This window comes from Taudactylus pleione, unplaced genomic scaffold, assembly GCF_031769625.1.
Source record: "Taudactylus pleione unplaced genomic scaffold, aTauple2 ptg000091l, whole genome shotgun sequence".
In the NCBI taxonomy this organism is placed as follows: domain Eukaryota; kingdom Metazoa; phylum Chordata; class Amphibia; order Anura; family Myobatrachidae; genus Taudactylus; species Taudactylus pleione.
This window is the reverse complement of record NW_028284493.1, coordinates 546,643-690,821: the sequence shown is the minus strand read 5'-3', so window position 1 is coordinate 690,821 and position 144,179 is coordinate 546,643. Positions and strand designations below refer to the sequence as shown.

Sequence of the window (144,179 nt, the reverse complement as noted above, 5' to 3'; positions counted from 1 at the left end):
CCTGAGTATCCGGAATGACAGCTCTCTTAACAATAACAGTACTAAGATTGGTCAGACACTCCCCTGATTGGCATTGCACTTCTCCTGACCCACTTCATCAGCACTGCCATCAGCTCCCATTTCCACAATCAGTCTCCCATCACAGAAACTGGATATTCCCGAACCCACCAGGATGGTGAACACCCTAAAAGAGAATATGAAAATGAACACAGCAGGCCCGTCCATTGTCACAACAAGACCTGCAAATTTCTCTTAGTTCAGGTATCTCACTACGACCTTTTCAATCCTCCCGGAAGAAGCTCGCGAGTGACAGGTCCACGCTATCAGCCTTGTCTCCGACTTGTTTCTCCACCGGTTGATTGACCTTTTTGCAGTGAGTGGAATGGACCCAGGTATCTCTCTCAGCCACCTTCAAAGATGTAGTACTTGTCAGCAGCACCTGGTATCGACCTTCCCACCGATCAGTCAAACAACCTGAATGCAAGAAATTTCTGATCATAACATATTCTCCTGTTTCAACATCATGACAGTTAGTTTCAGGCATATCATGGGACAACAATTTCAGTTTCTGCTGCTGTTGCTTTAACTGCTTACTCATTGATATAACATACTTTACAGTTACCTCGTTGTTACCCTTCAAGTCTTCCTGTGGACTTATAATCAAATGAGGTTGTCTACCAAATAGTATTTCAAATGGGGACAGATTTAGAGGAGGTCTAGGAGTGGTCCTTATGCTATGTAGGACCAAAGGTAACGCTTCTGGCCATCCTAGTCCAGTCTCTGCCATGATTTTACTTAACTTATTTTTAATAGTCCTGTTCATCCTCTCTACCTTGGCACTGGCTTGTGGTCGGTAGGGGGTGTGAAGTCGGCTATTAATACCCATCAGCTTACACATATTTTGAAAAACATTACCTGTGAAATGAGTACCCCTGTCACTCTCAATGATTTTAGGGATACCGTACCTGCATACAAATTCCTGAACTATTTTCTTGGCAGTAAATGCAGCAGTATTAGTGGCCGCTGGGTAGGCCTCAACCCAATTAGAAAATACATCAGTGCACACTAATACATACTTAAGAATCCTGCAGGGTGGTAATTGGATTAAATCAATTTGTATCACCTGGAAAGGTCCATCAGTCGGTGGAATGTGGGACGGTTCGGTAGGGATCGCTTTTCTATGTTCTTCCTCAAGCAGGTCAGACAGGACATTGCTACCTTTTCTGCTTGTGAAAAAAAACCTGGTGCACACCAGTATGCTCTCACCAACTTGCACATACCTTGTTTTCCCAGATGAGTCAGACCGTGTGCTGCCTCAGCCAGGCTGGGGTAATATGCATTGGGGGCTACTGGTTTACCTTGTACGTCCCTCCAGAGACTGGAGGACTCTTGACCACATCCCTTGGAATTCCAAATGGATTTTTCCTGAATTGAACACAAATTTTGCATCCCAATTAATTTCAGCATATCAATTGTTTGGAAAGACATAATTTTTTCAGTTGGAGAAAACATTTTTAACCCTGCTGCCCATTTTGCAGCTTCATCGGCTCTGTTGTTGCCCAGTGACACCGGATCATCCTCACATGTATGGGCTTTACATTTAATTACTGCCACTGCTTTGGGCAGTTGGATTGCTTCTAAAAGATGTTTTATGTGTCGGGAATGTACAACTGGTGTGCCTGCTGCTGTCATAAAATTTCTCAGACGCCATAGAGCCCCAAAATCATGCACCACCCCGAACGCGTACCTTGAGTCAGTGTAAATGTTAGCAGATTTGCCTGCTGCCAGTTCACACGCTCTAGTTAGTGCTACTAACTCTGCCACCTGGGCTGAGTGAGGAGGACCAAGAGGTTTAGCTTGTATGATTTCTGTGTCATTTACAACAGCATAACCTGTACATAATTCACCTGTGTCTGTTTGTCTATGACAACTCACATCCGTATAAAAAGTCACATCCACATTCTCTAAAGGTGTGTCATTTATGTCAGGTCTAGCAGTAAAGGTCTGATTCAGATATTTCATACAATCGTGCGTATCATTATGTCCGCTGAACTCACCTCCTGCCGGCAACTCATCTCCTTCCACCCTTTGTACATCATGTTGTACATATGGTAAATACGTTGCTGGATTCAGCGTGCTGCAACGTTTAACAGTGATGTTTGCGAGTGCGATTAGAGCTAGTTCCCATTTGGTAAACCTAGCCGAATAGACGTGTCTGGTTTGAGCTGAGTTCAACAGAGCAGATACAGCTTGCGGAGTGTAGACAATCATATCAGGACCCAGTACTACGTCCTCACTTTTACTCACCAATAGAGTGGTAGATGGCTACACTTCTCAAACAAGTGGGGAGTGATCTTGCTACAGTGTCCAATTGGGCACTGTAGTATGCTATGGGCCTACTGGCATCACCTTGTTTTTGTGTAAGAACACCTGCAGCACAACCATCGGCTTCCGTATAATACAAATCAAAAGGTTTTTCATAATCAGGTATTCACAATGCAGGAGCTTTTGTCAGACTATCCTTAAGATTAAGGAAAGCCTGCTCTGATTCCTCTGTGTGTATGACACGATCGGGCTTTGAGGAAGAGACTAATTCCTGTAAAGGCAAGGCCAAAATAGAAAAACCTGGGATCCACATTCTACAGTATCCACACATTCCCAAGAAGGTACGAATTTGCTGTTGATTCTGCAGCAGTGTCATGTTCTGTATGGCCTGGATTCTATCATTTGTAAGATGTCGTAACCCCTGGGTTAGGCAATGTCCCAAATATTTTACTCTGGATTGGCACGGCTGTAGTTTGTCCTTAGCCACCTTGTGTCCTGTATGCGAGAGAGGAAGTAACAAAAGTTTAGTATCATTCAAACATGACATAAACGAATCAGAACATTGCAATAAATTGTCCACATATTGAATTAGAACAGATCCATTGGAAGGTTGAAAAGATTGTAAACAGTTGTGGAATGCCTGGGAGAAGATACTGGGGCTGTCTATGAAACCTTGGGGTAACCGTGTCCATGTATATTGTACACCTCTGTATGTAAATGCGAATAGATACTGACAGTCAGGGTGGAGAGGCACAGAGTAGAAAGCAGAACAGAGGTCAATGACAGTGAAATGGGTTGCATTTGGTGGGATCTGCATCAGGATGACAGCTGGATTTGGCACTACAGGGAATTGGCTCTCTACTACCTTATTAACACCTCTAAGGTCTTCTACCAGCCTATAACCCCTCCCACCACTCTTCTTCACCGGGAAGATGGGACTGTTGGCTACACTAGCTGCACAAACTAAATTTCCCTGTTGCAATAATCGCTCAATTATTGGAAAAACCCCTAAATCTACCTCCTGTTTTAGTGGGTACTGGGGAATTTTTGGAGCTTGCCTACCGCTTTTTAAATTTACCATTACAGGGCTTACGTTTGCCATTAATCCAGTGTCCTGTCCATCCTTAGTCCAAAGGGAATCTGGAATTTGGGACAACATTTCATCTACCTGAGATGGATTTTCATTTAAACTTGTAGAGTGATACATTATCCTTTGGGGAGTGTCCAACATATCCTGCACCTCGTGTGCAACTCTCTCTGGGATATCTAAAAATACACCATCAGGGGTGCAATATATAACACATCCCATTTTACATAACAAGTCTCTACTCAGCAGGTTAGTAGGAGTCGCAGCAGCCAGAAGGAAAGAATGCCTGGTATGCAACGGCCCAATAGTAACCTCTGTGGACTTTGTTAAAGGATAATGTTCCACTTTACCTGATACACCCATTGTTGGTACTGTCTCGTTGGTCACCTGTAAATTAACGGGAGATTTTATCACTGACCTGGTCGCCCCTGTGTCTACAAGAAAAGGATATTCAGTACCAGCTACATCAACCATCATGACCGGTTCTTCTCTAGTACTTCCCGTTAACCTGACTATCTGTAGACTACAGGTATGACCTGACCCCTAGCGTTGGCTACCATTCTCCAATAAAGCATTTACGGCCACAATTGGAGCTGGTGCCTGCTGGACATTTGCTGGTCTCTGTGCATATCCCTTATGGGGATGTCCAGGTCTTCCCTGATTTGGGGTTCCTACTCTTTTTACTGTACAGTTTCTACTTAAGTGTCCTGTTTGTTTACAATTAAAACATGTTCGTGGATCAGGTGAAGACATGTGTTGTTGTGAGGTTTGAGCAGAGGGTAAAGGTGGTGGATATGGGTAAGGATAGGGAGGGTAAGCGTATTGTGGGGGATATGAAGTTTGTGAGTAGTATGGGACCTGTGGTTGTATTGGGTTAGTGGAATAGAGCTGTGTTTGTTGTTGCGTGGGGTTAGTGAGGGCATATAACTGTTCAGATGTAAGTGTGTGTGCAGGTGCGAGTGTGTCTGTTGGCTGTGATGTTACCGTCATTCCCTCCAGAGCTTGGATACTGACAGCCATTAGTTTTTCGCTCTGGGTCTCTGTCTTCTTTCAGATGTTTTTACCATGTTCTATGGCAGATTCTATGAGGGTATCTATTGTGAGTCCCCTCCAGCCAGGCTGTGAGGTCTGAACCCGAGTTTTTAAACTCTCTTTCAGACCGTCCATGAGTACCGTGACTATCATTCGCTGTGGTGCGTGCTATCTTTAATATCTTCTATCCCAGTGTACTGGGTGATAGCCTGCAGAGCCCGGTCGCAATAATCTGCGGATTCACTCTCCTTTTGCTTAATGGTGAAAATTTTGTTCCAGTTAACTACTACTGGAAAATATATACCCTATTGAGTTACAATGCGGGAAATGTTACCTTGGTTTACTTTTAAGGGAACGTCACCATCCAATGCACAATCCGTGATAAATATTGTCACGTCGGTATTGCGTGGTAGACAGGCCCTTAACACCACACGCCAATCTTTATTAGTTGGCTCATGTGAACTACTCAAATTTCTCAAAAATCTTTGACATTTGGCTAGTTCCTTTTTGGGATGGGGGAAATCATTTATGATGGAATTTAGTTCTGCTCTTGTCCAAGGACAATGCATTATTACTTCCCTCGTGGGCACTACACCGTTCACATCTGCATTTCCATTCGGAACAGTTATTGTCTGAATGGGATGCAGACCGGCAGCGCTGCTACCTTTGACCTGGTTACCTGGCTGCGGGTTTAATCTGCTGCTGCTACGTATGGTATTAACAACTTCCTCTATGGGTGCAGAGTGTGTTAGCACTTCCCTTGCTGTTACCGATGAAGATGGCGGCACCACTCGTGATTGTGGTGATGCAGCATCTATCATTTGCACAGCATGGGAAATGGCAGACATAACAATAGGCTCATCATCCACATCATAAACATTTTCTTTATGGTTACTTAAGAGAGGGTACAAATTGCTTGTTACATTTTTATGGGTATTTTTGGTAACTGTACTTGCACCTCCATCCACATAAGGTGGGGGTGGTGAGCGTGAACTGCTGGCAATACTCTCCACAACGCTACCTTGCTGCACGTGCGCGCCATTTTGTGGCTCGCCCGTATTGCAATTCAGCATCGCGGATGTATTCTCTGGCAATGCGCTCGCAACGCTAGTTTGTGTTGCTTGCGCATTTTTAAGCCACGCATCCCCTTCATGCTGCCACAACTTTAAACATTCATAATATTTGACCTTTTTCTCTCGGGAGCGCATCAGACTGATGTGATCCCGGACATTATCTAGTACATTTTTATCAAAACTACCAATTCTGGGAAACGGTCTAACATTCTTCATCGTCATTTTAAACCTTACATCACAATACCTTATCGCATAAGTACCGTACTTAGCATGCATAATACGACGGGCCGATACAATAGGTGCTTCAATTAGCAGCACATCATTGTCTAACATCTCTACTGTTTGCGCGGCTCCCATTCTGAGACAACTCCTACGTTTTTCAATAAAGATTTAAACTGGTGAAAGACAATCAAGATACTTTCACTTACCCTTAACTTTGTTCAACAAATATTCACTGTTACACACTTTTTTCCTGCGCAGAAAAATAAACGTTAACCCAGATATTGGTAACAATTGAAAAAGGTAAACCTCAACGGCTTTGTTAAAACACGTGGTAGCAGAACCGGAAGTGCGTATACGTTATTGTGCGATCAGCCGCATACACAATAATGCGACTACCACACAACCGTATGACAACTTTTTAGCTGCGTACGCAAAAGTGCATCTTTGCTGTGCGCAAAACTGCGACTCAGCCGCGTACTCAATACTGCGGCACCCCTTTAAATGTTAGGTTCTATCAACAAAGGAAAACAAACTTTTTCCTCTCGTCCCTGGATTCTAGTCAGCTTCCTTGGCTCACACGAAAACGGATAGCGATCTTTCAGCACAAAGCGGTTGCAGGTAAACCCTGCATGTGGCCACTCCACCCTTTCCTGAGATATCGATAACCGTATGTGCCGTATGAGTAGGTAAGTGACTTCACTACGAGCCCCCAACTAATGATACTGAATTAGAACCTCTATACACTCCTTCCTATACCTTCTACTATCCTGCCTATACCTTCTAATCCTGCCTATACCTTCTAAGGATGACGCTAATTTGCGTACGCAGTCATACAGTAAATAAAGACTTCAGACCTGGAATCTGTGGTTCCAAAGCACAAAGTATTATTCAAGTAAAAGTACAGTCAGTTACACGCTATTGATCCAAACACAGTTAGGCACAAAGGAATTATACAGACCCAAGTACAGTATACATACGCAGCGCTTCCAGACCAGATGTTAGGCATCAGCAAGAAACCCCTCGTCAATCAGCATTCAGCATGAAGACTAAGACCCAGTGTTGGGGCACACATATTTATACCCCCCGAAATAGACAACACAATAGAGAAGTTTGTTGCTGATGCCATTGGTTCCCAAGGGGGATGCATCTGTTACAGAGCATTTAAAAGGCTGATTCAAAAAGACCCAACCCAGCCTCTAACAACTGGGGGTCTCTGGATTCCCGCCTCATGCAACATCCTAACAGTTGTATATATAATATACATTTTGTTGCTTGAAGTCTCTGCGGTCCATAAGTTGAGAATGCATGATGCGATCTCCACACCGATGATACCGGAATACTGTGGAAAGAGTACGCATCAGTACAAAACCAAACACGACTTACTTATCATGTATAAAACCTTAGTTACCAAATAATCTTTATTTCACAGCATTTATACTAAATTAACAAACTTAAATCATATCCCTTAAAGCTTATGGAACCTTGTATGTGGATATGTAATGTGTGAGTTTGCGGGGTTTGATATAAAGATGCTAGTTAACTTGGAGCAGATGCGTGCGCATAAAGCTAATAAACAGCAAATGCATAAGATCCTATATGAAAATGCTAATATGCGACTAGTTAACAGCGCAATTGTGCGTATTAATGTGTATATGAGGAATGGTGAAAGATGCAATCGCATGGTGCTAATAGTAATATCGCCACATGTACTAAAGTGTGAGTTTATCTAAAATGGCGCTTAGGCAGCCATTCTTGCGATCTCATTTCCAAGATGGTGTCTTGCGGCTAGTCGCAAGATGGTGTCGCTGCGATTCAATTTTAAACTGATCTTGTCTCAGCCAATAATCTAGCTTTGACACCTTGGGAGTGCCTAACCCTAAGTCCCCGCAGGGGTGCCTAAACCTACCCTACACCCCACGGCTAACAGCTACATAGCCCCGCTTACCTTCGGTCAGGATGCCGGCTGCCGGGATTTCGTCGTCGGGCTATTGATAGGCGTAAGTATTTCGATGCCTATCTTTAGTCCTGGGTCAGGACTCTAACGTCAGGATTCAGACGGCCGGCATCCTGGTCGCCGGTAAATTAACTACATCCCTGTATAAGGTGTATATGAAACATACGTGCATTCAATGTTTAGATTTAGTTCCCATTCCCAAGATATTTCATTATGGTACGCAAATATTCCAAAATACAGAATATTTTGATGTCCAAAATTCCCCTGGTCACAAGCATTTTGGATATGGGAGACTCATCATGTACATGATACAGAACCTGATCTTGTTCAGACAACGCATGAGTGGAGGACAGAGCAATTGATGGATTGTTAGCAGTTAGGGTAGGATACTCGGTTGATAATTGGAGAAAATCTTTGCATTACTTCATTACAGAAGACTTGAGGGTCGTTAAGTACTGAGGGCCTGATTCAGAGCCGGACGCTCTGACAAGAGCGCTCGCTCTGAATCAGGGCCCTCCTATCTAAAATTGGAGCGGCCTCCTGGCACTCGCATAGCTGTGGGTGACCACCCACAGCTTATATGAGCGGCCAAAAAGATGGTCGCAATGGTCAAGACGAGACCCTGCAGTAGGGTCTCACTGCCGCAAGCCCAGGAGTGCTTTTGGCTCTATCAGAGCCAAAAGCACTCCCACTGACATCACTAGTGATGTCAGTGGGGCCGGACCCAGACGGTAGGCGTTCCCATGGGAATGCCTCCGTCTGGGCAGCCATGCCCCTGGCACGCCCAACAAAGGGGGCGTGCTGTCAATCAACATCGACAGCATGCCCCCTTTGGTGCGAGAGCCATAAAGATGGCTTGTTCGTCGTTATTCGGGTCTCGCGCATGCGCACGACGGAGCCGTCTCCGTCATGCGCATGCACACTTTGGCACCATCGACCCGCTTGCGGGCGCACAGTGCTCGCGAGCGGGTCAGAATCAGGCCCAGAATTCTTTGACTCAATGAGTGGATTAGCCCGATCCATGGCTGTTCCTCTGAAACCTGAGACTAAATATTTCACTGCCAAAGACACCTTGATAAAGACTTTTAAGAGTCAAAATGCATCGGTGGAGTACAGGAGCTACTATCCTTTCTTGGGATCTCTGAGGTGGGCCATCTACAGCATGGAGGTGATTTCCCCCGGGACTCTTGCTCACATGTTGTCTTAGTGCCTTGGTTAAGACCCAAGTTGGTCCATTGACACAAGTAAATCAAAGCAACTAAAGTATTGCTGTGGAATATTGTTGGGTCCTAAAGCAGATTTGGATCTGGAATTGTTATCTGTCAAGGATCCGCTGAACTGGTATATTAAACATATTATATCAGATACTCACTGGACTGGTATAGACTTTTTCCTACTTTGGGAGCGCTTCTTCAAATCTTTTTATATTGTTTGCATATTTATTGGGTTGGTGGTAACCTTTTTATGAAATAGCGGCACCCTGAACTATGTGCATAAGGTGTACTTTGTTCTTTCACATTTCTCGGTTGATAATTGGACAAAATCTTTGCATTACTGAATTACAGAAGACTGGAGGGTTGTTAAGTACTGACTTACAAGACTAACAATGCTGTTCCTCTGAAAGCTGAGACTAAGTATTTCACTGTCAAAGTTGGAGCAAAAGGAATCGGAGATGCAGTCTGAAAGTACATGTGACATTGGTGTGCCAAGGAGCAGAATTGAACAAAATCTCAGATGCAGTAGAGGGAAAGCTGGACATCGGCCTAAGAAGGAATTGGATAAGGTCCAGAGGTACTTGACCCGTCTGGAACCAGAGGAGACAGAACCGGATTGGGACCGGAATTACTTAAGCTGTCTGGGACCAGAAGAGACAGAACTGGATTAGGACAGGAATTACTTCAATTGGTTGGAACCAGAGGCGAAATAACCAGATTGGGACCAGAATTACTTGAACTGGCTGGAACCAGAGGAGACAGAACTGGATTGGGAACAGAATTTCTTGAACCGGCAGAGACAGAACTGGATTGGGCCCGGAATTACTTGAACCGACTGGGACCGGAGGAGACAGAACTGGATTGGGATCGGAATTACTTGAATTTGCTGGAACCGGAGGAGACACAACTGGAATTGCTTGAACCAGCTGAATCCGGAAGACTGGAGTTCCTGACTGAAACTGGCATACAGGAGTCCCTTCCTGGGGTTTTGTCACTAGAGATCCCTCCTGGGGTTTTGTCCCTAGAGACCCATACTGGGGTTTGTCACTAGAGATCCCTCCTGGGGTTTTGTCCCTAGAGACCCATACTGGGGTTTGTCACTAGAGATCCCTCTAGGGGTTTTGGCACTAGAGACCCCTCCAGGGGTGTTGTGACTAGAGAAGCTGAGGAGGAACAACCAATCGATTGCTGAAGAGAGTCCAGACGAGTTGATACACCTTGGATAGTTTGCATCACTACCGCTTGCATCATCTTATAATTCTTCAGCCTTTTCATCAAACCCTGAACTGGATCCGCCACTTGGGTTTGACCAGCTGTGTCCATGTTAGGCCAGATCAAACTGTCAGGAATCAGGGTTTTGTTTGTGTGGGCACAGGGACTAGGATCACCGGGCACTATTGATGGGGCTGACATGAGTGATGACTATGTATGTGGATCATAAACTGTACAGTCAATAGGGAAGTCCTTTATTAGAATGACTGGACTGGAACCAGAAGATGACCGGACTGGGGGCCTGATTCAGAGCCGCTCGTAAACGGCCGCTCGTTCGCTCCGAGCGATGTTTGCACAACTGCGCATGCATACGGATCGTAATACGCATGCGCGAACCAGTCAGTGCGGCCGAAAATCGTTTGTTCACTAAATAGTGAATGCCTGCTATTTTGAGTGACAGGAGGAGGCGTATGTGGGTGGTAACAGGGGAAGGTGCTTGAAAACGGGGAGTGGAGATCAGAACGCAGGCGTGCGTAAAGGTATAAAACGGGCGTTTTATGGGTGTGCATAATTAATACAGCAGCGTCATTGACCACGTCACTGGGTTATTTTATAGTCAGAACTGCTCGCAAGATTGTGGTAGGAAAAAACAACCACAAGAATAGCGAGCAGTTCATACGCTGGTTGATGTACTCGATTAATCTAATAAATAGCGGACATGATGTAGGATGCGAGCGGCCAGGGGGCGTAGCTTTCCAAAAAACAACCGCATGTTTTGTGCGCTCGTTCAGACCTAGAGGCGTGAACAGACCGCAAAGAGCGAACGGTTCATTTGAATAGCCACCCCTTTTTTCTGAACGAGCGAGCACAAATAGCGTCCGGCTTTGAATCAGGCCCTGGGACCAGTTATACTGAACACAGGGCTAGTGCAGGCTAAGCTGGGATGATAATTGTAGCATGTGGGGGGGCGACCGAGGGTTAAATATTGCTCGGTCGGGCATGCCGGATTGTCCAGCATGCCCGTCCGATGCGATATTTCCCGTTAAACTGTCGGCCGCATCGGGCAGTGTATGCCCAGCCACGGCCGACAGACAGACATTTCCTGTGTTCCTTCCTACGGAAGGAACAGGGAAATGTCTCCACCTCCGGGGGCGGAGTGCAGATGTTGGGCTGATACACTGTGAGAGAAATCTCACAGTGTATGCCGGCGACATCTGCGGCTGGCAGCCGTCCAGATAAAATGTCTGTCGGTCTGACAGGCATTTTATCTGGCCGTGTATGCCCAGCATTAGGGATATATGCATGCACTAATCAGTATAAATAAAATAAATAATATTTCCAATGCCCTACAGAACTGCTAAGGCACTGCAAAATCTCCAACAAAAAGCTGTGTTCAATCATATGAGAGGTGATTCTGAAAATACCCTGGATGGGATGTATCGTTTATTAATGCCATATGAATGAGCAATTATGCAAGGGACAGCTCTTCCCATAAGGACTTTCAAGTTTATGACCTGGGAATCCTATTGCACATGCATGGTTGCTGGTCAGTGCATGCACAAGCCGCAGAGGGTTAGATACTTCACATGGGAATTCTGCAGTAGGAAGCCTATAGACTTCTACAGGCAACTCTATCTATAGATGGTGTTACCTATCAGGAACAAGCTCCGGAAAGGAGCATCAGTGAAAATGTTTCTGGCGTTAAAATAGTTCCTTCTAATTAATTGCACTATGCGAAGACTGAATATGACATTTAAAGCTCTCAGTTATCTCTTGGTTCTGAGATATAGCCCATTTATGATGATGTAGGAGTATTTTGCTAAATACTGGGGAATTTTGGTGTCTAGAGAATATATAGGTTAGCAAACCTGAATACAGGAATACTGCATCATTGTAGGCCATATACTCATTGTAGGCCATGAAAAAAAATATCCATCACAGTCCTCTGGTTGATTGAAGCTAAATTCTTGCCTCCCCTGCCCCCCTTTACACATTACACTTGGCCTGATTTATCACAGATTGCAGCTACGTAATCGCACGCAATGAATATTTGAAAATTTGCTAATGCCTGCCACAGCTCAGCCAGCATAGAGATGCCCACTGCTGCTTTCTTTAATCCATAATACCTCGCAGTACTGCGTATACATCAGTAAATAGAAGCATATTGGTCCGTCACGCTCATTTACAGCAGGTCTGACTCACTGCAGAAATTGCAAGTCTCGTCACACGCAGTGAGTGCTCAAGCTGCGTATGCAATCGCAGTGGCTAATTTATGTACACTCATGTAACACCATTCACACGGACAGGCAAGCTTGCGTTTCTGCAACAACTCCTCTGTTACAATACCCAAACGCTTACGGCCTGCCGCTACTCTGCGATGGATTCTTATCTGCATTCGTAATCGCAGTGCAATCGCAGCGCATGCGCAGTGCGGCTTATATGCATGTGCAATGGCTAACAATCGCTCAATCTGCGTTTGCAGTTGCAATTGCGATCCGTGCTGTATCAGGCCCTAAGAACTTTGTAAAGGGAATAAACAAAGATGGAGAATCATTGAACTACCTGAGAGGAAAATTTCCGCTTCTGAGCGATGCTAAGTTAAGGAAGGAATCTTTGTTGCTTCGCAAATTCATCAACTTCTTAAGGATGAAAACTTCGACCAAGACTTCCAGGTTAATGAGGAAGCAGCTTGGGAATCCGACCATGTCAGGGAAAGCCCAGCCTGGTGTGGTCGCATCTGATGCGATCATGCCAGGCAAGTGGTTAATGAAAAGCTGCGGGAGACCTCCAGACTGCTGCCAGCGAGAGTTAACTGGCCCCACAATGGGAAATTTATCCTTTTATTGGCCAACTCATTACATATTGGGAATATACGGATTTTATCCTGTTCAGATAAATTTGAGAAATGGAGAAATTATAGGTGTTGATCTTTTTCTTCTTCTTTTGAATGTGCACTCATTTGTAGGTATTACTCATTCGCTGTAATATTTTTTGATTTTGTTATTTTTATAGCATACAGTAATATATGTTTATATACTGTAAAGAACCACCCCATTTTCTTTCTAGCCTTCTAACCCCAGCTCCTCTAAATATATAACATGGTGTATGGGGGAGGTATTTGTGTTTCTATATTTGTGTCCTTTTAAAATAATTATAACATTGGGATAAACATTTGCAGTTTAAGAACTGGCCATCAAATCTATCTCGTACCGCTTTTATACATAAATTCCGGGTCTGACCTGGAGGTTGGAACAGGGTTCCAAACCGGATAGGAACCGGAATTTAGCCGGCACCGACCCAGGATATTCCTGAGTGAGTGAATTTGATCTGATCATCAGAATTATTGCTGTACTGAAGCTCCCTTAATAATTCTTCCTCAGACCCCGTCCAGATAATGAAGATATCGTCTATGTACCTTGTGAAAAGTAGGAGATTTTTACTTATCCATGGTTGTGCAAAGAACAGATCTTTTTCTGTGGCAAACATAAATGCATTAGCATAAGATGGTGCCACACAAGAGCCCATTGCACAACCCATGCACTGTAGGTAGTAATGTCCATCAAATAAAAAAATATTTTTCATTAAGGTGAATTCCAGTAGTTGCATAAAAAATGAAAGAACTGGACCTGTATATACTGCATTATTAGTAAGAAGGCGTCTGGTAGCTTCCAGATCTCTAGTGTGCGGAATACTGGTATACAGGCTAACCACGTCTATGGTGCAGATGATGTACGAAGGCAAAATGTCAGGTACATTTTGAAGTTTTAATATCAAATTTGTAGTATCCTTCAGGAATGTCCTTTCTGCTTGTATTACTGGCTGTAGATACGCATCAAGATATTCAGATATCTTATAACACAAGGACCCCCGAGCCGATATTATCGGTCTCCCAGGCGGGGATTGTGGATTCTTGTGCAATTTAGGTATGGTATACAGTAATGGTGTGACCGGATGCTCTACAGTCAAGGCTTCAGCACACTTTTTGGACATACTGTTATCATTTTTTGCCTTATTGATAATCAGTGCCAGTTCTTGTTTGAATGTCTGTGTCGGGTCAGAAGGTAACCTGAGGTATACTCCAGGTTCAGCTAGTTGTTTGTAGATATCATCCTTGTATGCCATCAAATCCATGACGACTATACCTCCCCCCTTATCCGCCGGGCGGATCGCAATATCATTGTATCTACTCAAATTTTTAAGGGCAACAGATTCCATTTTTGATACATTTTGTTGACGATGTGCAGGTATGTATTCACAAGATCTGATGTTATCCTCCAGAATTCTAGAAAAACTTCTTATAGATGCATTAGATGAAATTGGATCAAATGTTGATTGACCCTTAATAGGTAGTAAATCAGTGAGAGTCTCAGGTGATATTTGTTTCCCAAAGTATTCTTTGAGCCTAAGTTGGCGACAAAACTTATATAGATCAACTTTACTAGAAAATTAATCATGGTTGTTTGTGGGCACAAATAACGCCTGTTGCAATTGGAGGCAAGGTGGATACACAGACTAAACTCTGTGTACCCACATGGTCTCAATGAATATTTATCATTAAATTGTTTTCTATAAAAACTGTTACTGTATAATAGATGTTTGTGTAACATTTGCGTAGTTCTGATTCCTTAACAAGCCACTGCTGTTCGAGCAGCGTTTTTCCAGGAGCTTTTAACTCCATATTTGTAGTGTTGTTTTTTTAGGAATATTGTTACTTAGATGTATAAGTAACATACATCTGTTTTTATGTCTCCGCTTTATGCTTTCGGTGATGGTTCTTTCTTTCTGTTCACTGAGTTGCTAGGATGTGCTGACTGCCTGGGATTGGCCTGACGTTGTGACGTCATCCGGAGGCGACAGTCCCGGTCAGCAGTGAGCCGCGAGGGTTACGAGCACTGTGGTGTTGTCTATTTAAGGTAAGATTGTTTTTTGTACTTTGTCCTTGATAAAAGTTGAAATAAACTGAAACGTTGGACTGCTGTGGCAGCAGTATCTGTGAATGTTTTGGATATCAGTCCCGCGAGTGCCGCCAGTTTGGGAGAGTGTATATATATATATATATATATATATATACCGAGCAGAACTGGCGGCACTCAGGGATTTTTAAAGAAAGACAACAAACAGCGACAATTCAGTCAAGTCGACGTTTCAATACATGAGTATTTTCATCAGGACACAATGAAAAATACTCATGAATTGAAACGTCAACTTGACTGAATTATCGCTGTTTGCTGTCTTTCTTTAAAAATCCCTGAGTGCCGCCAGTTCTGCTCGGTATTTGTGTCACACCTTGTGTGTGTTATGCTTGGAAGGCAACGGGGTAAGAAGTGTTTTTTTGTTTTATTGAGTGCCGGATTCTACTTTGGATTTATATATATATATATATATATATATATATATACATACAGTATATATTGTATATATATAAAAGACAACAGCAGCCGGCACTCCAATGTAAATAAATGGTCATATAGTCCAGGTGCAAATCCTGGTGGCCCAAACTGACCCCTTTCATAGACAACGGTATAGGCAGCACTCAGACGAAATGATCACAGCACACGGCTGAATGTACCAACGTTTCAGACGTTTGAAAAAAGATGTAGTAAGCGCCTGAAACGTTGGTACATTCAGCCATGTGCTGTGATCATTTCGTCTGAAAGTCCCTGGAGTGCTGCCTATACCGTTGTCTAAATATATATATATATATATATATTCCAAAATAGACAAGTTAACCAAATTTGCGCAATCTGTGTCTTTTAAACAGCCCAGTAAGTGTCCATATATATTCGTGGTGCAGCACTCCTGATAAGCCCTTCTCCCATAGGGTATTGCACTGTATGAATAAAGATGAAAGGAGGCGCACAATAGTGAAGTTTATAACAGTAATGAACTTTACTAAAATGATTAAAAACACTGACATAGGCAATGTGTGATACATTCCAATAACACAAATCAAGCATGAGGAAGTGGGTGAAACCCAATCGCATCAGCACACCGGCATCTTTGATATTATTTTGCGTTCCTCTCTGAACCATGACGTCACAGCGATCACGTCCTAGTCAAGCCACGCCCAGACGTGTTTCGTCCAATCGGACTTCCTCAATGGGGTGTGGCCATCAATCAATCTCTCTATGTTTATATACCAGCATATCTGGTCATCTGATTCCATTAGACCAATCACTACTTCAAGTTTGAACAAACTAAACAGGAAGACACTCATAGAATGTTTGGAAACACAAAAGTGTTCTCAATCTATGGACGCCATTTTGTTGTTGATCTCCGTACACTAATATAGCCTCCATTTTGTTAAAGTCCGGACTGGTGCTATTATAAACTATATCCAACAGGTGCCACTCAGCTCTTATCTATTCCATAAATTGGATTACCTATAAAACAAGAGTCACGCACATAAAAAATAGGTTAATATATAATAACACTATATTAATTTTAAGATCATTACTTAACTAAGCGCACCATCCTTTATGTCTATATAAAAGGTATCCAAACATTCGCAGAACCGCAAACTCACTATGTTGAGTATAACTATATTTATAGAACATATCATAAGACAATAATATGTATATCATAGAAATACAGTAATCACATACTGGGTAGCAATACCATCTTTCATTTATCTTACAGGAATTGAAATTATATATTTAATAAATTATTTAAAAAATCTCATCATAAATATACATAGTCAAAAAGGTACTATACCGTACTACCGACCCAACAGGGATGCCTCCATCCAACAACTGTTTAGTCAACCGAATAGACCCCCTCAACTAGAGAAAGGAAGGAAAAAACAAAAATGAGAAAAGGGAAATAACCAACAAGCCCTTCAATCTGCTAAAATTGGAACAATGGCCCTCATTCAGACCCACTCGCAAGCAGCTGTCCGCTCGCAAGTGGGTCGATAGTCTGCACTGCGCATGCGCACGACGGAGGGAGCTCAGTCGTGCGCATGCGCGAGACGCGACGAGCGAAGGACTTTCCTTCGCTCGGAGTGTCTCATCAAAGGGGGCGTGCTGTCGATGTTGACTGGCAGCACGCCCCCTTTGGTGGGCGTGCCGGGGGCATGCCTGCCAGACGGAGGCGTTCCCAAGGGAACGCCTTCCGTCTGAAGCCGGCCCCACTGACATCACTAGTGATGTCAGTGGGAGTGATTTTGGCTCTGATGGAGCCAAAATCACTCCTGGCCTTGCGGTTGAAAAACTCAACCGCAGGATTCTGCTCGCAGTTTCGATTGTCGCGATGGTCAAGACCATCCCGACCATCATCCTGCAGGCTCGTATATGCTGTGGGTGGTGACCCACAGCTATACGAGCGTCCAGGAGGACACTCCATATTAATGGAGGTGGGCCCTGATTCAGAGCGAGCGCTCTGGTCAGAGCGTCCGGCTCTGAATCAGGGCCAATATTGCAAGTTTCATATAAGCCGCAAAGTGCCATCGTTTTTAATTTATGTATCCACCAGGTTTCTCTTCTTGCCAGTTTTTTCAATATGTCACCCTTTCGCAGGGCCACCAACAGCCGCGTCATGCTCAGGTGACAGGGGGCGTGGCCTAATCGTGGGAGGCGTGGCCACGCCCCCTTAGAAAAAACAAGGAAAAATATCATTTTTGCAGCGCCGCACGCTGGGGAGGGGGCGCTGTGTGCTCCTCAGCCCGGCGCACACCCAATGGGGGGCTCTATCAGCGTGATCGCTCCACCCATAGGAGATTGCTCCGGCTGCTGCTTTAGCAGCCTCGAGCAGTCTCCCAGTGCAGCCCAGCACACAGCAGCGTGTGCTGGGCTGCTGTGACGTAAGAGGGAGGGGAAGTGGTGCCGGACCCAGGCAGGACACCCCGCTGGGCCCCTCCAGAAAGCCTTGGCCCAGGAAATTAGTACCCGCTCCCCCCCCATCGGGGCCTCTGCCCTTTCGTACATCTGGTGTGACATGTTCTATACCTTTAAACTAGGGGTGTGCACCGGCCACTTTTCGTGTTTTGGTTTTGGATCTGGATCTTTCTTCGTGTTTTGGATCTGGATTGGTTTTGCCAAAACCACCCTTCCGTGTTTTGGGTTCTGGGTTTTGTGTTTTGGATCTGTATTTTTTTTTAAAAAAGCATAAAAACAGCTAAAATCACAGAATTTGTGTGTTTTTCTGCTCCTATGCTATTATTAACCTCAATAACCTTAATTTCCACTCATTTCCAGTCTATTCTGAACACCTCACAATAGTGTTTTTATGTCCAAAAGGTTGCACCGAGGTAGCTGGATGACTATGCTAAGCGACACGAGTGGGCGGCAGAAACACGTGGCCCATCTAGGAGTGACACTGCAGTGGCAGACAGGATGTCAGTTTGAAAAACTAGGCCCCAAACAGTACATAATGCAAAGAAAAAAAAGAGGTGCAAGATGGAATTGTCCTCCCACCCACCCTTATGTTGTATAAACAGGACATGCACACTTTAACAAACCAAACATTTCAGCGCCAGGGTCTGCCACACGACTGTGGCTGAAATGATTGGTTCGTTTGGGCCCCCACAAAACAAGCTGGCAATTAATCTGTCCCTGCACAAACTGGCTCTACGGAGGCAAGATGTCGTCCTCATCCTCCGATTCCTCACCCTCTTCAGTGTTGTGTACATCCTCATCCTCACAGAGTATTAATTCGTCCCCGCTGGAATCCACAACCACAGGTCCCTCTGTACGTTCTGGAGGCTGGTCTCCCTGGAAGAGTTGATAATTCATTTTATGAACATCATCTTCTCCACATTTTGTGGAAGCAACCTCCTACGCCTTTTGCTGACAAGGTTCCCGGCTGCACTAAACACTCTTTCGGAGTACACACTGGAGGGGGGGCAACTCAGGTAAAATAGAGCCAGTTTGTACAGGGACCTCCAAATTGCTTCTTTTTCCTGCCAGTACAGGTACGGACTGTCTGACATGCCTACTTGGATGCTGTCACCGATGTAATCCTTTAACAGACAGACGCACGCTTGTCGCTGCTGCTTTAAGGATGCAGGTGCGGCTACAGCCCACACATTTCACAAAGACAGAAAAAAAAGAAGAATATTTTTATTGTTTGTGGAGCGCACTTTGAGGGTGTCACCACCCTTTAACAGACAGACGCACGCTTGTCGCTGCTGCTTTAAGGATGCAGGTGCGGCTACAGCCCACACATTTCACAAAGACAGAAAAAAAAATAAGAATTTTTTTACTGTTTGTGGAGCGCACTTTGAGGGTTACACCACCCTTTAACAGACAGACGCACGTTTGTCGCTGCTGCTTTAAGGATGCAGGTGCGGCTACAGCCCACACATTTCACAAAGACAGAAAAAAAATAAGAATTTTTTTATTGTTTGTGGAGCGCACTTTGAGGGTTACACCACCCTTTAACAGACAGACGCACTCTTGTCGCTGCTGCTTTAAGGATGCAGGTGCGGCTACAGCCCACATATTTCACAAAGACAGAAAAAAAATAAGAATTTTTTAATTGTTTGTGGAGCGCACTTTGAGGGTTACACCACCCTTTAACAGACAGATGCACGCTTGTCGCTGCTGCTTTAAGGATGCAGGTGCGGCTACAGCCCACACATTTCACAAAGACAGAAAAAAAAAAAGGAATTTTTTAATTGTTTGTGGAGCGCACTTTGAGGGTTACACCACCCTTTAACAGACAGACGCACGCTTGTCGCTGCTGCTTTAAGGATGCGGGTGCGGCTACAGCCCACACATTTCACAAAGACAGAAAAAAAAAAAAGAATTTTTTATTTGTTTGTGGAGCGCACTTTGAGGGTTACACCACCCTTTAACAGACAGACGCACGCTTGTCGCTGCTGCTTTAAGGATGCAGGTGCGGCTACAGCCCACACATTTCACAAAGACAGAAAAAAAAATAAGAATTTTTTAATTGTTTGTGGAGCGCACTTTGAGGGTTACACCACCCTTTAACAGACAGACGCACGCTTGTCGCTGCTTTGAGGATGCAGGTGGAATCTAGACGGGATTTGGAACCGGGGACACACTACCTCCATCAATTGTCTAAATCCCACTGCACTAATGGCGGATACCGGACCCACGGCTAACACCAACATAGCAGTCAAGGCCTCAGTTATACGTTTTGCTTCAGGATGACTGCTGTCGTACTTCATCCTCATCGCTAGGGACTGTTGGAGGGTCAATTGTTTAGTAAAAGTGGTGGTGTTCCTACTTCTTCTCTGGGATGATGAACAACTCCCAGCAGCAGCAACAGCACTAGGAGGAAGTGGTTCTTGATCTTTCCCTATTTTATTTTTATCGGAGAAAGTTTGGTCCTCCATTTATGTTATATTGATATATACGTGCGGCTAAAGCGCACACAAACACAGAAAATATTTTTTTATTTTTGCTGGAGAGTAGTGCACTTTGTGGGTTACACCACCCTTTAAGAAATGAGCCAGCCGGCCCTTTACTTATGGGACACAGGCGCACGCTTGGCGCTGCTCCTTTGTTGATGCACGTGCAGCCACAGTGCACACAATTCACAAACACAGAAAATATTTTTTTATTTGGTTTGGAGTGTACTTTGGGGGTTACAGCACCCTTTAACGGTCAAGCCAGCCGGCCCTTTACTTATGACACAGGCGCACGCTTGGCACTACTTTGTTGATGCACGTGCGGCTACTGCGCACACAATTCACAAACATAGAAAATATATATTTTTTTGGTTTGGACTGGAGTGTACTTTGGGGGTTACAGCACCCTTTAACGGTCAAGCCAGCCGGCCCTTTACTTATGACACAGGCGCACGCTTGGCACTACTTTGTTGATGCACGTGCGGCTACTGCGCACACAATTCACAAACACAGAAAATATTTTTTTGGGGGGTTTGGACTGGAGTGTACTTTGGGGGTTACAGCACCCTTTAACGGTCAAGCCAGCCGGCCCTTTACTTATGACACAGGCGCACGCTTGGCACTACTTTGTTGATGCATGTGCGGCTACTGCGCACACAATTCACAAACACAGAAAAAATATTATTTTTTTAGCACTTGGGGGGAGCACCCCTGATGGACAGAGCACCCCCTGGACAACACTACAGCACCCCTTTAGGACTGGGACACTGCACAGGACTTTGGAGTGGACACAGCCCCTATGGAGAACTGACTGCACAACACAGTCCAGCCAGCCCCTATGGACTTTGAAGTAGTGGACACAGCCCCTATTAACAACAGCAGCACAGCACAACACAGCCAGCCCCTATGGACTTTGAAGTAGTGGACAACAGCAGCACAGTGCAGCACAGCACAGCACAACACTACTCTGCACTACACTACACAGCCCAGCCAGCCCTAACTCCCACCCTCCCTCTTCACTGTCCACAGCTGAGTGAGAAAATGGCGCCGAGGGTACCTTATATAGGATCCAAAACCCGCGAGACCCGGAAGGCGGGATGATGACGTTTTGCCTCGATTTCAGATCCGAGTCAGGCGGGAAAAGTCGAGCCTGACTCGGATCGGCCTCGGATCGGGGGGGCTCGGGGGGGTTCGGATTTCATAAATCCGAACCCGCTCACCCCTACTTTAAACTTAAAATTCGTCAAATATGATTTCTGGCACATAGCAAAGTGCCTGGGGACACTGTGGTTCACGACCTTATTAATCACATTTCTCATATGTTCCAAGACTCTAAGTTTTAGTGGATGCTTAGGGGCATATTCAATTAGGTCCGAAAAGACGTTTTCGGCGAAAAAGTTTCGCCGGTGACGTCATTTAGCTAGCGGAAACTTATCCCCATATTCAATTGTGGAGACTTTTTGCCGGTGCGGAAACTCAATACAATGTACCCAGTGGAAAAGTTTCGCCTATGAATTGCAGTTGAAAAAAAGTGCAGAATTGGGGTTTAGGGGTGCAAATGTCTGGAAACCACCCAGCACCCTTGAGACAGTACCCCAAAGGTAAACTGTGTCAAAAAAACGTTTTAAAAAACCTTAAGAACACCCCAAAAAAGCACTTTCATTTTGGGGGTGAAAAAGTTGGGGGACAAACTTAAAATCTAGCGAAATAGACTACAGGGGAGTCCCCAAGTATGAGTCAGGTGTTTTTGGGATTGCAGGTGCTTGCGGAAGGTGTTTGTTTTTAATGTTTTTTAAGACTTGACATTAGCAACTTTTAAATATGCTAGCACCCATTTTCATGTACGCCAAATTTGCTGGGACTAGTTAATTTGATGAAAATATATTGGTTAATGCCATTCTTCACCACTTATGCAAAGACGCTAATAGCAAGCAATTGAGAGAACTAAAGTACCCAGAAAAGTGATTCCCTATGTTAGTGCAGCTTTTCGGGGGATACAGACCATTTTCCTCATTTTTGACAGTACTTTTCACCAGGTCCGAATTCGCCGGGTGCCATTTTCGCTGATTTCTAATTGAATACGGGGAACAGTGGGGATACACGCGATACTTTTCCACATGGAAAACCAGCAATGACGGCGAAAAGTCCAGCATGCGAAAAGTACCCGACTTTTCACACCTAGTTGAATATACCCCTTAGTCTTTCCTATGTTTTTCATGCCGCACCCACTTTCGATCATATAAATTACAAATGTGGTGGGCTTGGATGGATGGGGTTAAAGGCTTTATTCCTTTTTCTCATTGTAAAGTCTGTAAGCTTGTAAGCAAGGAGAGAACTATATTTTGCAATTCTGATGGTTCTGAGACTCATAAAATCACTAGCTTAATGAATTGCTGCACCACATTTGTAATTTATATGATTGAATGTGGGTGCGGCATGAAATACATAGGAAAGACTAAGCGTCAACTAAAACTTAAGAGTCTTGGAACATATGAGAAATGTGATCAATAAGGTTGTGAATCATAGTGTCCCCAGGCACTTTGCTATATGCCAGAAATCATCTCTGATGAATGTAAGTTTAAAGGTATAGAACATGTCACACCAGATGTACGAAAGGGTGACATATTGAAAAAACTGGCAAATAGAGAAACCTGGTGGATACATAAATTAAAAACGATGACACCTTGCGGCTTGAATGAAACTTGCAATATTTGTTACATTTTTAGCAGATTGAGGGCTTGTTGGTTATTTTCCTTTTCTCATTTATGTTTTTTCCTTCCTTTCTCTAGTTGATGGGGTCTATTCGGTTGACTAAACAGTTGTTGGATGGACACATCCCTGTTGAGTAGTTAGTACGGTATGGTACCATTTTGACTATGTATATTTATGATGAGATTTTTTAAATAATTTATTATATTATTTCAATTCCTGTAAGATGAATGAAATATTATATTGGTACCCAGTATGTGATTACTGTATTATTATCCTATACATATTATTGTTTTATGATCTATTCTATAAATATAGTTACACTAAAACATAGGGAGTTTGCGGTTCTGCAAATGTTTGGATACCTTTTAGGATAAAGGATGGTGCGCTTAGTTAAGTAATGGTCTTAAAAGAAATATAATATTGTTATATATTAAACTATTTTTTATGTACGTGACCCTTGTTTTATTGGTAATCCAATTTATGGAATAGATAAGAGCTGAGTGCGACCTGGTGGATGTAGTTTATAATAGCACCAGTCCGGACTTTAACAAAATTGAGGCTATATTAGTGTACGGAGATCCACAACAAAATGGCGTCCGTAGATTGAGAACACTTTTGTATTTCCAAACATTCTATGAGTGTCTCCCTATGTTTAGTTTGTTCAAACTTGAAGTAGTGATTGGTCTAATGGAATCAGATGACCAGATATGCTGGTATATAAACATAGAGAGATTGAGGGCTTCATTCAGAGGCGGCCATACGGTCTATGACCGCCTCGATGTTTTTCCAGTGCGCATGAGGGAGCCGGCTCCTTCGTGCGCATGCGTGAGACCCGCTACGACCGACAGCGCCGATCGTAGCGGGTCTCTTTCCAAAGGGGGCGAGCTGTCAACATTGATTGACAGCTCGCCTCGTTTGGAAGGCGGGCCCGGGGGGGTGGCAGCCCAAACGGAGGTGTTCCCATGGGAACGCCTGCCGTTTGGGGGAGGCCCCACTGACATCACTAGTGATGTCAGTGGAGAGCTTCCGGCTCTGACAGAGCCAGAAGCACTCCGGGGCTTGCGACAAGTGAGACCCTACCCTAGGGTCTCGTTGTAAGCCCCGATGGTCGCGATGGTCTATGACAATCGCGACCATCACCCTAGCGGTCATTAGAGCTGTGGGTGTAAACCCACAACCTAACGACCGAAACAGAGGCGGGCGGTCAGGATGCAAGCGACCGCCCAGTTTCTGAGCGACCGCTTGCATCCTCCGACCACCTCTGAATGAGGGCCTGATTGATGGCCACACTCCATTGAGGAAGTCCGATTGGACGAAACGCGTCTGGGCGTGGCTTGACTAGGACGTGATCGCAATGACGTCACGGGTTCAGAGAGGAATGCGGAATAACATCAAAGATGCCAGTGTGCTGATGCGATTGGGTTTCACCCGCTTTCTCATGCTTGATTTGTGATATTGGAATGTATCACACATTGCCTATGTGAGTGTTTTTAATCCTTTTAGTAAAGTTCATTACTGTTATAAACTTCACTATTGTGCGCCTCCTTTCATCTTTGTTCATATTCATATATATATATATATATATATATATATATATATATATATATACAGTATATATATATATATATATGAGAGATATTCCTGGAAACCGGCACTCAGGTACAGAAAACAACTAATTTCGGTGCCTTTCCTAAAATAAGTATATGGATCACAAAGTGGACGGCACTCAGAAGATAATCACATCATAAAAGACACTGACAGCACAGCTCTTGTAGTCAATGTTTCGGAGATTTTACTCCTTTATCAAGACATACAGAAATAAAAAAAACCACATACCTTATATCATCTCACCCAGTGCTTTAGCGTCCTCCTGGCCTCAACCCCCATCGGAGACCGGATGATGTCACATCCTGCGCCCAGTGCCGACGTCCCGACCGTCTTACTAGGGCGTGGCCAATGAGGTGTGTTCCTTCACCATGACAACTGTGCAGACTAAGTCTGCAGCGCACAAACAGCTGTATCTAAAAAATTACAATCATACAAATAAAGTAAATATGCTTCAAGAATAAACGACTACCCCAGCTGCTACTATATCACTGTATAAAAGCCTACAGAAACCAATTTTATAACTAAGTGTGTAAATAGCAGTCTGGCATCAGACTCTATAACAGTACAATCAAAAAACATGCCCTGCTGACTAGTTATATAAAAGTCAGCCATCCAAAATCTCCATGGTAATTCCTAAAAAGCCTAACCTATTAATCAAAAAACAGATTTCTCATAAAAGTAAGAAAGTTCAGAAATATACATAAAGATGAACATTACAAAAAACACGTATAGGACATCATCTCATTGAGGCCATGTGGATGAACAGTGTTTAAAGTGTGCATCCATTTCATTTCAATATACAAAAAATCAGAAACTCAGCGCTAATTAGATATATTATAAATCTGTAAACAATTAGTGTTTATCAATGTTATATAGAAATCCATCAAGATGTTCTTCTAATTGGAGCAGCAGATTAAATCAATTTGCCTGTGGCAGCACACAAAAATACACCTGGCAGCCAGGTGCACCACAAATGTAAGAAATATACTGAATATCTGCGCTAATAAAAATGTATAAGTAATTCCTAGAGAATTTATATGTGCAAATCACCACTAACACAAGAATTATAATGTATAAAAGGATTGAGATGCGGCCGGATTGATACCAACAATACCTGACTATCAAGGAGCCGCTGCTGTTCCGTCTCCCCGAAGCCTCCTCCACCGCTCACACAGCTTCTTCATCTGCTCGGATGTGAACTAAGTGATCTGTACATTAATACATGTGACATGTCTGCTAGGAACGTGGCTACATGCAGTTTGTAACTATACAACAACAGCCCATTTTACCCCTGGTGAGATTGAAGACCACCAACCACAGATGCGGACATTATGGATTAATACATATGTTTCCATTATTTTTTGGATCCACCTCCTCCAGCGATTCTTTTATTAATATTATTAACATTTTTATATCAACTAGTAAAATATTTGTTACATTTAGCTTCTCATTTTATTACAGTTGCTAATTGTATGTGAACATTCTTGTTGTTTATACATTGACCAGTCATATTGGATTTATTACAGTAAAAACATATCTTTTATACATTATAATTCTTGTTTTAGTGGTGATTTGCACATATCAATTTTCTTGGAATTACTTATACATTTTTATTAGTGCAGACATTCAGTATAATTCTTCCATTTCATTTCAAGCTGTAATAACCTGCGTCCTCTGTCACCCCCTCTGGGATTAGGGGGAACCCAGTTGATCATTTTATACTTAATCGTAGATAATCCGTGTTTAAAATCCCGAAAAAGTCGGGCCACTGATAATTCTGAAGCTTTGCCCTCAATGGCTGCCCTGATGCTAGATCGGTGCAGGGCCATCCTTTCTTTTAGTTGCCTGGTAGTTTTGTCTATATAAAACAGACAGCATGGCCATCTGATATAATAAATTACAAAGTGGCTTGTACACGTCAAAGCATATTTTATGGAGAATTTCTTTCCGGTATGCGGATGTGAAAAGGTATCACCTTTCTCTTGGCAACTACAAGTGATGCGCGCTTTGCGAGATTGAAATGTTCTACTTTGATGTTGCTGTGCACAGAAATATTATTATGTACTACAATATTTTTAATGTTCTTGCCACATCTGTAGGATGGTAACAAGGACGTGTTGCGTAGAGCTGGTAAATGTTCATCCATCGAAACAATAGGCCACAGCTCCTTCACTTTTTTGGTAATTTCATGGCTGATAAAAGAATAATCTTGTGTCCAAACTACATATTTATTAATTTTCTTGCCATGTTTCTGTATCAAAGTGGAAGCCCTTGATAATTTGAGCACCTTTTCTTTAGCCATCTTCAAGGTTTTGTGATTGTACCCCGTACCAGGAATTTGACATTTCGGCAATTCCGTTCAAATCATCATTTGAACCAGCATCAAAAAATTCAACCGTCAAATTCTTCACCTGCAGAACTGATGAAATTCTTGATGAAAATTTTACAACATTTAATATGCCCATACCAAACCTCACAGTTAATGAAAGAAAAGCCTTAAAAAATCTGGGCAATTATAAAGATGTTGTTATCCGCCCTGCCTACAGAGGCCGGGGGATTGTAGCTCAGGACATTGCTGCATACAAATTAGAGATCTACACCCAATTGGAGGATGCTTTGGTATATGAACACCTCCAACAGGACCCTACTGGCACCTTTAAAAGTGATTAGGAGCAGGTGAGACACTGGGTATTCTCCAACTCTGGTCCAAATCACCTCCTCCCTACTCCACCTCCTTACATACTTTCTAAACTGTCCACTGCTGGTCATAAGAGCGGCATTTCTTTGTGGTATAACACGCTTCTGACCTCGCTGGAGGATTCAAACCAAATGGGAGACAGACCTTAATCTATCCCTGACTGATGATGACTGGTCTATTTTATTTACGAACATCTTCAAAATGTCCAAATGTTTGAATCACTCTGAAATGCTATATAAATGAATACATTGTTTATATTACATTCCAGCCACATTACATAGAATCTGGACTGATTCCTCTAAGCTATGTTGGAGGAAATGTGGATTGGATGGTACTATGCTGCATATTTTTTGGTCTTGTACTAAGTTACTTTCTTTATGGTCAGAGGTATTCCAGTTAATTACCCAGGTTACTATGGAAACCCTCCCTCAGTTTTCAGAAATTGCACTCTTCCATCATTTCCCCCCTTCAATACAATCCCACAATAAGTATGTTGCCGGACATATTCTGATAGCCACAAGGGTGGCTCTAGCACAGTTCTGGAAAAGACCGGACCCCCGTCTCTCTTGTTAATAATATCTAAAATCCAGAGAAGTTTTGAAATGGAAACCTCTGGATTTAAATAGTCTACCTCATCTTCATCCCCACTGGTACGATGGTGACCTTGGTCTGACTTTTCTGATTCACCCGCCCTCATGACGCCAAGTGACAGCTAGTTTTAGTTCTAATTTGACCCAATACTGGGGAATTTTGATGACGCTACACTTAGTTTCGTACATTATGGTTGTGTACATTTGTAGTTTTGTTTTTATTTGTCGTTTTTCTTTGTAAGAATTGTATTATTTTTATCTATTTACTTATTTATTTTAATTTTATTCTAATTCAACCTTATTTTATTTTATCTTGTACTACTTTTTATTTTAGTATGATCCACTGTTCGAGTTTATATTTTCTATTTCATTTTAAAAAGACAAAAAATTTTTGGAAATGTATAACGCCTTTGTTACAATAGAAATTACTGTTTATTAATGTTTTATCTGATGTATATTGGAAACTTGTTTTCTTAATAAACATCATTTGAGTAAAAAAAAAAGTGAATTGGACACCATCTTAAATCAGGCAGTTGAACAAATGATGATCCCAAAATCTGTGAGAAATGCGTTGATCCAGGATTGGGCAAAAATCCCTGTGCTATATACCATCCCAAAACTGCACAAAAATGCAGTTACTCCTCCGGGAAAACCCATCATATCGTGATTCCCTGTATTATATGGTATCACAATACCTGGATCACTTTTTGTAGCCAATTGTGCAGGACCAACCTACATTTCTAAAGGACACTACAGCATTTATTTTAAAATTACAAGGATTATCACCACTTAAAGGAAAGCATCTTTTGTGTACCATCGATGTGGTAAGCCTTTACACCAGCATTCCATACGACAGAGGTGTGGAATCAGTGAGAAGTCTTCTTACAAATAATGTGTCATACCAAGGACCAGATCTACAATATTTTCTGTCATTGTTAGAATTGACTTTAACTCAGAATTATTTTCTTTTCGATAAGAAATTCTACATCCAACGCTTGGGCTGTGCGATGGGCAAACTCCTTCATGTTCCAAGTGGAAAAAGACCTGTTTTTTACAGACCCTGCCATTGCACAGAAGATTACATCATATTGTCTGTATATAGATGATATCTTCTTGATCTGGTCAGACAGTGAAGAAAGCTTCAAACAAGTGATGTCCACTATCAATCAAAGTGATCCATAGATAAAGTTTTCATATAATTGTAGTTTCCACTCTGTGCATTATCTTGATGTGGCTGTAAGTTTAAATGAGAACAATGAATTTGTTACATCAATATACTTCAAAAATACTGACAGGAACACATTTTTGCTGGCAGCTAGTGATCATCTGCCAGCATTGAAGGAAGGTCTTCCTTTTTCTCAATTTGTTAGGAAATACCATATATGCAGCAATAGACAAGACGCCATAGAACAGATTGACAAAATGTCAAAGAAATTCCTTACGGGGGTACAATCACAAAACTTTGAAGATGGCTAAAGAAAAGGTGCTCAAATTATCAAAGGCTTCCACTTTGATACAGAAACATGGCAAGAAAAATAATAAATATGTAGTTTGGACACAAGAATATTCTTTCATCAGCCCTGAAATTACCAAAAAAGTGAAGGAGCTGTGGCCTATTGTTTCGATGGATGAACATTTACCAGCTCTACGCAACACATCCTTGTCCTTGTTACCATCCTACAGACGTGGCAAGAACATTAAAAATATTGTAGTACATAATGATATTTCTGCGCACAGCAACATCAAAGTAGAACATTTCTAGCCCGCAAAGCGGGCAATTACAGATGTACGGGCTGCATCACTTGTAGTTGCCTAGAGAAACGTGATACCTTTTCACATCCGCATACCGGAGAGATATTCTCCATAAAATATGCTTTAAGGTGTACAAGCTGCTTTGTAATTTGTTATATTACATGCCCATGCGGTCTATTTTATATAGGCAAAACTACCAGGCAACTAAAAGAAAGGATGGCCCTGCACCGATCTAGCATCAGGGCAGCTATTGAGGCAAATTTCAGAATTACCAGTGGCCCAACATGCTATTCACACACTTACTTATAAGATTGGTGTCTGTAGACTTTTATGCAGTGATATAGTAGCAGCTGGGGTAGTCATTTATTCTTGAGGCATATTTACATTATTTGTATGATGTAATTATTGTTGTAATTTTTTATATACAGCTGTTTCTGTGCTCTGCGGACTAAAGGAGCATACACACTAGACGATATGCTCCCTGAGCGATATCGTCTAGTGTGTCCCTGGCAGGATGTGCTCAATGTCGTTCATGACATTGAGCACACCCGCTGAACGATATCAATAATGATATCGTTTAGCGCCGGGCTCTCTCCCCCATTCCATAACATGCAGCAACCTGACAATATCGTCAGGTTGGCCTGCATGTTGCCCGATGAACGTTTCTTGTTGCTCCTCTGTGTTTCAGGTCAAGCTCAGTTGCAGTCTGGCTTCATATGAGAACAGATAGAAGACCTCTGCGTGTCTCTGAGCTCCACTCACTCTCTCTCTCTGCTCTGAGACACGCAGAGGTCTTCTATCTGTTCTCATATGAAGCCAGACTACTACTGAGCTTGACCTGAAACACAGAGGAGTGATATCTTTTTTGCAATTGATTTACGCATATTCTGGTATGCAGATATATTTATGTCCAGTGATGTTTCCATTTGTTGCATATAATACTACACTATATATATTCTCCTGACGTGCAAAAAATTGCAAGCCCAAATTTAAGGATATCATAAAGGTGTATCCCGTGGGAACCTGGAAAGTGATATCGGTTCAAGTTACCTGACCACTGAAGTTCTACCTATCAGGTAAGCTTTTGATTGTTTACTCTTTGGTACGCACATTACTTATCCTTTTGAGCACTGATTCAAATGTTTTCTACATTACTACACAATTAGGCGCACGTTTTTATTATTTTTCAGCACCTTCTTCTCCGATTGCCATAATGAATATTTGAAAAACTGCCGCCACCTGTTATATTCAGGAGTGTTCCACACAAAGTATCATCAATCATTTACTTTTGACTTTTTCACTACAAACAAGGAACTTTGAAATTTGTGCGCTAGTATTCACTTATTTCTCTCTCTCTATATATATAATTTTCTTTGATTCAGTGTTATCAATGGAGATCAGAGTAGTTTAATTTCATGGAGGATTAGCTTGGTGTTATCAATTTTTCTCCCAATTCATCCCTGTGTTATCATTTTTCCCCAATTCATCCCTATGAGTAGCAGCTGGTCTTCCAAAGATTGGAAGTGTACAGTGACACAATCCTTTCAGCAGATTTTTTCAGCCAGGGGTGTAACTAGATATTTGAAGGCCCCATAACAAACGTTGGTAAGGACCCTTATGTACCACCAATAATGAAAAATGTATATAACACATGTAAGTTTGACAAGGAAGATGGGCCCCCCTCAGCTCTGGGCCGCATAGCAGCTGCACCCCTTGCACCTATGGCAGTTACACCCATGGCTCCTCATAAGACCTCCAACTTGAAACACTGCTTGCAGTGTTGTCAAAATGTTCTTTGCTGACTCTTTCCCATGTATCATAGAGTACACGTGTTGCTCTACACTTAAGCCATGGTTCCCATGGCTCTCTCTATATCATCTGGGCTTGAATATGCAATTTGATCTACAGTGACCTTCTACAACCTTTGAGGCTTTAAATGTATTTCCATAGCAAACTTCCAGATTGTATCATTTTAATTGCACTACACATGTGCCTAAAATGGCATCTGTTAATCTCTATTGACGTGTAATCAAAGCAGGAAGTCCTAACAAGCATGGGAAGCCATCTGTGATTGGCTATTGGCACTTCTATCCAATTAATTATTCCCTTATTCTGCAGTGGAATGAGAGCAGTTTGCATAATTTCTCATAGATTGTTTTTATTTAATTTCAAGATTTTTCCCATTGAACTACTGAAAGATTCCCTTTTTTTATTGCAAATATGAAAGATTTCCTTTTGGATTTAAAGAAAAACAATGGACCCATTACATTGATATTCCAGATTACTCAGATACCAACAGCCCATGGGTGCAGGGAAGACCTCTGTCTCTTTTATTGAGGTGCTGGAAGTCATTGGCAGTAGAGCCACATTTTTTCAGACTTCAGCCCTGTGCTGATCAGTGTGGCCAGGTTCCAATATAACAAGGGTACTACATGTTGTGGGATTCCTGGTAAAAATTTGGAACAAGTTGAAGCTGTCTTAAGGAATTTGGGAGGGGGTCCTTGTTATTTAGTTAAGGGCTGGAAACCCCATTGAAATAGGTAAAACTGTGTCACTTGTGTTCTGGTTACATTTGCAAATTAATGTGCATGTGTCCTGAACATATCAAATGCCAATTACACAGCCAACACCTGAGCACAAACATAGCATTTGTATGGTTATTCACACGTGATTGGCACGCTTTTTATTTTTAGTGAAAACGCAAACCAGTGAGGAAATGGGGTATGCCCAGTGTAAATGTATGGTGGCAAACAGCACATACATTAACACATCGTTAACTTATTTTTTTCTTGGTTTTTAACAAATACCTGCAACTATTCATTTTCATTCCTAAAAAAAAGAAATTACCAGTGTGATATTTTTGTTCAACTTTATTCTAAGGTTATATTTATTTTAAATCAACCCTAGGGGAGAATTCAATTGCACATGATAATTTTTGTGCAATGAAAACAGGACGTTACCGCAATTTTTTCCCCCATTCAATTTAATTACCACCCCCATTTTTACCGCACAAGAAATTTCCAGTTTTTGGGCGAAAAAACATAGGACCCGGGATCCATTTGTTTTCGCGGTCGCGACTGTGAAAAAAATGGCACTTATCGGGGATTTAATTTTGTCTACCTCCATGTAGGTGAAAAAAAATCCTCGATAGTGCTGGCTATCGGGGACAAATGAATAACCCCCAGGGCAGAGCTGGCCCTAGGTATAAGCAAACTACTGTAAGCAAATGTCTAGGGCATTTGGAATTCCTAGGGACATCCAAGCCCGTCTAGGGTCGGCAGTCACGGAGGTTTGGGGCAGGCACTGAGGCACGGGGAACCTGCTGCTAGCTGGGGTAGCTGCTTCTACCACCGTGCAGCGTCCACTTTGTGCTGCTGCTGGGCCCGATCGGAGCGGTCAGCTGAGCTCCACTCGGGTATGACAGCGAACGGAGGGCCTGATTCAGACCCACTCGCAAGCGCTGACCGCTCACAACCGGGTCGATGGTGGCCCACAGCGCATACGCACGACGGAACCGGCTCCGTCGCGCACATGCGCGAGACCCGGCTAGCGACGGGCAATCCATCGCTCTGAGAACGCCTGCCGTTTGGGGGCGGCCCCACTGACATCACAAATGATGTCAGTGGAGAGCTTCCAGCTCTGTTAGAGCCGAGAGCTCTCTGGGGCTTGCGATAAACGAGATCCTACCACAAGGGTCTCGTCGCAAGCCCGATGGTCGCGATGGTCTTGACCATCGCGACCATCATCAGGGCCGCTTGCTATAGCTGTGGGTGGTCACCCACAGCTATGCGAGCGGCCAAGAGGCCGCTCCAAAAATAAAAAAGCCCGGCCCTGATTCAGAGCGAGCGCTCTGTCAGAGCGAGCGGCTCTGAATCAGGCCCAGTGAGCGGGCAGGCAGCAGAACAGCTGGCAGCGGTTGCGGGGCTCTGCTAGTGGTTAGGCAGCCGCAATAGGAACTTTCAGCTCTGATCGGGCAGCAGCTGCAGCAGGCAGTTCACAGCCAGCAAGAACGTGCTGTGAGAGCAAGCAGGTACAGGGAGGCTGGAGCAGAGTAGCAGATTCTACACAGTGGGGGCATTGAACACTGGGCATCAACAAAAATAATCGTCGGTGTCTGGGGGACTGTTTCGCAAGCCAGGGTACAGCAGCTCCTCCTCACGTAGGCCTTTGCAGAGTCCTTTGGTGATGGGTGTGACTACAATATGTGCTGCTGGGTGAGGGGTGCTGTTCTAGGAGAGGGCAGAGGGATTCTGCATAAGAGGTGCTGGATGAGGATTGCTGTGTGGGAGAGGTGTGACGGGTGTTGTTGGCTGCCTCTGTGATCTGTTGCTGGGTGATCTGCTGTGAGACAGGGAGAGGGGTGCTGGGTCAGAGGCAGAACTAGCGGCGGTGCAGCCAGTACATTACACAGAGCTGGACTCGCCGCAATAAAGGGACCAGCAGCAGCATAATGAGTCTGACTGGCTCATTTTACGCCGTTCACCTCTGGCCGTGGACTGTACCAGGAGGATGCCTGGATAGTTGTATGTTTTGTTTATTTAACTCATGTTTCTTTAACAATAAAAAATAAGCCATAAACCAATGTGTAAAATGAAAACTTAATGCCAGAGAACTTATCGCACTATTTGTGTGTTTTGGTGCGATATTTTAGCGTCTTTTGGCAATGCACGCTCCCATTTTTAGCCTTATCCTATTACACAAGACGCGAAAACACATAAGTGCGAAGACTGCGCATGGTGAAGTCAGCGAAAAGTACAGCACATTTTGGGGAGATCAGTCTGTACCCCATAAAAAGCCTGACATAGGAAATCAATATAGAAGTGTATTAATAGCCCTAATAAAAGTATTTGGGGTTCTTAAATTGTATCAAATGGCTATTATATGCATATTTACTTAAATATTGAAAAATGATAAAAAGCTAAATTTAATCAACAAACACTGAATAAAACATGGATTGTCAGTGCAAATAAGCAAAAATGGTTCATGCCATCAATAAAACCATGAGGCCCCTTGACCATCCGGACCTAGGAACTCCACATGATCTTTCAGTGCAATAGAGATGTGGGCCCCAATGATTTTATGAAGTAGATCAGTTCCAGGATTCACATGATACACAGCCACCAACACGTTTCGACTCCACCTGGGGTCATTTTTAACTTTTGCTGCTACATTATTGGTGTATGTATTTTATTTCCTTATATAAGGGTTATCTCTGTATCTGTGTTTTATTGAATTTTATTGTTTATATTCCCTCATAGAGGGTATTTCCCTAAGTAAATAAATAGCCTTTTTTATTGGATTACCATATTTGTTTCATGTGTTCCTATGCCCATGTTATATACACTAGTAGACATTTGATTATATCATTACACTAATAGGGGTTAGTGACAAAAAAACAATCACCTGTATATTCCTTTATCTGGAAGCTATGTCTGCTCTAGAAATGTGGAATAACTACTAACAGCTTGAACCCTGTGCCGTCACTCCCTTCTGAGTTATGCTCACCACCTTTAAGCTGTTGCCAGTCACATCCGCTGTGTAGATTTCAACTAGCCAGCTTCTGCAGAGATGAGCCCCTCAAGCAGTTTGTCTGCCTACCACATGCGGACGGGGAAACTCCACTGTACTTTTGCCCACTGCTGTCTGTCATGGCCAACTCTACAGCAAGCTGCACTGCTGTGACTGCCAGGACTTCTGCTACTGCTCCGCCACTTTTTTTCAGTCACCACTGGTCCCTCACCCTGCTGCCAGCCACCGCAGCTTCCGGTGCCACTGCCACCACTGAGCGTCGGACCTTGGTGCCGGCTCCACCCCCCTGTGCCTGGCAGCCTTTCCATAGGATGCGCTCAGGACACATGGGGTGAGCATTCAAGGAAGGGATCTCCAGACTGTCAGCAGCTGCTGACAGCTCTTATACTGTATATCTCTCTCAAACCGGACCTTCTTTTCCTCACAGGAACCAAATCACTCCCATCTATATCACTTCACCCCTTATATGTGTATACCATACACTGGGGCATATTATTACCTCAAGAGTAAGGATGGCCATCGGTATGGTTACCATCGACGGCAAAACAGAAAGTGGCCATCGATGGTAACCAACAATGCAATGGATGACCATCGATGGCTTCACCCACCGATGGTTATCCCTGTTCTATAACTGATTGTCCCATGGGCCAATCAGAACCGGGGGGTGTGACTTCGCAGGTGTTGGGGGGCAGAGCTAAGCTCTGTGTCCTGGCACACCTTAAAAAAAAACTATTCAGTTATGTTATTCCATCAATGGAGGGAAACCATCTGGTTCTCCCCCATCGATGTGAAAACCATTCGACATCGGCTATAAAGCATCGATGATTACGAATCATTAATGGTTGATGGCCATCCCTACTCAAGAGGGAAGAACCACATCAACCCGTAGAGTAATTAAATCAAATATATTGTTTACAGATTTCTTTGTTCTTTTACATATTTGTAGCAACACATACATGTTTACTAATATATGCAACATACTTTTACCAAATTTAACTATTTAAATCCCCTCAAGTGTATATATATGAAATATACACCCATATATGCATTCTTACTAATGCAGTATATTTCTCTAACCCTCAACCTGGGTTACATGTCTATAAAGTACAGTTTTAACATTTTTTAATACACCTGCTGCAGCCACCTGCAATCCTAAATACACCTGTCCCATCCATACAGCCGCCCCCCAATGTACCCGACCCAGTACTTTATATCCATTTTCCAATACTTTTATTTTTTTAACCCAAAATTGTTAATTTATTATTGGCCAAATTAAGCTAATTAAAAAATTATTTTTGCCAGTGCCCTGTCTGAGATGTGGAAACAGTTACACGGTTTTTGTGTATGGAGTTTTCACACACGCGAACACTTGGGAATTGGATTGCGCAATACGCAGTTTTGTGGGAAAATTCGCACCTACGAACGCTTTTCGACAAAACGTGGCTTTTCGTGGCTAATTGAATCTGCCTTTTAGTGAAATTTTATTTTTCGTATAGGATAAAAATGACATTGAAGTTGAAGGCTCCATAATGTATGTCAGGGTAAAGGTGCATACACACGGTACGATCCGTCAGCGATAATGATATCGCTGACTGATCGTCCTGCACCTTTCTGGAGTGCTGGATGATCGATATTGATCATCCAGCACACCACCATCGGAGGCCAACTTGATCGCGGGTCCCTATAGTAACCTAGACAAAATCGACCAAGTCGGCCTGCATGCACGGGCAACTGACGATATCATTATCATCCATACATGCCCGCGCATACCAGGTCGTTGGTGGGTTGGAAGGGACCAAAAAATGCATGATACGAACGATAACGATATAATCGATATCGTGCATTTTAATCGTCCCGTGTGTACGTACCATTAGATACAGCAGCTTATAAATGCCAAACGGTGCATCTGACACCTGTGTCGCGTAGGCTCTATGAACTATACGTATTAATTAAACAAGATGACCAAAATAATAATATAAAATAATAATAAAAAAAAATTATATATATATATATATATATATATATACACACAGACACACACACTCATGTGCTGGGAGTGTGTGTATGCCCGTGACACCCGTGCTTGCAGCGAAGTTGCCGTTGCCCCCAGTCGGTCAGTCAGTCAGTGGCAGGGCACGGCGCGGCCGGTGTGACAGGCTGCAGGAGGAGGAAGAGGAGGAGGGTGCAGAGGAAGCACACACACTCTGCTCGCTCACTAGGAGGAGGAGTCGGAGCAGCAGCTGCAGCGGCGGCGGCCTGAGCGATAGGATGTCCCGACATGAAGGTGAGAGCCGAGAGGAGGACACAGGCAGAGACCAGGTGTTTGCGTCCCTCACACGGGGGTACACAGAAGCCCTCACTCCCAGCCACGGTACACACAAACCTCCCATACACACCGCTGTGCTCCCGGGCCTCCTCTCCCGCTACAGCCGGCTCCTGTGCCCGTGGCCTTGTAGTCGCGACATGTCACATTCTTCCGCTCCCTCTTATGCGCAGCTGTCCCAGTCTCATGTGCCCCCGTGTCCCCGGTCCTACCCCCTGCGACTAGCGTGGCTGCCCTCACTCCCAGGCCGAGGCTTGAGGCCCGGCTCTGGGTGATTGGCCGCCCTGTCTCCCTCTTTGCAGCACACGTGTGTTCTGTGTGCCCCCCAAATCCATGTCTGTGTGGGCATACGTGTACCCGCGGGCGGCACTAGTGCCGGGGTGGCTGCGGACAGGAGGGAGAGGCCCGGGAGGAGGGATTGCACTGTCATCCGAGGGAGGAGGAGGGGAGCCGTGTACACACCGGCACAGGGGCCCGGCCAGCAGTGCTGTACCTGCTATTACTGCTATATCCCTGCTGTGTGTGTGATCCTGCTGTGCCAGCATGCTCGGGGACTGCATATGTTATTTTCGGGGGGTTTATTTTATTTCTGCATTTGTTTGTAGGACTCCTCTAATGTTCAGGTCTGTGTTTAGGCAGAACTGATGCTACATGATGTGTGTGCGTGTCCGAGAGCTGTGTCTCTGCTTTGAAGATGCATTCATATGTCTGTTTATGTATTGGACTTAAGGGATATCAATATAGTGGTTAATCTTTCCTGGAAAGTTTTATGATAGACCAAAGGATTTATGGGACAGATTTAATTAAGCACAAAGTCTCGCAATGATATTGCAGGTAAGAAGCATGGCTTATGATGTGCAAGTAAAAATAAGCAATGTTTTATCTACCGCAGTACCCTTAAGGCCCCCCCCATACATGGTGCGATATAGCAGCTGATCCGATGGATTGGTACGATATTGCTGCTATATCGTACAGTGTGTGGGCATGATATCGTCCAGTGCGCGCTTCTGTGGGATCGTACATCGCATCTCCAGATCTTTCTACATGTTCAATTGATCTAGGGATGCAATCTACGATCCCATGCAGCGCTATGTGGGGGGGGGGCAGCATATTGGGCAGCTGATCGCTCCGTGTGTGGGGACCGCCAGATATGTCTGCTGTCGGAGCGCAAGGTGCCTATCACACCGTTTATGGGGTCCTTTAGGTGCGCACACATACAAAGTGCGCTGCTTATAAACTAATATTTATGTATTCCTTTGATGGGTGATAATGACTTAACAATATCACAAGCTTTAACAAGGTACAGGAGGAAAACGTTCCACCTAGGACAAGCCATATTGAAACAAGAGACCATGCACTGAAATTGGAGCATTAGGAAATATATGATGAATAATTATTTCACTGAATGGCTCATATGTGGTATTGGCTTCCACAGAGGTGGCATGTAAATGTAAACAGGAGTGGAAGAGACTTAATATATCCAATGGGGCCTATGTATTAATAATCGCAAAACTGCCCCGATTATTATTAGTCTCTCAACTGATATTTTCATTTTAAATGAAAATATCTCTGCTCTGTACTAATTGTAACTCGCACTGACAGCGGTAGCGCTAACAGCTGTCCCTGCAAGTCACTTTTCCGGCATATTTGAGGAGTCTTTCACACTTGTGAAAGACACCTCTGGTAAAATCTGACACTGCGTATGCGCATGTTGTCAGAATCGAGAGCCATCTGGAGACTGCGGGACGATCTCTCTCTTGCTAGATTGCCTCTTTAGGATTAAAGCGGTTTATGTTATCTGAGAATGGCATACACTTACGGGTCCAAATTCTGGAAAGCTTTGCTATAGAGATCAGACCGTAGTCCCCATTGATATTAATGGGGACTGAGGTCTGCCGTGCCTTTTGCAGGCGATTTCTGTGAAATCTGCTGCATTAGGCTGTTAGCACATAGCAACAATTATGCAGAAACTGCAGTTTCTACTTAATTGTATGACAAAAAAAAAAATGCCTGATAAATAGGCCCTTAATTCTGAAAACAAGCTGAGTCATGCAGATAATTAACAATTTCACCTTGTTTGAAGCTTGAATATGTATTGGTTAGAGTTATGGTCCGTACACACGGGACGATCAGATAACGATCAGATATCGTCTGATCGTCCTGCATGTGCTGGATGTTCGATATCGAACATGCACCAACCCCCCATCAACTATAAGGACCCTATAGGTTGGCCTGCATGCACGGGCATGGTCGATATCGACCATACATGCCCGCGCATCGACCATCGTTTGGTCGTTTGAAGGGGCCAGAAACTGGTTGATTTGAACTATAACGATATATCGATATCGTTCAAATCAACCAAGGAAATCTGACCGTGTGGATGCACCATTAGTATTAATGTTGTATTTGCTCCCAAAATTTTGCACACTGGTAAACTTATTGAGAAATTGTGAGGGCATATACATGCTTTTATCTAGAAGCTTGCTACTCTGTGAAAGTGAAATGCTTTGAATCCTCAAGGTGTCTTATTAGTCTTGTGGTCCTAAAAGATCGAATTGTTAAACTTTTATCTTTCCACCAAACATGTTTTCTTGTGTGTTACGATAATACTTTCAAGATAATCTTTATTTACATTTTTTACATGCGCTGCTTGTCTTCACATAGTGGAGTTAGACTTTTTACGGTCTGAATATTATACATGAAAATGTAGCATATCAATTCACTAAGACCCAGTGGGGAGAATGTAATTCTTTTTTTGGGCACGTTAGCTAATGGACGCCCGACGGAGCAATTAAATTGTTGCTCAGTTTGGGTGCGAGACCCGCTGATGCCAAAATTTCTGCTCGCTACCTCCTCAGGTGGCGAGCAGATGTATTGAAAACGTCCACAGTTTGAATGCCTTAACCTGGACGTTAACGAGTTTAGCCACTTTCTGAGGCTAAACCCGGTCTAATAGGGCTGGACCACCACGATAATTAATGGGTACCCAAAACAATTCAATTGCTCCGTCGGGTGCCCATTAATTATCGCCACCCAAAAAACAATTGAATTCCCCCCAGTGTCTCATGGATAATGGTAGTGAATTTCTCACTGAAGTGATAGGCTACTTCAGTTCAGCTCACTGCTTAGGTGACAGGTGCTTTTATGTAATTGGTAATCAAATGGAGAGCGAATGTAGAAGTTTACTTTAGGTGGTAAATGTTTCAAAGTCATTTATATATATTTCTTAATTGTCAAATCTTAACATAATTTAAAATGGGACAAAAACAGTTCTAGATTTCACTGATATGTTCCTGAGCTTCACTTTCTTGTCCACCTCTGTTTTAGCTACATTGCTTCCTCTTTATACTGACTGGAACACAATACAAATCTGATGTAATAGTGAGTGTGTCTGGTGATCTTTAAAACATTCTCATGCATTTTTTTTGCCATTATTGATTACTAGGCAGGGAGGTATTATGCAGAAGACCACAAACATAGTGAGATCGTACTACTTGGAAATAAAATAAATTTTTAACATTGAAATACAAATTATGTTATGAGGTAATCCGAAGTATTAGGGAGGCATTGTATGAATTTATATTTTATTTAAAGGGTTTACGTTTAGGAAGTCGGTGGACGGAATGCAGACCGCCGGCTTCCAGACAATTGAATCACGACGAGGGACGAATGACAGGCATCTAAATGCAGACGCCTGTCATTTTACAGACGCCGGGAGACCGGTACACAGCATCCGCTCGATCCGGATGCCAGGCGCCGCAGCGAACAGTGCCGGGGGGGGGCGTTAGGTTTAGGGCTCCCGGGGGGGGGGGGGTTAGGGTTAGGCTAGGGGGAGGGAGGGTTAGGGTCAGGCACCCTCGGGAGGAGGTTAGGGTTAGGCACCCCCCCCCTGGGGGACTTAGGTTTAAGCGGCGGGGAAGGGGGGGGTTAGGTTTAGGCACGGGGGGGGGAGGTTAGGGTTAGGTACCCTAAAGGAGGGTTAGGGGGAAATATAGGTTAGTTTATACTTACCTGGGGACGATCGGGATTTCCTCCTCTGTCGGCCAGCCACTGTCGGGATTTAAACCGCCGGCCAGGGGTCCAGCGGTGATTCATACCGATCCCTATTTAAAGTGTCATGTAATTCACACTAGCATTTACATGTCTGATGACTCCTAATCTTCTAACTGTGTTGGATTGGTTTGTCAGACTGGGTTTCCATTATGATAAAATGTGTACAACACCTTTTCTGAATATTTTTTTCCTGCATGACTTTTTTTGCAGTTATGTATTGTGCCTTCATGCCCTAGGGCTTGGCTCTCCCTGCTGTTCTAAACTGACTATTTGGAGAGTTCCTGAATTATTCTCCTGATAAAATCACATAATGTACAGTATTATTATAAATGGGCTGCACACCAATGATTATATCAGTGATTAAATATAACTAAAATTGTAGGTGCAATTACAAAACCACTAATGTCTTTGTTATGGGTTATCTGACAGCAATTTCATTTGCAGATTGTAAATGTTTACATGAAACTCACATGACCAATTACAAAAAAATCGGCATGCCTGTTCTAAAAGGTTGATATGTCAAGCAGTGCAAAAAGTGGAGCAATGGAGCAGTTGCCTATAGCAACCAATCAGCTTCTACATATCATTTTATAGAATGTACTTGACAAATGATAGGTAGAAGTTGATTGGTTGCTATAGACAAATTTGTCAAACTGGTCCACTTCTCTTGATACATCAACCAGTAATGGTGGATAAACTTTAACAGGACAGATCGGTTAGCAGACTGATCCGCCGTCAGAGCAGCAGATTGGTAAGTGTGTATACCTTACCAAATCAGCTGCTTGATGTGTCTGGCCTGACATAAAAAATGGGCGTGCATTTACATTTGTTGTGATGTCAGTGTCAGCTGTTCCTGCAGGCAGTGTATGGGCGGTTGGTGAGTTTGTCCGTACAAATATACAGATGGCACACATGCACAGGCATTGGCTGTGCTGCAGGGCTGACCTGATATGTCTGTGAACAACATTATCAATAGACATCGGGTGTACACACCTGCCGTTGCACACTCGCGGTATATCATTCCTCGGTCAAATAATATTTATCGATAAGTGTGTACCCATCATAAGTTTGATAGTGATGTAAATATAGTGAACCAGCCTGCGGGTACTGTGCTCCACCTGTGGGCTGCAGTGTGCGGCGGGTGGGGAAAACGGCAGAGCTAAGCCAGGAAACGGCTGCATGCCCGTCACTTTTGTTGGATTTCTACTCGCATCCCCAGGGAAATCCTTTAGCTCGCTCAAACAGCGCAGTGAATTGAATATCTTCGGGAGCTCCCTCCTGGGGCTATTCAACATCGCTTTGAATTGAATTCCCCCCCCAAAGTGGGTCAATGCTATAGAGGTTTGGAGAAGGTAGACACCAAATACCTACAACTAATTTAGACTGGGAATAACTAAAGACCTCCCTCTTTATAAAGCAAGCCTAAAACGCTGGCCAGAATTGGCATTAAAAAAGATTGACTTGTTACAGAACTAATACATTTTAATTCTTCTGCAGAGAATACATATGGTAATAAGTGTTCTAAAGGGGATTGTAAAATAAGAGCACATTGATTTTAGGCTCGTTAAGAGATATGTGCTAGAAAAATGGATAAAAATGTATGGATTTAGATTGGTTAAAGCACGTTTCATTCATTACTTTTTTGCCAATACAGTCTATAGTCTTGTGCTTGTAGCATACATGTAGGCCGGCTACACATGAGATCGATGTGTAGCCGGCTGATCCGACGGGACCCTGCATTGGCAAGTGCATACACATTTGCATTTGGCAGCATGGTATCGTACATGATATCTTCTGATTGACCGTGCAGCACGTACATGGGTTCTTCTACTATTCTTGTTATTCCAGTGATGGTAATGGCATGTAGGAGAATGAGATAAGTGGTACATCTTTATCATATTTTGATGCAAAAGATTTGTTCTAATTAATTAGGAGTATATCATAGATCTTATGTCAGTGAGTTGCATTCTGTCACTCACAGACAGGTGCCCCAGCTCTCAGTGCATATAAAATGAAGACCGAAAAGCCACATGTATAGTGTTTAGCATTGCTGCCTTACAGAATTAATATCGATGGGTAAATTTACTAAAGTAGCGTTCCCACTAGGCTGTTTTAGCGGGGCGCTGCGCCCTGCCCTCCTTCTGGAAGGCAAAAAGCGCCTTGCCCTCACCGCGCAGCGCCCCCCCCAAGAGTGATGAAAAGTAGACTCATCTTATAGACGCCCCCTTTTCAATGGCCATGCCCCCTTTTCGATTGTTCCTCTAGCTGCGGCTCCCTGCCTGCCACCGGAGCTAGAGTGAACACTACTAAAGTGAGAGTTTTTAGAAGTGGAGATGTTGCCACTAGCAACCATTCAGATTCTAGCTATTATCTTCTAGAAGGTGTTAGATAAATGTCAAGTAGATTCTGATTGGTTGCTATGGGCAACATCTCCACTAAGTAAATTTACCCCCATGAGTTCAATTTACAACCAAAGCGGTATCACTGAGTTTGTATGATCTCCCCATATTTGCATCTGCTTCCTGTGGGTACTCCTGCTTCCTTTCACACTCCAAAAACATACTGGAAGGTTAATTGGCTTCTGGCAAAAATGCTATTCAATTGCTTGCATGTAGAGCCCCACAGTTGCATTCTCCTACACAAAATTGAGGAGATTAGCCACGTAAATAGACTTCTCCCATGCTAAGTGCCTGTTAAGGCGCCCAAAAGCCCGGCGCACTACAGATAAGGAACCCTAAAGCCTAACTTTGGTTGGATATTTGCTCGCACCTTAGAAGGGTGCGAGCAGAAATTCTCAATAAGTGATGGGCGCCCAAAACAATTAAATAGCTCCTGGTTACTTCAGAGGTAAGCCATGGGCACTCAAAACAATTGAATCGCCTCCTTAATGTACTTGAATGGGCCCATTTTATAATTTTTTTCTTTAACTTGCACCACAAAATTTTTCCAGCTGTAGTATATTGAACTGTTAAAGGGCTGCACAGTACTTTTCTCGTCTGCTTTATTGGATGTATTATTTACAGCACGACTTTTTATAATTCAGAAGTTCCGAACTACTGTGCATTTGTTATACAGGATTGGTGTTTTGTGGTCATATGAGGTTTATTTTTCTCCTTCATTTTAGCGTTTTAATTTTACTGCACAGTTATGTTTATGCTTGGTTAATTCATTTTTTGTAACTTTTTTCCTGCATGAAACATTCACCTTGTATAGATTAGTTAAATGCTGCACTTAACAAACTCTAATTGTAAACTTCCTTTTGCGATTTTACTTTGCTTAAGGTGTGTGATATTTTTGACATCTCCCTTTTTTAAAAATTTTAAGCATTTTACTCTTTTTTTTTTTTTTGCTTTGTTCATTGAAACAATTAAAATAGGTGTTTTTCCTATCCTGTTGTTTTGTAGAATCGCATTTGCCCTGCATGGTGCTCCTTCTTTTGTACCTCATGGACTGCTCTGGTGCTGGGCCTAGCTGAAAGCCTCTTGTATTGTGCTGAGAGAAGCATGAATCACAGCTCTTAGTCCAACCCTGTCTCACATGCTTCTGAACGTTTCCTGCTTACTTCTTCCTCCTCTGTGCCAGTGTTTGCCAGTGTTTATTAACTCAGTTACTTCACATTGCATTTTACTGTGCAGCTTTTTTTGTTGGTATCTCCAAGGAGCTTGTTGCTGTCATTGCATTCCTCCTAATATTGAAACTATAATTATCCTAAATTCAGCATTATGTTAGGCATTCAATTAAAGTAGTTACAACTAAACTGCAATATGTAACCTTAGTGATATTTTTATGGAATTACTTTGAGGCCTTTTAATGCATAGTGAAAAGTGTAAAAAAAAAAAAAAAAAAAGTAAAGCCATATTCGTTCGCTTTTATTAAGTGTTTTTCAAACTTTCTGAATATCCGGTTTCAAAATAAAACACGTTAGCAGTTGTGATTGCTCACTGCCTGTAAATAGCTTTTCTTGGACTCCGTCCCTCTTATGTCAACCTATAGAAGCCATTTACAGTCAATATCCCAGTGTGTTTATTTATAATATAGTTGCTTGTTCTGTTTTGTTTATCTTGACATGTTAATTTGCTAGTGAGGGTATTTACAATGTTCATGAAATGGTATGTTATCCTTTTCAGCTGTAGAGTTATTAGTCTGATATTTTATTCTCATTTTACATTAATATTAATTATATCTCAATACTAAGTGATGTCAGGTTATACATTTGTCTAAGTTACTTTCTACATAGCAACCTATAGTGCTTTACTGATCGACATTGTTTTAGTGTGAGCTATAATGGAGAGAAATAAAAATATAAATAAAAATATATGTATATGTGTTGAGTCTTCCATATCCAAATATTACAGAATTTTTTGAACGTGACTGAGAAACTGACACCTTTTGCTTTCTGATGGTTCAATGTTCACAAACTTTGATGCAAATTATTTTAAATATTGTATAAAATGATCTTCAGGCTGTGTATAAGGTGTATATGAAACATAAATTAATTTTGTGTATGTACACAAACTTTGATGCACAAAATTATTACAAATATTGTATAACATTTCCTTCAGGCTGTGTGTATAAGAAACATAAATGCATTCTGTGTTTAGACTTATTCCTAAAATATCTGATTATGGTATGTAAATATTCCAAAATCCAGAAAAATCCCATATCCAAAATGCTTTTGGTCCCAAGCATTTTGGATATGGGAAACTCAACCTGTATATATAAAATAGGGAGTGTGTGGGGGAAGGGGTATTCCACCTTCAGATGACTATTGTGTGTTTTTTTTTTTTTTTTTACTGTTTTGCATCTTTTGGTCTTGCTGGGCTTTTTATGTCTGTATTTACTTTCATCATGAGAGAGTAGCACCCAGGTTAAGTTGCGAGAGCCGCCATTCTCTGGCATAACTTCTAGCTGTCGGACTAAACAGCATGCTGGATTGAATAGCTTCGGGCGCTCCCTCCCGGCGGTATTAAGAGCACGCTGAATTGAATCGGCCCCAAAGTATAGTTTTTTTGTCATATCCCCTAATACATGACTAAAATACATTTATTTACATGATACCTTTTTTAGGCAACATTTGACTTGAACTGTTGGGAACTACAATTAAATGTTTTACTGTAGGTTGAATTATTGATTTTGCACATTGCAAAGCTTTCAAATGTGAAAATATATAGGTTTGCATGTACTCCGGAATTATGAGTTTATTTAATGCATTGAAACAAGGCAGTTATTGCAAGCGTGTACACAACTTTTTTTTTTCCCTTGGTTTTATGGTTTTTACTTTGATTACAGCTCATTTCACTAGTTAGCAATTCTCTATCATATAGATGAACCTATAGCAAATTGTTTATAGGGGGGAATTCAAATGTTTTTTCGTTCCCAATCTCCAGTCTAAAGTGACGGGAGATTGGGGGGCGGTAATCAATTCTTTTGGACGCCCATGCCTTTTCGTACATGTCATGACCGTCTAGAGTCCTTGTTGGTGCACTCAATCAGCAGTTTCGGTGCCCAAAACCAGGGCTTTTAACTAATTTTTGCTTGCCACCTCAGGAGGGTGTGAGCAGAAATCTGTGTGCCCAAAGCATTCGCTCCTGATCAGAGCAACAATTGAATTGTACTGTCAGGCGCCCATTACTAACAGCTGCTTTCATTGAAAACTATTGAATTCCCCCCTATAGAATGGAAAGTGTTGTGATATTGTATTGCATTACAAACTAGACAAGAGTTTTGCTATAATTCGTACCGATTAGTTACAGTTTCAAATTGATGTAGGAATTGCTTTTTTGTTTCATTTGTATATTAATCAACTTCCTGCAGTATTTAAGGATCATTTCAACAATAATTTTAAATGTACTTTTGGTTAGAATATCCTAAATTCTACTCCAGCCCAAAAGCTAATTTTGGGAAGGATGTTTGCGACATAAGATCACCTTCTAAACCTCATTAACATCTGACTCTATTTTACAATAGTAATAATAATAATAATAATTTTATTTATATAGTGCTTTTCTCCTAAAGGACTCAAAGTGCTTTACAGTACAAAATAAGCTTAAACAAGGGGCATTAGTGAAATGCTTGGGTGAAGAGGTAAGTCTTGAGTCTATTTTTGAAGGATTCTAGAGTGGAGGCCTCTTGAACTGTGCTGGGAAGTGAGTTCCATAAGGTTGGAGCCCCAAAACTGAAAGCTCGACCCCCACCCCCCCCCAGACGAATTCCGGGAGATTCTAGGTACCTTGGGCCATGGTCATGTAGGGCTTTGTAAGTTAGTAATACAATCTTGAAAAGGACAGGTACAGTTGTGTATCATCTGCATAACAGTGGTAGACCAGGCCGTGACGTCTGATTATTTCAACCAATGGTAGCATGTATACTGCAAAAAGCATGAGGGATAGTATAGAACCCTGTGGTACACCGCATGGAAGTGGCACTGGTGATGAAGAGTTTACTCCAGAAGAAACTCTCTGTGAACTGCCGGTCAGAAATTATTTGAACCAGCTAAGGACTGTGCCATCCAGTCCACAGAAATTTTTCAGGTGCTCAAATAGAATCCCGTGGTCCATAGTATCAAATGCTGCTGAGAAATCCAGAAGGATTAAGATTGAACAATCACCTCTGTCTCTTGCCATCAGAAGATCATTAAGCACACATACCAGAGCTGTTTCAGTGCTATGTCTTCTCCTGAATCCTGACTGGAATGGATCATAAATATCATGGGTAGACAGGTGGGTTTCCAGTTGCATTGCCACCACTTTCTCAATGACCTTTCCTAGAATAGGATGGTTTGATACTGGTCTATAGTTGGTCATGCAGTTGGGGTCTAAATTAGGTTTTTAAGAAGTGGTCTAACAATTGCTTCCTTTAGTGGTTCTGGAAAAATGCCTGTTTGCAAAGAGCATTGAACTATTTTTGCAATTATAGGGCCAATCATGTCCATACACCCTATGAGAAACTTGGTTGAGGCAGGGTCCAGATCACAGGTGGTGGGTCGCAACATTCTGATAATTTTGGCAATGTCTTTTACATCCATTATGTCAAAGCTGTTCCAGGGAGACAGGTGGCTTACCTTTGCAGGCATGGTAGTACAGCAATCCTTTGATGGCACTGTGGGGATTCCAGCCTGGATGGAGGATACTTTATCTGCAAAGAATTTTGCAAACTCATTGCATCTTGACTGGGAGAGGGTTTCATCAAGCTGCAGGCATGCTGTTTTGCAAAGCATCTCCACTGTATGGAAAAGCTGAGCTGGCCTATTGTTTGCTGACTTGATCTCATTTGAAAGGAATTCTGTTTTCTTACGGGTGATTGATTGATATTCTCCAACATGTTTGATTAGTGTAAACTTATCCTTTACCAGGTTAGTCTTCCTCCATCGTCTTTCAAGTCTACGCCTCCTTTTCTTGAGTTTACTAACACTATTGTCAAACCAAGGGGTTTGACTGTGTGGTATGCGGGGTCGTACACGCACAGAGGCGATAATATCCATTGCAGCTGTCACATCTGTCATAGTAATGGGTTAGAGAACAAGGCCCCCATTACCGCAGAAAGATCCAGGTTTGCTGCAAGAGCCTGGGGAGGGGTCAAGCCCTTCCTTGGATGATACCTTGTCAACTCCCTGGATAAAGTTCTCTTTTGAGGGGTTGCAACTGAGAAGCGAATTGAGTGGTGGTCTGACCACGTGACTGGGTTTATATTTAGGTCAGAGACTTCTAATCCAATCTGGAAGATAAGGTCAAGAGTGTGACCACTTATATGAGTAGCTGAAGGAATGACTTGTGTGAGGCCCAGAGCATTCATTGTGCACAGGAGATTTTGGCCAAGGTGAGAGAGCTCATCATCAACCCATGCATTGAAATCCCAAAGGATCAGCCATCTTTGCTGCTCCAGAACTAGCCCAGCAACAATATCTACAAATTCTTGTAGAAATATCTTTCCATCTCCAGGTGGGCGGTAAATGAGAAGTACTCTGAATCCTAAGTCTGTGGAACGGGGATTGGTGATGGGGTTTCGCATGTGATATTCCGCTCAAAACTAAATGTTTACATTTGGGTGAAATTATCCTTAATGTCAAGCTTTTGCTTTACACAGTAAAAGTGTAGGCCTTTACCTTCTGCTTTTAGTGATTGGTCATATCAATATGTTTAGTACAAAAAGATGTGGTCTACATGCTATTTTAGTTTTGTGTCTTTCCCCCCTCCCCATCTCACAATTTTCTCCTGTGATTTTAGTATAAATGTTTCTATTGCAATAGAAGGTAACAGTTGAACTGTCACTGGTTTTGGAATAAATCTTTTTATTTCTGTCCTTCTTTTGAATTCTCAAGAAGCAGCATATAAATGACTCAGGATTCAGCACTGCTCTGCTGAGATCTTTTGAATTGGGAGTTGCCATTGCGTCACTGCTTGAATATGGATGTTGCTTGGTCAATCAGCACCTTCTGTTGATTGTTCTGGGCCAGTAATAGGCAATCTGCATATGTGGGCTCTAACCTTCAAAAGGACAACACTTTACCATTGATCTCCGTAATTAGATAAAACTAAATTTAATAAAAAAAAAGACACCAAAATATTTACATTTTAATGTAAGATAAACAAGTGTTACAAGCTATATCAAACAAATCTGACCACCAGCACAATTTTGCAGAGCAGTTTCTGTCAACCTGTTACACTTGTTGTGCCCCATGATAGCAAATTTGTGTTCATGTGTAAGTAAAACTGAAAATTGAAAACTATATTGCAGCTCACTGGCGCATACATGGGCCTGACTAAATATCACCTACCTTCCTATAACAAATTTAGCAGGAATTATCATCAAATTCAGTCGTCTTATCTACTTTGCTAAATAAGAGTTGAAACCACGGGTGCAGTTTGAATTCTCTGACTGGGCATAGATTCCAGAAAAAGAGCCACAGTTCATGAAGCAGTAAGGGACTGAGGGCCATACAGTGAAAATGGACACCGGGAACTCACTTTTTCAGAAGGGGTGGGTCCCTGGGGACGCGCTCCACCGGGATTGGCTACTTGTAAATTGTCTCCCTGGCCTGGCGACAGGGAGGACTATAATCTATTTGTGCAGGAGGAGCCAGCCCTTTGGCGCTCTTCCTAGATACTGCATCTGCGGGACCCGGCACTCGGCGCTAAAGTAACAGACACACGAAAAACTCCACTGCATCCAGACATGAAGGCGACCCAAGCGCCCTGCCAGCATAGAAGGCTGGCACACCTGGCATGAAGGCAGCTCTGGCGTTATACAGGCGGCTACATGGGGAGCGGTGTAGAAGACTGTGTCACACCGCATGTTCCTGCATTCTCGGACCTGGAACAAGGAAAGCGGATGGCAGGTGAAAGGGGGAGTCTTGTGGTGCGGTTCAGGTTCATCTAATAATACAAATAGGGTGGGGGCTGGGTGTGCTGCGGAGGCTAACTGCTAACACACTGTAATTCATCAATGTGACAGCACGCAGGGAGGTCCGTAGGGTAGTCCCATAGAACTGTCATTTATTCATAATTAGTCAGCACCTTACCTCCTTCCTACACCCAGCACTTACCTGCCCCTAAACCCTCCTTGCCCCCATGGCTGCCAAGAGCTGCTGCTGGTCCGGATGAAGTGGGCGTGGCCTAATCGCAGGTGCCGTGGTCACGCCCCCTTAAGAGGAAAAAAAAGGAAAAAATACTAACTTTACAGCACCTCGAAGCTGCGTCGTGCGATGGGAAAGGGGGCACTGTGAGCACCCTCAGCCCAGCACATATCCAGGGGGGCGGGGCTACGCAATCGGGATGATCGCTTCCCCCCCCCCCAGGCAGAAGAGTGCTGCAGCCCAGCACACAGCAGCGTGTGCTGGGCTCCCCAGCTGACAGGAAGGAGCAGCGTCGGGCCTGGCCCAACCCCCCCCCTCCCCCCCGCCGGGCCCCTTCAGCCCGTTGCCCCCAGTACTGCCCAGCTGCTATCTACCCCTATCCCCAGCAAAGCGTGCTCCTTAAACTCTCGTTGCCCACCAGTACAGCCCCAGCTGCTATCGACCCTTATCCTCCCAGCACTGCCTGCCCCTAACCCCCTCCTTGTCCCCCAGTACTACCCATCTGTTATCTACCCTTATCCGCATCCGATCCCCAGCACTGCATGCCCCTAACTCTCTCCTTGCCCATCAGTATTGTCCCAGCTGCTATCTAACTTTTTCCCCCCAGCACTGCCTGCCCCTAACTCCCTCCTTGCCACCAGTACTACTCTAGCTGCTAGCTACCCTTATCCCCTTCCTATGCGTAGCACTGCATGCCCCTAAACCCTTGCTTGCCCCCAGTACTGCTCCAGCTATTATCTACACTTATCCCATCCTTAACCTTCAGCACTGCGTGTCCCTAACTCCCTCCTTGCCCCCTAGTACTGCCCCAGCTATCCACTCTTATCTCCGTCCTATCCCCAGCACTGTGCCCCCAACTCCCTCCCCTTGCTCACCAGTACTTTCCCAGCTGCTATCTACCCATATTCCCTCCCTACCTCCAGCACTGTGCCCATAACCCCCTCCTTGCCCCCTAGTACTGCCCCAGCCATCTACACCTATCCCCACCCAATTCCCAGCACTGCATGTCCCTAACTCCCTCTTTGCCCACCTAGTACTGCCCCAGCTGCTAACTACCTTTATCCCCGTCCTATCCTCAGCACTGCATACCCTAAACCCAGTGCTGATCCAAGTGCTATGTACACTTAACACACTTCCTACTCCAACTGCCACATGCCCTTACCCCCTCTACCACCTCCCTGCACCAACTCCCTGCCTCAACCCCAACTGCTGCCTGCCCTTGCCCCCCTCTACCCCAACTGTCACCTGCCTCTAGAACTATCCAGATGGCACTTACCCACTACCTACCCCCAGCACTACCTGCCCTTAACCCCGGCTCTATCTTAACTGCTTCTTACACTTACCCTCCTCTTCCACAAGTGCTACCTGCCCCCAGCACTGTTCCAACTGCTGCCTCCCCCCCCCCCCCCACTCCCGCAGCTCTGCACCTGTTGCTATGTGAGATCAAGGCAATGTAATTATAAGCATTATCCATACTGTAACATGAGTGTGACTCCCCATGGTGTATGTGTAGGGCTTCTGGGGGTGGTCTGATGCTATATGGGGAGCTCAAAAGTATAATATGTGATAGGACCCAGGACCCCAATTTTTTTAAAGTGAGGGGTCCCTGGGACCCACTTTTTTTTTTTTTTTTTTTTTAGCAGAGTGCGATCACTGGCCATAGGTGTAGGCTTGACAGACAGCGTGGACCCATGACTGTTGTAGATGGTTTTATGACCGTGTTTCCCAACTTCAGACCTCAGGGACCTCTAACTGTGCATGCTTTCCCGATCTCATAGTTGGTGCGCAAGGTGCATTCATAACTTGCTGACACATTTTAAAAGATCTACAGGTGGACGTAGTACTAGTTATTTCACTTGTGATACAGAAGAGATCTGTGAAACATGTACTGGTAAAAGGTCTCCAGGGACTGTAGTTGGAAACTGTTGTTTGACCAATAAGATACTTAAGGGGTTATGTAATAGGGTTAGAGTTTCCAGAAGCAGCACTATTCCAGCGATCCTAACTCCTCTTAGTGTGCTTATTCACCTCATATAAATGTAATGTATTCTGATCAGACTTCTTGAGCAGTGCATATTTATTTGGGATTGAGATATTGCTTGCCATATTAATCTGAAGAACACAAGTGTTGACATGTGATAACTGCTTTTTCCTTAAAAAAAAATATTTTGCAGAATGTTGGATGGACTTCCAATATTCAATGGGTGGAATTCAATTGTTTGCAGCCCCCCTCGTGCCCCACGGAGCTGTTCAATTGTTGCTACTGTCAGGCGCGATCAGCTGCCGGTGTCGACCTGGAGGTGCGAGCTGAAATGCACGGAAAGTGACCCGTTTAGGTGCCAAACGGCACTTTTCGCGATCGCGTCCAGCACTTTGGGTGTAGCGGTTTTATGCCGATAAACCCGACCTCTATGGGTGCGATCAGCTAGATTATCGGCATAAATTGAATAGCTCCCCTCGATCTCTTGTCACTTTAGACGGGAGATCGGACGCGCTAAAACAATTGAATTCCGCTTCCATATCTCTACCTGACCAACTCCAATTTTGATAACATTTTGCATGAAGGTTGGCATATAGGTCAGAATAACTTTGGGAAAATGTTAATTGACAATATATGCAATAGTATCAAAACTATGGCCCTCAAAGTGGGGGTGGGTGCAACTGTGTCCGACTTAGCAGTGCACAATCTTCAGGTGGAGACGATTTTCAAAATTGATCCACTTGACATGGAAAAACCCATACTCATGTCAAAATGGTATATATGTCCGTTGGCTGTATCTGTGAGTTTCTTGATGGCAAGTCTGTATCTTGCAAAGACAGTACAGTGCATCGTTATGGCAGTTTTTGTGTTAAATTTTAAGATATTGAAAGTTTGTGTATTTTCATGGTATTTCACAAACTAGAACCACTTTTGAATGTTGTAGATTACTTATCATAATAAATCTGATACGGCTCACATATATAGATACAAATATTTATTGGTATAGATTATTTGAAATGGACGTAAACCGGGAAGAATTCAATTGTTTACTTGTGCCCCCAGCTCCCGTCTAAAGTGACATGCGATATTCAATTGTTTGTGCCGCATTATTTCTGCTTACTCCCTCCTGAGGGGGCAAGCAGAAATCTGACCAAAGTAAGGCTTTTGGGCGCCCAAACTACATTTTGGGCAGCGCGCCCAGTAGTTTGCACAGGTTTGACTCCTTTAAGTGGCTAATCCCGGTACATTTGGGCACATGTGCGATAAGTAATGGGCACCCGCGGCACAACAATTGTTATATCACGTCACTTTACACGGGAGCTGCGGACTAGAGTAACCAATTGAATACTCCCTCCCCCATAAAATGCCCTATGTCTATTAGTGTTCCTGCTAGATTGCAGGAACGACAGGCTGCTGGGGGGGCCGGCTGGGAGTCTCTGCAAGCGTGGTTACACTGTGGATCATATCAAATGCCCCAGGGCCAGAGGCACCGATACCACTAATAGCACTAACCACTTAAATGATTAATATTATACCAAAATTAAGGGGATATTCAATTCAGTACGGGTTTTAGCTCCCGGGATAAGAGCCCGGAGCTGTTTAGTTGCTCGCATCGCGTCCGTCACTTAAGTTGGGAGATGCAGTTTACAGCCCCCTTTTAACCTTTTTATAATTTTTCCCCCACACCTGTAGCATTTTCTCATCACCTTTCTCGCCATATATCCCACTTTAGCAAACTACCGCCTCACCCCTGTTGCATTTCACATAACTCCTATAAGGTCATTCCATGTCAAGTGGACCAATTTTGAAGATAATCCCCACCTGCTGATTGTGCACTGCAGAGTCAATGACCGTTGCACCCACCCCCACTTTGAGGGCCATAGTTAAGTTACTATTGCATATTGTCAACTAACATTTTTCCAAAGATAGGGCGGTATTCAATTGATATATTGCGCCTGATCTCCCGTTTAAAGTGACAGGAGATCGCGGGGCGCTATTCAATTGTTACTGTTTTTCGCACTGATCGTGCCCAAAGTGGTCAGGTTTAGCTGCGTAAAATGGCTTCCCCCGACCAAAGTGCTGGGCGCGATTGCGAAAAGTGCTGTTTGGGCGCCCTTACAGGTCACTTTTTGCCCATTTCAGCTTGCACCTCCTAGGGGCTGCGAGCTGAAATGGTGCGCCGGCAGCTGATCGCGCCCGACAGGAGCAACAATTGAATAGCTCCTGTTGGGCGCATAAAGGGGCAAAACAATTGAATACCGCCCTTAGACTGACATATATGGCAACTTACATGTAAAATGTCATCAAATTTGGAGTTGGTCAGGTAGGGACCCTTGGTCCACTTGACATGCAATGACCCTGTAGCCATTGACCCCAGCACCACCAGTCCAGTGGCCATAGATATAGATATCCATGTATCTTAACCCCCACCCCTTCTCTCTCCCATATATGCAGCAGGCGTGTGACACTTTTCTCAGGGGGGTCAGTCAGATCCATGCTGAGCTCTGCATTTGAAGAGTCCCACTTGAGTGCAGCAGCAGTGTGGGATTGGTAGTTTAGTGCTCTGAGAGGAACTACAGTTCCCCTCTGCACAATTTTGTATGTGGAGCTCCAGAAAGCCAATGGTATAAGACTTTCTTGGGCGCACAAAAGACACGTTATGTTGGCAGTCACGGACCACAGGCTTTGCACCAGGAAGAGGATATCAGTTGTGCAGTACTGATTTTCTCTTTAAAATTCAGGGCCAGAAGGGAGGCTGTGGCCGCATGGGATGACATTGCGTCAATGGAAGCCATCTGTCTGCGGTCACATCTAATACGTCCATGACAGGCAATCGGTTAAAGATTGCCTGTCATATACCATCATGGTCAAATTCCACCTTCTATAATGTTTTGCGATATTCATGCTATAACTTTAAGGAGCTTGCCAATAAGTTTCTATAAATCAAGACGATAAATGCTAATGGAGGTACCTATCCACCAGAATTCCTGGCCTGCTATTTATTTCTTTCTTATATAGAGCCAGCGTATTCAGTTGCGCTTTACAGTTTTTAAACGTAATTTACTTTTTTAAGAAGTGTTAAAAAGAATTTGCAGTCAGTTGTTATATTTTTATAGAATATGGCGTTTATTTACCACCATTTAAAAAAAATAAAATATTCATGACAACAAATGAGACGATTTGAAACGGTGAGTAAGTCCGTGCAGGGCATGCATCAGTGACACAAAACAAAATAAATGACTTGATTTACATGAGCATGCAAGAAAATATAAGTATATAAATAAATGAAGGAGAAGGTCAATCCAAGGGTATTGACCAGTTAGCCAGATTGTTGAATTTTAATTTTAGATAATAAAAACCATAATACTAAAAAAGATGAGGAAAAAGCAAGTATCTATTTACCACCATTTTACTGACTGTTTACTCCACTTTCAACTATTTCCATTTTTAAAGAATGCCATTCATTTTGAATAAAGGTGCTTTATGCACCTTTACCAAGACCTATCTTAAGAACCAAGCTTAGGTGTGACTATTAGATCAAGATCTTTTTTTATTAACATACAGATGTAACAGGTAATTTCGTGTTTAAAAGTTAGCAGATAGAAAGGGTAAAGGTGCATACACACACCGATTTTTTTTTTTTGAACGATTTAACTATAACGACGTCATTATTGTTCACTCGTTCAAAAAATCGTTCAGTGTAAAACGATAAACGAGCGATTATGGTCATGCGTGTTTACGTTGTCGATTGTAGTTTGTAGTTCAGTCAGACTGGCCAACTGAACGATTTTCAATAGAAGTTGCAACATTTTTCCTTCAACACAGAAAATCGTTTATTAAGTAAAGTAAAACCAACTACTTTGTAGAACGATTTTCGTTCACTTTTTCAAGGGAAAAACTGAACGAAAATCGTTCAATGAAAACGATCATTACTATCATCGTTGTGTGTGTATGCACCTTAAGTAATGTAAAAGTTAATTACTGATAGTCGCATGCAGCACCAAGTATTTGGATACACTTGCACTTTAGTGTGTTTTACTTTTCATGTTGGTTACAATTCCATCATAAACACCTTAAAAAGTCAGACATTTTGTGGATTGTACATAGACGCCTTGGAAAAACACATATGCCTCTAACCCAGAGGTTCCCAAACGCGGTCCTCAAGGCACCCTGACAGTTCAGTTTTTAGCGATATCCATAATTCAGCACAGGTAGCTAAATCAAATTGATTGAGGTACTAATTAAGTCACCTGTGGTCAAGCATGGATATCCTTAAAACTTGGACTATTAAGGTGCCTTTCTGAACCTCTGCTCTAGCCAATGGCAAAATAATTTTTATTTTTTTGATGTCTGGAGCAAATGGCATTACATATTTGATATGTCCATAAGTAAATGTTTTGTTTATAAGAAAATGTTGGTGGTAGCATATAGACCAGCAGCAGGCTGGAGGGACACATGACCTTGTGACTTATTTGAAAAATTAAGTTTGTTATAAACAGTATACATTTAGTTATACAAGCCAGAGTCTTGACTACTTAGAGTATAGCCCTTTGTAAGCACTGTATATCCTATTTGATTGAAGTTATTCAGTTGAAATCTATTATAACTATATTGGACATTATGCATGAAGTATATCTGGGAAATGCATCAGTGCTGGACTCTGAAGTTTTAAAGGAAAACCGCAAAGGATCCTGTGTCAGCAGCTATTTTGTCCACTGTTCATCTGCTATGTCCTACCCACAGGTGGAAGCCAGTCTGTATCTTTTTTGGTAACTCCGGATCTCCCGCATACAGGGCCTGATTCAGCAAGGGAGAGAACGCACACACTTGGCCGCTGCATGTATATACTAATAAATGCATACGCACGGCAACCGCAGCATAAGATAGTCGCCCAGCACTACACAATGCTTTACTCAAAGCCTGAGTAGTCTGGAAGACAGCGGTAACATCGAGAAGCATCGGCGCCATATGCACAATAGAGGTTGACCTGATGTCGTGCAGGATTTTGGCCACTTCCTGCGTGCATCGAGTTGTCTGGCTGCGTATGCTGCCGCACTGCCTGAATTATGCACGCCCCTATAACTGCGTCCCAACGCACAGGCACGCCTGCGTTCGAACAACCACCCCCCTGTCACCACCCTCAAATGGCACTTCCTGTCAATCAATATCAGAAGGGTCTGCATACACACTGCATGTAATCTGCGTACCCTTACCCGATCGCACTGGCTAGTTCGCGCACGTGCAGTGCGAAAACATAGGCCGAGTGCGTGCGTTCTCTCCCTTATGTTCATTGCTGAATCAGGCCCACAGTGCTTTACTTTCTGGAATGGATGGTGCTGGACAAGTACAGCTGTCTTTCTCTGTATTGGTGCTTGCTACTTCCCAAAACCCGGAGACTGGTGAAAGGGCAGTGCACATAAAATGGGTCTAGGTAAGTTCACAGTTTCTTGAGGGGGTTGTGCAGCACTTCTCTTTTCAGTACCGTTAAAAAGAACTAGAGCTGTTTAGTCCTCGCGAGGTCACTGTGCATATTGGCTCTGGGTTACTGGTGGAGTGATCAACACTTTAATGTGCTACAAGATGGTGAGGTCATAATAAATAAAGAGATTGTACTACCTAGAATGAACAGTCCTTTCAACAAAATGAGCAAAACATATTTCGAGTAACAAAGGAATAACAGAGATGTTGTGCTATTTTTGCCAGGTGGACTTTTTTTTTCTTATCGGCAATGAATTCACGACTTATATTGGATATATTGGTAACACGAAAGTCAGTGTTGAGATTTCATCTGAAAAGCTGGTTGTGGCCAAAGGACCACCTTGTTTAACAAATGCTTTGCTGGTATAATTTTTTACTGTAAGGGTTTACTTCAATATAATCTAGGATAAGTCTTTGAACATGATTGTCTGAAGTGGTAACCATTTTTGTTCACCTTTGTGCAAGGGGGGTGTGATGGGAAGGCCAATCAGAAACTGAAATGTCCAAGATTTGTGCATCAAGATGGTGAGAAACTTATTTAATTCCTAGTTTTTTGTAACTTCCATACTCTGGACAAGTCTTCAGAAGTTTATTTTTATTACTGTCTGAAATGATTTCACTAATTCCTAAATTCGGAACTTGTTATAAGAAGTTAAAAGTTACACAAAAAAAGAGCTGGTAGTGTGTACCATTGAGTGCCGCCATAAAATAAAGCATGGACAATCATATTAGATGGATTGAAACATGTGGCTAGTTTTGCATCCTTAAGCTGGGTACACACTAAACGACTGTGTAGCTAGCGATGCGACCCACAACCCCAGCACCGACGGGCCGACCTATCGTGTGGTCTGTACACGCTGGGCGATCCGGTGCCTGACCGCCCGATATACCTGCCACTGCCGCATAGCGCTGCATGGGATCGTCAACCGCATTGCCTGATCTTCCTGTACAAAAGATCAGGCGATGCGGCTGACGACCCCACAGGAGCGCGCACTACACGATGTAGTGCATACACACTGCATGATATTGACGATTTGTCGTTTCGATGAGTCGGAATCGGCCAAATCGTTAGCAAAATCGTGTAGTGTGTAGGGGCCTTTAGTCTCATGGCTCACAAATGAACTGGTCGACTTTCAAGTATGTGGAAAGTATTGTCATCCATGTTTTGCTAGCATTATTGCCTTGCGTTTGCTTGGGAAATTAGTTTAATTCAGACTAGGATGCGATTTGCTTTAAGTTGGTATATTCTCCTGCCATTTGCATGGGCTTGCTCTTATGTTTCTGTTACTGCCTACAGTACGAAACATACTGGTCAGTAGTTGACTTCTCACAAAAACATTGTCTCTTGCCTCTGTACCTCTGGTATGGGCTAGATTAATTCCCACATGAGCATGCATAATAATATGAATGAATAAATATTCAAATGGTATGTATAATTTGCAAAGGAAGATTTAATAGGGCACTGTTGTTTAGGTCAAAGGAGCTCTGGGATTGGATGAGAGAAGGTAAAGGCTGCAAATATATCCAGAAGTGAAAATTAAACTAATTAGAAATTGCTGTTAGGGCAATTTGAATGGGAAACACCACGCATAATGCAGATATACAATTACACCTCTGTGGCTTTTCACACCCTTGTTCTGAGTCAATTTTGCCACTTTTTGGGCTGTTCACATTCAATATGCCTTGGTTTTTTTCTTCCTGTACAGTTTGAATTTTTAGAGCATACTATTAGTTTGCTTATACTTCCTGACATGGACAAGTTTTTTATTTGAATTAAAAGTGCAAGAAAGTGCAGGAAGAGATTTGTGTAGTACAAAGTCATTGGGTTTACACTTACCTCCTCCCCCCATGCCTGACTGCTGTTTTATGTAGTGTATGGTGTTATCGTGCTCGATTCAATTCAATAGCGCCCTGAATAGCGCCGGCAGGGAGATCCCGGAGCTATTCAATTCAGCGCGCTGTTAATCCCGTCTAAGGTTTTCTTCTCACATCCCTCCAGGGGTGTGAGCAGAAATCCGACAAAACTCGTGGCGCAATGATGTTTTCTGCCCTTAGCGCCGCGAAAACAGCAACGCGCCGGGCAGTTTAGTTGGAGAATGCCGGTTCTCGCGACTAAACACTAAGTTTAAGGCTCAAGAACCTGCATTCTCCGACAATACAGCGCACAAGCAATTCGCGTTGAACTGAATCGAGCCCAATGTTTGGTGATTACAAAACACTAAATATTAAGGGGCTATATTTGAAAGATGTTACCCCTGATTTATTGAAGCCAGCATGTGGAAGATGTGTGTTCCTTCTCCCATTACAATACCTCCACCCCCCCTCCAGTCAAAACTGATTTGTGAAATAGGTGGACAGTGTGTCTGCATGTTTGATTTCTCCTGCTAGTTGGACTGGCCGTTTTCCAGCATGTGGGAGCTAACGATAGCGACTGATTATCTTTTGCTCGCACACACTGCCCAGTTATCTTTCCTACCAGTCAACTAGTTGGCTGGTTGGTATTATAATGTTTTGATGCATGCGCAGCTTTATGGAGCATACACACGGTCAGATTTGTCAGACTTGTCAGATTTGTCAGATGAACGACTGAACGATTGAACGATTGAACGATTTGAACGATTTGAACGATTGAACGATTTTTGACTGCATTAAAATGAATGGAATCGTCCAAGTCTGACTGCAAACACATCAGATGTCAGAAATCGTTATCTGACCATCGGGAACGCGCATCGTTGATCGTCCATCGTTCAGGCATGTCAGATATGAACGATTTTCCATCAGATATGAACGACTGAACGATTTTTAAATCGTTATCGTTCATATCTGAAGGAAAAATCTGATCGTGTGTATGCACCATTACTTGTATGTTTACATTTGACCATATCAAATGCAGTGTTGGTTATTCTCTGACTTTGTGCTGCCCAGCCCTATGCTAGGGGTTCTTGCATATGGTTCATTTAGCATAATAGAAGTTTCTAAATATTTCGGAACCTAAAAGAATCCATTTAGTGTACATTTATTGTGGTATATTGAATATATAAGGATATTACCTTGTTCTCAGTGGAATTTGCAAATATTTGTGATGTGGGAGTCACAATTTATAAAATTTTAAAAAATATGGCTTGTCATCTCTATCACAGTCCTAGCAACAACTCTTTCTTGTCAGTCGTTTGCACTACACAGCCATTCACTTTGATTGTTAACAAAATTTGCATGGTCACAAATAGCAGTCAGTTAAGAGTAAAACTGGTGCCGTTTAAGCCCCATACACACTGGAGGAACTATTTGAATGATATGAACGATAATATCTTTCAACGATATAGCATTCAAATCGTCCAGTGTGTATGCACTTACCAACTAACTATTCGTGCTCCCGCGGGTCGTTAATGTTATTTCCAGTCGTCTGTACATGCAGTCCAATCTGGGATATTGTTAACTATGCAATGCTGCCGAATGCAGCATGACCCCACCTCCACCTCGTTCATCGTTGCCGATGCTAGGTCCGTCACTGACTAGGTCGCTGGTACACACATCGTTTAGTGTGTACCCAGCTTTAGGATTACTATGTAAATCCAAAAACATGTGCTGCATTGCATAAATGGGCTTGCTGCAAGCTTGTGAACAAATTTCTGTGTAGTACATGAACTTCATGTGTGTCTGCTGTTTTTTTCTTTACATAATGTACTTGGGTTTACTATACTTCTATCGGAATTAATTGTGTACTCTAGTTCAACTGACTGAAAAATCTCTACTTTTTAAATTTCTTTCTACAATGATATGGTGTCTGTGAGTGTGTTTTTGTTTCTTCTATCAGATTATATTTTTATATATGTTAAAATCATACATGCTAGTATGTGAACTTAAGGGGCACATCCACTAGCAGACAGTGGAACGACAGTACGATTACAACATTGTAATCGTACAGTCATTCCTTTTCCCCTGTAGTGCCTACACTGAACGATATGTCCTTCAGTGTAGGCACCCTCGCTCATCCCTGAACATGGTCAATCTGTCGTTATCGGCAAATTGACCAGTATGTTCAGGCGATGATTGATGTCGGAAACGACCAGCGGGAGTGCGCATCGCTGGTAGTTTCCAACATTATAGTGCATGATTTGTGCCCGATTTATTGAACGATTGATCAATAACGATATCGTTATCGTTCCATCGCTCATTAATATCGCCTAGTGGATGTGCGTCTTTAGTGTGCACCTGTTCCTTGCTCTACTTTCTTACTGGATAGTAATTTAATTGACTGTAATGCAGTAAAAGCAAACACACAGCTGTCTCAAAAGTTTTCCGTAGTAAACTGATGCTAGTGGTAGGTCAGAGTGCAAAGGCAAAAGACAGATCTAAGTTAGCCTGCCCAAAATAGTTTGATGATGCTGTTATTTAGCATAAATTATACTTGTTGGTAGGAGGGAAATCTGACCAACATATTTAGATAAATATTCCAAATGTATACAGACCAATATCTTCAGTGTTTGATGGGCGTACCTCCTAATTGACTATATGATACATGGTTGTACATTGAACAGATATAAGTGATACTAACAATGTAATGATATTAAAAACTTTATAGAGGCTGTCAATTAGGAGGTACGCCCATCAAACACTATTGGTCTGTATAAGTTTGTAACATTTATCTAAATATGTTGGTTCACTAGCTGACCCATATGAACCTTATCTAACAAGATAATTTATCTAGATTATATTTCTATGAATTTTGGGCAGTTGTTTTGTACCCAGTCTTACAAATATGGTGTTATAAACCTGAACTAATAAAGGTTCTGGATGTGGAATGACACCATGAACTCATATATGTAGCCCATGTTGGCACTTTGATTAAACACAGGTCAATACACTGCTATATGGGGTAGCGTTCCCGCTAGGCTGTTTTAGCGGGGCGCGGCGCCCTGCCCTCCTTCTGGAGGGCAAAAAAACCCTGCCCTCCAGAAGGAGGGCAAAAAGCGCCCTGCCCTCATAGTCTGCAGGTGCCGTCTTCACCCACGGGTTGCAGTGTCTCGCGGGTGGAGAAATGTGCAGTGACCCGGTCACCGCCGGAGAATAGACACCGGGCACATGCGCCCGGCATCTATTCTCACTGTCTGCAGCGCTTGGGGGCTGCCCGGCGTGTCCGTAAGTGCCGGGGACACCCCCAAGTATGACGAAAAGGGGACGTGTCAAAGTGTGTACCCAGCATTTGTTTTTTTTGTTTTTTGGCAATGAAAGCACTATTTACCAACCCAGAGCTCTTATCTTCACCAGTATTGTAACAATCCTAGGAGCCAGGGTAGCAAATGTGTCTAAAAATAACTGCTGGCACCTAAAGGTGGCTACACCTGGTACGATATTTTAAACGATATTGCATTTTCGACCGATTGGAACGACAAATCGTTTAAAATCTGCTATGTGTAGGCAAGATAGCGAGGCTGGTCAGGTCTGTGATCTTTTGAACATGCAGAAAGATCACCACCTGTCTTTCACGATTTGACATACATCGTTTTGTGTACACGCACGACGAACGATTTGTCATCACTTTTCCTGGCCACTCCCCTCCACCATGTGCCAGCTGAGGGGCAGACAGAAGATGCATCGTGATGTTGTTTGCTGCCAAACGATATATCGTTAACGATTTGCAGTTAACGACCCATCTATATTGGTTGATCGTTTGTACAATCTTTCCATGTGTATGCACAATATCATTTGTCTGGGAGCATTTAGGAGCTCAAGGGAAATCGTTAACGAGATTGTATCATTTCCTACATCGTTCCGTGTGTAGGGGCCTTAACTTTTTTCCTTTACTTTTTGAGGTCAGTGGAATAGTAAATAATGTTCGCTTGCAGATGTGTATCACTGCTTCATGTTAGTTCAAAGTGCAGGTGGGAAGACATTTGACAACTTTAATTAGGTTTATAAATGTGATTTTTTTTTTTTATTTTATATTATAATCCTCAATTATAATGTCACTGACCTCTGCTTGTTGGGACCACTGAATTTTCCTTCCTGTTTTGCCGCATCAGCCTAATTGTGTGCTTTGCGGGTCTGTCAATGACCTAACCTGTTTGACTCTGGTATAGCCTGTACTTTGTGTACAGGCTATTTAGTTGCATATATCTCACTATGTAGCTACAGCTGATCTGGTGGTCATTGAGTATCTTGAAGCCTAAAAGTTGCTACAGGTAAAATAAAACAAAAACATTAGGGTGTGGTACACTAGTGACTTTTCCTCAACTGGAAATTGTTGCTTAAATTTTTAGAATTTTTTTGTGATTATTTGAGTTTTGCCAAATCAGAGGAAAACAAATTGTTCAAATTGATGCTAACAACATTGCATATGGCGTGTGTCAGTCAGTTGGCAGATACCATTGATTTTAAATAGCTGTATTTTCCAATAGCATTTCATTTGCTATGCAAGAGGTAGGTAACGTGTGACACTCCAGCTGCTGTGGAGCTGCTCATCCCTGCACACCTTGCCACAGTTTTAGCATACCCTAATGGTGCATGCACATGGTCAGATTTTTCTTCAGACCTGAACGATAACTATTTAAAAATTTGATCAATCGTTCATAACTGACATGTTTGAACGATGAATGATGCACGTTCCTGATGGTCAGATAACGATATCTGACATCTGCTGTGTTTGCAGTCAATTTTGGACGATTTCAATCATTTTAATGCAGTCAAAAATCGTACTTCAAATCGTTTGCAAAATTGTTGGTCAAATCATTCAATCGTTCATATGACACATCTGACTGTGTGTATGCTCCATAACAGAAAAACTGTGGCAGGGCATGCTGTTGGGTAGTTCCATAGCAACTGGAGTGCCACAGATTGCCTACACCCGTACTATGCTAAGTTGCTGTAAATAGCAACATTCCCGTGGGTTGAGGATTCATGGAATATTGCTTTTTATTATGCTCCAATAACATATAATGAATGCCTATGGAAACAGATTTGCTGTGATTTTTACCAACATGATCACTTGAAAAATCCTTAGTTCTGGCATTTTCTCATCTCCTAAATATTATTTGTAAAATTCCATCCCATTTGATTGGGATTTTGTACCCTCTTGGTGTTAAAGTAATCATTACAGTTTCTTCATCTCACTTATGTCATCATTTAATAGGTCTGTCTGTTTCCTTTACTTCGTATAATGTGTAATATGAAGGCATTATGGGCAGAATTACATTCTTTAAGGTGTGCCACCAGTCATCGCCTCAGTGCCTGGCTATTGCACATATTTGTGTTATGGTAGTGCCAGCATTGCAAAATTTCCCTTAAACTTACAGTGCCAGCAGGCGCAATGTGCCGTTTCAGAGCTGCACATTGCATTGATGCCCGGTACTTGAATTCCCCCTCAAATATGAATGAAGTTTATATTTTAATTGTCATAATTGACTAAATAATTTCTTCTTGCGGCCGGAGCTTTAGTTGGAGAATGCCGGTTTTCGAGACTAAACACCCAAGTTAAGTCACAAGATCCGGCATTCTCAGACTTAATTTGTAAGTGTCAGATTAAACTGAATTGAATAGCTCCGGGACCAACTTCCCAGCTCTATTCAACTCCTGCTGAATTGGATTGCCCCCTTAGGTAGCTAAGATAAAAGCCAGTGGTTACTTCAGCTTTCTTAAGGCTACAGAAGAATATTTGTGGAAAAGTAGCAAAATAATCTGCCCTGGTGGCAGTACTTTAGCATTAGCCAAAGAGTGTGTACAGATATGTCCTCATACATTTAGCCTCAATGTGCCACGCAGTGTGAGTTGCCTGGCGTTAGTGAGCCGCCAGGTCCCATGCAACTCTGCTACCGTTGGGTGAATTTTTATTTTTTTGCCGAAAATGCGTCTAATGCTGGGCGTAACAATATACAGTTATCGAAGCAATCTACCCAATATTCGCGGATCGCCCTGATAATTTTAGTGTGTGTGCGGGCGACTGAGGGTAAAATATTGAACAGTCGGGCATGCCCGTCCGATGCGATATTTTGTAAATGAGATGCCGACCGCTTCGGGCAGTGTTTATCTGCTGGTGTCATGCTGCCAGATAAAATGTCGATCTGACAGGCATTTTATCTGGCAGTGTATGCCCAGCATAAGTCTAAATGCGATGTGACGAAGACGCACAGTGTATGGGCGGCTATTGGTGCACACAGATATACAAGTGTTGCATATCAAATTTAATCAGCACTGTCTGCTGGTGCGTCCTAAAAGCATCAAATTGTGACACGGGGGAATTCAATTAGGCGTGACAATGAGGTAATTTTTGAATTAAGACTCATGCGACTCCGTCTAACTCCGCCAGGCCGCAACACCAGTAACCTCTCTGGTGATTTTGGTGGGTCACGACAGAGCTTGCTAGCAGCGATGCTGGGGCCCGGACTTCAACCAGATGCACGGAGATGTCAGGTAAGGCGATTCCTTGCTTATGTGGAATTGCGCGCGGCAGTCCTTGCTTCCGGCGGCGCACCGGAAGCCGCTGCAATGAGGGCCCGGAGCGTCCGTGTCCTCACTAGACCACCAGGGCCTTATTGGCTGACGCTGGGGATTGGCAGCAGATGCTTCTGTTGCCATGAGGCTAGCATACCCGTCTAGTTGATGCAGTTTAGGAGAGGTAGGCTCTCCCCCGACCCAGACGCAGTTCCATCAAAGGCTTTCGCGCATCTGGGTTGCTGCTCCTACCCTCCTCGTGTATATGAGACGCCCACAGTGCACTATCCTTGTGCTGCTCTAGCTGTTGGTCTTAGGAGGTTTTGGGCAATCTCCCTGTATACCTCTCCCATGGGTCAGGTATATAGTGCTCTATATCCTACCAAGCATAGTGTTTTTTGAGTAGTTGATTCAGAGCCCATTGCAACTAAATTCCATATGCATTGTATGTGACTGTTAGCTAGCTGCCGTGTTGATACTGCCTTTATTTCTGACTGTCTGTTATAACTATGACTATTTTTCTCCTCATCCCTCTGCTGCAGGTGTGTGGGGTTTTTTCTTTGTACTTTACATTTACTTGTTATTTGTGAAGGTTGTCACATGACATTACATTACATCGTTACCTTTGTAATTGAGATGTCAATAAGTAAAGGGAAACATGAGGTGGAGGCCCCTGTGCTGGTTTCATGTAAATCCTGTTTGGCGGGCTTGTCCCCTCAGGACTTTATAAAGGATGGTTTGTGTGCTGTCTGTTCTAAAGAGCCATCTCACCAGTTCAGTATAACAGTCCCTGTACAGAGCCATTTCGGGTGTCCTCCTTGTCTCAGGTAATGAAGCAGTTTGTGGATCGTATGGCTACTCCCACACTGCCTCCTTGTTTGGGCCTTCTATACATCCTCACTGGATGAATGCTTATGCCCACTGAAGTCAGAGTATGGCTCAGTCAACTGTTGCGAGCAGACCGGTAGTCACTAAGGCGCCTAAACGGAGATTATCTTTTTATCGGTCTGTTCAGCATATGGATTCAGACGCATCATCGGAGGAATCAGATGATGCGCAGGGTTCTTCTCCGGGGTCTAGCTCGGGAGAGGAGGACCATCCTTCTACAGTGGATGTTTCTTCTTTGGTGAGGGCGGTCAAATCAATCCTAGATATACAGGATGATGAACCAGCTCCTAGTAAGAAGGCTCCAGTGTTTAAAGCGGAGTTTCCTAAATCCGAGCAGCTCACTGAAGTTATGGAAGAGGCATGGAGTAACCCGGATAAACTGTTTTATGTTACTAAAAGATTAGCATCATTGTATCCTTTCCCAGCTTCTGAATGTACTAAGTCGGAAATACTGTGGATTTCTAATGTGACACACTTAGGAATGCTACGTTGCCTATTCCGTCACCATCTTCGCTTAAAGATCCTACAGATGGGAAAATTGAAACATGTATTAAGGCAATATTTTCATCATCTGGAACTGTTACTTGTCCAGCTATGGCTGGGGCTTGGATAGCCAAAGCGGTTGAACAATGGACGGGGGCATTGTAGGATTCTCTACCAGATGCTACCAGAGAACAGCTCACATATATCTCCCACATATGGGAAGCAGCCTCCTATTTGGAAGGAGCTGCAAAAGATGCTAGACTCTTAGGGGCATATTCAATTAGCTTCGAAAAAGTCCCGTACTTTTCGCATGCAGGACTTTTCACCGTCAGCGCTGGTTTTCCATGCGCAAAAGTATTCCGTGCGTCACCGCTTTTCGCCCTGTTCAATTCCAAAGAACGCGGAAACGGAAACGGGACCCGGCGGAACTTAAACAGGTGAAAAGTGCTGGTAGATATGGGAAAATGAGCCTGTCACTCCCCAAAAGATGCACTAACATTGGGGATCACTATAGATACACCCGAATAGCCCTGCTGAAGGTATTTGGGGTAGTTAAATGCTCTCAGTAGCTTCTAATTAGCGTCTTTGCACAAGCGGTGAAGAGTAGCATTTAGCCGTTTTTTTGGGGGAAAATAACTAGTCCCAGCAACTTTTGGGGTGCACGATAATGGGTGCTAGCATATTTTAAAGTTGCTAAAGTGAAGTTTTAAACAATATTAAAAATTCACCTGCCACAATCACCCGCAATCTTAAAAACACCTGGGGCATACTTGGGGACCCCCCTGGAGTCTATTTCGCTAGTTTTTTTGTTTATCCCCCAACTTTTAACTTTTTTGCCCCATTTTTCAAAGTTTTTTGGGCTAAGTTTTTTTTTTTTTTTTTTTAAACTTTTTTTACACACCGTTAACCTTTGGGGGGCTGTCCCAAGGATGCTTCCTGCAAGTTTGCACCCCAAAACCCCAATTCTGCACTTTTTTTCGACAGCTTTCATTGCATTGACTTTTCGCACTGGCGAAAAGTCTTTGGAATTGAATACAGCGATAAGTTTTCGCCTGGTGAAATGTCACCAGCGATACTTTTCCACAGAAATGGGTTTTTCGCACCTAATTGAATACGGTCCTATGCTTCTAAAGCATCGGCAGCCTCAGTGGTGGCTTCTTAGGGTCCTTTGGTTAAGGTAATGGAAAGCTGATACAGGGTCAAAGAAGGCTACTTACCTTTCTATGGAAGTGTACTTTTTGGAGCAGAGTTACAGTAGATAAGACAATAGCTACTCTGGCAGCTTCAAAATCTGCATGTCTGCCATCTACGGCTACATTAAAGTCTAGGCAGTTTTCTTTTTGGTCCTATCATCCTCAGGGACGAGCAAAGAAATAATCTTCCTCCAGGCTGTCTAGTTTTTTGCTGGACAACCAGGCGACAGACTTAAGAGGTCTGGGCAAGCCAGACGTCCAGTTTCTAAGCCGGACGACAATCCCTCGGCCTGATGGGGTGGGCCCCCTCCTTGGGGAATCCCAGAGTGGGAGGCCGACTTCTTTCAGTTTGCGGAGCACTGGCATCAAACAGCAGATGCCTGTGTCCGAAAAGGGGTCTCAGGGGTATGCCCTCACTTTCCGGAGGCATCCTCCCCAGAAGTTTTTTTGCACAAATCCTCCATAAGATGCAGTCAAGGCCTTGGCCCTTCAGGAGGCCATTTACTCCCTGCTGCAGGCAGGGGTAATAATCACGGTTCCTGTGTTTGCAACAAGGGAGGGGTTATTATTCCAGTCTATTTTTGGAAACCGAATGAGTCTCATCGCACCCTTTTCTAAATCTGAAAACCCTCAACAAATGTATCAGTCTACCCAAGTTCCGTATGGAAACTCTTCGGTCAATTATTTTGGCAATGGAGCCTGAGGATTTTGTGGTTTCCCTGGAATTTCAGGATGCGTATCTTCATGTGCCTGTTAAGCCATCCCACCAAAAATGTCTATGGTTTGCTGTCCTGCAACAACATCACCAGTTTCAGGCACTGCCCTTTGGCCTATCTACAGCCCCTCGGATCTTATCAAAATAATGGCAGTTATGACGGCCTATCTCAGGCGTCAGGGAATCCGAATACTACCATATCTGGATGACCTTCTGATATTGGCACAGATTCAAGTTGTTTTACTACACCATCTCCAACTGACCATTGCCTGTCTACAGAAGCATGACTGGATCGTCAATTATAAGAAATCCTCTCTTTCTTCAACACAGCAGATGGTACATCTGGGAGCACTTCTGGAATCTCAGACACAAAAGGTATTTCTGCCAGAGGACAAGATTGCAGCCCTATTACTGTGAATATGCAAATTGCTTACAAGCGAAGGGTATCCAGTCTATCAGCGATGCAGGTTCTGGGGTCAATGGTATCCACCTTCGACATGGTGGGATATGCTCAGTTCCATTCCAGGCCTCTGCAAAAATTGACTCTCTCCAGGTGGAATGGACAATTTCATCTGATAAGATCCCAGAGGATCCTTCTCACTCCAGAGGATTCTCTCTCTCTTGTGGTGGCTGAAAAAAGGATCATCCTGGACAAATCCATCATTCTGGATTCCAAATTGGGTGCTTCTCACCACGGATGCCAGTCTTCACAGATGGGGGGGCAGTGACAGGTCATCACACTTTTCAGGGAAGATGGACAAAGCAGGAAAGTCATCTGCCCATAAACATTCTGGAGCTTTGAGCAGTATACAAAGCACTTATCATAGCACAGAACCTGCTCCAGGGCAGGCCGGTCCAGATCCAGTCCGACAACGTGACCACAGTAACTTTTCTCAATGATTAGGGAGGCACATAGCCATGTCATGCAGCCATGAGGTAAGTGACAAGAGTTCTGATTTGGGCAGAACGTCATTTTCCGGCTATCTCGGCAATATTCATCCTGGGGGTTCTCAATTGGGAAGCAGACTTCCTAAATTGTCAGGACATACACCGGAGAGTGGTCTCTCCATTCGGGAGTTTCTCAACTGTTGGTGAACAAGTGGGGCCTACCAGACACAGACCTCATGGCATCACGTCACAACCACAAGGTCCGCAGGTACTGGTCCAGGTCCAGAGACCCATCAGCAGTCTTCGTGGACGCACTGGCAGTAAGATGGGACTTCAAGCTTGGTGTATCTCTTTTGTCAGATTTCCCTCCACCCAAGGGTCCCCAGGAAATTCAAGCAGGAAGGCGGGACAGTAATACTAGTGGCTTCTGCTTGGCCCAGACATCATTGGTTCACCGACATATGAAATCTAGCCATAGACAGTCCGTATCCTCTTCCTCTATGGCCGGATCTGTTAGCACAGGGTCCCTGCCGACATCCGGACTTATCTCGCCTGTCTTTGATGGCATGGCTCTTGAATCTTCCATCTTAAGAGCCAAAGGTTTTTCCAGTCCTGTGGTTCAAACGATGCTTAGGGCATCGTATGAACCACAGCCGCCTACTGCCCGCATCTGTTACAGGGTTTGGCATTCTTTCGGTCGATGGTGTTCCCACAGAAAATATGACCTGGAGGTGTTTAGGGTTTCCCGGGTACTGGCTTTTATCCAGGCTGGTTTAGACCTTTGTCTCCGCCTGATCACTCTGAGAGTCTGGTTCCAGCCGCCTTTTGTCCCACTGGTAGCACCGTGGGATTTGTCTTTGGTTCTCTAGAGACTACAAGCTGCCCCATTTGAAACCCTGGACTCTGTAGACTTTTTCTTCTCTTTCTTCTGTACGGAGAGTCTCTGACTTGGCAGCGCTATTTTGTCGCTCCCCGCTTTTGATTTTTCACAAGGATAGAGCTGTTCTTCATACAAGGGAGGCTTACCTTCCTAAGGTAGTGTCCCATTTTATTGTGAATGAAGATATTGTGGTGCCAGCTTTTCAAGCTTTTGGTCTTCCTGTAGGTGAAGCCTCCCTTGATGTAGTTCATGCTCTCCGTATCTATGTGGAGCACACAAACTTTTAGAAAAAAAGATGCTCTTTTTGTGTTTGGCTTTCACAAACGAGGACTCTGGCTGGATGGTTACATATGACTATCTCTCAGGTATACACACAGACTGATATCCCTGTTCCAAACTCGGTGACAGCACATTCTACTCGGTCTGTAGGGCCATCGTGGTGCCTCTGCTGAGCAATTGTGCAAGGCAGCCACATGGTCTTCTGTCCACATTATTCTCAGGTTCTACGCGTTTGATACTTTTGCCTCTTAAAATGCTTCCTTTGGGCGACTAGTTTTCCTTACTGCTCAGGAGCGTCCCCATCCTTAGGGGAACTGCTTTAGGACATCCCCATGGTATGCCTGTGGAAACCTATGGAACCTGAAGAAGGAATTAAGAGTTATGGTAGACTTACCATTGATAACTTTTTTTTTGAGGTCCATAGGGTCCACAGGACACCTACCCTAACGCACCTGGCTGCATAGGGTAATTTTTCTTTCAGTCACTGATTCCCTCATCTTGTGTGTGTGCTGGTTTAGGATTCCCCTTCCTTCTCCTCTTTCCTTCTCCTGCCTTGGGCTTTTTTACAAAACTGTATGTCTGTGGCCAAGGGCGGGGGTATGTGGAGGAGGACCAGGGGCATGCTGGGAGCTAAAAGCTTTAACTTTTTGGTGCCTGGATCACTCCAACCACATTGCCTGGATCACTCCAACCACATTGCCTGGATCACTGCAACCACATTATCCCCATGGTATTCCTGTGAACCCTATGGACCTAGAAGAAAAAGACTTAAGGAGCGTACACACGGTCAGATTTGTCAGACTTGTCAGATTTGTCAGATGAACGATTAAACGATCTGAACGATTTGAACGATTTTACCAAAGTTTTGAACGATTTGAACGATTTGAACGATTGAACGATTTTTGACTGCATTAAAATGAATGGAATCGTCCAAGTCTGACTGCAAACCCATCAGATGTCAGATATCGTTATCTGACAAACGGGAACGCGCATCGTTGATCGTCCATCGTTCAGGCATGTCAGATATGAACGATTTTCCTTCAGATATGAACGACTGAACGATTTTTAAATCTGATCGTGTGTATGCACCATTATGAATGCAAGTCTACCATAACTCTTATATTTTGGCAAAATAAATGTTCTACTTAAATTGGGGGAGCATAAAAATGCCTATAAGTATTTATTTTTGTCATTTAAAGACACTTTTAAAAGACCTTAAAAATACGCCTTCAATACCCACCTGCAGTCCCACTCATGTAGCACCCCCATATACCTGTCCCACATCAATTAACCCATTTTCCTGCACTTTCTACTTTTACACCCCAAAAATGACATATTGGTGTCCCAATGATTCTGAACCAAGTCCCGAAATTTGTAGCCAAAATAGGGATCTTGCACATCCATGGGGAACCCAGTGCTGTAGAATCATACCATGTGCATCAAACAACAGCAGAAGCATGACTTTACACGCCAAAGGAATCGCACAGAATTTTTTGGATGGAGGCGAAATTGCATGTTTCCATACACTGGACTGTTTGGATCCCGGATCATAATGACGAAAAAACAAGATTTGTCACGCGTCACAATCGATGTGAGGTTTGGTGGGCGGCCCTGTCTTGGCAGGTTTGTTGTGGTACTATGTTCTATCCATTTAATGATGATGGATTTGATGCTGCTTCGGGGGATCATCAAATATTTGGATATTTTTTTATAACCCAACGCAGAAATGTACTTCTCAACAACTTTGGGCCTGATTCAGAGCCGGACGCAATTAGCGCTCGCTCGTCCTGAAAATAGGGGTGGCTATTCAAATGAACCGTTCGCTGTTTGCGGTCTGTTCACGCCTCTAGGTCTGAACGAGCGAACAAAACTTGCGGTCGTTTTTTGGGAAACTACGCCCCCTGGCCGCTCGCTTCCTACGTCATGTCCGCTATTTATTAATCGAGTACATCAACCAGGGTATGAGCTGCTCGCTATTCTTGTGGTTGGTTTTTGCTACCACAGTTTTGCGAGCAGTTCTGGCTAAAAGAAAACCCAGTGACGTGGTCAATGACGCTGCTGTTTTAAATATGCACACCCATAAAACGCCCGTTTTGACCTTTAAGCACGCCTGCGATCGGATCTGCACTCCCCGTTTTCAAGCACCTTCCCGTTACCACCCACATACGCCTCTTTCTGTCACTGAAATTGTCAGGCATTCGCTATTTTGCGAGCACATGAATTTCGACCGCAGTGACTGTTTCGCGCATGCGTATAACGAGCCGTACGCATGCGCAGTTGGGCAAACATCGCTCGGAGCGAACGAGCTGCCGCTTACGAGTGGCTCTGAATCAGGCCCTTTGTCCCTGACTTGTTTAGAGAGATCCTTGGTCTTCATGGTGTGATGCCTCTTGCTTAGTGGTGTTGCAGCCTCTGGGGCCTTTTAGAAAAGGTGTATTTATACTGACAGATCATGTGACACTTAGATTTCACACAGGTGGACTTCAGTTCACTAAGTATGTAACTTCTGAAGGTAATTGGTTGCACCAGATTTTTGAGGGGCTTCATAGCAAAGGGGGTGATTACATATGCACATGCCAATTTGCAGAAGTTTATTTATAAATTTTCTTTTTTATATATATTTTTCTCATTTCACTTCACCAAATTAGATTATTTTGTGCAGATCATCAAATAATATTTAGATGATAAAAAATTTTTTTTTTTACAGATTGTAATGTAACAAAAAAGGTAAAAAACCAAGTGGGTGAATACTTTTTCAAAGCACTGTATGTAAGCTATGTGCTGTGTTACACCAATTATTGGAGCTAATGAACATTTTATTTTTTTTATTCACGATATCTGCATTTATCCTGTGACCACCAGTTAACACTCTGCTGGTGTAGTGATTACACCTTTACCTCTGGTATGCAGTTTATACCACCATTGGTGGAGCCTTGTTTTTCAGAAAATTAAATTTGTCTGTACAAAAGTAATGGAACTATCAACTGAAAAGCTATTTCATGGACAGGTGTGGGTTATGCCCTCGTTATTTCATTATCAATTAAGCAGGTAAAAGGTCTGGAGTTGATTCTAGGTGTGACATTTGCATTTGGAATCAGTTGCTGTCGACTCTCAATATGAGATCCAAAGAGCTGTCACTATCAGTGAAGCAAGCCATCATTAGGCTGAAAAATCAAAACAAACCCATCAGAGAGATGGCAAAAACATTAGGTGTGGCCAAATCAACTGTGGGAACATTCTTAAAAAGAAAGAGTGAATATAGAGGGTTCACCACAAGATGCAAACCATTGGTGAGCCACAAAAACAGGAAGACCAGATTAGAGTTTGCCAAACAACATCTAAAAAAGCCATTACAGTTCTGGAACAACATCCTATGGACAGATGAGACAAAGATCAACTTTTACCAGAGTGATGGGAAGAGAAGAGTATGGAGAAGGAAAGGAACTGCTCATGATCCAAAACATACCACCTCATCAGTGAAGCATGGTGGTGGTAGTGTCATGGCGTGGGCATGTATGGCTGCCAATGGAACTGGTTCCCTTGTATTTATTGATTATGTGACAGCTGACAAAAGCAGCAGAATGAATTCTGAAGTGTTTCGGGCAATATTATATGCTCATATTCAGTCAAATGCTTCAGAACTCATTGGACGGCGCTTCACAGTGCAGATGGACAATGACCCGAAGCATACTGCAAAAGCAATCAAAGAGTTTTTTAAGGCTAAAAAGTGGAATGTTATGCAATGGCCAAGTCAATCCCCTGACCTGAATCCGATTGAGCATGCATTTCACTTGATGAAGACAAAACTGAAGGGAAAATGCCCCAAGAACAAGCAGGAACTGAAGACATTTGCAGTAGAGGCCTGGCCAGAGCATCACCAGGGATGAAACCCAGCGTCTGGTGATGTCTATGCGTTCCAGACTTCAGGCTGTAATTACCTGCAAAGGATTTGCAACAAAGTATTAAAAAGTGAAAGTTAGTTTTAGGATTGTTTAGTTTGTCCCATTACTTTTGGCCCATTAAAAAGTGGGAGGCACATATAGAAACCGTTGTAATTCCTACACCGTTCACCTGATTTGGATGTAATTACCCTCAAATTAAATCTGAAAGTCTGCATTTAAAGCACATCTTGTTTGTTTCATTTCAAAGCCATTGTGGTGGTGAATAGAGGCCAAAATATGAAAATTCTGTCAATGTCCCAATATTTATGCACCTAACTGTATGTGGCCCAACCATGTGGGCCCAAATACATATATTATGCGGCCCAGTCACCCCTGCCGCTATCGGAGCTCAGCTTTGATAGCGACAGGAGTGACTGGGCCACATCATAATTGTGTTGGAACGCTGGTCTCTGAAGCGATCAGAGAAGCCTCTGATCACTTCAGAGGCCATCGTTCCCAGAGATGCGGTGTGCGGGTGACGTCATGACGTCACCGCGTCACCTGCTATGTGAGCGGCCTGCCCTGCTGCATATAGTTGGATCCAGTGAGCGGCAGGCGTCTACACGGGAGCGGTGGCCAGCGTTAAGAGAGGTAAGTAAGATAGAGGTAAGTGGGGTCTGTTCTATACAGGGAGGGGGCACAGCATAAGGGGCATTGCTGGGGGCACAAAATAAGGGGCATTACTGGGGCTCTGCATATATCGGCATTAGTGGGGGCTTTGCATAAGGGGAATTAATGGGGGCTCTGCATAAAGGGGCATTACTGGGGGCTCTGCATAAGGGGCATTACTGGGGGCACAACAACATAAGGGGTATTACTGGGGGCTCTGCATAAGGGGCACTACTAAGGACATTACTGAGGGCACAACATAAGGGGCATTACTAGGGCACTGCATACTGGGCACTACTAGCGCACTGCATAAGAGACACAAACTCAGGGGGCATTGCAAAAGGGGCTGTAATACAGGGTAGAATTGCATAAGGGGCGCCACAACTTGTGATGTTGGCACTACCACTACTGTAATTGCCTGATAAATGCACAGCTGGGAGTCACAGATGCTTGACAGCACATTGTGCTGGATTGAGTATCAGAAATAGGAAAAAACAAACCCTTTTCCATTTTGGATTTTTTTTTTTTTTTTAATCTTACATGTAAATAGACATTTTTATAAGGAGAAAGATCTGCTGCTCTCTATTTATTGCCATGAAATATTAAAATATCCAAACTATTCTTGTAAGAAACTTTAGTGTTTATGTTGCTTTTTGAGCTGTGCAGTGTACACACAAACCATTGGACACTTTCTCTAATTGTGAGAGAATAATAAATAAACAATTGCAGCTCGGTAACTGATAGCTTTGGTTGGTGAAAGCCTGTGTGTGTGCGCTGCTTGGAAGCTGGCTTGGGCTTGCTTTCTCTGCTGCAGGAATCATTAATATGACCAGATCTTTTGTTTGCATATCTTTTTGTGGACTGGTTGTTTCCATGGTCATGCTGAAACAGACTCTGTAACATACTTTCTCTACCTGCTGGTCAGTATAGCCTTACACTACCACAAAGTGCAGCACAGCGTTTGTTGGTTCATCTGTTGTACTTGTTGTAGATCTGGTGCACTGAAAATGTATAGGTTGGCTGTACATATTGTGTATAATACTATAGAAATAGCTTCTAAAAGAGCAACAAAAACCACAATTTCACTTAAAGAACTATTAAATGTGGCCTATTACTAATTTCTAAAGGAATTAAAGAGACTGATTTTCTACCTGCCAATTGAATAGGAGGACCCTGTTCTGCTGGTTTTTTCAAAGTTCTGTCTGCAAATGGATACGCCCCAATGTGATTTTATACATGTGCAATGCCATTTATGTCACCGCAAATAAGACCACAATCTTTTTTTTAATTTTTTTTATTTGCAACATATTACATCAGAATAGATTCCTAAAAATTAAGCTTTTATTCTGAATTAATCAAGACTAAATCAAGTCTAGTATATGTCTGCCTTATGTTACTAGCATTTTACATGTAATTCACAAAACAGAAACTTTTGTTTAATAAACTAGCAACATAATCTTGACTCCCATTTCCATACAGATAGGAAACAAATAACCCTTTAAACACAAAGTTAATTTTTTCATAAAATAAATTCAACACACACTTTGGTGCCAAATAAGAGAAAGATAATCAACATTCCATTAGTGTACATGTTGTTTAACTAACAAATGTTCAGCAGCCCATAGCTTGAAAATCAACAGTAATTAAAGCATTCAAGGCCTACTAATAATACACCCATATAGTTAAAACTTAGAAACCCATAACATACTTAGTACAACGCCATAGCAACAAGAAGTGGTACACAACTCTGGTACCTAATTACAAACTCCTCAGAGATCAGCTGCCCCTGGCATGAAGGACTAAAACTGACATTTTAACATATGAACTATGCTTTGAAGCATTCTTCATGATGACATTCCAATGGAGACATGTTAAAAAGTAAAGTATTAAGCCGGGTGCACACTGGAGGCGATATCAATCCAATTTGGACTAATTGGAATGACAAATTGGGAATATCACGCAGTGTGTATGCCAAATTTGCCTGCTCCCACGGTCTTTATTGATGTTTTCCAATTGGCTGTGCTGCACGACCAACCGGACGATATCGCATGCTGCACCATGCAAGGTAATGAAGGATCATTCCGTTTTTCGTTACATCGTTCTGATGCATACTCAGCCTGTCGCTTGCCATATCATCCGGGTACAGATCGCTTCAGTGTGTACCCAGCTTTAGTTACCTATTCTCCATTACTTACAGCTGAAGCTGCTTCTACATTTCTCCTCCATCCACTAGGGGCCACTGGAGGCTTCATAACAGTGGGGTATAGATGTGTGCTAACCGGGAGCTGGCACTTTCTAATTTTAACGTATAACTAGCTCCTCCCCCTCTATACCCCCCTACAAGCCAGTCTTAGTATTGTGCCCAAGGGAGCTGGTCATACTTTGGGCTTCTCCTCAGGGCATAGTTTAGTTTAACAGGTTATTACAGAAGATGTTATTCAAGCATTGAGAACATGACAGGCAGCTTCCTGCCCCTGCCTGTCTGCGACAATGGAGCTGCCGGGGGGAGCCTATCGCAGCTGCTTGCGGCTCACACATGGGTCCTCTGCTACGGAGACCACTGTCTCCGTGGTAGTCCAGGATGCCCTTCATGCTGCACATGTCGCGGTCCCCCATTAGCCTCACGATTAGCGGGGTTGCCAGGCACAAAAAAGCGGTATTTGCTAGGCAGTGGCAGTCCGCAGGTGCCATATACAATTTTAAACGGGCGCCATAGCGGGGGGCGAAGCCTATCGCTGAGGTCTGCTCCTTGCTCCCAGCTACACCGGCTCTTCCATAAGCACAGCCGACCGCCCTAACAGTTCTGCTGCTGCTGGGCTGCAATGATTGTTTTCACAAGCACTGAGACAGCCTCCCCAGGATTCGTGAGTGACCAGTGGGATTTAGGCTTTATAGGAGCACAGTGTTATAATACTGCTGTGATTTATGCATAGCGCCTTTGGCACTACTAACAGCGCTGTTGACTGGTTTGGCTCTCCTCCCTCTCTGCCCTTATCTACTGCTATATTTCTCAGTCTCTACTTTTTTTTTTTTTTTCTAAATTATTTTATTTTCAGATTTTCATGTATAATAGAAGGTTACATTACTGAGACAATTGAGAAATAAGGAACAAAAAAACAAAGAAGTCATACATCCATATAAAAGTGGCAGATCATACAAAATATGAGGCCAAATTCTTTTTATAATGGTGATCAGAACCACGTTAACATACTCAATTTACCATAACTTAATATAATAAATTGGTCAAATTGTCATATTATAGAAAAAAGAAAAATGAGAAAAATAAATAGACAAGACAAAGGTAAAAAAGGGGGAGACACGGGTACAATCATATGTTATCTTAACAGGTTAGTGTAAGAAAATGTACATGTGACTGTAATTAATGTCAGCAAAACAAGCCATAGCCATTTAAGGTGAGTTTATATCTGCTCCTTGAAGAAGTATATTCTTATATTGGATAGATAGCTTGAATTGCATCCAATCGAACCAGGTTCTAGTAAAATCTGAATATTTTTCTAAAGTTGTGTAATATATATCCTCCATGGTCATATAAAAGTCCATTCGCTGGCACCAGTCCCACAGCGTAGGAGTTATAGCTGATCGCCAACGAACTGGGAATATCGCTCTTGCAGCGTTATTCATATGTTTAAGGAGGAATCCCTTCTATCTAGCAATAGGAATGTCTGTATATGATAGCAGCCAAAACTCCGGGCCCGTTGGAACTTGATAACCTAAAATTTCCGATGCTAATGCAATTATCTTAAACCAAGAAGGTGATATAAGAGTGCAATCCCACCATATATGTACCGGAGTACCTTCATCTATACCACATCTCCAGCACAGAGAGGAAACAGAAGGAAAACACTTATGTAGTAGCACCAGTCTCTACCCTTACACTGTCCACTACACTACTGTATTGTTTGTATGTCAGTTTTGGGTACCATGGCTGGAAGAGGATCTAAAGCTTCACAGAAAACTTTTTCTTGAACAAAATGCGCAGAAAAGTTTACACAGGGGCAATCACATATCTACCAGTTGTGTGACAATTGTTATTCAGAGCAGCAGGTTCAAGGATCACCCCAGACACAGGAACCGCCATCTTGAGCGGCGCAGTTCACTTCTGTTGTGTCACACCTGTCTGTAAAACTGGAGGCCTCTCGTAAGGAAAGAGGTTTCCACATCTCCTTCTCTCCCCTGAAGCAGCCTGGGCTCGTTCCCTAATTAAGTCAGTGGAAGGGCTCACAAAAGCCATGACCAAGTCCCACGCCCCTTCTGCGGGGACTTCACCACAGGTTCCCAAGAAGAGACTGTTATCCTCATCCTCAGAGTCATCTGACTGTAGGACTGAGGGTATGCCCCCACTAGAAGAGGGCGAGTGTCATGATTCTGGGGAAGAACAGGTCACGGAGGATCCAGAACCTTTGTTCCAGGGTATAGAAGCTCTGATTTTAGCAACATGCCAGGTATTAAAAGTGGAGAAAGAGGACCCACGGTTCTGCTCGGCCATCTATCTTTAGTCAAAAGCAAAGACAGGCTGCCTCCTTTCCAGCATCTGAAGAGCTGGATTCTATTCTGACCATTGTATAGAAACACCTGGATAAAAAATTCCAGATATCCCGTCTACTTTTGTCCTCCTACCCTTTCCCTACAGAAAGCAGGAAGCTATGTGAGACTCCACACTCTGTTGATCCCTCAGTGTCTCGTCTGTCTAAAAAAACAGTTCTGCCAGTACAAGGGGCCATTTCCTTAAAAGAGATTTCCGACAGGAAGTTGGAAAACACCCTAAGTCCATTTACATAGTAGCAGGCGTGAATCTTCGTCCTGCGCTAGTGGTCTGCTGGCTTATGAAGGCAATTGAAGCCTGAGCTGAACAACTATCCGACGGATTACGTACGGGACTCGCAGCTGAGGATCTTATTCCTTTAGCAGAACAGATTGGGGAGTCGGCTGCTTATCTTGGCGAGGCTTCAAAAGAGGTATGTAATCTCACTGCTAGGTCTTCCTCTCTAGAAATATCAGCACGCAGTGCTCTTTGGCTGCGACAGTGGAAGGTTGATGCAGAATCAAAGAAGGCGGTGGAAGCACTTCCATTCACTGGTGACGTCCTGTTCAGACCCAAACTGGATAAGTGGATCTCCCAGGCTACGGGGGATAAATCTACTTATCTCCCCTCAGCTGCTCCGGCTTCTCGTAAGTCTTATTCAGGACCGTCCTTTCGTGCCCCGGGAAGATTTAGAGGCCGTTCCAGAGGAGGACCTACCACTTCTCGTGGTTCCTAAGGTAGAGGTAGAGCCACAGCAACCTCTACAAACCAGGACAATAAGCCCTCCACCAGACCCAGTGCATGACGGGATTCCCTCTCATCTGGGGTACAATCTTGTCCGGATGCACCTCCTCTGTTTTTCACCACAGGTTTGCCCGTTTCCAACGACAGACAGGTCATGATACAAGAAGCTATAGACAAACTTCTGAACACTCGAGTGTTGGTACAGGTCCCCACACATCAATTAAAACAAGAGATCTACTTCATCTTGTTTTTGGTTCCGAAGCCAGACGGATTGGTCAGACCTATTCTGAACCTGAAGGATCTCAATCCCTATCTGAGAGTTTTCAAGTTCAAGATGAAATCCCTTCAATCTGTCATTGCGGCGCTCGAGGAAAACGAGTTTCTGGTGTCTTTGGACATAAAAGATGCCTACCTACACATTCCCATCTTTCCGCTTCACCAAGCGTTCCTACGTTTCGTAGGGACTCACATTTTCAGTTTCAGGCCTTACCCTTCGGTCTATCTTCGGCTTCCAGGGTGTTCACCAAGGTAATGGTGGTGATGTTGGCTCTCCTTCGGACTCAAGGAGTCACGATTGTCCCTTACCTGGACGATCTCCTGAAAGCTTCTTCCAGGAACCAATTATTACAAAACATACCGGTGACTCACAGGCTCCTCATACGACACTGGTGGATCCTGAACTTTCCCAAGTCCCATCTGCAGACAACACAGTGGCTTCAATTTCTGGGGATGATTCTGGACACTGTAAGGGGTAAATTTACTAAGCTGAGAGATTGGGGGAGTTTGCAAACTCTGGAGAGTTTGGGCATTTTTTCCCACTCTCAAATTTACTAATATCAAACTCTGGCGAGAGATCTCCTTTGCTACGGGAAAATACTGGAGAATTAGCAAACTCTCTTCAATTCACCATCGGCAAAACTCGAAAACCTTTTCACTGGTGAAGATAGGATTCTGGAAATTACCAAGCAGAGAGTTTCTAAACTCTCATGAGATGGGAAAACTCTCCTGTAAAAATTTGTGGAAAAAATACACCTGCCTGTGATCTGAGAGTCTGGCAGAAACATACACAGATTGCTGTGATCCATGTATGTTTCTGCCTGTAAATATAGAAAAATAATTAAAATATCAGGAAAAATATGACATGGGGTCCCCCCCCAAAAAAAAGCCTTGCCAGCCTGTCCTGGTTTCTAAAATTACAGGGAACAAAATGTGTAGGGTTCCACCGTAATTTAGAAACCAACACCAGGCTGCAGGGTGGAATCGGTATGAAATACCGCTGGCCACATGGCCGGCGGTTCGATTCTCGGCAGCGGCAGGCCAACACTGGAACAGATCCCGGCAGCAGCAGCCCGACAGCGCTGGAAATCCTGATAGTTCCTAGGTAAGTATTAACTAACCTAACCTACCACCCTAACCCTCCCCTAGAGGTGCCTAACCCTAACCTCCCCCCCAAGTGCCTAAACCTAAATCCCCCCTTCCCCTCTGCCTAAACCTAAGTCCCCCAGGGGGGTGCCTAACCCTAACCTCCCGGGGGGTGCCTAACCCTAAGTACCCCCTGGGAGCCCTAAACCTACCTACCCTCCCCCCTTCGATCGGGATGCCGGGCGCCGGTCTCCTGGTGTCGGTGAAATGAGCGGCGTCTACATCTAGATGCTGGGCATTTCACTCTCGCCGGGATATGACAGTCGGGAAGCCAGCTGTCTGTATAATGTCAGCCGGCTTACCGAGTACATCCCTGCAGGGCGGGTCCTGGTTTTAAATATAGGGGAAAAAAAAATTGTGTAGGGTCACCCCCTATATTTAAAACCAGCACCAGACCCAAAACGGCCGGGCTGTAATGCCACAGCCCGGAGACCCTTTCACCGGGGTTCCGTGGCCAAAGGGTTGAGCAAATGGTCCGGCTGGACTTAGGGTCTCATTCAGACCCGCTCACGAGCGCAGGACGCTCGCAAGCGGGTCGATGGTACCCAAATGCGCATGCGCACGACTGAGGGAGCTCCGTCGTGCGCATGCGCGAGACCCGGATAGCGACAGCCAAGCTGTCGCTCCGGGTCTCGCACCAAAGGGGCGTGCTATCGATGGTGACTGACAGCATGCCCCCTTTGGTGGGCGTGCCGGGGGCGTGGCTGCCAGATGGCGGCGTTCCCATGGGAACACCTACCGTCTGGGTCTGGCCCCACTGACATCACTAGTGATGTCAGTGGGAGTGATTTTGGCTCTGATAGAGCCAAAATCACTCCAGGGCTTGCGGCAGCGAGACCCTATTGCAGGGTATCGTCGCAAGCCCGATGGTCGCGATGGTCTTGACCATCGCGACCATCATCATGGACGCTCGCATAAGCTGTGGGTGGTAACCCACAGCTATGCGAGCGTCCAAAAGGCCGCTCCAAATTTAACTAGGACGGCCCTGATTCAGAGCGAGCGCTCTGGTCAGAGCGTCCGGCTCTGAATCAGAGCCTTACTGCAGCAACGCGCACCACACCGCATCGCTCCCCTGCTCTGCACATTGCATGGACAGAACGCGTATCATCCAGTGAAGACGCCGACCGATAAGCCCCGCACGTGGGACGCCGCGGTTACACTTTGCACGGCTTACATTGCCATTGAGACATTGCATCTGATGCAGGGACACGTATGTGTATACTCTCATACGGAGAGCTACATTTCTACATGAGGCTACCCTCACTTCCCTAGCACACTACAGTTAGCCAAATGGACATATACCTGTCTTTTACCAAGACATAGGGTACCGTATATACTTACGGGATGGTAACCCCCTCAAAGGGCACTGCTACCACCCGGACATTATTGACTGATTGGGAACATTCCTATTGGCTCACTTTTTGGCTGCAAGTCAGTGTGGACAAACATTGAGCTGACATAAGGCATAGGGTACCGTATATACTTACGGAAAGGTAACCCCCTCAAAGGGCACACCTACCACCCAGACACACCTTGATCTTTTTATACAGGACTCAATTATATTTAATATCACAATACCAGAGAGGAGACATAAAGGCATTCTATAGGAGCTATCCATATCTTGGCTTCCCATTTTATCAACAGGGACGCATATAGGTCACTAGACACATTGGAACAGTGTGTCTATATAAATAAAATACCTTTTTTTTAACACTTATTAGATCTGTCATCATCGCTATATTCTTACATTTGATACATCTAAATGTATTATCACATTTAGATAAGGTGAGCGCATCACCTGTTGCGGGGTCAAGCCATCAGACTCCAGCTGGACAACGCCATGGCAGTGGCGTACATAAACCGACAAGGCGGCACCAGAAGTCGAACAGCAATAAAAGAGGTAAACCGCATTCTAATCTGGGCGGAGGAATTTACCGTGGCAATATCAGCAATATTTATTCCAGGCATGAACAATTGGGAGGCCGACTACCTCAGTCGTCAGGACGTACACCCCGGGGAGTGGGTGCTCCATCCCCAGATGTTTAAACAACTAGTTCAGAGGTGGAGCCCCCCACAAGTCGACCTCATGGTGTTCAGATACAATGAGTAACTGGCTCTGTACTGCTCTCGGACAAGAGCCCCAGAGGCCGTGGCAGTGGACGCACTTGACAACACCCTGGCGATTCTGATTCGTCTACCTGTTTCCACCAGTTCCTCTTCTGCATCGGCTTCTGCAACACATCAAGAGTGAAAGGACCAGGGTGCTGTTAGTGGCTCCAGATTGGCCCCGCAGAGCTTGGTATTCCAATTTGTGTCTATTGCTGATAGACGATCCGTGGTCTCTACCGCTGTGAGGGGATCTCCTGCAGCAGGGTCCTTTTATCTATCCTGACGTAAGGCGGCTAAGTTTGATGGCGTGGCTGTTGAAAGAGCAATCTTAAGGCAAAATGATATCCCATCTACTGTGATACCTACTATGTTCCGGGCCCGGAAGGAAGTTACTTCCAGACACTACCACCGTATCTGGAAGGCTTGTGATCTGGTGTGAACGGCAAGGATTGCCCCTACAACGTTCATGGTGTACAGGCTCCTCCTTTTCCTGCAGGCAGGATTCTCAGCGGGCCTCAGTTTTGGATCCCTTAAGGTTCAGGTTTCAGCACTGTCCATTTTTTTTCCAGAACAATCTGGCCTTACTCCCGGATGTTCAGACTTTTTTGCAGGGGGTTATCCATTTGCAACCACCCTTTGTCCCTCCCACGTCTCCGTGGGATTTGGATCTCATCCTCTCCTTGAGTTTAAGTACCTCTCGTGGAAGGTGATACTTCTCCTAGCCCTGGCTTCGGCCAGGTGAGTGTCTCTGAGCTCGGGGCTCTTTCCTGTCATCCTCCGTACTTGGTATTCCATGAGGATAGGGCTGAACTCCATACGCAAATGGCATTCCTTCCTAAAGTGGTCTCTGCGTTCCACATAAACCAGTCTATTGTGTTGCCGGTTCTTCCAGATTACTCACCAGCTTCCAGATCCCTGGACGTTGTTAGAGCCCTCAGGATCTACGTGGATAGGACACCATCTCTACGGATCACAGATTCCCTGTTTGTCCGGTATGTTGTCGCTCGTCCTGGTTGGTCGGCTTCCAAGCAGACTATTGCATGCTGGATCCGTCTGACCATCAGGCAGGCCTATGTGGCCACCTCTGACTTCCATCACAGCACATTCCACGCGCTTGGTGGGTTCCTAGCAGGCGGCTTTGTCCGGTTTTATCATTTTGATACGTTCGCGGCCTCTGCCTCGCAATATGGCCGTGCTATTTTGCAGGGTTATCAGCGCTCTCCCGCCTGGGATGGGAGCTCTGGGACAGCCCCACTGTCATGAAGCCTCCAGTGTCCCCTAGTGGATGAAGGAGAAAACAGGATTTTGGTACTTACCTATAAATCCCTTTTTTTTCGATTCCACAGGGGACACTGGACGCCCACCCGGCGCTGTTCCTAGCTGCCATGGTTGGTTGTCATCCTACGTTATGACTGGCTGTTTTTCTTTGTTCTACTGGTTTTTAGAACCTTTTTACATATGGTATGTGTTTGTCATTCTGTGTACTTGCTTCACCTCCTCTGCAGTTGGTCTTTCCAGCTCTCCTCGGGCACAGTTTCCTAAGGCTGGCTTTTAGGGGGCTATAGAGGGGGAGGAGCTAGTCACACTTTCTAAATTTAAAGTGCCAGCTCCCGGTTTGCACACATCTATACCCCACTGACATGAAGCTGCCACCTGTGGAATTTGAGAAAGGGATTTATCGGTAAGTACCAAAATCCTGTTTTCTGCACAAACATGGAATTTTTCTCTGTACCACTTTCATTTACTCTTTTCTAACTTTCTAGGTCTACTAAGGTCTGGTGTGCTGCAATGAGCAAACATTAACTACTACTATGCCACACATTGCTTATTAATTATGCATGTAATATCTCTACCAGTTTTTTTTTTTTTTTTTTCCCTGGTTTTCCGGGAAAAATTACCTGCCAATTTATTTTCTTTACAATTATGTGCGAATTACATAACAGAAGAGCTCAGTGTTCGCAAATACATATAGCGTGTATTTTACTCCATTTTGAGTACCGGGCACTCACTATTTCAAAATGGGTGGGTCCCCGGGGACGCTCTCTGTTGCGGCCAATCCCTGGCCCCTGGTAACCTGGTCCGGCTGCAGATAGAAAGCAGGGGTGCAGTTAGGGCAGACCTAATCATTGGCGCCTTACCAGGACCATGCAGCGGCACCGCACTACAGTGACATGCGGCTCCGTGATGATTTTGCATGCTCCTGTAAGTATAATGGGTGGCGAGCCGGGTGACTGGTGATTCAGGCCACTTCCCAGCTGTACAAGGGTGCCATAACATATTGGGCAGGGACGGTTCTAACAGGGTCGTCGCCCGGAGCCATAGTCCCCATTAATTTTTATTTTTTTTATAATCACAGGATTGGCAGCAGCAGGTCCTAGCCGCCGGGCCCCTCTACCTCTGACCAAGTTCTAGCTGCTCCTGCCCTTCCTACGTGACAGGAACAGTGCGTTCACTGCACAGATTATGGCCGAGCTCCACTGTGCTTGCGCTGCTCCATTGCAGTAAATCAGGCACGGAGGGCCATGACCCGGCACAAAAAGGCTAGTTTTTTCTACCTTGCACTCAGTATGGAAGTTAAGTGCACTGCAGTGAGGGGAGCCGCGGCCACGAGATTAGGTAATTTCATGCTGTGGTGTTAGGAGGAGAAAGGGGAGCCATGTGTAGGATGTGGATATGGGAAGGAGAGCCATGTGTGGGATGTGGATATGGGAAGGAGAGCCATGTGTGGGATGTGGATATGGGAAGGGGAGCGCAGTGTGTGGGGGGTGGATAGGGGAAGGTGAGTGCAGTGTGTGGGGGGTGGATAGGGGAAGGGGAGCGCAGTGTGTGGGAGGTGGATAGGGGAAGGGGAGCGCAGTGTGTGGGAGGTGGATAGGGGAAGGGGAGCGCAGTGTGTGGGAGGTGGATAGGGGAAGGGGAGCGCAGTGTGTGGGAGGTGGATAGGGGAAGGGGAGCGCAGTGTGTGGGAGGTGGATAGGGGAAGGGGAGCGCAGTGTGTGGGAGGTGGATAGGGGAAGGGGAGCGCAGTGTGTGGGAGGTGGATAGGGGAAGGGGAGCGCAGTGTGTGGGAGGTGGATAGGGGCAGGGGGAGCGCAGTCATGGCATTTTGGGAGCGGCCGCGCGGGTAGAGAGGAGGGTCACGGAGGAGAAGCATTAGCAGCCTACTTCTCTGACTGAGCCCCTGAGAAGAGAAGACCTGGCTACTGCTGCTGTGTGATATTCTCTGGGCTGCCTGTGGATCTCCTGTGCTGCGAGCCGGATCCAGCTGGTCACTGAGACACCATGGTGAGCGAGGGGATTTGTGCTGTCAGTGTGTGTGAGAGAGTTGGGGGGAGGCTGTGTGTGTGTGAAGGAGTTTTATATTTGTTAGTATGAGGGTAATATGTGTTTGTCAGAGTTTTCAGTAGGGGGGGGGGGGTGGTAATGTTTTATATTTAAGTGTTTTAACATGTAGGACAACATTTCCCAGCATATACAGCATGTATGCACCGCCACCACTGACTGCCTACCGCCCACTGGCCGCTGCATGATATAAAAGTAGCGGTGCGCCCAGCTCCTTCTCTGCTAGAGTGTTAGATTTACAGAAACCTTCATTTACATGGGACTCACAAAAAGTCAAGTAGGACCCCAATTTTTTAAAGTGAGGGGTACCTGGAACCCACATTTTTTTTGGGCTCAGCGCGATCACTGGAGCTAAAACTAACTACAGTAAAAAAAAAAAAATAACTTCAAAACTGAAAAGGAAAGTCTTATCGTACCAGGAAAGAGAAATCCAAAGGTGGAAACACTATAACTTAACATTGCAGATTTCCCTGTATACAGGCTACTGCCACCAACAAATGTGCGGAAAACATGGTGTATTATGTAATTTAGTGTTGACGCTAGGCTGTTGCACCCTGCCCTTTTAGCGGCGCCCTGCTAAAAACAGCCTGGCTGCTGCCGTCCTGCCGCCGCCGCATGAATGGATGCTGTGCGCATGTGCACGGCAACAGGAGAGCTTGGAGAAAGCCCAGCACCTACGTAGGTGCTCGGAATGCCTCCATTATTGGCACCGCCGACTGGGCATGCCCCCAACAGTGATATCAGCGGGCCTCACCACCTTTTTGGGCGAACGCTACTGCCCCTGCACCCGTGCGCCCTGCCCTCTCCAAATCCAGGCGGGAACAATAGTAATTGCATCTTCTGTGAAGTTTTCTTTTGTCCCTTGATTAGCTTTTATTTTGCTCACATGGATTTAACTAATGGATGTATTATCTGGAATGCTTTGATATTAGGGTTTACTGGATGAGTTTTTTTAAGGACATCAAATAAATGCAGCCAAGTTACAAACAAACTACCTGTGCACAATATAAATGGATTAAGATCCCCTTTCCATCTTAATTCTTTAACAGGGCTGCTTACAATGACTGTTGGAGGCGAGCACTTTTTAGTGATGTGGTTATGGGCCCGGTTCAGAGGTGGACGCTAGTCGCAGCTGCTACTGTGAAATTATGCTAATGCCACAGCCGATGGGCTGTCTACTGAGATGCACACGGCTGTGGGTCTAGTCCGCTGCGGTGTGCAAATAGTTGCACCGTTGGACATTCAAGCCACTATGTGGATGCTCAGAATGTCCAACCGTACATGGCCGCCAGTGCCAATGGAACTGCATCTTCCAACGCAGTCCCTGACACCAGCACACCCGACAACTAAAGCCATTTCCCATTCACCGGCAAGGAACGTCTATCGAAATTGAATGGATCTCCATGCAATTCCAGTCTTCATCCCCCGTGTAATATATATATATGATTTCAAAAGAGATTCCACACAGTATCTCCCAAATGAATGTTTTAAATAGAATTTTGCACTTTTCATACCATTGAAAAAATGCATAGATTATATTTAAACTATACATTATATATTTAAAATCAACTTTTAGATGTTTAAATATGTTTCAGAATTGATCACTATAGAATTATGCGGTGTTGTGGAAGAAGCCATTGCCTTATTAAAGTCTGTAGGTTGCTGAATGCGTGTTGGGTATGATATCCTGGCGTCTGAATAGCCGCCGGTTCAAATATCGACCCTGGAAGCCCGATTGTTGAAAATCCCGACTACGGCTGCTAAGTACCCTAAACCTAACCCTCTCCCCTCCCTAAACCTAACCCTCCCATGGTGGTGTCTAACCCTAACCTTCCCCCAGGGGGTGGTCTAGCCCTAACCTTCCCCCAGGGGGTGGTCTAGCCCTAACCTTCCCCCAGGGGGTGGTCTAGCCCTAACCTTCCCCCAGGGGGTGGTCTAGCCCTAACCTTCCCCCAGGGGGGTGGTCTAGCCCTAACCTTCCCCCAGGGGGGTGGTCTAGCCCTAACCTTCCCCCAGGGGGGTGGTCTAGCCCTAACCTTCCCCCAGGGGGGTGTCTAGCCCTAACCTTCCCCCAGGGGGGTGTCTAGCCCTAACCTTCCCCCAGGGGGGTGTCTAGCCCTAACCTTCCCCCAGGGGGGTGTCTAGCCCTAACCTTCCCCCAGGGGGTGCCTAACCTTAACCGCCCCCCCCCCCATCCCAGGCTAACACTAAAGGTAAACTGGATACTTACCTTCGGGATGCCGGTTTCAGGAGCTTCTTCCTGTTCGGGATTCCAAAGTCGGGATATCGGCGGCTGGCATCTTGACTACATCCCACTGAATGCATTGCTTAAATATATTGGGTCTATTCTTTATTAAAGCAAACAGAAATTACATTAAGAACATCTTGTGGTGGTATTTACTTCAGATGTTATTTCAAATTGATTCTGTTCTATTTAAGTTTAAATTGCATTATGTTCAGTGGATACTGATCTGTAGGAGTGAAATTTTGATATCTTGAATTTAATTTCTAAATATTTTGCTGCCCTAACTTATATAAGCTTTAGGGCACCAGGACATAGTAGAATATAATTTCTCTGTCAGCTGGTCCTAACATTGCAGATAGCATGATGGTTGTGATGACCAGATGATTTGTATCTTAGTTGGGTAGGGGATCCCGGCAGTCGGGAATACCGACAACAGCATCCCGACAGTCAGAATCCCGACACCTGCAGGTAAGTACGCTAACCCCTAACTTAGTGTTTACTCTAGGTTCGGTGCAGGACAGGGTGCTGGACCTCAGCAAGGGCACTATAGCGCCCCCCGAAAAGGGAGTGTGGTCACGAGAAAAGGGGGCTTGTCTTTAAGATGCGCCCCCTTTTCATCAGTCTTGGGGGCGTGCCCAGCACTTACGGACATGCTGCACTGCCCCAAGCTCTCCCCTCTCTGTGAATAGATGCTGTGCCCATGCGCAAGGCCTCTATTCACTGGCAGTGAGCGCTGCTCTGCAATTTTTCCCACCCGCGGGAGACTGCGGCCCCTGGGTGGGGGGACGGCACCCGGCATGTTTTAGCAGGGAGCCAACATGGCACCAGCAATAGGGTAGGGCGCATTCTGCCCTTTTGAAATCTGGTAGGGCGCAGCGCTAAAACAGCCTAGCGGGAACGCTACTAACACTCCCCTCCCACAGCCTAACCCTAACCCCCTTCCTATCCATCTGTCTATCCCTCTAACCTCCCCCTAGTGCCTAGCCCTATCCCTTAGCCTAACCCCAAGCCTAATACTTGCTGTCAGGATCTGGCTTCCAGCATTCTGACCACTGGGATGCAGATTACATCCCATATCTTGCTAGCATCTTCCTAATACCGGGTTTACAATATTAAGCTGTCATGGTTACTACTGGTAGAATGGAGCACCATCCACTCTGAGGATTAATGATTGGGTTACACAGCCATTCTGGGACCCCGTGTATCTGTTCTGTCTTGATCGCAGGTCTTTCACTCTGTTACTGGATGCTCTGGTGAAGAGTGATCAAACTGTGTGGCAGTACTATATGCAAAGACTATGAAGTGTGGCAATATTTGCCTTCTGAAGCAATGAGTGTGTGCCTCTAAAATTGTGTAATTTAAAAAAAATATGTAAATGTTGTCCTATTCAAATGCTTTAGATCAACATTTAAGCCAATATTATAAAAAAAAAATGTTGCTTGCTGACTTCATATTTGACATATCTATTATTATTTTATTAACATTTGATATTTGTTTATATGCTGTGAGAACCTATTAAATATGCAAAAGTTTGGAGGTTATATTAGGCTACACTTTCTATTTCATACGACTCGTGTACTATGGGCACGATTCAATTCAGCGCGATGTAAATAGCGCCGGGAGATAGCTCCCGGAGCTATTCAATTCATCGCTATGTTAGGTCGGGGAAGGCTCGTTATCGCGGCTTTAACAGGGTGTTTAGGCGCGATAACGGGCATTCCCCGACCTAACTTCCCGGCACGAGGCTGTTTTCTCGGCGCTAAGGGCAGAAAACAGCTTCGCGCCGGGACTTTTGTCGGATTTCTTCTCTCATCCCCGGAGGGATGAGAGAAGAAATCATTAGTCGGACTTGTCAGCGTGGTGTATTGAATAGCTCCGGGAGCTCACTCCCGGAGCTATTTACATCGCGCTGAATAGAATCGAGCCCTATATTTCAAAAGTTCGTATGTTTCATTATATTTAGTTGGTCATACGCTGACTGATAATCATTCAGATCAGCCAATGAAACTGTTTCAAAGACTAATTGTATCATTTAGTGTATGGACCTGAACGATAATCACCCTAAATCAGCCGAAAAACTGCTGAAAAATGATCTGTATAGTTTGGTTATTAAACCAGTCCGATCTTCCTGACTGCCGTTCAGCCAATTGCACGCAGCAAATCTAGATTGCCTCCATAATACTTGCAGTGTAAGGAGGTTATATGATTATCGCACATTTGCTCCTCACCTCTTCTTTGTTGGCTGCACTATCATGCAGTCTATGGATAGTTTTAAGTCTTGGTTGATCATCAGACACTTATGAAATTGTAAATGTCTATTTCCTTTCCTAAAACATATCTGATTGAGATAGTTGGTGTCTTCATTAGTACTCGAACAAAGTTTATTTCCTACTAGCTTACTGCGGCAAGCTATGGAAAGTAGACTGTATATTCACATGGATTAAACTATAATAATATTTTATGTATATTCACATGGATTAAACTATAATAATATTTTAACTAAAACAGACCAGATTAAAACTAGTGTTCAATATTTTAGTAATTTTAACTTGTTAATGATTGTTTAAAGACATTTCAGATCCCTTTTCTTTTTAAATGTAAGATTTGTTTTAGACCTCACAGGGACTTATTAATTTATGTGAAACTCTGATTGGGCTGATCTTTTTGTAATAATGGAGGTGTACAAGAGGTCTTCACAGATAGGTGTTAAGTCTTTTTTGTCATAAATTGACCCCCTCTCAAAATTGAACTCCTTCCCTTGGATTCTGATTTATTTCTGATGAACTTTGTAGCAATTGCTGCGACAGGTTCCAATTGGTTGAATATCATCGTACAGCTAATTAACCTTCAGCTGAACATAAAGTAATTCCAAGGCAACAGAGATAACTTACTGTGAGCATTGTTTTCTGGACACTACACAGAGGGACTCAGGGCCTGATTTATCAATGAGTTTTATCACTCACAGCGAGTGATAAAACTTCTTGCGTATGATAAATGGTGCCCCAGCCAATCAGCTCCCAACTGTTATTTTTCAAACAGATGACAGGAGCTGATTGGCTGGAGGACTATTATCATTGTGAGTGATAAAACTCATTGATAAATGAGGCCCTAAATTCCCTTTATTCAATTAAACGGTTTCATTGCTTCTCATCTAAAGGCCGGTTGAATCCGCTAAGTGTGATTCTTCTATATGAACACATTTGAACTTCTCTATTGGCCACTTAGGCCAGGTACACATCTAAACGAAGGGCAAACTTGCCGATGGTCGGGAAGCATTTCCTTCGCCCCGTACCATCTAAGATTGCCCTAAACACTATGCGATTTAATGAATGACAGAACAATACCTCATTCCGTTCTTCATTAAGCTGCACAGCCCCGCATGCGATATTGTCTGAATGGCTGTGTAGCGCGAGGCAACCAGAAGATCTGGTATGCGACCCACAGGAGTGCGCAATTGTGAGTACACTCTAAACGGTCTTCACGATTTGTTATTCCAATATGACTTGCGGTTATTCACTTTGTGCAGTGCAATTTTAATGTCTGCATATTTTATTAAATATTTTTTTAAGCTAAGGGTTCTGAAACATTAGTTGTTTTTTTTGTTGTTCTAATTAGAGTGCAGCCATACATTTATTACTTCTATTGTGCCTATGTTTTATGCACTGTGTAATTTTTTATCTATACTTAAATGTCACCAGGTGGGGTTGCCCACACTGCTATTGTGATGCCAGTTTGTTGTATGGGTGGAATTCAATTGTTTGAGCCCGACTGAGCTATGCAATTGTTGCTCCTGTCTGGCGCGATCAGCTGCCGGCGCCGGCATTTCAGCTCGCACCCCGTCGGGGGTTGTGAGCTGAAATGTGCGAAAAGTGACCCGTTTGGACACGAAGATCATCATCAATTGAATATCGCCCCGCAAACTCCCATCCCTTTAGATGGGAGATCCAGTACAAATAGATTTTCCGCCCTTCAAAAGATATGCCTTACACGTCTAGTGGGGAACCTGCTGGGTTGCATCTGGTGTGCACAAATGTTGAAGCCAGGTCATCTATGGCGACCACGATATGTAAAGGCTTGGGGAGGTCCCAGGGACAGCCCAGATTAAGCTAATTATCATTGGGTTTAAAAGGTGCAATCACAGCACAATGGGGTATTTGTGGGTTGACTGTAATCTGGTTTGTGCTAATTCGAGGTAATGGCTCCTCTTGGACTTCCGCATGGTGTCGATAACCGGCTCTAAGGAAGACTGGAGGGTGAATGGATCAAGAAGCTTCTGTGGGCTTTGCTACTTTGTGCACCTACCAAAAGCAGGAAGACGTTTTAGTCCCTACCACGTAGGTAGAGGAGCGAAGAGCATGGCTCAGTAGATGGGATTGCCCATCAAAGTGGCTGCAAATAGTTGCTTTAGAAGTATATGGGTGTGAACCCCCTGGTAGTATCACATTCCTGCTGTTGATTTGTGTTTTTTTTACAATAAAATGGTGAATCTAGCGATTTGCTTGGGTGATTTATTTAAACAGTGTTGAGGTATTCAGAAGGCTAGGAAGGCTGGCTAGTTGACTGGCGGGGCAGAAAGAGCAGAGCATTATTCTAGGGTTTTGGATTAACATGAGTTTTGTTTGTGTGATTGAAAGCAAACGTTTACTGCTATGTCCTAATTCAGCACTTCTAATATGTGTGGTGTCTTCACTGCATGCTAGAAATAAACAACAGTTTTACTCATTTTGGAGAATAGCCTCTGTGAATAAATTATTACATTTGTACTGTGAACCATTGTATAAAATATTTGATGACAAAGGGCACAAGCTATATTTTTTAATTACAAAGTTTGCAGTTGGTTTAAAGGCACATTTTGATTCATGTCCTTAATTTTATGTATTACAGGTGTCAGCTGCGATGCTTGTTTAAAAGGAAACTTCAGAGGCAGACGATACAAGTGCTTAATTTGCTACGATTACGACTTATGTGCATCTTGCTATGAAAGTGGTGCAACAACGACAAGGCATACAACGGACCATCCAATGCAGTGCATATTGACAAGAGTAGACTTTGGTAAATATTCTGTATTACTATCCTATGACAGGAAGTAGGATGGTGTGATATAAGCTTGCAGAACTGACATTTAAGGCATGAGTAAGTGAAGCAGTTGCTTCAGATGCTGCTTGTTTAAACTAATAATGCCAAATGAGTTATTTTTTTTTCTGTAAATTGAATTTTAAACAGTGAAAGACCTATATGGGGCGATTAAATTCTTCTATCGGGCACCTTTACTAATGGGCACCCGATAGAGCAATTCAATTTTTGCACTGTTCGAGCTCCCGTACCGCATGTGCGCTCTTGTCAGCATGGGGTTTAGCCGAGCAAAGCCGCTAAACCTGTCTAAAGTACTGGTTTAGGCACCCAAAGTGTCGACTTCTTGCACATTTCTGCTCGCTACCTCTGCTCTTTAAAGATTTTGTTTTTTTGTGACTTTGTCCCGGAGCTATTCAATTCACCGCGCAGTTTAGTCTGATTATTACAAGTTAAGCCGGCGAATGCCGGTTCTCGCGACTTAACCTGGGCGTTTAGTGGCAACCCGGCATTCTTCAATTGAAGTGCCGGCCGCAAGGCTGTAAATGCCTCGCTAAGCTGGCCAGCAGCCTGGCACTTTAGTTGTATTTCTGCTTGCACCCTCAGGAGGGTGCGAGAAGAAATCCTGCAGTCGCCCTAACAGCGCGCTTAATTGATTAGCCCCGGGAACTGCTTTCCGGCGCTGTGAATTAAAAACATTTGTGTAGTATTTAGAATGTGTACATAGCTACATTACTACCATTATTTTTTTGTACTTTAAGAAGTCATTTTGGTACACTACTGTCTTTGTTTTTCTTAAGTCACCTATTTGGTGTTTTCTACAATATTATTATTTTATTTTCTATTTAATTCTGTAATACTTATATTAGAAAGACCATCCTCCATAGCCAAGCCAGATTTAAAGATTTGAGTGCATATGATTCATTGGGAAAGCATAGTGCTAATGTATAGGTGAATCTGAATATTTCTGGAGTAAGTATCAGCGAATCAGATAGTATTCATATTTAAACATCAGATGTTCACAAACAAAATATAGAAAAATAAGCGTATGGTTATACCAAATAAATATTGGTTACTATCTGTAACAGATTATCATAGCAAATACTTTTCATTTGCAATCAAGACAGGGTGAACAAAAACAAATCAGCAATTATATTTAGAACAGTCTAATTATTTTACACTTATATCCCAAATATAAACACTAGAGAAAAAAAGCCTCAAGTAATTAGTATTAAGCCATGTTTTACAGGGAAACGCATGTAAATGTCTTAAAGCTTATGTGATATTTATTAAAGAGACATAGTAAAGCTAGGGCTGGGAAATAATTGAAGGGATTAGTGGTACAATACAAAGGGCCCGTCAAAATATCAATCAAAATAGCCATCTATATAGCACGTTATGCAAAATACATGCACATTACAGTGAACATAAAGGGGTACTGTAAAAGGTGTTAATTGAAAAGTTCTATGTTTTGTGTTATTAAACAAGTCGGGACACAGCTAATTTTACTATGCAGACCTTTTCAAAGTCGCCACATTTTCTTCTGTTTCAGCTGCTGGATTCAAATGGGCTATTCTATTGAATACAAAACACGCCTAGTTTTGTATTGAAAATAATTGTCCCTTTAAATCCAGTGGCCTAAAATGCAGTGGCTTTGAGAAACCCATTTCATTGTAAATTTACCCAAAGTTGGTGCGCCTCATATAGAGTAGGCAGCGGCAAGCCATTTCGTGATTTAAAAAAAAAAATGGACATAGTGGGGGAGCACACATACGGTTCAGAGACAAGTTTTTTTGTAATCTAGGGGGAGATGCAATTGTTTTTCTGACAGAGCAGTTCAATTGTTGCTCCAGTAAGGTGGGACTGCTCCGGGCACCCATTACTTACCACACTTGTCGCCCTCAAAAGTGTCGGATTTAGCAGCTTAAAACGGCGGAACCTGTCTAAAATACTGGTTAGGCTGCCCAAAACACAGAATTTTTGACAATTTCTGCTAAACACTCAGGTGAGTGCAAGCAGAAATATGGGGAGCCTGCCGCATTCACGCCCGATCAGAGCACAGTTGAGTTGCTCCGTTGGGTACCCAATATTAAAGCTAGGTACACACTAGACTACTTGCAAACGATGCAATATCGTCAACAATTTCCCTTGAACTCCCGGACAAACTAATAGAGTGCATACACACTGTGCAAGCTAACAAACAACTAAATGTCATTGTTTGGTGTTCAGATCGTTAACTATATAATGTTAACATATTGCCTAGTCATCCTGTAGAGTGCACACACTGCACGGAATCATTAATGAGATTGACAGATCTTTCTGAATGTAGAGAAGATCTGAAGATACGATGGACGATGCCGCGGGCGTGCATAGTGCGTACACACCTGACAATTTGTCGTTCTGATGCGTTGGAATCTGCCATATCATTCAATATGTCGTCTAGTGTGTAGGGGCCTTTAGAGTGCCCAAAGAAACAATTGAATTCCCACCCTAGTGTCAGTCAGACTGCCTCTTAGATGAAGCATACTATGGGAATCGTTTTATAATCCAGGAGCAACAATAAATAACACTTTAATGTGCTCAGCTAATGGAAGACAGTCGTCATCTAGTGCAGGAGTGACCAAGTTTTGTCCTCAAGGACCCCTAACAGTCCTTATTTCCCAGATAACCTGTAGATCTTTTAAAATATGTCCATTAGTAACACCACCTGTGGATGTTTAATATGGTTCGTAATGAATGCACCTGTGCTCCAGCTAGAAGATGTGGAAAATATAAACTGTTAAGGTTCCTTGAGGACTGAACTTGGCAACTCCTGATGTAGTGCAACAAATGTAAATAAAAACGAACTACTAAGTATAGTTTATCAAATTTGGCAACCGAATATCTAAACCATAAGTAATTGTTGAATTAATGAAGTGTAAATGGATAAGCAGTGTAAAAGTCAGTATCTAAATATTTGCATTTAGATTTATCATAGTTTGATTGTGCAGAAAAAGACCTAAGACGTGATTAATATATAATACAAATTAAATTGTGTTTATATATATATATATATATATATATATATATATATATATATATATATATATATATATACATATACTCTCATTCATTTGGTGGCCATAATTAATCTTCCCCTAATCAGAGCAGTCTCTAGTTTAATCTCTCCAGAATGTCCCCAAATATGGTAGGGAGACTAATTGGGTCATGGGAAGCAGGATTACGTGAAGATAAGGGGGATTATGGTGATGTACAGTGTGAAAGTGGACAAATGATTTGTGTTATTAGTATAACACAATAAAGGTAGTTTAATACAGTTTAGTCTTGTTCGTTTGTTTATTAATTTTCAGGTGTTTTTCACACTGTACAGCACCATATTCCCCCTACTGTTGACTTTTTGCACTCATTTTTTTTGTCTGAATCCTGCTTCACATGTCCTAATTAGTTTCCCTACTAAATTTGATGACATTCTGATTGTTAGATCATGCTACAGATGGCTCAAAATAAGGAACGTTTAATTATGGCCACCCTGTATAATATATATTCCTCTCTATCTATCTATCTATCTATCTATCTATCTATCTATCTATCTATCTATCTATCTATCTATCTATCTATATCGATCTCATTTAAGCAGAGGAGCAAGCCAAAATACTTGTTCTAATGGTATCCAGAGAAGGAAATTTTGATCCTGCCATCCCTTGAAATGGGCATCCTTAATTCTTGTAAGAATGCTGTTATAGACATGTCACATATTTGTTGTACGTGGGAAACCTGAGTGGGCTAACTCTAGATATTCCCTGTGACAGAAAAATACCCACCTGTTACTGACTTTTTCATTGCATTGTCAATGGGCAACTTGCCACCACCAGGCTCCTACAACCAGCATCTGGAACCGCTTCTCCCAGGCTCCTACCACTAGCATCTGGAACAGCTTACAGGGTACCAATGAAGATTAGTTCAGAAAGCTAAATGTTTTTGCAAATAATAAAATTTATGATCAAGAAATGAAACCTTCCAAATATGGAGTCCAATCCAATAAACAAAATGTGTCAATTGTGTTCATCCTTTGAATACTGAAAAGGAATGATAAACCCCTCTGTGGTATAAACATCCCTGATGAGATTTCAAGCTAAATTAACTGTCTAATTAAAACTAAACATTTTATAAATGCCTGGATAAACTATGTGGCTCCCTATGTTATGTCACAAAACAGGGTGATTTCCAAAAATGGCAAAGCAGTGCATTAAGAATACTTTTCTACAAGTGCGCACAACGTCAGAACTACATAAAGTGAGCATACAAAAACCTAATGTTATCAGGACGTGATTGAGATATAAAAAAAAATAATAATTTGTTCAGACAGAAAAGGCTTTAATTTCATATATACCACCTGGCTATGTTTAAGCATGTCAACCTAACAAGGTCACAGACTCAAACTTTTAAAAATAGATTTGGTGCTTTAAGATTGTCATTCATGAATTTTAAGTTGGGATCTTATATATTTTTTTGTTAATGTTTTGTCAAACCTTTTTATTAATCATGAAAACCCATGTAGAACATGTACAAAGCACTATGAAGTGCATACAAAAAAACAAGTATCTTATATTTAAAGTACTTATGGAATACATAAGTTATTTCAGCAATCACTTTATTTAAAAAAAATGATGCTGTAACTACAGGCACAACACCATGACTGGTATTATTCCACATTCTTAATGCTTGTGGTCTTTATCTGAGTAAACTGAACCAATGCAGTAAATCACACACCCTACAAAGATATAGGGAGGATGAACCAGATAAGAGAGGTGCTAAATCTGCCTTGCATCAAGCTAAGACTTCTCCCCCATCAATCCCATAAGGGCAGGAAAAAAAACACAGCTAAAATTCTCAATCTTAAAAAGTCAACACCGACACCTAAAACAGTCAGTACACAGAGAAACACCTCATGGTTTAATCTCCATGTTTACCTTTGTATTTCAATTCAAAACCTTCAGTCATATTGAGATGAGTGCTAGAAAGAAAAACAAGTCTCTGTGGTGTCACAAGTATCTTATGAATGAAGATCGAGAAAAAAAAGCGCAATTGAAAAAAACTTAGACTGCTCAAGCATCTTCAGCTAGTGTAGAAAGAATTTTTTCTTTTTTTGGTTTAGTTCATTTGAAGCTTCTAAACAGACTGGGAACTCAAAAAAGGTCTCTAAACTAGTGTTTTTATTCAAAAAGTTTAATGCCAGTGACATTTCCAGTTCTAATGCTCAACTCCTTATTTTGTGTTAGTGTGTTTTTCTGAAAAGTTATTTTGCATGTTTTAATTATGTTTAGTCTAAAATTGGTTTTATTGAAAGATGTCAAAAATATCATATCAAACCCTAATAACTTTGGTTTGTTAGTGTTAGAAAGCATTAAAACGTGATTGATCAAGGTTTCTAATACATAGCAGGAATCTTTTTTTTTTTTTTTTTCCATTTAAACAGTAATGCAAAAAAATTTTAAAACTGCTTTTTTTCCAACCCTGATTTTAACCTTGGCTGCATTTTTAACCTAGTGCTGCCGACATGGTCCCACCTATCTCCTGATTATCAACATAATTATTGTTGATATGTTGACCGCGTGAAAACTTCTGATTTTGCAGTCAAAAATAAAAATGTTGAACATTTTTTGGGGCTTGTTACATAACCTTGGCAGTGTTTTTATTTTATTTCTTAAGGCCCCCATACATCAGAGATTGATTGCAGCAATCATGCAATTTGCAATCGATTGTGTATAAAAATCTTTCCCTTTTTCAATCGATTGCTGATTGCAGAGATGACACAATCGATTGAAAAAGGTAAAGATTTTTATACACAATCGATTGCAAATTGCATGATTGCTGCAATCGATCTCTGATGTATGGGGGCCTTTAGATAAATTGGCTTTAACAACTGCCCTATACCTTGGAGACCTTAACATATAAGGGTGCATTGCATTATAAATTGAGAATGTATTTAAATTGAAAGCTGTTAAAACATGATCATTTATTTGGGTGGTAATATAAACAATCAGTGAATTGGGGTTTAGGCTGATTTCTCCGATTCTGACACCACTTTTCACCTGTACTGACTTCGCGTGTCTCCATTTTCGCGTCTTTTGGAATTGAATAGGGCGAATACGCAACGTAGGCGAAAAGTCCGGCATGCAAAACTTTATCGCGTACGCGAAACTAATTGAATATGGGCCTTGGTTGGTTACAAACACTGAATGAGAAAAACCGTACAATGTAAACAAGTATTTTCTTTTAAATCCATAATATGAGGGAGAAATAGATGAACTTGGAGGAAAAAATACTTTTTCATGGTTTTGCTTCAACCAACGTATACTCTGTTGCACTGCAAGTCCATTAATATACCCAAAACTGTAATACACTAGCTTTCACAAATATAATCATTTATTATATGGGGTGTTTATTTTAAATTTGAAGGTGATGCATGAGGCAGTAAACCCTAGTATGTCATTTTTTTTTATATATATATATATATATATATATATATATATATAATAGTTGTAATATGCTTTTTTTTATTGTTAATTTTCTAGTTTGTTTAATGAGATTCCCATTTTGCTAGCATTAAAAGATTCAGTGTAAACTGCTGTCTAAAAATGGTGTTGCAATAGTGGCCTTATTTTCAAGGAATGTATTTTCAGCAAATAGTTAAGTTATTTTTTGTTCTATAAATGTCACAAGAACACCTGATAATCTTGCTTTTCTTTTTTTAAAAACCAAGCTTTTATAGGTGCTTTTTTTTGTATTATATAGGGGTATTATTTTCCTCACTTTCACTATGCGTCGCTTGAGATTATCTTGTGCATGTACTTGTTACTATATAGGGGGCAATTAAATTCTTTGACCACCAACATCACTGATTTTTGCCTTGCAGCCCATAGAGTTGTGCTGAAAAATTGTCGATGTTTGGCTACTGTAATGTACGCTACTGTCTAGCCTTACATCGTGACTTGACATTGCACAGAATTGAACCTGCTCCATAATGTCCATGTATGTTGACAATTTTAATAAAGGATAACCACCAAAAAAGTTTTCTATTATCTTTACATAGAAAATTATTCCTGCCTTTTATGCAAAGCTTTCTGCATCCGCTGGTTTTCTAATGACCATTACTGTCCTATACTGCTGTGTTAACTCCTTTTTACTATTAGTATATGTTTATGCCTCTCCCAAATTAACTTTTCTTTATATAAATTTAAAAATGGTTATTGACCCTAATTCAGGTTAATGATCTGAAATTGTGCAAATTGAAAAATTAGATATCTTGGTACAATAACGATGGTACAAGTTTATAATCTGTTAATTTCAGTTCCTGTAACTGAGAATGTGTTATTTTTACTTCACAGATTTATATTATGGTGGGGAAGCTTTCTCTGTAGAGCAGCCACAGTCTTTTACTTGTCCTTATTGTGGTAAAATGGGTTATACGGAGACCTCGCTACAAGAGCATGTTACTTCAGAGCATGCAGAGACCTCAACAGAAGTGGTAAGTACATACAGTAACATATTAAAAGTGACCAGAGCATGAATATTTCCTACTGCTATTTAGTATAAATAGTAACAAATATGTAAATAGACCTAATAAACGTCTTTTTTTTTTATATATATAATAAAAATGCTTTTCCAGAGGAGTTGGCAAACTTTTTTTTGTGTGTGTGTGGATATATCCTATTTTGACTGAATTTAGAGGGAAATAATTTCCATACACCTTTTTTGGGCACATTTGTGTAATTTTGCTGGGATGAATGTAAAGTATTACAATATTTTTGGAATTATGTGGGAATAGTTTTATACAAAAAATAGAAATTATAGGTATATAGTGAATTATTTAATATGAAATTAAAATGAATAAGTGCGATTTTACCTTAGATTTTCTTTTTGTTACAAGATTCTGGTTTTATTTATCTGAACGTCATAGCACAAGTGTTATGACATGAAAAAGTTTGGGAACCACTTCTTGAAGGGATCTACAATCTTATAGTTACAGTATTTACTTTGCAATTACAGGACACAAAATACTCCTGACTTTTTAAGCGATATTTACTAAATACATATTTTTATGGGGTTGGTTACGGGATGCCGGTGCTCAGAATCCCAACGCAGGCATCCCAAGATTGTTAGGATACTGACACCTATCGGTAAGTACCCTAATCCTAAACCTAAATCCCCTCCTTCCCCTCTGCAGCCTGAACCTAACCATACCCCTTTGCAGCCTAACCCTCCCCGTAACCCCAATACTTACCGTTGGGATTCTGGCGTCGACTTTCTGAGCACCAACAGCTGGGATATAAACTATATCCCATTTTTGACCAAACACACGTAGAACCTGTATATTTTTAAATATGCACAGTTTGTTTAAAAAAAAGTATTGTAGCACTATTTTCAAGGTGTACTGCTACTTAGTTGTGGCAGTTATTGATAATTGCTTTGAGTGGGAGGTCCAATAAGAACCTGCAATAAGAACGCATGGTGATGTCTATGCGTTCCAGACTTCAGGCTGTAATTACCTGCAAAGGATTTGCAACAAAGTATTAAAAAGTGAAAGTTCGATTTGGGATTGTTTAGTTTGTCCCATTACTTTTGTCCCTTTAAAAAGTGGGAGGCACATATAGAAACTGTTGTAAATCCTACACCGTTCACCTGATTTGGATGTAATTACCCTCAAATTAAATCTGGAAGTCTGCAGCTACAGCACATCTTGTTTGTTTAATTTCAAAGCCATTGTGGTGGAGAATAGAGGCCAAAATCTGAAAACTCTGTCAATGTCCCAATATTTATGCACCTGTCTGTGTGTGTGTGTATGTATGTATATATATATATATATATATATATATATATATATATATGTGTGTGTATATATATATATATATATATATATATATATATATATATATATATACACACAATATATTTATATATACATACTGGACCAGTCAAAAGTTTGGACACGCCATCTCATTCAATGGTTTTTGTTTATTTTAAATTATTTCCAATATAGTAGATTAATACTGAAGACATCAAAACTATGAAAGAACACGGAATTATGTTGTAAACAAAAAAGTGTTAAACAAATCAAAATATGTTCAAAGGTGCATACACACGATTTTTTGAACGAGTATCGATAATGATATCGTTCAATCGTTGAAAAAATCGTTCACTTTCTGAGTTAAAACGATGAACGATTATTGTTCATGCGCGTTCACGTTTGTAGATTAGTCAGACTGACCAACTCAACGATTTTCAGTCAGGGAATATGCAAAAATCATTTGTAGTTAAAAAAAAAATCGTTAAGTAAATGAACAATTTTAGTAAACTATTTTCGTTCATTTTTCCCTTGAAAAAATGAACTAAATCGTTTACTGAATCGCGCGTGTGTGTGTATGCAGCTTTATAGTTTAGATTCCTCAAAGTAGCCCCCTTTTACTATGACAGCTTTGCACACTCTTGGCATTCTCTCAATCAGCTTCATGAGGTAGTCTCCTGGAATTGTTTTGAATTAACAGGTGTACCTTGTCAAGATTCAATCTGTGGAATTACTTGCCTTTTTAATGTGTTTGAGTCCATCAGTTGTGTTGTGCAGAGGTAGGGTTAGTACACAGTGGACACCACTATTTGACTACTGTTGTAATCCACATTATGGCACCAACCACTCAACTCTGTAAAGAGAAATGACAGTCCATCATTACTTTAAGACATGAAGGTCAGTCGATGGGATGCATTCAAAGTTCCTGAAATTTTCCCTCAAGTGCAGTTGCAAAAACCATCAAGCGCTATGATGAAACTGGCTCTCATGAGGACCGCCCCAGGAAAGGAAGACCAAGAGTTACCTCTGCTGCAGAGGATAAATTCATTAGAGTTACTAGCCTCAGAAACCGCTACTTAACAGCACCTCAGATTAGAGACCACATAGTCTTCACAGAGTTCAAGTAGCAGACAAATCTCAACATTAACTGTTCAAAGGAGACTGCGTGGAATCAGGCCTTCATGCAGGGGCATATCTATAATGGGTGCAGGGTATGCGGGGAACACTGGCCCCTGGGTCCAGGGGGGCCCCGCACCGCGCACCCTGCACTTACCTGTCCAGAGTCCTACGTCGGCACGGGGTCCGGCGCTGTAAAACGACTGGAAAATGGTCGTGGTGGCCATTTTCCCTGCGCATGCGCAGTACAGGGAAAATGGCCGCCGCGGCCATTTTCCCGGTGACCTGTGCATTTATTATAGACTCTGGCCACACTCTATTGCCCAAAGTCTAACTGGCTCAGTGCGCCGCCGGGCGGAGAGGAGGGGGCACGTGTCGGAGACTGCACATGGGCCCCCTCCTCTCTAGAAACGCCCCTGCCTTCATGGTCGTATTGCTGCGAAGAAGCCACTACTGAGGATGAACACCAAGAAGAAGAGAATTGTTTGGGCCAAGAAACACAAGGAGTGGACATTAGACAAGTGGAAATCTGTACTTTGGTCTGATGAGTCCAAATGTGAGATTTTTGATTCCAGCCGCCATGTCTTTGTGAGACGCAGAGAAGGTGAGCGGATGGTTTCTGCATGTGTAGTTCCCCCTGTGAAGCATGGAGGAGGTGTGATTGTGTGGGGGTGCTTATGGTGTGGGGGGTGCTTTGCTGGTGACACTGTTGGTGATTTATTCAAAATTCAAGACACACTTAACCAGCATGGCTACCACAGCATTCTACAGCGCCATGCCATCTGGTTTGCGCTTACTGGGACCATCATTTGTTTTTCAACAAGACAATGACCCCAAACACACCTGCAGGCTATGTAAGGGCTACTTGACCGAGAAGGAAAGTGATTGTGGAGGCCAGGTCATCTGACGCAGCACTCAATCACCCGACCTAAGCCCAATTGAGCTGGTTTGGGATGAGTTGAACCGCAGAGTGAAGGAAAAGCAGCCAACAAGTGCTCACCACCTCTGGGAACTCCTTCAAAAGACTGTTGGAAAACCATTCCAGGAGACTACCTCATGAAGCTGATTGAGAGAATGCCAAGAGTGTGCAAAGCTGTCATCCAAGCAAAAGGGGGCTACTTTGAGGAATCTAAAATATAAAACATATTTTGGTTTAACACTTTTTTGTTTACGACATAATTCCATATGTGTTCTTTCATAGATTAATACTGAAGACATCAAAACTACTATGTTGAAAATTATTTAAATAAGCAAAAACCATTGAGTGAGAAGGTGGGTCCAAAGTTTTGACTGGTACTGTATGTATGCTCCTGGTCATTGTCCTGCTGGAAGGTGAACCTCCATCCCAATCTCAAATCACAGGCAGACTGAAACAGGTTTTGCTCAAAAATATCCCTGTATTTAGCACCATCCATCTTTCCTTCGACTCGAATCAGTTTCCCAGTCCCTGCTGCTGAAAAACATCCCCACAGCATGATGCTGCCACCACCATGTTTCACTGTGGGGATGGTGTTCTTGGGGTGATGGGATGTGTTGAGTTTGCGCCAGACATAGCGTTTTCCTTGGTGGCCGAAAAGTTCAATTTAAGTCTCATCTGACCAGAGCACCTTCCTCCATACATTTGGGGAATTGCCCACATGCCTTTTGGCAAACTCAAATCGTGTCTTCTTATTTTTATCACTAAGTAATGGCTTTTTTCTGGCCACTCTTCCATAAAGCCCAGCTCTATGGAGTGTACGGCTTATTGTGGTCACATGTATAGATACACCAGTCTGTGCTGTGGAACTCTGCAGCCCCTTCAAGGTTACCATTGGTCTCTGTGCTGCCTCTCTGATTAATGCCCTCCTTGCCCGGTCTGTGAGTTTTGGTGGACGGCCCTCTTTTGGCAGGTTTGTTGTGGTACCATGTTCTTTCCATTTGATGATGATGGATTTGATGGCGCTCCGGAAGATTTGGATATTTTTTTTACAACCCAACCCAGAATTGTACTTCTCAACAACTTTGTCCCTGACTTGTTTGGAGAGCTCCTTGGTCTTCATGGTGTGATGCCTCTGGGGCTTTTCAGAAAAGGTGTGTTTATACTGACAGATCATGTGACACTTCGATTCCACACAGGTGGACTTCATTTCACTAATTATGTGACTTCTGAAGGTAATTGGTCGCACCAGAACTTTTGAGGGGCTTCATAGCATAGGGGGTGATTACGTATGCACATGACAATTTTTTCCTCTCATTTCACTGTTAGACTGTTTTGTGCAGATCCATCACATAAGATTCAGATTTAAAAAAATAAATACATACCAGGTTCTAATGTAACAAAAAAAGTAAAATGCCAAGGGGGGTGAATAATTTTGCAAGGCACTATGTATGTGTGTGTGTGTGTGTGTGTGTGTGTGTGTGTGTGTGTGTGTGTGTGTGTATATATATATATATATATATGTGAATATATATATATATATATATGTGTGTGTGTGTGTATGTATATATATATATATATATATATATATATATATATATATTATACCCATGTGTATAATCAAAAGACCACTCCCCCAATAGTTAGTGACATCATTCTCATTATTAACAACATAATACATCCACATTATTGCATCTAAATACCAAGAGACATCACTATTGTTAGTAGCAAATGTTGGCACATCATCACTAAAGCCATGATTATCCAGGTGCAAATCTACACCCTTTAGCTGGAATTACTGCTAACTGTAATTGAGGTCCTGAGGAGATTTCATTGCATTAGGAATCCAAAATAATGTAGGCCATACAACTGCACGACCAGCATACAATATGATTCACCTCATGATTCCCCGGAGCTCCCTGGCAGTCCCGGTGGTCCGATTTGGTGTTTTTCTTTACACACTATCTGTACTATGATTGATCGTGTGCCTCACGCGCTCATCTGGTAAATGAAATGACATGAATGGACGCACGATGCATCGCATGCACTAAATTTACGGTACGATCTGCACACGATACGATGGACAATATGGGCTGCACATCTGATCATGTGATCCGATTTAGGAGCTGTGGGAGCGCGCATCGGATTGTATCCTACTATAAAAAATACACGATATTCACAAGATCCATCATACGACTAGTCGAAAATCGGCCAATTGTCTCGAAATTGTGCTAGTGTATGGCCAGCATTAAAGTACAGGTTGAGTCTCCCATATCCAAGTTTTGAGGGTTACATTCATTAAATTAAATTAATAAATGTAACCCTTACATTTTCAGATATATTGTCAGCAATTCCCAACCATTCTTCAGGTTATACAGGTTGAGTCTCCCATATCCAAATATTCCGAAATACGGGACTTTTTTTTAGCATGACTGAGATAGTGAAACCTTTGCTTTTTGATGATTCAATGTACACAGACTTTAAAACACAAAATTATTAAAAATGTTTGTATAAAATTACCTTAAGGCTCTCTGTGTATAAGATGTATATAAAACATAAATTCATAAACCCTAAGGATTGGGATAAGATCTTTCAGACCACTAAGTCCTGCTCTGTTATCTAATCAGTAGTGGAGACTCCGTTTAAAGTTCTTGCCCGCTGGTACAGATGCCCCTCAGTTCTTGCTAAAATGTACCCTAGTGTTTCCGCTACATGTTGGAGATGCGCTTCAGCTGTTGTATAAGTATTTACTTCTCCATATAAGGTGGGAATGTGCTTTTTTACGCTCCTTTGGGAACTCTGTGATCGCTATATCTAAAGAGATTGTAGACGTTAGCCCAGAATTTGATTTCTGGCTCCTTAATAAGATAGATGGTCCTGTGTCTTCCTTTAAAAAAATCGATCATGAAACACCTTAATGGTGCTGCCAAGGTTGTAATTCCAGTCCACTGGAGATCTTCAAACCCCCCAACCATAGCGGAGTGGTTCTCCAGATTGGATTTCTTTAGATCTATGGATAATCTTATGATGTCTGGAGCTACTAGATATAGAGAGTTCAGTGACATACCGTTATGGGGGCTTTGGTTCCTGTTTAAAGATTCTCCCTCCTATTAAGGTCATATCAGTGGGACTTGTTGACTTGCCTCATTTCTTAATTAGTTTTTATGATAATATCTCGGGTGGTTCCTCTCTCATTCCCCCCCCCCTTCACCGATTTCTTCTTTCTTGTCCTCCGCTTATGTTCTGTTCCAGACTTTATTGTGTTTTTGTTGTGTTTCATTCGTGATATATTATAAGTTGTATGATATTTTTATTTTGCGGAATACTGTGGATGTGTTTTTTGTTGATCTAAATAAAAACCTTTAATGCAACCCCCCCCCCCCCCCAAAAAAAAAAAAAAACCCACAAATTCATATTGTTTAAATTTGGGTCCTACTTCCCAATATATTTTGTTATGGTATACAAATATTCCAAAATACGGTATATTCCGATATCAAAAATACCTCTGGTCCCAAGCATTTTGTATATGGGAGACTCAACCTGTAACTACCTTTTACATCAGTGTTCCCCAAAATGTTTTCATATTATGACACACCGAATCAGTATTTCTGTGATACAGCAATTTGACACCATCATTATTATGATTATTATTTTTATTATCTCCTTAAAGCCAGAATTGTGAATAACTGTTACTCATTTAGGGTTTCTAATAATCAACTTAATTGGTTAATTTAAAATTATAATTAGGTCACAAATAATCCCAACTGTGTATCACAAAATTATTTTAAGATTCTTTGCCTGTCACTTATAAATTCTTGTAACACTTCCAGTTTGATATCATGACATGTTAATACAGGTTGAGTCTCCGATATCCAAAATGCTTGGGACCAGGGTTATTTTGGATATCAGAATATTCCGTAATTTGGAATATTTGCATATCATAATTAAATCTCTTGGGATGGGACCCAAATCTAAACAAAGAATGTATTTGTTTAATATACACCTTATATACACAGCCTGCAGGTAATTTTATACAATCTTTTCAATAATTTTGTGGCTCAAACAGAGTTTGTGTACATACAAGAAATTTATTTTTTTCATATACCCCTTATACACAAAGGCTGAAAGTAATTTCATACTTTATTTTTAATAATGTTGTGCTTTAAACAAAGTTTTTGCACATTGAACCATCAAAAAACAAAGGTTTCACGATCTGTCATGCTAAGAAAAATTCCCGTATTTTGGAATATTTGGATATGGGAGACTCAACCTGTATGTCCTGAAGAATGGTTGGGAATTGCTGACAATATATCTGAAAATTCCTAACTTTTAAAAATATAATTAATGAATGTAACCCTCAAATTCAAATAAAACAAAACAAAGAAAACAATTCACCACTAATACAATATTTAGACATTTTATACAATAGAAAAGAATCACCAGCCTGTCTTAGTGGTACACTTTGGTACCTATTATTATTGAGGTGCCCAGCCCATGTGTAAAAATAGAAATGTACAATGAAAAAGTATTTAGGCACACCCTAGTCAGGACACTCATACTTGTGTGTAGGCGATGATATACTGCACATAGAAGTTACAATCTGTTAATCCAACTGTATATTATTCATGCAGAGTTTCACAATTTATAAACATATTTTTGCATATGAAACACATTCTTGTTCTGAAATAGTCCTTTATTTTTCAGTCACTTGTGATTAGTGACATGTACGTTTAAAGTTCATAGTGGGGGAATTCAATTTCATGCGATGTGCTGCCAGACATCGCCTCTTAAAGTAGTGCCGACATTGCAAGTTTCCCTGTGCACTTCTGCAATGTGCCGTCCCAGAATGGCACTTTTGAGCCGATGAATAATTCCACATTGTCTTTACCATTCCTTTAAAAGCTTCTGTAGGAAATGCATCGATATTATGCTCCCTGTATGTGCTTGTTCCTATTTTAAAACACAGAATACTCCTTGCAGTGTTGGATCCTGTATTACTTCTAATAGAACATGAGTGTATATAGTAGTTTAGATTGTTCTTCTTTTTATATAATGTCCTGAATGAGTATGGCTAAATATACAGGGTGTCTCGCTGTAACCCATAAACAATTTAAAGAATATTGGTGCTTTACCAGCAATGTGTCTTAACAGCTACTTTCTGGTATCCGTCCTTGACTGTGCAATGATGTCCTGGATTGAATTCCATCTGGTACTCACGGTCCGGTATGTGCTAAATCTGCTGTGGAAGGACAACGGAAGCCAATGGTTATAAACCATTGATGTTCCAGATTCAATGGAATTACTTTTCCCACCAAATTGAGGATATTCGATGGTTGGCAGCCATCAGATGCAGCTTTTCGATGGCTGACAGCTTCTATGCAGTTGTGAACACCCGAAAGTGGTGTCTGCAGCTCAGCTAATGTGCGCTGAATGTACCTGTGCATGCGCACAGTATAACCATTAATGGTTGTGCCATCGGATGGTTTTGATTAGATGTCTGAAGCCCAGCAAACCATTTGATGCTGGGCATTGATGTTTATCCCTACTTCCCACCTAATATCGCCCAATACTCTTAAGTGGGTGATCATTACGGGTAAGGAAAAATTCTTCTGCTTTTTTAGCTGTCATATGATTGCGCTTGGTGATTGTCAGTTGCAAGAGCTGAGGTGCTTGCTAATCGGACCACACAAAAGCTGCACATGGTGCCAGTTTTCTTAGTGTCTGTTGTTGCTGTTTTTTGAGATTTCAGAGGCACAAGGCGTCTTGGAGCTGCAGCGTCAGCATTGTCCTTTCATTTAGGGGAGTGGAGTTTCTGCATTTACAAATGGAGGCTTCCTATTTTATATTTTCACCCCTCCAAATTAGTGTTCTTCAGGGATCTATCTAGGCATTTTAGTTCTTACTAAAACTGATTTGTTTTCGGTAACTTGTGTTCATGTAAAAAGTTGCTTTTCAGATGCACAACACACTGCCTGTGTTTACTCCATCTCTGCTGAGTGTTTTCTCAGTCCGGTGTTGGACACATTTCTTGTCTTTAGTGTTTATCACATTCAATCACTAACTTTTTATATAGCACCCATACAAATGTTATACCTTGTTTATTATTTCAGCCTCCCATCCAAAAAACAGCTGCCTCTTTCAAACATAGTTGCCCCTGTGCCCATCCCTGGCCTTCATTATTTTTCTGTTCTGTAGTGGATAACATTGTCTTGTGATCACACTACTCACCAGACATTGGATTTCGTGAGAGTACCTAGTTTCAAATAGGACTTTTTTCTTTTATCATCACATACACGTGGCAACGTCACTTCCCAATACTGATCGTCATTTTTTTTTTGGTGTCTGTCAATGTAGATGATGAGTGGTGCTCGGCCCCCGCACCAAAGCTGCATAGAGAAGTATGTGTTTTTTTTTATTTTGTTTGTTTATTATTGTGATTACACATTTTGTTAATGTTACTAGTTAGTCTTTTCTTCCATTTTAGTTTAATGGTCCTTTTAAGACTAACCTATTTCTCTGCAATTTTTTTTTTTTTTTTTTGCAATCGGGATATCTGCCATAAGCTTGCATACATGAATGAATGCTTTCAAAATTATCTAATATAGATTAATATGCGTTTTTATAACCTTAAGAGTTCACTATTATTAGAACGAGTATGAACCATCACTGCTGGTTACTATGCAACAGGTTTGTATTGTGGTTCCAGTTTGGTAGAATATCTATGGAAACCTGTCAACAAAGAGCCCCTCTGTATTCTCATCAACTGTAAATTATTAAGTGCAAACTGTGCAGAAATTATTACCTGATGTTATATTTTAGTCTCGCTCTGTCATATTGTCTGTATTTTTACCTGAAAGGCATAGTTTTTAATATGTTTGTTTCTTTACAGATTTGTCCAATATGTGCAGCATTACCAGGGGGAGATCCAAATCATGTCACAGATGATTTTGCTGCCCATCTTACACTTGAACACAGAGCTCCCAGGGATCTAATATCCTTTAACTTTAAACAGCACTTTTACATTTTTGCACTTCAAGCGAATGGAGCATAGATTTCTATAAATACTGAATGTCGAAAATAATTGCACTACATGGTAACTTTATGAATTGAGCACCGTATATACTCGAGTATAAGCCGAGTTTTTCAGCACATTTTTTGTGCTGAAAAAGTACCCCCTCGGCTTATACTCGAGTGAAGTGTAGCGCTGACCGGACGGGGGGGACTACAGGGGGCACTACCAGGGGGCGATTACTACAGGGGGCACTACCAGGGGGCGATTACTACAGGGGGCACTACCAGGGGGCGATTACTACAGGGGGCACTACCAGGGGGCGATTACTACAGGGGGCGATTACTACAGGGGGGATTACCACTGGGGGAACTACCAGGGGGGGATTACTGCTGGGGGCACTACCAGGGGGGGATTACTACAGGGGGCACTATAAGGGGTGATTACCACTGGGGGTACTACCAGGGGGGATTACAACTGGAGGCACTGAAAGGGGGGATTACTACTGGCTGCACTACCAGGAGGGATCACTACTGGGGGCACTACCAGGAGGGATTACTACTGGGGGCACTGAAAGGGGGGATTACCACTGGAGGCACTGAAAGGAGGGATTACCACTGGGTGCACTACCAGGAGGGATTACTACTGGGGGCACAACCAGGGGGAATTACTACTGGGGGCACTACCAGGTGCTGCCATTTCCCACACTAGGCTTATACTCGAGTCAATAAGTTTTCCCAGTTTTTGGGGGTAAAAGTAGATACCTCGGCTTATATTCGGGTCGGCTTATACTCGAGTGTATACGGCAATTCAAGTAGAGGGTAGATTATGTGATGTATGCAATCAAGCTATTTGGATTCTCTATAGCAAGAATGGTGGCAAATTAGAAGCAATTGAACTAATCCTAACATTTTTAGAGTACTTTCCATGAATATTTCTAAATTTGTTAAGACAGCATATACCTACAGCTATCAAAATTTTGTATTGCACCCCTGCGGTTGCAGAAGCCTGTCTATTCGGCTCAATGTGGAGATACTTGAGAACAGTTATGAGAACTAACATGTTAGTTTTAGCACCCAAACATAATCTCGTTTTCATTTTAGAAGTGTAATTTAAAAAATGAAAGCAAACATCTTATAGGCGGTTATGATTAAAAAGACACTGCTTTCCTCCATTTTCCAAGTTCATGGAGAGGTCCTCATACACTAGCGCCAAATTGCCGCAATTCCTGGATCCCCAGATGCCCGAGTCCGGGGCATCAGTGAAAAACAACATTTTGGATTTCACTGATTTGCTGTTCACGATCAAAATATGATCGTGAGCAAGGTTGGCCTGGCCCACAGGGGAAATCCCTGGTGGACCCCTCTGCCTGAGGGCTCCATCCCCTCCTTTAGTGGTGGAGCAATATAATGGATGAACTTAGATGCTTGAATTGTTTCTATGGAAATTACACCCAGATTAGCCCTCCTGCCAATCGAAGTGGGTTGTCCTGACACACCCTTTTGTAAAGAGGCCCTTTGCTGTGCATGTCTTCCCTAATAACTGGCCACTCCTCCTCTGGCTGACCACACCCCTTAAGCTTGGGCCCCTTCCACTGCATTCCCTGGTGGGCCCTTCATGCCCCACTCCGACAAGGGTCGTGAACAGCAAATCAGGGTTTTTTAACTTGTAGAATTTCAACAATTCTCCAACTGATCGCAACCCTCCATAGCTGAAGTATGGGGCCCTTTAAATGTAGGCAGGGGAAAGTATTTCCAAGACAGCAGGGGTCCCTATGTCTGTGAAGATAGGGAGGTTGTGGGGAGGTGTGGAAATATTAAGTACGCATCACCTTTTTAAGTTCTAGGGAATCAAAACATAATTTTGCATAGTGTCTTTCTTTAGGGTAATATACTAATATAGGATAAGTATTTTGTGTTCTGCAGCAGTATAAAATATAAACCGATAATTATGTGTGATATATTTAGTTGGATTTTGTAGCAATGCCTAAATACTTTAGATTCCATAGCAGTTTTTCTATTTTGTCATTCCAAGTATGTATCTCGTTTAAATGTCATGCAAAGTAAATATTTTTTTGAAAATTCCTTTTCGCCTTAACTGTTGCTTATGATGAATCCAGTGGAGTTCGGCACGTACGAAGGATGTTTCACCCTGGCAGAGGCTTGGGTGGGCCACGAGCACGCAGATCAAACATGCACTTTACTAGCAGTTCCACTGGAGGGCTTTCTTCCTCACAGAGCTCGTACTCACCAAGCAATAGGGAAGCCATGGATCCAATAGCTGGTAAGTTATCGGCACCAGATCAGACTGAAAAATCACAGATCCCTAAACCTCTGACCCACCGGTGTCTTTAAGGATCTTTCACATTGGTCACCGTACACATAATTAACTTTTTTCATACATTGATTTGCAACCATGGCACTAAATGACCTTCAAAATAATAAACTATAATACCAGTTCCACTCCCCCTTTTATCCATTTTGGGAAGTATTGGTGATGGAGACAAGCTTGTGAGAACATCTGTAAAGGTGACATTTGAAGGAGTGAAGACTAGATGTTCAAGGGAATCCAGATCAATGTAGTTGTTTGACGTTTCTTATTATTTGGCATACAGCTTCCCATTAATTTTCAGATAATGCCTGAAATATAGCATTTGAAGTCACATTGCTAATCTACTAGAACACGGAAATTATCAAAAAGGCAATATAACTTCTTAACAGATAAACCAAGCTTAAATAAATGGTGCTTGCTATCCTTAGTAGTCTCTTTTCCTAGAAATTCAATAAGTACAGAAGAGCCTAATTTAATCAGAACTTCTGCTGTTTTTGTGCTTTGCAATACTTTATCCATGCATCTCTCAATTACCTGAGTGGTCAGTGTCGTAATAGCGACTTCATAAGGGAAAACTAAGCGGTATCTTCCTGTTGCTAATTTAAAAGGCTTTGGTAATTTAATTAATTGAAGTCTGTTTCTTGGGGGAACAAATGTATGTGAAACCTTTTGCTGAGTAACTGATCCACCTTCCTGTGACCTTAGTATTGAAATTTAACTTCACTATAAGTCTAAAGTTGGGTACACATTTAATGATGTGTACCCAGCCGACCTATCATGCGACGGGATCCGGCGGGGGTCCCGGCATCGACAAGTGCATACACTTTCCGATGTCGGGAGCAACGGTGCAGCAGTGGGGGCCATATTGCATTCGGCAGCATGGCTCCCACTGACTGTTGCCCGTCGGACCTGCATGCATGACCTGTGACATTGAGGGTACACATTAGACGATGTGCCCTATATGTCGTCCGATCAAGCCGGATCGAACGACATATCTAGTGTGTACCAGCCATAACAGTTATCTGCATATAACACCTTAACAGCATCAACTGAAATTTTTTTATTTTAATATCCTACCTCATTTGGTAGCACAATATTGTCTAACTGCAAGGAACTTTCTTCATGTGTTTCAATAATGTCAGAAATTAAAAACTTTAGTTTGGATTAGCTTTGATATACCTATGGCTTAAACAGCAATCCCCCTATATCAGAGGTTTCCAAACTCTGTCATTAGAAGCCAGGTTTTAAGGATTTCCATGCTTGAGCACAGGTGACTTAAATCCAACTGACAGTAGTACTAATTAACAATCTGGACTCAAGCCAATGGTTATCTTTAAAACCTGGACTAAAGGTGGAGTTTGGGAAACTTCTGTATAGGACTGAAATCCAGTGATAGCTGCACGTTAGACCACTCTGTCAGCTTAGACATTCTATATGATAGTGTGCTGTATAAAATCAATTGTTCAAACCTGATAATGTGTTGTACATGTGTGTCCTCACACATTTTTGCTGCAGTCGCGCCAAACAGCCCCTCATCGCAGCAGGTCCCGTGAGACTCTGCTAGTGCCAGGCGGCTTTTTTGCATCTTTATTTGCCTAAAATGCGTCTTAGTCACAATGCGATGCAATTAGGAAGCCCCAGGAGTCTGTGCTGATCAATTTGATATGAGACACTTGTATATCAATGTGCGACAGAGTCTGAATCAGCATATGAAGTGCTACGATGCAGTTTTTTTTCCATGCCAAGTTCCTTTTACAGACTGTCACACAAAGATATACAAGGGTCACATATCAAATTTTCAGCACAGTTTCCTGGTGTGTTCTAGTCACATTTTCAGTAAAAAAAAAAAAAAAAAAAACCCAATGGTTTCATGAGTTGTACAGGACCAAGAGCTTTCTCACGCAAGGCATGTCGCGCTGTGTGGAGTATTGAGGATAGATATAGGATGACACATCTCTACTTGCATGACTGCCCATTTGACAGCTAGAGTTTGTTTGTTTCGGGCATAGCATTTTTCAGCTGCAGCAAGGCGCCCTGGAAGTGATTCCTATATGATTGAGTTTATTTCTACAGTGTCCATCTTTAGTGGCATTCTCCCCAGTAATACTGCTGGAATAGACTTTTACCTCACATTAACCTAAATATAGAAGGGTTTTGCTCTATTAGGACTAATTAGCAAGATAGCTTGCCCCATTCTCTGTTTAAAGCTGGTCAAATTTTGATCAGTGATTGTTTTTTTTTCAGGAGATCAATTTTTACAATTCTTCTAAAGTTCTCAATTTTCCAAGAAAAATTAACTAGTCTCAGAAATGGAACTCATGCAAGCAGCTGAGTAACTTGCACTTAGGAATCTTCTACCCCTTTCACACACAGACCTGGGTTTTTGCACGTAAAAACTCATCGACCAGGGTTTTTGCTGTGTGTGAATGCATGTCCTGGGTCCACAACACTGCACTTTATCAGGGTCCTAATGAGATGCAGTAATTTGCCGGGTTGATAGATCCAGCAATTTCCCAGGGCTTATATCTGAAAAGGGGTATTCCTTGTATTTTCATCAACTGAACCTCATTAGTGTTCATTTTTAAACCTGCACCCTGCAAAACTTGATAGACAGTATGCAAACTTTCCTCTTGTTTTAATGTTTTTGTTGTTTTATTAGATTGTCCAAATACAGTACTATTTTAGTGACTCATTTTGACTGATTTTGTAAATGTTTCTTCAAATCTCTCAAAAGCAAGCACTTAAGTCACCACAAAGGCCAGTTCAAGTGGTACCCTCACCTGTACCAATGATAGTCCTGTCCAAGTTTTTTTTTTTTTTATCTTCAATATACTGAGGAACCTTTTTTTTTTCCTGTCTGGACTTATGAAACTGAAATGGCTCAATTATCGTTAAGACTGTGATTCATAAAATCCTTTCAACATTGCTCTTCATCTTAAGTTTGAAATGATAGAACAGTACCTATTAAAATACTTTTTCATCTTTTATTTTTGTTTGCACAGGAAAATCCATTGCTGTATGTCAGAGAAGGCATGAATGACAAATCTTTATTTTCTACTAAAAATATCTCCCTGCTAAGAACCAGTTGTTAGGGACATGCGTCGCCAGCCTATGCCTGACGTTGGTGTTACTGAAAAGGCTTCTTAAGTAATCAGCTCAATGTTGCTCTCCACTACCTATAGGCTACAGCTTAGCTGACTTCACAAAAACCGTTCCTGGCATCCCTACACACCTACTTTTGCCACCACTTATGGTCTAAGGGCAATAGGACACCAAACTTAGTTACACAAAGGCGCTCACTGATACAATGCGCTATGTTCGTTAACAGTCAACACACCAGCATTCAATGAGTTAATGTGGCCTATCTTAGCATGCAGAAAGTTGCTAGTGAAGTTTATAATAAGGTTATCATGTTAAAGCACTAATTATCTTTGTAAGAGGCATATAGTTTATTTAGAATAACACTGACACTTATTATATTTTAGATTTAGATAACAACCAATTTTTCCAAACTCTGAAATATAAAGTATGTAAACTTTCCCGAAATTTTTTTTTCATCGCTGAATAAGACTACTGTTTTTGTGTATTTTCACTGAGTCACAACTTCTTTTAAATTCTATAAGTACATCTTAAGGGTATATTGCTGCGAAATGCACAGACCTGTAGCTGTATGGCCTATTGACATAGGTATGCTAAAATTAAATTTGTTCCCATTTTAAAATGGGTAGTTAGGGATTAAAGAACAATAGAGGGTCAATTCAATTACATGTGAGGGGGACGAGTGCCATTGCAACAGCGTACAAACAGCAGCCAATCTCGCCACCCTTGTAGCCCAATCTTGCTCGGACATGGATTTTTGTATGCAGCCCTATAGGGCTGCAAACAACAATCCTTGAGTCCACCGGTATCGTGAGTGCAGCATATAACCACACTAATTTGCGGGCGTCACGCCTAATTGAATTGACTCCCTAAAATTTATATTTCTTGGCGATTGTAACACTCAGATGCTAATTTGATATCCTAAAACTGAGGCGAGGTCTTTCAGATTAATTAGTATTCCATTAACTCTGGGTTTGCTGGGAGAAAGCTCAAAGAACAGATATAATTTATTTTTTGTCTGCAAAGGAAAAATATATTATTTGCTATAGTTATAATCCTTTTTAAAATTTTGTAACTGGGCACTACATAAAAAATAATGCAGCCTGTCGCTGTCAAACCCACTTGTTTTGTAAACAAGTCACATTTCAGTGTAAAAAGTCTTCAAATTCTGCATGATTATTATTTTGATAATTTGTATAACCTGCATCTCCTGCCTAGTTACAGGGGTGGCTTTGAATAATAGCTTGAGATATTAATCACTATGGTCTCTTGAAAAAACAGAAGACAGATCTAGGATAATCGACTCTTCACTACTTACTGATGCTGCTGGAAGCCAAGCAGGACCTAGAATGCTGAGGGAGCTCTCCTTCTCCTGCCATGATTGAATGATCTCTGACTGTGACCTCCCTGCGTTAAGCAGAGAATGTGGTCAGGTGGCAGCCACAGGTCCTGATACGCCACTGCCTTGTCCTATCTCCATTCACCACTGCCTCAGCTACTGGTCCCAGTAGGGAGCCACATTAAAACTATAAAGAGCGCTGAACCCACATCATTATTATAAGAACTACAAACTGTATATATTTGCATCGTGTACGAAAATACACAGACATTAAGGAGGGGAATTCAATTGGGTGTGATAATGCGGTAATTTTTTGCACCCATTACATGTGAATTCAGTTTATCGCGTATATGCGTGCACCCGTTTTTCACACTATTCAATCCCTTAAGTCGTGAAGCAGAATTCACGTGAAAATTCTTCCTGCTTTTACTTGTGATATAGATGAAAATGGGGAAATCTTTCTGTACCCCCAAAAAAGACAGTGATATAGGATAACAATATAGAAGTTTATTAGTGGCCCTACTAAAAGAATTTGGGGTTCTTAAATTATGGCAAATGCCATTTTTATACATATTTCTAAAATAGCCAAATGATAGCAAGTGTTTTTGGCAAAATCAATGTTCTATTTCAATTGGGGGTGCATAAAAATGCCTATAAGCATATTTGTCTCATTTGAATTCACTTTAAAAAACCTTCAAAATACACCTCTAAAACCCACCTGCAATCTTATAAACACCTGTCCCATTCATACAGCACCCCCATATAACTGTCCCATATCAATTACCCTATTTTACTGCACTTTCACCTCAAATTAAGCTAGTTAAAATATATATTTTGGCCTAATTAGTCATTAAGGAGGGTGTCCCAGTGGTCCTGTAGCATGTCCTGACATTTTTACCTCGAAATAGGGATTTTCCCCACCTTTTCACATGCTCAGAAGGTGGTGAAAACTTTACACGACTTTATGCCATGGAGCGTATATGCACCAGCGAAAACTGCGGCTATTAGGATAGCGAGATAAGTACAAATTCATACGATTAGTCATATTTTGCAAAAAAGCGGCATATTGCGGCTAATTGAATTCCCCACTATTTTGTATCATCACTGGCATGTCACATATTGTGAGACCTTTCTTAATATTATGATTGTAACTATATAAAATCATTGTTTCTACTTCAGGGTCCATAGGGTATCCACAGGATACCTTGGGGATGTCCCAAAGCAAATAGCATATAATAAGAGATATGGTAAGAACTTACCCTTGTTATCTCTATTTCTACGAAGTCCATAGGGTTCCACAGGATACCTTGGGGTATAGGTGTGACGTCAGTCGCAGGGCACCAAAGAGTTAAGCTTTCAGCCTCCCAGGATGCACTAGGTCCCCCTCCTATACCCCGCCGCCGGGCCAAGGCACCTCAGTTTAGTTTGGTGCCCGGCCGGCGTCGGGTGCACCTGTCGGAGTGGGGGCTAGAAGAGCCCCTGAAGCTTTCTTCAGTGCAGCTGTGGCTGCACATCTGGATGTACAGCATGGACAGTCAGTCCTGACGTCCATGCTGTCTTCCCTACACCCCCGCCGGTACCAGAACGCCGTTACCGATCCGGGGATGCTGGTGAGCATCTGGGGTCACAGCTAGCGGTGACCCCAGATGTTCCGGACCATGGCCGGATCCAAGGGGGACAAAGGTAAGCAGCGGGGTCCCGCGGTGGGTCCCCGCTGGTCACATGGTTCTAAGTCCCCAGGCAGGGGGCTCCCTGGGGACTGGCTGCAGCGTGGAGCCAGGTACTGAACCAGCGCTTTCCACTACCCCCTGGGACAGCGGACCGCAGCAGAGCGGTAGCGCTGCGGCGTCCCAGGGGTTAAATGCATGCCAGGGGAGCGCGCCTTCCCTGTCTCACAGCCGGCGCCTCCCCCGCTGCACACAGCCCTCTCTGCACTGTGCTGACTGGTCCTGTGTTAGCGCTCCTCCCCCAGGCCAGCTTCTCTCTGCTCCTTGGCGGCCATCTTCTCTGCAACGCATGGTGAACGCTGCTGGAAGCCTGGAAGGAAGCATCGTGGTCTGGGTCCCCCCGCATACCTCTCCTCCGCTGTGGCTCAGGTCTGTGTATGCAGCGCTGTGTCCTACCAGGCCCTGTGTCTGTGTAGTTGAGTGATCAGCGCTGTTAGTGCAGGAATTGTTATTTCTCTGCATTGTATGTGACTGTGCTAGCGCTGCTGCCTGTAACTTTATCTTCTCAAAACTGTCAGCTTTATTACTGTCCCTGTTCTTTCTGCTAAAGCCCTTGCAGTGCGGTGCTGCAGGGTGGTCTCTCGCCTATTTAATACTTAATTGGTGAGAGAGGTCACATACGTGGTGCCATCATGTCTGAAAGTGATTTTCCCCTCCGGCTACAGTGTACCACGTGCAAAGTACCGTTAGCGGAGGGGGAGGGTAGCGCGGAGGGCCTTTGCCGGCAGTGTTTGTCCATGGCGCGGCCTATTACGGTTACAGCACCGGTACAGGAGCCGCCCTGGGCTTGTTTCGCTCAGGCGTTAACAGCTTTAGTGGGCCAGTTAGCTCCGCAGCCCGCGTTTACTCCGATGGGTTTGTCCCAGCAGTCTGTGGTGTCGTCACCCATGCAGGGGTTCCCACGACAATTGGTGGTACCCCACAGTCTCCCTATTTCCCCGCTCCCGGGTTCTCAGGAGCCAGCGTGGGTTAACTCCCTGACGAGTTCTGTACAGCACTTGTCGGATGTGTTGCAAGGGGAGTCTGTGATGCGGCCTCATAAAAGGCCGGTGGCGTCTCTGTCCGCTCCTTATGAGGATGACGAAGGGACGTCTGATGATGGGGAGATTCTGGATCCTTACGATCAGGAACCTCTCCATACTAAGGACGCTGATGCTAAGTCCAAAGTATATATTCCTGGACTTATTCGGGCGGTCCGCACAGCCTTGGTGATTGAGGACGAAGTTCCCCCAGCGGCTAAATCTAAGTATGCCTTTTTCAAAGATGTGAAGGGCGATGCCACAGTCTTTCCTCTTTCGGGTCAGTTGGTGGACCATTTAGAGGAGGCGTGGAAACAACCTGGCAAAAGATACCAGCCGCAGAGACGCCTGGCGGTGGCTTATCCGTTCGCGGATAATTATTTTGCTAAGTGGGAATCCCCTCCACAGGTGGATTCTCACGTGACCCGTCTTGTCCGTAGTGCCACATTGCCGATGCCATCCATGTCCTCCCTTAAGGATGCTACGGACCGCAAGGTAGAAATCTGCCTGAAGTCCGCTTATTCCCTTGCAGGGGGGGCAGCATGGCCGGCTATGGCCATTTGCTTGGTTGCCAGAGCGATGGAGCGCTGGGCGGATTCATTAGAGGCTTCTTTTGAATCCGACTGTCCGGCCGAACAGGCGGAGTTGATTGGCAATCTCCGTGATTCAGCCACCTACATCAGCGAGGCGGCTCTAGACATTAGTACTCTGGTGTCTAGAATGTCTTCAGCAACGGTAGCTGCTCGTCGCACCTTGTGGCTGCGATCCTGGAAGGCGGACGCAGATTCCAAGAAAGGTCTGGAAGCGTTGCCGTTTACCGGAGAAGTTCTCTTCGGTCCGGATCTGGATAAGATTGTGGCCACGCTGGCGGCAGCCAAATCTGCTTGTCTCCCGTCGGCCGCTGCTCCTTCTGGTTCTGGACCATCGTCCTTTCTGTCATCTAGGGCCCAGGGCAGGCCCAAACCACAGTCGTTTCCTCGACAGGCTGGCCCTAAGAAATCGGTCAAGCCCCGGAAACAGGCATGGAGTACCAGACGTCCGGCCCCCAAGCCAGATGACAAGCCTGCGGCCTGACTGTCCGGGCCTCTCTTTGGGGGATCCCAGGGTGGGAGGCCGCCTGCTGCAGTTCTCCCGGTGTTGGTCGTTCACTACGACAGACACTTGGGTTCTGGAGGTGGTCTCCCACGGGTACGCCCTCTCCTTCCGGCACAGACCCCCGGCTCTATTCTTCTCCACGGGTCTACCATCAGACCGGAACAAGGCTACGGAGCTGCGGAAGGTATTGCACACTATGCTCCAGGCTGGAGTTATAGCGCCTGTTCCTTTCTCCCAGAGGGGCCAGGGTTTCTATTCAAATCTATTTTTGGTACAGAAACCCAATGGGTCATATCGTCCGATTCTCAACCTCAAAGCACTCAACAAGTCTTTGCGGGTCCCGAAGTTTCGGATGGAGACCCTACGGTCCATCATTCTGGCGCTGGAACCTGGGGACTACATGGTGTCATTGGACATACAGGACGCTTACCTGCATGTCCCTATTCTTTTGCGCCATCAAGAGTTCCTTCGGTTTGCAATCCGCAGCGACCACTTCCAGTTTCGGGCGTTACCTTTTGGCCTGGCGACAGTACCACGTGTTTTCACCAAGGTGATGGCGGTCATGGCGGCTTCTCTGCGGCTGCAAGGAGTCCGCATGTTGCCGTACTTGGACGACCTGTTATTGGTGGCAGGATCTCCAGAGCTCCTGTTACACCACTTGGACCTGACCATTGCACTGCTGCAACGGCACGGCTGGCTAATCAACTGGCAGAAGTCTACTCTAATCCCGTCTCGGAGGATTCTGCATCTTGGAGCTTTATTGGACTCGGGACAGCAAAGGATCTTCGTGACGGAGGACAAGATCTCTGCTTTACAGTCAAGGGTGCGCAGTTGTCTGCACAGCCGCCGGGTGTCCTTACACTCGGCGATGAGGTTACTGGGCTCCATGGTGTCGGTGTTCGACATGGTGGAATACGCCCAGTTTCACTCCAGAACTCTGCAGCACCTGATCCTGTCCAAGTGGAACGGGCTGCCTCAGTCTCTGAAGTTCCAGACGATTGTGCTCACCCCGGAGGTTCGCCTGTCCCTTGCGTGGTGGTTAAAGACGACCCACCTCAACAAGGGACGTCCGTTCTGGGTTCCAAATTGGGTCCTGTTGACAACGGACGCCAGTCTTCGGGGCTGGGGAGCAGTTTCGGGTCCACACTTGTTCCAGGGCAGGTGGACGCCGACAGAAGCGTAGCTTCCAATAAATATCTTGGAACTCTGTGCGGTCTTCAATGCTCTCCTGCAGGCACAGCGGTTTCTCCAGGGTCACCCGGTGCAGGTCCAGTCGGACAACGCTACCACCGTGGCCTACATAAACAGGTAAGGAGGAACTCGCAGTCGGGCGGCTCTCGTAGGCTCTCTCGGATCCTGGTTTGGGCGGAGCGCAATCTTCCGGCCATATCAGCGGTCTTCATCCCGGGAGTGCTAAATTGGGAGGCGGACTTTCTAAGTCGCCAGGACGTTCATCCAGGGGAATGGTCCCTGCACCCGGACGTTTTTCAACTACTGGTGGACAGGTGGGGTCTTCCAGAAATCGACCTCATGGCGTCCCGGCACAACAACAAGTTGCCGGTGTACCGGTCTCGCACAAGAGACGAAGGGGCGTCTCTGGTGGATGCTCTGTCTGTCCGATGGATGTTCCGGTGCGCATACCTGTTCCCTCCGGTCTCCCTTCTTCCACAGGTAATCCGGAAATTCAAACAGGAAGGAGGGACGCTCCTGTTGATAGCTCCCGCGTGGCCCAGACGGCACTGGTTCTCAGACCTTCAGGGTCTGTCCGTGGACAGTCCTCTGTGGTTGCCGCTACGACCGGACCTTCTGTCTCAGGGTCCTTGCCTTCACCCAGACCTGACTCGGCTGTCTTTGACGGCGTGGCTGTTGAGACGGCCATGCTGAGGCCCCGGGGGTTTTCCAGCTCTGTGGTGCGTACCATGTTACGAGCTCGGAAACCGTCTTCCGCGAGGATATACCATCGCGTGTGGCATACGTTCTTCCAGTGGTGTCGACCGAGAGGTTATGCACCGCGGGAGTTTCGTCTGTCTCGGATTCTCGCCTTCCTGCAAGCGGGACTAGATCATGGGCTTCGCCTTGCTTCTTTGAAGGTACAGGTTTCGGCCCTATCTGTCTGGTTTCACCGTAGGATTGCTACAATCCCGGATGTGCGCACCTTTATGCAGGGTGTTCTGCGCATTCAGCCGCCCTTTGTTCCACCTGTGGCGCCTTGGGATTTGGCTGTGGTCCTGAGGGCTCTCCAAGGACCGCCGTTTGAACCACTGGGCTCAGTGGATCTTAAATGGCTAACAGCTAAGACTGTTTTCCTTCTGGCCATTGCTTCGGCCAGACGTGTTTCTGAGTTAGGGGCTCTTTCTTGTAGACCCCCTTTCTTGGTTTTTCATGGGAACAGGGCAGTGCTCCGCACTCGGCCCGAGTTTCTTCCCAAAGTTGTTTCCCAGTTTCATGTTAACGAGGAAATAGTTGTTCCGGCCTTTAACTCACCGGGTCTTTCCGTGGGTGAGGCCTCTTTGGATGTTGTGCGGGCCTTAAGGACTTATGTTGACCGCACTTCTTCGTTTAGGAAGTCGGACGCTTTGTTTGTCCTCTATGGCTTCCGTAAAAAGGGTTGGCCTGCTTCAAAGCAAACTTTGGCAGCCTGGATCCGTATGGCTATTTCTGAAGCTTATCTTCATGAAGGCCTACCGGTCCCTCCTTCTCTGAAGGCTCATTCCACTAGGTCTGTGGGTCCTTTGGGCAGCTCGACGTGGTGCAAGGCTGCTACGTGGTCCTCTGTCCATACCTTCGTGAGGTATTACAGGTTTGACACCTTCGCCTCTCAGGATGCTTCCTTCGGGCGGCGGATTCTCGTTTCTGCACAGGAGCGTCCCCACCCTTAAAGGATACTGCTTTGGGACATCCCCAAGGTATCCTGTGGATACCCTATGGACCCTGAAGTAGAAAATATGAGATATGGTAAGAACTTACCCTTGTTATCTCTATTTCTACGAAGTCCATAGGGTTCCACAGGACTCCCGCCCTGTCGCACCTGTGCTGCAGATGGGCTTTGCTCTGGTCACCGGTTTTCCGTCTCCCTCTGGTGAGAATGTGATTCTTGTATGTGTCCAGATCTTTGTTCTCTCTCTTCCTTCTCCTCCTCCGGCCTATGGCTTGGTAACTAACTGAGGTGCCTTGGCCCGGGGGCGGGGTATAGGAGGGGGACCTAGTGCATCCTGGGAGGCTGAAAGCTTAACTCTTTGGTGCCCTGCGACTGACGTCACACCTAAACCCCAAGGTATCCTGTGGAACCCTATGGACTTCGTAGAAATAGAGATAACAAGGGTAAGTTCTTACCATATCTCTTATTATATGCTATTTAACTTTTCAAGTGTTATGAAATTCCCTGGTATGAGTTTTTGTAATGAAAGTAATGTTAAGTGCTTGTAACACCTTTTACTCATTCAAGTAAGCAACAAGTCACTGGTCTATGCTGCATTACTTAAGGGGTCTTTTACGATTCTTACATAAATATCTGCGGCAGAAGTTTGGAAGTTCATTTTGTGTTTGCCCTCTTATGTCATCCTGCTTTGAGGGACTTGAATGTTGCTGCTGATGTGGTGTTGAACTGAGAGAAGTCTTCAAGCACTGATAGTTGCTTACATTTTAAAATAAATACATTTACTCTAAAGTAGATATAATAAAATAGCAGACAATACTTAAACTGCCTGTGTCAACATTTTAATGATAGTCAGTGATTTTAAATATAGTATAACTTCTAGAATATAAAACAATGCCTTTATCTTGCGCTACAATAATGCAGCACCTCAAGTAGCTCCCCTGTTAGTGGGAACAATAAATAACAGAAATAACAAAAAACACTTAGAGGGCGCACCAAGCACATAAAAGTCTTTTAGCTGAAGACAAGAGCTTAAACACTATATTGTAGCGACGGGAGGAAGATCCAATCGGGAATGTCAAATGCTGGGCACTGATGAAAATGTTCCTTTCTTTGAGAAACCTGCAGATTTTTCTCAACAATGGCTCTAAAAAAAGACCCTCTCACCAAAGAACAGCCAGAAAATTTGGCCAATAAGGCCTCGCATTAGAATCAATCCAAAAATTATTTTTCAGAAATTTTTATTCAAATTAATTTGACAGAAATTTAACCAATATTACTTCATTACTACAAAATTGCTTACATCAGTAATGATCCAATGCCACAGTTTGGGAGAAATAAGTATCCTGCTTCTACCCACACAGGGGTTAGATCTTTTTTTAGCAGGTTCCTCCATTAGGGCAATCTGATTCCACAGATTAACACCCTACGCGTTTCATCCGTGAGGACTTCATCAGGGATAAACAATTCAGAATAAATGCTGTAACCAATCCTGATTATAAATTGGTTAAAAGAATATACTTATGTCAATTGGGACCAGAACAAATGATGTAACTAATCCTGATAGTAAGTTGGACAGGATGAGATCCTTGTACCAATTAGGACTTTAAAGTGATCTAAATTCACTTCTGTGATGAGCTCTTATCTGTTCCCAGGGTAAGGCTGCAGTCTAACCTCTATTGATAAAATACGCAATATCAATCTAAACAATAATGTAAAACAGATGAAGATTAATAAGAAAACGTAAGATTTTACTGGCAACATGACATTAAGCAATAATGAATATAATAATGTTAGGACCATTCATATAACCCAACAATCTTAACAATTTGGCAAACGGCTTTCAGTGCTTATTTGTTTAGGAACTTTGTTAGAGACTTTCTGATTTGTCTATACGATGGTCCATGAAATACAGTGACTTTACAAGCAATATCTCGAAATAGCTTTTACACAGTAATCTCCGTGCTGTAGATTTGCTGCAGGAGAAATAGTGCGTTTGTATATCAGCTTGTTCATTAGGTGGAATGTAAATACGCTAGGTGATGCTTTGTATAATAATCCAATCTGAACATTCAGAATGACAGACAACTGAAACTTATTTGCGTATCTTTAATAATTTGCTTGTACTACCCTTGAGCTGGGTACACACTATACGATATGTGACTATGCGACATTGCAATGTAACGATAAGCTGTACGCACGGTCCAGTGTACAACGGTCCAATGTGTCGGTACATGCTGCATGTAACTGCACCGCGTAGTTCATGCATCATCCCATTTGCTGTGATGAACGACTGATTGGACGTACACACTATACAATATGTACGATGTGTCATTCCTCATACACCTAGCCTCAATGCACTATGTGGTGCGAGGCACAAGGTCCTGTGCAACTTTTTTGTCTTTCACTCAAAAATGCATCTCAGAAAATGATCATAAAGCTCTTTTAAATTGTAGCGAAGTTTAATTGCGCTATGTTTCAAAGCTATGTCGACATTTATTGTACCTTTGATATGTCAGTGTTTTGTTATTTTGTATCCTCTACTGTGCTGCGGAACTATGTGGTAACTGCATCCCCAAAATGTCAGCTTCTGGCTGGTTGCTTTTATAACCGTTAGTGTTCGGTGAATCCCCAATGGTACATTATCATTTCAGGTAAAGAATGCTTTATGTAGGATTTTAAAGTGAATTTCAAATATTAGAAACTAAATTGTCGGTTCATCTTCACACATGCTTTCATGCACAGGAAAGTTTCAGTTAATGGAACGCATTCTTCCATGTTGCTAAGCCACCTGTCACATAGCCTCTAGGTCCAAACATGAGACAGTATTTGTAGGAGGTACAGAATGTAATCAGAGAGTTGATGATGCAGTGAACAATCCAAAACACATTGTTTATCGTTGTCAGTATATGGATTGTTTTGTTAACATAACTTGGAGGTGAGGAAACAACAAAATTATCACATTAGATATTGTACTTTTCACTGAAAGCATGTAAGATTGTAAAGCCCTCATGTCTGGGTGTTCATAGAAAAAATTCAGCCCCCACACATATCGTGTTAAATATGATGGGTGATCAATCAAAGGTAGGAAATGGCAGTATGAGAAGAAAAGTTTTAATTGGCGTGAACCATGCACTATCGAAATATAACATTCAATTATCTTAAATAGTAGTAGCTTAGCTGAATGGATATGTTGTAGTGCAACCAGGTGAATCTATAGGCTACAAGCCTGTTCTAAATAAGTGTTTGTATAGACATCATTGCCACCAATCCAGTTCATGGTGTAGTTTTTCTACAAGGCAATATTAGCAGGGCACTGCCCCTGCCCTTTTTGTAAAAGGAAAAATGCCCCCTGCACTTTTAGGGAGCGCCATGCTGATTGCATAATCAATGCCGATCTGCACATTCCCCCTGAATGCGGCCGTTACCCACATTCTCCGGGCAGGCATTCTACACCACGCCAGTAAACAGGCTAAGTCCCCCCGCGGCACGGGGCACTTGGCAGAGAGACCGTCACAGTCTTCTGTGAGCAGGTGCTCAGGACACGTCTGACTGCAGCAGAGACCCTGCTTATCACACACTTGCTTCCCTGTGTTTTTAGCTTGCACTCCTCTGTGGTGGCCAGTGTTTTTCTCTCCCCCCACAGAAGGCTTCACACAGGCCTGTCCAGTTACTTTGCGGAGCACTGAACTACAGTGAATGGGCATGTGTTGTGGTGTGATCGCAACTGGAGAGGACTTAGAGATATGTGAGTGGTCTGGTTGGGGATGTAGTTATTATACCTACATGCAGCATCCCAGCTGAAGAAATCCCGGCACCGGAATGCCACTACCCGGCTACAAGACCGGCGCCAGAATCCCGACAGTAGGTGACATCACGACAGCCAGGATGCCGAACATAAATATAGTGGTGCTGGTTAGGACTTATCTGCGAGGGGGAGGGCTAGGTTTAGGTGTCAGGGAAGGGGGGTTATGCTAGGGGAGGTCAGGGTTAGGTACCCACCTGGGGGGGGTTAGGTTTAGGCACCAAGGGGGGAGGGTTAGTGTTAAGATGTAAAAACAGATGGTTAAGGGAACAAGGGGGGAGGGTGAGTATACTTACCTGACCCTTGTCTGGATCCTGAGCATCGGAATGGCTCTGTCGGTATATTGACAGCAGGCATCCCGACTGCCGGGATTTCATACCCATTCCCTCAGGTTGGCATTACAGGGGTATACTGTATGTTGTGGTTTTGTGGCATGTGGAGAGGACTGTCGGGCACTGAAGAGGCATGTGAGTTGGTCTGAGACACATTGAAGGGGTTCAGTGGGAAAGCTTTCATATTACTTAGAATATTATGCTGCACATTAGTGCCCACAATTTGATATGGCTCAGCATTGTAACAATGCATTGCACCCAATAAAATCCTACAGTAAGCAGTACATGGCGTATCAATAGTTTGCAGCTAAAGCATAGTTCTTGATTCTTGGTAAATTCCACTTTAAAATAACAGCAAATATATGAAAAGGGGCAGGACAGAACTTTTACAAACTGACTTGTTGAAAACGTGGCTGCCTATGACATTACTAAGCTGTCCAATATGATTTATTGTACATTTAGGCGATAATGGCAGTTTGTACACATGATGTGTGAGTGGAGGGGAAAGTTGCATTAGTAAATGTCAATTAGCAGCAGGTGTGTAAACGGGAGAGCAACATTGTTGTTCTTGATTGTGAAAATAATAAGTTTAGAAGCTCCAAGTGTTGGCAGGTAGAGGTGTTAAAGAGCAAATGCAGGACACAGAGATACGCAAGGCAGTGTGTATCCGCATCTCTGTATTAAACTGCTGGATTAAGGCATCTCACAGTACACTGTGCTTAGCCGCTAGACACCAAAGAGCAGAGATAAAAGTTGCACAAGTTGATTATGGAAGGATAGGACAAATGTGGAGTAGTTTTGGATGATTCACTCGCACACAGGCACAAACTCCTCCAAATTAGAGCCCTATCAGAGCTGGGTACGTCAGTGGAGCATATAAGCAGGTGTAGTGCAAGGTAACACCCATAATAGGGATGACCAATTTAGCAGCATTTAGGAGAGAGTCGACAACTTTGCCACTGAAACGTGTCGAGACCTGTAATACTACAGATTTTTTCACATGGTTGTGTGGCACAGAGATTATATGCAGCCGCAGAGATCTATAATAATGAGAGGAACAAGTCACCCCCATGCAAGGAGAAACGACACTTTATGTAGTCAGTGCTGTATACAGTAAACTGATCAGTTGCTACTTACCGTTACCACCAGAGTTTTGGGGCTGGAGAAGTACTCAGGTGTGAAATAAATTATTTGATCTATATGGTCAGTGGCTGAGAGGACAGAATGCCCCTGATGTAAGATCAATGGTCAGAGGGGGTCAATACATAACAGGAGGGTTGGGTATTGGTCTCCATCTTGCATGCACTTATCCTTCATGCGTTAGTCATTATAGACAGTCTCCAGCCTGGTGGAATATCTAGATGGTAATAAGTTTGGGGAGAGACTTGAGAAACTTTGTTAAAAGGTGGCCATGTCCTTGGTCCACCCACCAGAAGCCCAACCATCATTTTTTTAATGTAAGATCTTATTATTCCTAGAAAAAAATAGAATGTCAATTAAGTTTTTCAGAAACCGAATATCTTATACCCGAAGTCATTAACATTGTATGTACTTTCTCATTGATGGCCTTTTCTTTACAAAAACCATATTAAATTTACTAATTGGTATTCATAACAAATCAAAAACTGATTCCGCACTGGTACTAATCTGCACTGTGATAAATTAAGAGTTTGTATTTTATAAGCAAAACAATTTAAACATGAGCAGATAGATGGAAACTGATTAATAGAGTTTCACGGTTCTGTTCATCTTGATAAAATGTATTGATAGCCAGAATATGCACTTACAGAGTATGTACCATACTGCTTAAGTCCTGCCTAATTTTTTCCCTCCCTCTTGACAGAGTTACTATCTCAATTATCAGGAGTGAGGCGCTCAACGGGTGGTCAGCTCAACTCTTCGGGCCCTTCTGCCTCTCAACTGCAGCAGCTGCAGATGCAGTTACAATTAGAGAGGCAGCAGGCGCAGGCAGCGCGGCAGCAACTAGAAACGGCACGTAACGCAACTAGACGCAACAATGCAAGTAGTGTTACCACCACCATAACCCAATCAACAGCAGCAACCAACACATCCAACACGGAAAACAATCAACAATCTATACAGAACTCACAGTTTCTGCTCACAAGGTAAGTCTTATTATCCAGATGATATGTGCATTGGGTGTGTTTTCAAAGTGAATTCTTTTCCCAGTTCAGTAAATCATGACTGGTCTAGTACAATAAGGGACCACCTCTTATCAACCACTGCATTCTGGAAGTAAAACGGGACATTTTGTATCAACTTTTTAAAGGTTGGTTTCTAACCACAAAATGGCAATGTACCTAGAACTTTCTGTTCAGGCTCTAGGCCAAGTAATCTGTTTACCCTGTGCATCTAACAGCTATATAATTCCCTCCACTTTAGAGTTGGCAGGTAATAGCCAGGTTACGAGTCTTAGCTGGATGATCCCCAAGCAGAGTAGCTGTCTTTGTAAGTGGAAGAGGAATACCCACTGAACTGCATTTGTTTTTTTTCCATGAATAACTCTAAATGTAAGATTTTGACTTCAGACTATAAAACTGTTCTCCTGTAAGAAAAAATTCTCATCAACCCATACTGTTATACAAAAATCAGTGATGTACCATTATCTCCTATACAGTGTCTTGGTATTTTTTTCCATGATCTATTTCCTTTACTTCAAATATGTTTTCCTGCACATTTTCTTCTGTATAATACAAATGTTGTAAATGTTGTCCTTTGTTCTGTGCATTTTTAGAGTACACTGGGTATGATGCCCATTATCAAGATGCTAGTAGAGACCAATATGAAATAATTGTCAGTAATGTTACAGTCCAGATTTTATTATTCGGTTCACTCATTTAATAACTTTGTTATACTTTTGCCTTTTTGCAGATTGAATGACCCCAAGATGACAGAAGCTGAGCGACAGTCATTAGAAAGTGAAAGGGCCGATCGTAGCCTATTTGTCCAGGAGCTGCTGCTTTCTACATTGATGCAGGAAGAGAGCTCCTCTTCAGATGAGGACGAGCGGGGGGAAATAGCTGATTTTGGGGCAATGGGTTGTGTAGATATAATGCCTTTAGATGTTGCTTTACAAAACTTAAATCTAAATGAGAGCAATAAAGGAAATGAGCCTCCGCCACCTCCTCTTTGATGACATCCCCCTTTGCAGACAATGTCCTCTGTGCTGTAACTGCCAATGAAAGTGGACAAACAACTATCTTTGGGTTTGTTTTGGTGATTGTAATTTCCGGTCTGTCACTCTTGTTACATTGTGTACATTCAAAAAAGAAAAAAAATGTAAAAAAATTGAAAAAATAGACAGAGGCAAATATATATGACAAAATCACTTAACTAATTTTTACTTCTAGCAGATATACATAGGTAGCAGTGCCAGAGGCAGCCGTCTGCTTCCTGTACCTTGACGTAAACAAAAATAAAGCTCTCCTAATCTCCCACATTCAAACTGAAGAGGAAAACTAAAGTATATGAAAAAAATCTCTAATGAAGCTGCTGTGTGTATTTATGAATATTAATTAATAAAAACTGCTTGGATGGTTTACCATAACTACTGCATGAGGTTTTTTGCAGCGTGCATGAGGTTTTAGTGACGTCATTAAGAAAAAAAATAAACAGTCTTAATTTTTAAGATTGTTAAACTGTAAATCCCAAAGCTTTCCTAAACATTATTCAAAAGGTTACAGCACCTGACGACATTCAAGTTGAACCTGGATCAGTGGGTTATAGCCATGGATCTTTTGAATAATGTGTATCTAATTATTTCATGTGAGTTCAATGCAAGGTTCTGCAGTGGCATTAACTGTGTGTCTGCTTGCTCAGTAGGTACAGTACAGTGTCTATCTTGCTCTAAAATGTCATTTTACAGTCAAAGCAAATGTATGTTTAATAAGTAATTTATTTTAAAAATCTTATAGATTTGTTGATTTCTTTTTGCTAAGTAAACCAATTAGTCTTAATTTGGATGGCAGTATTCTGTTCACTTCTAAGCATTTTATATAATTTAAATTGGTCTGAGCAATTCATATGTTCTCCATCATATGTATGAAATGCAGATATGCAAAAGAATAAGCTTTTCCTTGCTAAGCAACTTGTTTGGTTTTTACTTTACACACAAAAAATGGAATATTCATAGAAAATAATTCCATCTACGAGTTGCTTTTCTCCTACAAAATATTTGTTAATCTTTAAGTGACATTACAGTCAGGCCACTGTCAGAAATTGCAATGTTTGTGATCCCTCAAACCAACTTTGTTCTATGTTTAAAGGGTTTTTTTTTTTGGTTTTTTTTATTCGTGTTTTTTTTCTTAATTTTTTTTATGTGGTTGTTTATATATATATATATTTGAAAAAAAAGTTTTCAGTTGTTGACTTTGTTTTATCCAGGTGTAGGCTGATTCCTTTAAATGCTGTTTAAAACAAGTTAGCCCAGATTATGTTGTTGTAGTTTTAAAAAAAAGCCTTTTCACATTCTTAATCATTTTCGGAGTTCTCTTATTTATGTATTTGCTTCATAGTTTGCAGAGACTTGTCCGCAAAAGGAGAGCTTGAGGATTTTCCCCCCAGACTTTGTCACTATATTATACATAATTGCTAATGTTAGCACTTTTTTATTTATTGTTACTTTGATTGTTCTTTCGGCATACAAGTAAAAGCCTTTGATTAAAATCATGCCACCTACATGCCTATACTATTAATCCTATATGTAAAAATATGTACAGTGTTCTTTTTGTGCATAGACTTTCATAAAGGGCCCGACACAGTGGGTAGCAGTTTTCTTTCTTTTTTTGTTTTGTTTTGCAATGTAAAGTTAGTATATAAAGAAAATAAAAAGAGAAGTACGCACAGCTTTCTGATGAATCGACAAATTTACTATGACTTGATCATGTCTTCATTTGATCCTCTTTCCTTTCCATCACTTAATTTGGCATCTCTCTGTTTTTGCATCATCACATTGTTTTTGATCGTAAAAACAGTGGTGTGTTGTAAACCACGATTACACTGGGATTGTTGGTGCTTGTTCCTCTTAATTATTCACCATGATTCCAACCTATTGTATTTCTGCACACTCTAGCACTTGAATGTTGTATCCCATCCCATGTGAGGGTTATGGTGCTGAATGGGTTCCGTAAAGAGGTGATACTGGATCTCTAGTTATTGTAGCAGTTTAGCCCAGTTTTTTTCTTTTTTTTATTTTGTTGAGGATTTCCAAAAAAATAAAAACACAAAAAAAAAAATTTAACAAGTTTCTTCTAGCTGTAGTCTTTTCAAACACATTCTGCACATTACAGCTATTCATTCAGTTCAATAAAGCATTTTCAAGACTGTTGCTCCCTTGAGTTTCTTTTCAATCTGTTCCAATAGAATATGGTGAAAAAACTTTTTGATTTTGAGAGATATGTCCTACCAGACATTGCCCTCAATATTTTATGGTTTGATCTGTTGAGCTGCATTGTGTATCTCCAGATGCCATGATGGGAAGTGGCATTAGGGAGGACACCGGAACTTAAACTGAAGAAGCAGCAGCATAACCCTGTCAGTCCGTTTGCACTGCTGATTACTGACATTAGTAGCAATAAACAGAATAAGGGGTGTTAAAGCACCACTTTATAAATAAATGTATGTTTTGCACACACTTTACCTTTTTACATAGGACTGCATTGAAGGTAAATCACTATCTACTTTTTTAGTAACGGTGTAGATCACACTTTAAGTTTGGGTAAAGCCTTTGTAAATTTTACATAGTCCATATATATTATCTTTGTTATAAAATCGGTAGACTGCTGAACCAGCAAGTTAAAAGGGTGTACCTAGACTTGGTAGGAGAATATTTATTCAATGTTTATTGTTTATATGACTCTACATAAAAGACCATTCAAACTGTACGTACAGCATCCAGTGGCCATAGGGTTATTGGACCAGCCTTAGTGTAAATAACATGTACACTTCCTGCCTGCAAAGAAAAAAACTGCAGGGTAAGTCAAAATGACCCGATTTAATTGATTATACTGTATACTTAAGTTTATTGTATCGCATTTAAACATAAGTACTGCTGAAAAAGAAAACTCATCAACTTTCAGACAAATTACAAATGCTCAATGTGTCACAAAGATGCTTTCAGGACTAAGTGCAGTAACTGGTTTTCAGAGCTTGCAGCATCTGCAGACGATAGGGTCTCATGTGCAAAGGTTTCTGCAGAACACGCAGTACAGTTTTCTGCGGGATACAAAGTTCTCAGCCTGCTCGGTGGGTGGATTTCTGCAGGCTCCTTGCAAAACTTGCTTGGTCATTCTCCACTGCTTCCCCTATCGATGATGGATGCCCAGTCGAGTTTTGCTTACAAACGCAGCCCGTGACTTGAAATTGTCATTACCACTTCCGAATTAACACCGCTGGTTGGGCGCCTCACAAATTTTGTCCGAAATTTATGTTGAGCACTCGTGACATACTAAATCAAAATTATCGTAATGATGTTTCGTTATCAGTGATATAGTTTAAAATCTTGTCTAGTGTGCACCCGGCTTAAACATTCACAACATTTCGCATAGCAAATCATTGAAATCGGGAACATCCTTTTGACTTGCACTGAATATGAACTAATCATGCTCCATGTGTACTTCATACAGTCAGGTGCATAAATATTGGGATATTGACAGAATTTTCATATTTTGGCCTCTATTCACCACCACAATGGCTTTGAAATGAAACAAACAAGATGTGCTTTAACTGAAGACTTTCAGATTTAATTTGAGGGTAATTACATCCAAATTGGGTGAACAGTGTAGGAATTACAACGGTTTCTATATGTGCCCCCCACTTTTTAAGGAGCCAAAAGTAATGGGACTATCAACTCAAAAGCTATTTGATGGACAGGTGTGGGCTATTCCCTTATTATTTTATTATCAATTAAGCAGGTAATCTGGAATCAGTTGCTGTCTACTCTCAATATGAGATCCAAAGAGCTGTCACTATCAGTGAAGCAAGCCATCATTAGGCTGAAGAATCAAAACAAACCCATCGGAGAGATAGCAAAAACATTAGGTGTGGCCAAATCAACTGTTTGGAGCATTCTTAAAAAGAAAGAACGCACTGGAGAGCTCAGCAACACCAAAAGACCCGGAAGACCACGGAAAACAACTGTGGTGGATTACGGAAGAATTATTTCCCTGGTGAAGAAAAACCCCTTCACAACAGTTGGCCAAATCAAGAACACTCTCCAGGAGGTAGGTGTATATGTGTCAAAGTCAACAATCAAGAGAAGACTTCACAAGAGTGAATATAGAGGGTTCACCACAAGATGTAAACCATTGGTGAGCCACAAAAACAGGAAGACTAGATTAGAGTTTGCCAAACAACATCTAAAAAAGCCATTACAGTTCTGGAGCAACATCCTATGGACAGATGAGACAAAGATCAACTTGTACCAGAGTGATGGGAAGAGAAGAGTATGGAGAAGGAAAGCAACTGCTCATGATCCAAAACATACCACCTCATCAGTGAAGCATGGTGGTGATAGTGTCATGGCGTGGGCATGTATGGTTGCAAATGGAACTGGTTACCTTGTATTTATTGATGATGTGACTGCTGACAAAAGCAGCAGAATGAATTCTGAAGTGTTTCGGACAATATTATATGCTCCTATTCAGTCAAATGCTTCAGAACTCATTGGACGGCGCTTCACAGTGCAGATGGACAATGACCCGAAGCATACTGCCTAAGCAACCAAAGAGTTTTTTAAGGCTAAAAAGTGGAATGTTATGCAATGGCCAAGTCAATCCCCTGACCTGAATCCGATTTGAGCATGCATTTCACTTGATGAAGACAAAACTGAAGGGAAAATGCCCCAAGAACAAGCAGGAACTGAAGACATTTGCAGTAGAGGCTTGGCAGAGCATCACCAGGGATGAAACCCAGCGTCTGGTGATGTCTATGCGTTCTAGACTTCAAGCTGTAATTGCCTGCAAAGGATTTGCAACAAAGTATTAAAAAGTGAAAGTTAGATTTAGGATTGTTTAGTTTGTCCCATTACTTTTGGCCCCTTAAAAAGTGGGGGGCACATATAGAAACCGTTGTAATTCCTACACCGTTCACCTGATTTGGATGTAATTACCCTCAAATTAAATCTGAAAGTCTGCAGTTAAAGCACATCTTGTTTGTTTCATTTCAAAGCCATAGTGGTGGTGAATAGAGGCCAAAATATGAAAATTCTGTCAATGTCCCAATATTTATGCACCTGACTGTATATGTCCAGCTAAATGCTTAGTTTTAGTTCCTGTACAACTGCTTTAGTAATCTGTTATGCAGAATAGTAAACTTATGGATAAATCCACTTTCTTCAGGGTCCATAAGGATCCACAGGGATACCATGGGGATAATGTGGTTGGAGTGATCCAGGCACCGAACAGTTGTTAAGCTTTCAGCTCCCAGGATGTCCCAGGTCCTCCTCCACATATACCCTGGCCACTAGCATTCAGTTGTTTTTGTTTGGTGCAGCAGGATTCAGACGCAACTTTTTAACTGGGGCACTGCTCATGCAGTCCCAAGCTTTAATTGTATTTTATTTCTGAGCGTATTAAGTCCCCCTGCACTGCAACTCCGTCTACCTCCGCCGGGCTGCAACACTAGTAGCATTTCTGGTGATTTTGGCGGGTCACGGCAGACCTTGCAAGCAGCAATGCCGGGGCCAGGTAAGGCGATTTCTCGCTTTCGGGGAATCTCGCGCGGCAGTCCTGGCACTGGAGACTCACCGGAAACTGCTGCAGTGAGGGCCCTCAGTCTCCCTGTATAACTCTCCCCTGGGTCATGTATATAGAGCTCTATATGGTACCAAGTCTCGTGATTTGAGTAGTTGATTCAGGGTCCAATACAACTAAATTACATATGCATTTTATGTGACTTTTTGCTAGCTGCTGTGTTGATACTGCCTTTTATTTCTGACTGTCAGTTATACAGTAATTATCACTGTGTTTCTCATCCCTCTGTTACAGGTGTGTAGGGGTTTTCCTTTGTACTTCACATTTACTTATTTGTGAAGCTTGTCTTTACATTGCATTGTTACATTTATAATTGATGTCAATATATAAAGGGAAACAGGTGGTGGCCTCTGTGCTGGTTTCATGTAAATCCTGTTTGGCGGGTTTGTCCCCTCAGGACTTGGCACAGGATCGTTTGTGGTGGTGTCTGTTATAAAGAACCACCTCACCAGTCCAGTCTACCAGCCCCTGTATTCGAAATATACTTTTGGAGCAGCGTTAGATAAGATAGTGGCTATTTTGGCATCTTCAAAATCTGCAGGTCTCACATCAACAGCTTTTCGGTCCTTTCGTCTTCAGGGATGAGCAAAAGGACAGTCTTTCTCCGGCCGTCTAGTTTTTGCAGGACCATCAAGCAGCAAACTAAGGTCCTGGCCAGCCAGACGTCCAGCTTCTACGCCATATGACAAACCCTCTGCCTGATGGGGCGGGCCGCCTCCTGGGGAATCCCAGGGTGGGAGGCCGACTTCTTAAATTTGCAGACTACTGGCATCAAACAGATGCCTGGGTCCATGAAGTGGTCTCTCAGAGGTATGCTCTCACTTTCTGGAGGCATCCTCCCCAGAAGTTTTTTGCACAACTCCCCCATCGGAGCCTATCAAGGTCTTGGCCCTACAGTAGGCCATTTACTCCCTGTTGCAGGCAGGGGTGATAATCCCGGTTCCTGTGATTCAATAAGGCAAGGGTTATTACAATCTTTTTGGTTCAGGGTCTCATCGACCTATTCTAAATCTGAAAACCCTCAAGTTTATCCGTGTACCCAAGTTCCGTATGGAGACTCTGTTCAATTATTTTGGCAATGGAACCTGGGGATTTTGACTTCCCTGGACAGTCAAGATGCATTCCTGCATGTGCCTATTATTCTATCCCACCAACAATATCTACGGTTTGCTGTCCTGCAACAACGCTACCAACTTCATGCACTTCCCTTTGGTCTATCAACTGCCCCTCGGGTCTTCAGAAAAATAACGGCTGTGATGACGGCCTACCTCAGGCGTCAGGGAATCAGAATACTGCCATACCTGGACTACCTTCTAATGGCACAATCTCCGGCTGTTCTACAACACCATCTCCAACTGATCAGTGCCTGCCTACAGATGCACGGCTGTATAATCAATTGGAAGAAATCATCTTTGTCTCCAATGCAGTGGATGGTACATCTGGGGGCACTTCTGGATTCTCAGGCACAAAGGGTGTTTCTGCCAGAGGGCAAGATTGCGGCCCTATCATTGCGATTACGTAAATTGCTATGCAATCGAAGGGTATCCATTCAGAAATGCAGGTCTTTGGGTCAATGGTATCCACCTTCGACATGGTGGCATATGCTCAGTTCCACTCCAGGCCTCTGCAGCAATTGATTCTCTCCCATTGGAATGGACAGAATCTAATATGGTCCCAGAGGATCCTTTTCACTCCGGAGGTTTGTCTGTCTCTCTCGTGGTGGTTATTAAAGGATCATCTGGACAAAGGTCGCCCATTATAGATTCCAAATTGGGTGCTCCTCACCACGGACGCCAGTCTTCGCAGATTGGGGTTGGACAAATCAGGAAAGTCGTCTGCCCATAATCTGGAGCTTCGAGCAGTATACAAAGCACTTATCATGGCACAGGACCTGCTCCAGGGCTGGCCGGTCCAGATCCAGTCCGACACCGTGACCACAGTAGCCCATCTCAATCATCAAGGAGGCATGCGAAGTCACGCAGCCATGAGGGAAGTGACAAACCTTCTGATCTGGACAGAGCGTCATCTTCCGGCTATCTCTGCAATATTCATCCCGGGAGTCCTCAACTGGGAAACGGATTTCCTAAGTCATCAGGACATTCACGCCAGAGAGTGGGCTCCTCACCTGGGGCTTTTTCAACTCCTAGTGAACAAATAGGGCCTACCAGAAGTAGACCTTTATGGCCTCACGTCACAATCACAAGGTCCCCAGGTACGGGTCCAGGACCAGAGACCCCTCAGCCGCATTCTTGGACGCACTGGCAGTGAGATGGGACTTAAAGCTGTCATATCTCTCTCTGATTTCTCTCCCAAGTGTCCTCGGGAAATTCAAGCAGGAAGCCGGAACATTGATACTAGTATCTCCTGCTTGGCCCAGACGCCATTGGTTCACCGACATGCGTAATCTATCCATAGACATTCCGTTTCCTTTTCCTCTATGGCCAGATCTGTTAGCAAAGGGTCCCTGTCTGCATCTGCACTACCGCCTGTCTTTGACGGCATGGCTCTTGAGTCTTCTATCTTAAGAGCCAAAGGTTTCTGTGATTCAAATGATACTTAGGGCACAAAAAACTCTCCAGGCTGGGTTAGACCTCGGTCTCCGCCTGGCCGCCCTGAGAGTACAGGTTTTTGCGTTGTTAGTTTGGTTCCAGCAAAGGATTGCTTCTTTGCCAGATGTTAGAACTTTTTTTTACAGGGTGTTCTCTGAGTTCAGCCACTCTGTCCCACCGGTGGCACCGTGGGATTTGTCCTTGGTTCTCCAGGGGCTGCAAGTAGATTTGAAATTGTTGACAGCGAAGACACTTTCTCCTCACTATCTCTTCTGCACGCAGTGTCTGATTCGGCAGCGCTCTCTTGATGCTCCCCCTTTTTGATTTTTCACCAGGATAGAGCTGTTCTCTGTACACGGGTGGGTTACCTTCCTAAGGAAGTGTCCCGTTTTCATGTGATTGTGGAATTGTGGTTCCAGCTTTTCAGTCTTCAGATCTTTCTGTAGGTGAAGCCTCCCTGGATGTGGTTTGTGCTCTCCGTATCTATGTGGATCATACATACTCTTAGACAATCAGATGCTCTCTTTGTGTTATATGGTTTTCACAAACGAGGATGGCCAGCTAACAAACTCTAGCTTTATGGTTACGTATGACTATTTCTCAGGCTTACATGCAGGCTGATCTCCCTGTTCCAAACACGACAACAGCACATTCTGCCCCGTCTGTAGGACCATTGTGGGCGGTTCGTTGTGGTGCCTTTGCTGAGCAATTGTGCAAGGCAGCCACATGGTCTTCTGTCCAAACTTTCCTTAAGGTGCATACACAGTTGGCGATATTTTGAATGATGATATTCAGTCGTTCATTATATCGGCCAGTGTACGCTAAAACGATGAACGATAAC

At 43.0% G+C, this 144,179-nt stretch overlaps 1 protein-coding gene across 2 annotated transcripts; it reads left to right on the top strand.

Annotated features, from left to right (window-relative positions):
- Positions 1-37,415: 37,415 nt before the first annotated feature.
- On the top strand, positions 37,416-136,896 carry KCMF1 (potassium channel modulatory factor 1). 2 transcript variants are annotated; one of them, XM_088469371.1, is made up of 7 exons: positions 37,416-37,697; positions 96,325-96,492; positions 103,899-104,038; positions 114,277-114,378; positions 116,505-116,679; positions 133,862-134,144; positions 134,911-136,896. In XM_088469371.1, the coding sequence occupies exons 1-7, from the start codon at positions 37,595-37,597 to the stop codon at positions 135,170-135,172; spliced, it is 1,233 nt and encodes a 410-aa protein (XP_088325497.1). In that variant the 5' UTR covers positions 37,416-37,594; the 3' UTR covers positions 135,173-136,896. The 2 variants fall into 2 exon arrangements, with proteins under 2 accessions (XP_088325497.1, XP_088325499.1); XM_088469373.1 differs by having other exon boundaries at positions 37,419-37,610.
- The last annotated feature ends 7,283 nt before the right edge of the window (positions 136,897-144,179 follow it).

Coding starts and splice junctions, on each gene's coding strand:
- KCMF1 (XM_088469371.1), top strand. CDS start 37,595: ATGTCCCGACATGAAGGTGAGAGCCGAGAGGAGGACACAGGCAGAGAC. Junction 116,680..133,861: donor AGCCATGGATCCAATAGCTG/GTAAGTTATCGG, acceptor CCCTCTTGACAG/AGTTACTATCTCAATTATCA. Junction 134,145..134,910: donor TCACAGTTTCTGCTCACAAG/GTAAGTCTTATT, acceptor GCCTTTTTGCAG/ATTGAATGACCCCAAGATGA.